Consider the following 144,179-nt stretch of genomic DNA (forward strand, 5'->3'; position numbering starts at 1 on the left):
CCAAGACATTATTTTGCAAACTAAGTTTCGTCAAAGACCTCGTAAGTGCTTATATGAAAAAATTAGAAAGATATGTAACAGTCATGGAAAATAGTACTTAAACAATGGATAAAACAAATCTTTACATAAAAAACAAATTTTTAGGTTGACTATATGGTAAAGTTTTAGTTTCAAAATAAAAACCTAGATGTAGGCTTCTTTTTTTATTCTTGTGAGTTTTCAACGTAAACATGTTTAAATGAAATTGCAGTTATTAGTAGTAAAAGAGCTTTGAAGTTAAAATACATTCAAATGTGGCTAGTTTGAATTGTAACGTATCTATTAAAAGTCTAGTAAAAATATCAAGAAGTATATGCTTGTGATGACTATAAAAATTTGAAGTTTTTTGAATTTTTAAAAACTTTAAATTTGCTGAAAATAGTAGCTCATAAAAACTTTTGAAGAGCATACATAAAACCAATATTATCTACCTTTTAAGTTTTGAAGTGGGGGCAGGAATAGGAGATTTCGTTTAGTTTATATAAGATATCCCTTCTGTAGGCTTTGGCAATCGCGACTTTTTCTAGTATGCAACTACTGCAAATCTTTGCGTTTTTGTCATTCCCAATACGGTAGATTATTTCCCAGTCTATTTCATAAACAATATTGTTATTTCTAAGCTTCCAGATATATTTCGATGTATCTGTGCCGTGTTCTTTGTAGTTTTCATTTCACTGATATGGTTGTACCATATTTTTTTTGAAAGTGCCACCCGTTGAGCCAAAACAGTATTTGGTTTTGGATTGTTATTTTATAAATGACATTTTTAACTAAACACTTGTTATTGAGGGGAAATTTATTTCTTCGATAGTAATTCCACTTTTCGTAGGCGAAATTCCACTGTATTATTCTTGTTTGCAGCTGGGTATTACTTATTATTAGGTAGACTAAAAAAGCTGCATTTTTAAAGTTATCAAGACCACCATATAATTTTCAGCTTTACTTGCTAACTTTTACATTGTACTAAAATAATTACAATTCAAAAATATCTGTAAGATTTCTTATCTACTAGTATTAAACGATCATTCAATAGCAATCCTACTTTAAGAACAGTGCAGTTAAATTTTTAAGTGAGACACTATTTTGCAATCACTATAAGTTTTTTATAGGGACCTGTGCTGACATTATTTTAGTGGTTTTCCATTCCGTTTAGTCAAAATGGCTAGCATTGGAGATTTTCTTTTAACAAATAACACAAAATGCAGTTAGTTTGAAAAAACCACATATGGATTGTGTTTTATTATTTGAAAATGTATTAATTTGGTTACATGTTATCTTTTACAACATTTATCAATAAGTACTGCAAGGAAGAATATAGTATGAATTTACAAATATAAATTTTTAATGTAATTTAGCTTGAATTGATTAATTCTAATTGATTTACTTCATTCTTACAATGTATAAGAGTCGGATTATGACTTATATTGTATTTATTAATTGTTATTAATCTTTAATAGTTATGATACATACTTTTATTGAAGATGTGCAAATTAAATATTTTATTTACAACCAGGTTTAGGTGACAAAAAATTGCGACCTTTTCAAGTAGAACAAAACATAGAACTGCACATAACAATGTTGCTTATCTATAATGATCTATACTTGAGTAAACACACACATACATCTACTTCAACATAACGGTCACTGCCATTAACAACGTATTCAAGTCCTATGATTAAGTTATTTTTACTCGTTGCGACTGGCAAACAGTCTTTAAATGGAGTTATTTTTCATCAAGTAAGGAGCATTCACTTCTGCTTCACGTCTTTTTCTAAACTAGTCGTCTTTGATTTAAAGTGGCAACCTTGATACACACAGTTTTATAAAATTAGCTGCATTTTGAAGTTTCTTAAATTGTTTTACTGCAACTACGGCTGTTTTTTTTGTACTGATAGACTTACTATAAAAGACAAAAACTATATAAGAATAAAGTTTAGTCAAAGAAAGCAAAAACATTATGATATAATAATTCATATTTAATAAAAGTTAAGATATTGTAAAAACTACTTCTTTAAAACTCAAAAAAAAAAATTACATTCGTTTATTTAAGTATTCAAATGTAAATTATCTTTACTGTTGAAGTTAAATTATTAAATAAAATTACCCTTTTAGCACAATATAGTTATAACTCGTTTTTGTAAAAATATTTCAGCGATTGATATTTTACTTTCTTTAAAAAAGTTTATCCTATATTTCAAGTATTCACTCATTTGTTATTAGTGTTGTTTATCTTCTTTTAAACGTTAATTTAATGTTATATACATGTTTTAGTTCTTATGTTACTAAACAAGATTAATAGTACATTATTATTCACAAAATTAAGTTAATTTTCGTTTAGTTTTATTTTCTTTCATTTTTCTTTTCGTTTAACTGACTGTTTTATTACTAAATATTTAAATGTTAAATAAACTATGTGTAATAGCTCGCAAGAAACTTTATAAGCATGTGGTGTACGAATCGATATCGAAAGGTTCCTTTGTACACCAGGTCCTTAGACCAAACTTTTTGAGCGCTGTACAGTAAGTTATTAGATACTTCAAGTCAAAAAATAAACACTGAGAATTGATATCCTATATATCCTGCAAAATATATATATGGATATCCTATATATCCTGCAAAACATACTAAAGTAATTTACGATAAAATTTAACAGGTTAACTTTGACAAAAATCTTGTTTTACTTGAAACAATTTATCTATTAAAACATGCATGTAAATTAGTAAAAAAATTACAATTTTGTTTTTCAAAGTTGTTTACAAATGACCTAACTTAAGTTTAGTATGAAAATAACTCGACAAAAAAAAAGTTAATTTTTTTTTCAAAGACAATCGGATAAAGTTAGTCAAAAAATTTAGGTAACATTTAATACAAGCTCAAGTATAAAACTAAATACTAAGCAGTTTTAAAAAGACCATTTATAAAAACTCGATTAACACCTAAACTTATAACTATACTACTTAAGGAAAACAGTTTATAACAATCTAGGAGAATTTGTATTGAGTGATCAAAAATTATTTTTCAAAGTTGAAATTATAATTCGAAAGTGACTATAAAAAAAGCTATGGAAAACATTTAGTCTAGTGATATTATAGGATTAAATGATTACTTTAAAGACGATTTTTATTACAGTTACACTATTTGATTAAGAAAGTATATACTAAAAGCTTTAGTAACATTTCGTTAAATTTTAAGAACCTAATGGGTTTCATGCTGTATTTTACAGATTGATCTTATTTTGTAGAGTTTTATCTATACTATCAGACACTTTTAACCGCTAAATAAAATTAAAAGTTATCAATGTCGGTAAGTAAAATAGGTTCTTTATGAAAAATAACAAAAAAAGACAATATTACTAAAATCCAATATTCTCCAATTTTAACTACTTTTCTAGTGTTTACAGATAGTTGATTGCTAATTTTGAAATAATTTATTAAAAAAATTAAATAAGAAAAATACTTTTTTAAAAAACATTCTTTTTTTTTCAATTTCTCTAACTAAAATATCTTATTTATAATACTTGAGAGTTTCAGACTTGTCATTTCTATTTAACTATTCAAGGAATATTTTTAATTAAAAAGTATATAGCTCAAAAAATATGTTTTTTTAGCAAATTTTATAGTTTACAAGAAATTTGACTACGCAAAAACTGCTTTCTAGATGTTTTTACCAAAAGCTTTTTAAAATTGCTTTATCTCAATCTTTACGTTGTTAAATATTGGTAGGCAATGTATATCAATAATTGTAAAATACAGTTGTTACAAATAAACATTCAATTTATAAAATTAAAAAAAAAACCTGAAAAGTTTTAGAGGTTAGTAGAATTTATACCTTTGTATAGAATAAAAAAATCATAATATGAAGTTGTAAATGTAGTGTGTAAAATTTCTTTATTATTTTAGTTTTGATTACAGAAAAAATCAATTTTTGTAATATAAAACTATCAAAATAGAACTTAATAAGTCCTAATTTGTTGCTAACTTTCATTCCTTGCTTAACTTACAATGTAAGCTTATTCTTACAATATTAAACGACAGTAATATGTAAAAGTTACGATAAGTTACGATGTAAAGGTTACTTAACAAATTTACCTTTTGAGGGTCAAACACTATTGTTAATTTAAGAGAAATAACATTGACCTTTATTTGAAAACTTGTACTATTTACTTTAAAATACATATTAAATAGTAAAAAAAAATATTTAGTTTTTAGATTTAGTAAGTTTTATAGAAAGTTAACAATAAAAAAGTATTTGGAAGTAATTTTCTTTACAAATTCTTTCAATTAATTTTTCACAGTAAAACTATTAATGGCATTTTTTAAAATCATTAAATTTAAATTAAATAATCTTTACATTAAATAATGTTTACAAGTAACAGTGTTAACAAGCATATAATCTAGCAAAAGATTTACTAAAATAAAAAAAATCACTTTGTAAAAAAAAAATCAGGCACATAAAACACAAACTTAAAACAAAACACAATTACCTAAATATAGCCTAAGAAAAGAAGGTGTAAGATAACAATTTGAAAAAACTTACCAAAGTTTTAAATAAATTAACTGCAAAATGTATAATATCATATCTATTAAAATACAATTTCTTTTTAAAGTACTTTAAAAACAATAGTTTCAAACTACACAACTAATGAATTAGATTTTAACTAAAAATTACTTTTTCAAAACAGGTTTATTCAAAAAAGTGCAATTAATTAAAAAAGTAAATGTTTTAATAAAACAGTGTCTAATCAATAATTCAACAACAACATTGTTTATTCTCTATATATTTTAGTTAAAAACAAATTATACAGTAATCATCCTTTATTCTACCAACATATGTTTCTGTGTGTCAACGAATCAACACACTTCAACTGGGTTCTGTAAAAAATAATTACTGTAATGAGAGAATAGAAGCATAGAATAAAGTAGGTGTATACATGTTTTCATTAAAATAAGATATTTTCTACAGATAGTAGTTATTAATAGGTGAAATACTTAATATTAAATCCGACTGTTATAAAACTATAAATATTTGTGATTACTAAGTCTAAAATAAGTAAAGTAAGCTAAATTACACAACAAAACATAATATATACAAACAACTCACGTTAATGGGAAAGATAACTATTTCACCTATTAATAACTATTATCTGTAGAAAATATCTTATTTTAATGAAAACATGTATACACCTACTTTATTCTATGATTCTATTCTCTCATTACAGTAATTATTTTTTTACAGAACCCAGTTGAAGTGTGTTGATTCGTTGACACACAGAAACATATGTTGGTAGAATAAAGGAAGATTACTGTATAATTTGTTTTTATTTATATTCCAGTGAAGTTACTTCACTAGGATCTTTTGTTAGCAAACAATTAAACCTATATTTTGAACAGTTATATTTTAGTTATTGATAATCTCAACAAAAGTCATTTATATAATAAAAATTTTTTTTACAAATGTATTAAAATGAAACTTGAATACCTAAAAACATTGCTTTAATAATAAAGGATTAATAAATATTGAATATTTTAAAATTGTTTTATACCCCCACCACTGTCAAACTTTCACTAGTTTGACAAAACGCGGTCTGTCAAACAAATCCGCTTCAACCCTGTCAACTTTGAACCTGCTCTCGTCCAGCTCTTTCTCGGTGAACAGCTCCTTCTGCAAACCGTCCAAGTTCTCTTTCAAGTAACCCGGATGGGAGTTGTCCACTTCCAGCCAGATCCACCCTTGGTTTTTCAGGTGCTTTCTGGCGAAGACCAGTATCTCCCGGACCACGTCCAAGCCGTCCTTGCCTCCGTCCAGAGCCAAGTGGCTCTCGTGGTCAACAATGTCTCTGTCTAAATCTTTGATTTGGTGGGAAGGTATGTATGGGGGGTTGCTCACAACGCCGTCCAACTTTCTTTTAGGAATGAAGGAATTCACGCTAGAATGAAAAATGTTTGACTCAATGAGGTGGTGAACTTTGTTGTGGTATGAATTTTTTATAGTCAAGTCAACTGCAGCCTTGTTCTTGTCAATTGCCGTGAACGTGTGTTTTTTTTCTCTTGATTCCTTGACAAGTGACAAGGAAATGGCACCGGACCCACAACCAACTTCCAAGACGTTCTGGCCTTTCAGATCCCCCAGCTCTTGCATCACAAAACCGACCAGATCTTCCGTTTCAGGCCTGGGGATAAAAACGGGAGGCCTCATCAAGAGACACAGCTGTCTGAACTTCCACTCTCTCACTATGTACTGGAGTGGCTCATGACACAACCTCTTGCGCATCAAACTGTTTATTTGATCCTCTGTGCATTGTGGAAGTTGCGCGTTCACTTCTTTGTGCGTCAGGTGGTTGAACATTTCCTTTTGTAAGGTATGTGCAATGATGACTTCAGCCGACCAGTCAGGCTCTACCACCTTTGCCTCTTTAAACCTGTTGATCAGTTTCTGCCTCATCTCAAAGGCGCTCATTGACCTTGAAAATACTTTTCGAAACATTTTTTTAAAGTAGCTGTAAAAAGTTTCTTATAAGATTTAAAATATTTAAATTTTTATTTATAAAATATTGTGCTATGAGACAATGACAATTTTGAAAATTGTCAACAAAAAGTTTATTTTATTATCTGGATTATCAGACTACAAACTAAAAAAGGACTTTAATGGTTACTGGTATTTTATATTGCTAATAATACAGGCCATAAAAGAATTGTTAGATAATAAGGTAAATAATCAAAAGGTATTTGTAAATAACAAAGATTTCATTATATCTAATATTATCTTGTCATGTGGAAATAACTTAAGTTAAGAATATAAAATACTTAAAAAAAACCTCCAAAATGGAATATTAGTTAGAGAAAATCTAAATTCTTTCCATTTGTTTATAAATCAAGAGCCTTAGATACTCTGCAAACAAAGAATTTAATTAAAATTCATAAGCTTTTATTTCTTACACAACAATTTTAAAATAATTTCCAATGTTACCAACTGAAAGTAAATGTATTGGCACAATACTTTAAACCAATGTACACACTTGAATACTAATACTACCACTGTATAAGTTATCAATCAGCAAAAAATTTTTTTTAAGTAAGTTGTGTAATATAGTTCTGTACTTGATTAAGTAAAATTTTATAAATGAACTAAAATAAAATGGTTTATACTAATTAAAAATTTAAAGATACTCCAAAACAAGGAGATATATATATTTTTTAATTTGAACTTGTGCAAACTGCACAGTAATGTAAAACTGATGAATTAATAAAAAATTGTATACTGTGTACATATGTTTTGATAGGTAAAAATATGAATATAATATAAAACATATTGCATAATAAATAATAAAAATATAAAATCTTGTAGGAATAAACTTTATTAATTCTCCTCTAGAAGTTGAGATCGTTGTATTTATTTTCAAAAAACCAAAACATTTAAAAATAAGAGTATTTAAAATTTGCTTATATTTTGTATTGAGCATTTAAATAATGTATATTTTCCATTCAACCATTTCAACATCTTCTTAGTAGGGCTTAAATATTTTAAAATAAAGTTATATAATCATAGTGAAAGAACATTTACTTAATAATCTACTGCGCCCAGAAACTTTCTTTGAATCGTTTTTGTAGAATGGGTTTTTGTGAATATTGCTACATGTACAAAAATGTTCATCCAAAAACTTTAAGTTATAATTTTTAAGGTCCCATACATTTTACAAAAGAATTGTTCTCATAAAAATATAAATAGCGCTACAGTGGTTAAAGCTAAGAAGCCATTTTTTTGCTGTCTTTTTATGTGATTTGACACACACAAAAACTAAGTTTAAAACTACAATATTTTAGTTTTTGAGGGGTAACACATTCACTCTAGTGTCCATATACTAGAAACTTGTACCATAAACTATATTATACCAACAGTAAATTATGTTACTGTAGAGAACTTTTGTAAAATCTTTTAGAATCAAACATAAATTTTTCAGGGTTAATTTTCTAGGAAATTTTTAAAATCACAAAAATCTATCTGCTCATTCATTTTTTGAGCAAGAGACCTCAAACTTTTAGGAAACATTCCTTTTATAGTTTGTATAACTTTCATTGTTGCCATTTAAAAAAAGTATTAGATAAAAAAATGTTTTTTTTTATAAAATTTTTAATTTTTAAAATTAAAAATAAAACCTGTACAAATTGATTAAAATACTAATAATAGACTTTCTGTGAAAATTTGAAGAATATAAGTTAAAAAGTAAAACATAAAATAATTTTTTAATTAAATAGTCATTTTTTGCGTTTTTTTGTTTGCTTCTATTAGAAACCTGTTGATCACACCTACCTTGACCCTTTGTAAGAATTAAGGTAGACCCCCTATGGCCTTGATAATCTGTTCAAAATAAAACATACTATTTCTTAATTTTATTTAAGAAATTCATAAGTTTTTTAACATTTGTACTGACTTTTTGTCAATAATGTCTTGATTTTAATAAAACAAAGCTTTAAAGATTAAATGCTTTTTTTAAAGAAATTAAAAAATAAACCTTTTAAAAGACAAACTGATTTTAAAATTTCTCTTAGAAAATACAGGGTTGCCACTCTTTGAGCCAAAAAATCTTCCCTGAGTGACCAAAAATTTCCCTGAGTAACCTTAAATTTCCCTGAGTTTCCCTGAGTATTTTTCAAATCTTAAAAAAAAAAATTTTCTCTTCTAACACAAATTATTAATACCTCATTCTCATTTTTCTTCTTTAATAATAAAAGGAAGGTTGTATGTGTATGCTTCTGCATTAAATTTATGAAAAAAACTGTTTTCAAAAACTCAATCTTAAAAGGTTTAAACCAATTAAAAATTAAAAACTAAATTTTTGCACAACTTTGTGTAAACTTGTTAGTTAACTTTCTACATACAAGAATAAAGTTTAATTTGTTTGACATTTTAATTGACAAAATTTAATTATACTATAATAATAATTTCACATGAAGAACTCACTTAAATGCATACATAATAACTTCATTATGACTTGTATGTCTTTCCTAGCAACTGTTCTGAATGCAGTAAATAAAACTTAAAAGCTTAACATTATTGTAAAAAACCTGCAAAAAGAAAGTTTAAAGAAATAGCTAAAGAAATATCTCATATCAAAGTACAACTTAATACCTAACAACTGATACAAAATAATCTAAAATTAAAATTTTTTTTATGTCTTTTAGATGTTCATACACAATCTATTTTAAACAACTGAAAACATAATTTTGATTTTAAAACAATTTCACATTACTTAATAAAAAAATCTTAATACTGTTTTTTTAAGTATGCAATTTTTAAATCAATAGTTTTAATTTTATTTTCAAGTTTATTTGCGTTGTCCTTAGCAGCTATTCCTCTTGCTAATAATTCTTTCATTGCTTCTAAATCAGACTGTTTGTTGGCATCTGCAGTATATTTGTCATAGTCTTCATTCAAACACTTGAGTTGCTTTGTAAGTTTACTTTTTTGTTCTCCTAACTTGCTCAAAGCAACACCTTTATTTGGAACATTTTTAGCAAAGCGCTGTTGCTCAAGATATGCCAAATATTGGGCCCTAGAAGATTTTACAAATTTTAACAATTCAGAACTTAGTTCAACTGTGCTTGGTTCTAGACTGTTTGCATATAGAAGATCTTTGATCATTCTTCAGGACCTTATTGTCATCTCTCCCATATTAGTTGATATTACTTCCTTATTTAAGCTAAAGCCCCGTTCAACACTTGCCTGGCCATTGTGAAGCACAAAAACAGCCTCAAGGACTCTTGTTAAATCTTTATACTTGCTTGGGATATCGAGTGTGTCAAAATAAAAGGTGACTAAACTGTGACTTTTTTCAAGAAAATTTTCAAAAAGTATTCTAAAAAATTCTAAATAACCACTTAAATAATAAAAATTACTACTTTTGAACAAAATATTGAAACTGGATTAACTAAACCTCATTCTAGATCTAGAAAAAAATTTCCCTGAGATTTTCAAAAACTTCCCTGAAATTTAGAGAAAAAATCAAAACTTCCCTGAGTTTCCCTGAGTTAAAAGAAAAATGCCAAAATTCCCTGAGTTTCCCTGAGATTTTCTACAGTTTGAAACTTCCCTGAGTGTGTGGCAACCCTGAAAATAAATGAGTTTCAATTTTTCTACTGAAAAATCCTAACATTTTACCACTACTACCTTAAACAAGGTTTTTTAGAAATTTCTTCCAGTGTTTCTGATTTTCTTCCTGGTTTTCAAAAGTAAAAGTTTTATAAACTCTTTTTGTTTTGAAGTTAAATTTATGGTTGAACATTATATTTAACAGTATAAAATTAATATAAAGATACTGCATGGTTGCCACTGATCAAGCTGAAAAAAAAATTCCTGACTTTTCCTGACTTTTTACTAAAATTTTCCTGACTTTTCTAAATCAAACTCTTAAATTAAACTTATTCTAAAATACATAATCTAACTTTTGAAACTATATAAAGCTTTTATTCTAATTTTTATACAGGTTAAAAAAAAAAGTTTTTCGCTGAGTTCTATCATCAAACTTCAAGTACATCACTTAAACCATCTGTGTATGATTGATGTTTGTAATAAATAGCTCTATCAGCAAAATACTTGTATTATTACCTTATAAACACAGCTTATCTGAAAAAAGACACAATTTTTTAGCATTTCCTAGCATAAATGTATCTAGATAAACAAACGACATATAAGGAACTTTTACAATTAAAACCTTAAATTAATAACAAAATTTCACAACTAAATTCTTAAAACAATAACAAATTTTTACAGTTGAAACCTTAAAACAATAATTAACACAATTTTTTAGATTTCCTAGCATAAATGTATCTAAATAAACGAAACGACATGTAAGGAACTTTTACAATTAATATCATAAATCAATGAGGACCTTTCATAACTCAAACCTTAAAACAGGGGTCGGCAAACTGCGGCCCGCGGGCCAAATGCGGCCCTCAAAGGGTTAATCTGCGGCCCGCGAGCACGTTTATTTTTTGAATGGAATGCGGCCCGCGGAAGAAAATTTTGTGGCCCGCGAGCATGTAAATGTGGCCCGCTGAGCAAAAAAAAAATTTAAGTTAACTTTATTTTGGTTTTTTGTTTAATTTTATTAAATTCGTTTCAAGTCCCTGTTTAACATTTTAAAAGAATCAAAAAACTTTACAGTATCAGCTTAAAAATAGTCATCAGTTTAGTCATTTTTTCAGTTTTTGGTTTGAAAAAATTTTTGTATACTAAAATATTAGGCTAGTTTTTGGTTATTAGGCAGACTTTTTTTGCTTTATGAGTGGCAAATTAAATTTATGATGTATGTTTTATTCAATATACAGTCTTGGTTTGAATTGTAATATATATTAAACTTTAAGTCTTGCAGCTGATAAAATTTTAAATATTATTTATATAATAGTATACATATAGGTGTGAACAATTATAGTTGCTAAAAAACTTGAATACCGAAAAATCTTTGAATTTGAAAATTGAGTTTAAAAATTCTAGAAAAACCTTGAATTTGATAATTTGTGAAAAATACTAGAATTTTAAACATCTTTTACGTGTAAAGTATGAAGATTCGATTTGACACAAAAAATTTACTATATAGATACTTTTTTAAACACATTAAAAGTAGTTTAACAGTATTTATTTAGTACTGCTATATTACTAAAGACAGTTTTTTTTATTAAATGTAATTTAATTTTGTACCAAAAAAAAAGCAGAAAACTATACTTTCAAAAACTTTATGTAAGTGCATTGCATATTTGCTTTTAAAACGCCTTTACCTATTGTTGTGCATTGGAACTAAACTTAGAAACTTTTCTAAAATATCAAAGTAAGTAAAAACACCTCTAATAAAAACTCTCAAATGAGCAATATTTGTTGTAGCAGTTCTCTCATCTTAACAGATTGATTAAAGTTCTAATTTGATTTATGTTGCTTTATAACCTTTAGAGATTTACTAAACACGACTTCTTGTTGTCATTGAAGAAATAAACAAAAAAAAAACTACCGCCTACATAAGTTCATAAAAAAGTTGTTAATTCTCAACGGTATCTTCTTTTTAGTAATTATTTTTGATACTTTATAACTTGCCTTAACAGTTTTTTTCTGAACAGTCTGTAGAAACTAAATATAACCATTTGCTTTATTGAAACTGACTATAGCTATTTTTTTTTTGTTTTTCGCAATAACTCCTAACTAACGTATTTTAGTTTTTATAGCTCGTCTTATATTTTACATTCTTACAATGTAAAGAATTGTTATAATGTTCAATAAAAAGTTAAGTTTTTTTACTTTTTGATGGCTTAATAAAATTTTAAACATTGTTAAAAATGCTTAAGAAACGTTATTGTCGATTTAAGCTGACTATGATATTATTTTTGCTATATATTTAATTCACTGTTAATCAACTTTGTTATTTCTTTATTTTTGACTTTATTTTAAAAATGGTTGTCAAACATACAGTCTAGTTTTTAAATTTAAAAAATTTAAACTAGGTTAAACTTGTTTGAGACATTTAAAAGAAGCTCAGGTAAACTTTTATTTCAAACACTTTAAATAAATCATCGAATTTTCAGAACAGTTTTTATGACTGTAGTGTAGTTAACTAATTGTAAATTTTTCTGGTCTACTTATACATTGTGTACTTTTTATACTGAAGTTAATTTAGTTAGGTGTCTGAGCTACATTAGTTGCAAGTTTTTACACTTTTCTAAAGTGGAAACCCTGTTAAAAGCTTATTAGTTACTAATAAGGTACTATCAGGGTTCGTGCGCGAAATTCCTTTTCATTTAGCCTGACAGAGACCTATTTAGCCTGACATTTTTTCAAAGTAAAAAAAATCACCTTCAGAAGGCATTTTGGGTATTGGGGGGTATTAATTAGCAAATTAACGCAATAAAAGTATTCACAAAACTACTTTTAAAGAAATAAAAATTTAAATGAATTATTTTTCAACACTTATCCATTGCTTACCAAGCAACTTGAATATTTTTAACTGGTCATTATAATTTCTGCTTCAATGAATTCATACCTTTATTAAATTTTGGGGCTTAGTTACATCCACCACTTATCACCCATATACAGGGTTCGTGTCAATTAGTACTTGAATTCGTCAATTATAAGTTACATGACTGGACCAGAAGCTTTTATTAAAACAGAAATGTGAATAAGTCTGTAAAGAAAAACAAAATGTAATTAAACACATCTCTCAAAAACTTTATGTTATCATTAAAGCATCTTAATTTTTGAAATAACAAATTAAACTAATCATGATATTACATACGCTATTTCAAAGAATCATTTTAAACGAATACATAAAGATAAGTATTAAACACATAATCTGGACTCTAAAACTTATATTTTCATTAACAACATAATTTTTGAAATAACTACTCAGACTAAAAAAACAGTTTAAGCTTTTTATGTTATTACATAAGCTATTCAAAAAAATCTTTATAAACGAATGAATAAAAAACATTTATACAACTATATAATATATAATAAAATATATAATAAAAAACAGTTTAACCAACTAAGCTCTGAAAAACAAAGCTCATGTAAACAAATTCAGACAAACAGCTAAGTTGTTGAACTAAACTGTAATGTTTAAACTGTACTTTTTTATGAATTTTTATAATTATGACGTATATAATCTACTAAAAACAAAATAATGAAGATTCTTAAAATTATTTTAGAGATTCAACAAAAGGTTCTAAGCACTTATTTTTACAAATACTGACTGATTTTGTCTTTGATAACTAAATCTTTATTTAGAAATAAATTCACATCTCAATTTGATCTTAATTAAAAAAATTTCATGCATTTGAACTGACAAAAACTGAGATTCTCAAATTTTTAAACATAAAAACTGATTTAGCCTGACGTTTTTCAACTTTTTTCAAAAAAACTGATTTAGCCTGACTTAGCCTGACGCGCACGAACCCTGTACTATATTAGAGTATTCGAGCATTAATTATATTAAAAAAAGTACACAGTTAACTAAGACTTAAGTATATTTGTCAATGTAAATTTTACTCAAACAAATTATTTAAATTAAAAAAGGCATTCTATGTGTAGCTAAATATCACCAAATTAATAAAGTGAACAAAAGTAAAACTTTCTTTAATGTGACTAAAACTAAAATCTATAGATTATTCAAATATCACTAAAACTAAAACTGCGGCCCGCGAAGATTTTGGAAACTTGAAATTTGGAATTTGGCCCGCGAGCACTAATTGCCTGCCGACCCCTGCCTTAAAACAATAACGAACTTTTACAGTTAAAACATAAAAACAATAAAGAACTTAATCAAATACTGTTTTTTTAAATGTATGTACTAGAATTTATTTTCTCCGTTTTTTTATTAGCCCTTCAACCTCTTAATCTAATGAAGATATGGTTTCCTTCATCTGGTCTGCATTCCCCTTCAGTATACACAATAACTTATTACATAAAATACTAAACTAACTGCTTAGTTATAAAGAACTCAATTATTTACTTGAACAAAAAACACTTTGATTCTATAATTATGCTAGATAAACTTTTGTGTATATATCACAGTTTTACTATGGAAGTGTCCTTGCTACAGATCATCAATACTAAAAAGCTTACTAAATCTGCTTGTTCAAGTAGGGTACTTGATCAATATGTTAATATAAAATTTAATATAAAATTTAATTAAATTTAATATTAATATAAAAAAAAGGATATTTTACTAATTTATACCAGATGAAGGCATTGGAAATAAAATTAAATATTTTTAAAAATTTTTATGAAAATTTTGGAATTTTTTCTGACTTTAAAGGACTTTTAATTAATTTTTACCATTTGAAGGCATTGGAAAACAAGGAATTTTTAAATTTAAACTGACAAAATCTGACTTTTTTTTTAATTTGATCAAATTTCCTGACTTTTCCTGACTTTTTTTCAAAACCCCCCATTTTTTCCTGACTTTTCCTGATTTCCTGACCAAGTGGCAACCCTGATATTGTAATGATATTTTATTGTGCTTTACAGTAATCAATACTATAAATAAATGATAGAAATTTTGTTTTGTGGATAATAGTTGTTTCTCATCTAATTTAAGTTATATCATTTTACATGCAGGAATTAATAAACTTTAATATTTTGAAATACCAAAGTTGAAATACCATGTTTAAGGATTCCAGGTTAAATGACCACCCTGATTGATTGTGTGCGTTCTGTTGTCCCTTTTCATTTTGCTTGATTTATTTTGTGAAACTTAGTGCCAAAATAATTTTTCCTTATCTTTCCAAAGCCTATAATAAATGTTAAGTATGGTGTGTTTCCTTGGTGGCTTAAATATGCTGAGCTAATCCAAATTTATAAATCTGGTAAAAAATGACATTAATAATTATCAACCCATTTCTCTTTTATCCCAATTTTCAAAAATTTTTGAGTTTTTAGATTGAAAAAAATCTTATTGTTGGATGTACTAAATAAAAAATAGTATGGGTTTAGGGAAAAAAGTACAACAGAACTTACTGTGAATCAGATTGTTGGTTAGTTAATTGAGGCTGTTGAGAAAAAATAGATAAATTGCTCTGTATTTTCAGATTTGGCTAATGTATTTAATTAAGTTAGCCATAAAATTGTAGTATCTAAACTTAAATGTTATAACATAAAAGATTCAATGTTAAATTTACTAATAGCAATTTGAAATATAGAAGCCAATCAACTGTTATAAATAGTGTTCTGTCTGAGCGTGAATTTGTGAATGTTGGAATACTGGAAGGTTCTTGTTTGGGTCCTATATTATTACTTGTTTATATTTATGATATCTATTCTTCTACTGAGATTAATATAGATTGTTTGCTGATGATGCCTACCTAAAATATCAACATAGTGATCCTATTTACTTGAATAAAATTATTAATAAAGAATTAGTTGAAGTTGATAAAGGGTTACTTGCTAACAAAAATTTTATTTACTATTAAAAAACAGAATATTTGCTTTTCAATAAAATCATGAACTTAGTGTAAATACTAATGGTTTTTTTATTGAGCAGAGTGATAGTATAAATATTTAGGTGTGGTTTTGGATGATAAGCTGAATTGGAAGAAACATTTGAGTTCTCTCAAATCAAAATTGTCTGGTATTTGTTATATTTTGTCTAAACTGAGGTATTACTTGAAGACAGTTACACTTAAAATAGTATATTATGGTTTGTTTTATTTGCACACATAATTTTGTTTATCTGTTTGGGGTAGTGCTGCTGACTGTTACTTTCAATTGTTTGTATGTGAAAAAGAGTAATCAGGTATGTTTGTCATGTACCTGCCTTGACCACAAAAAACCCTTTGTTAAAAAACTGGTGTGCTAAATTAAATGATGAGTATAAATTGCAAATTTGTAAGTTGATGCATCTGGGTTTGATGTAGAGCACAATAGAATTAAAATTGCTAATTCTGTTCACTCACACAACACAAGGTTTTCAAAGAAAATTAATTTTATAACCAAAAGACCTAAATAAGACTTGGCTAAACTGCTTTAGGTATTTTCGTCAAAAGTTTTGCTCTAGTGTCTCTGAAACTTATAACACTTTAAATAAGATAGTTTTAAACATAGTTATAAAAACTATATGTTAAGTCACTATAAGAAGTAGTAGTCTATATGTTTTATTTGTATTGAAATTTGAGTCATGTTATATGTGCATCAGATTGTCTTGCTAATGAAAGAGTGATTTTTAAAATTATTGAAATAAATTAAATTGTAATTATTATATTTTATAAATTTAATTTAGTTTATTTGTTATCTTTTTGTTACTATGTTAGATTAAAAACTGTTAATTTTATCATTGAAAATTTTTTAATAACAAATTAAAGGTAAAGTAAAACATTAATACAAGTTTTATTTTAAAAAACTTTATGTCAAGTTAATACTTATTATTTTATTGATTTTTTTATTAATACAAAAAGTATAATTTTTTCTACTTACAGTATTTTTTTTATTTTTAAAAATTTTTAATTGAGCTTAATACTTTCACTTAAATTTTGGTTAATCTAAGTTTTCAACAGCTGATTGTGAGTTCACATTGGTGGCAGTGATCACATGATTGGATTGTTGGTGTGATTTTTTGTTGCAGATACCTGTTTGGAGATTTGAGCTTTATGATTTTCTAACACTTTGTGGTTTTTAGTGTTAAGAATTTTACTGTGAGTGTTTGCCAAATGGAGTGTCACCAAGAGTATTTTTTTAACTACTAATAAATAGACAATTTTCTATTTCATTTTTTGGTTGGTATTGTGTAAATTTTAAAGAGAAAGGTATGACTAAAGGTGATCACAAGTTGTTTGTTGAACCTTAAAAAAACTTTTATTGTTGTAAAGGGAAAAGTAAGTCTGATGTTTTTCTACCATTAAAAAATTAAAATAAAAAAAGTTAAAATAAAGCTAAAAAATATTAGGAAATTCATATAAAATTTAAATAATCTACTAATAGTTTATTTAAAATTTATTTTAATAGTTAACTAATTTTTGAGCAAATTAACTTATAGAAACTAAGATTTAAGACAAAAATTAAGACAGAAGCTAAGAATTAGCCAGCATTGACAAAAAGCTAATTTAGCCTTAAGTATATGAACCTTGTTAATATACTAGTGTTTATTGTTGTAGGGGGAAGAGTAAGTCTAACAATTTTCTACCAAATAAAAATAAAAATTATTGATTTTGGTAAAGAAAGGTACACAATATCAAAAGCTTTAATGATTAAAATTAGAAAATTATCTTTTTTAAATTTTTTATAACTTTCATTTTGTATATGTGTTGACCACTGGGTTTCAATTTTAAAACATTCAATTCAGAGTATTCAAAGCCATTATAAGGTAACTTACCCCACTAAGCTATACATTTTATCATTAAGCATAAAAACTTTAAATCAACTGAAGTCTAAGATAAAGTTTTTATTTATTTAGATTCTTTTGAGAATAAAGAATTATCAGACATAAGTTTCTCAAGGGCATGGGGGTCTACTCTTTATATACAAACTAACTTCTAGCATATACTTCTTACTTCTTAAAAAAATCAAAATAACTTTTGAGATAAAAAAAAAAAACTTATTGATCTAAATGGTGTTTGATGTACTAAACGATAAGAACAAAAGTAAGAACAACTAGAACCTTTAAATAAAACAGTTTGAGAACAGTACTATCATATATATAAGTACAAGAAAGAATGATAAAACTGTAATGTGGTTATTGGTCACAACTATTACAATATAAACAACTAAGTTATTCAAACTAACTGTACAGTTGTATACTTTTTTATTAACAGAAATTTTACTACCAACTATTTTTCAAGAAAATTATAAAGGTATTAATGGGTTATATCAAATGGTTACTTTAAAAAGAGATAGCTTGAAAATCTGAAATATTAGCATAATTCTAAAAACACACATTATTTCAATATAAAAATCCCCTATTTCAAAATGCAGCTTATTTGTTTAAGTTGAGCTTAATAATATTATTATTGATTATTGAACGATAAAAAAAGCGCTAAAAAATTTCGGTCTAAGGACCTGGTGTACAAAGGAATCTTTCGGTTATCGAATCATACACCACATGCTTATAAAGCTTCTTACGAGCTATTACACATAGTTTTTTTTTTGTCATTTATATATTTAGAATGAGCAATCAATAAAACAAATAATATATTATAACTATATTGAATTAAATTAATATAATTTAACAGATCAAATAATAAATCTAATCCGGAGTAAAACTTAAAACTAATAAATTAATACAAAATAACTTCAGCTTAGAAGTACAAAATAACTTGTCAAAAAAGTTGTAATGGAATAAAAGTATAAGTTTAAAATATTCTATTCTTTTTAATATAGTATAAATATATACCAATTTTTATTACTTAGTTGATAAAGTTACAGTTTATTGAACAACAAAATAAAAAGCGCTCAATTTTTTTGGATTATGACCTGGTGTACGAAGAATCTTTTGGTTATCGAGTCGCACATCACGAATAGCTTTAAACGTTTTGTCAAGGACAAATGCTTTGTTTGAATTTTTGTAAAAAAATCATGTTATTTTTGGTATTTTCTAAGGCTAATAGTAATTTTATGACTTTTTATTAAATTTATATTTTTGTATTATAAAAATAATTTAATTTTAGTTAGAACTGTTGTTCCGTAATCAAGTTTAATTAAAAGTACAAATTGACCTATTTTTTGACTTCGATTTCACCAACAAAAAATCTTAATCCGTTCATCTTTTTGGAATAAAAAAAGCTGTAAAATTAATTGCTACTAATTTATTAATTTATTAAACTAATCAGGAGTTTTAGTGATGATTAACACAGACATAAAATTGTATTTCAGCAGGTAGCATTCTTAACATAAAATCAGCTGTAGCTAAAACAGCTAGAAGTAACAGTCTAGGTTACAAGGCTAGTATACTTAGAAGTCAGTCTAAGGAACAGAAAAATAGCTGGAAAAAACGAGTCCGCATAACAAAAGAAACTTTTGTTCATGTTATTTATAATTTTAATTATTAAAACTTAATTTTTGATTAAAATTTAGTATGTTCGGGTAAAGAGGGTTAGGGAGAAAGGTAAAAACAAAAAACTAATAAAAAACTTTCCGACTCATCTTTTTTAAGTTTTTTTTTTCAGTTCAGACAGACCTTTAAGTATATTTTCTTAGATACAATACTATTAAGAACATACGAATCGTACAAAGCTCAAGTAGTCAAACATGTCTCTGATGAATTAAGTGTTTATGTAATAAGTTTGTAAATATGTTAAGATAACTTAAGAGAACCATAATTATACATATATATTGCTATAATTTTCATAAAACTAGTACTTTAATATATATTTGCTATTCTATTTACTATTTCTTCCTTTTCCCTTTTAAAAAATAAAAGCATTAGAGGCAGAAGTAAGGATATAAAAAATTAATTGACATCAATAGTAGTATTTTCTATTTTGTCATCTTAGGTCCTGGACGAGACGTTAAAAGGTATCCGTGGTGTGCGACTCGACTACCTAAAGGTTTTTTCGTGCACTAGGTCCTAGGACCAAATATTTTGAGCGTATTAAGTATCTTTTTTTTTTTATTGAATGTTTTACAGTTTGTGCATGAGATATAAATTGAATGTGTTTATATTTCTGATCACTTAAAAAGTTTGAAGTTTTAGTAAATTTACACTTGTTTGCACTTTTAAGCAAAACTCAATTTAATTTAGATTTTATTTAGTTTATATTCAATAAACTTATGATAGTTTTTATGTTTTTAAAATCAACTTTTTACATAAAAACTGTGTTTCTTTTTTTAAATCAAGTGAGGGCATACTACAGTCCGCAATTTAATTTTAAGCCTTATTATTATTGTAATTCATATTTAACTTTGGTTGACAAAGGTATTGTTTTATTAATTACTACAACTACTTACTAACCAATGTATGTAGAAATTAAGGATTTTTTTAAATAGAATACGCTCATACAATAAAAGTACTTTCAAGCTCTGAATTAAGCGTTCATTCAGAAGCAAATTTTTTTTCGGTAGCCAACTCCTGGATGAGCTTTAACTTTCCAGAAAAAAAAGGTTTGCAAAAAGGATAATTTTAAAAGTTCGTCTACCATTGCTCTCTCCTGCAGCTTTGAAAAGTTTATTCGAAATCCCTCTTTGTGTGTAATGCGCTTTTTTTCAAAATTTTAGAAATCTTGGGTCGAGTTAAATCTTGTGTTTATCACGTCACTAGATATTGCAACCAGAGTTCTTACAATGGTAATTTTATAATTTTTTTGAAAAATATGTTCAACAAATACATGATAATACAGTTGAAAACTCCAATGTGCTAACACGTATTCCTGAGAAAACAGGCCGTGCAAGAACATATTTAAAAGAAGCAGTTTAATCAAAAGGTGGAATTTATCATATTCCCAATGCACGAGATGGTTATTGATATGAAAATTACTTAGTTAAAATTCAAAAATATTCACATTCTACCGGCTCTCTCACCAAGCCTGTGAGGGCTAAACACTTTATCGACACAGAATACCGCGTGTGCGCGTTCATGCGTAACATATACGTCATCGGGGGTCAGAAGAACCGCGGAACTTCTTAATGCACGATGTGATTTGATAAAATAACTCAAAAATGGCGGCATGTTGCCGACATGAACCAGGCCAGAACGAAGACTGCTTCCACAGTCTTCCAGAATAGAGTGGTCGTGTCTGGTGGCTGCGACATTCACCACACGAGGTCGGTAGAGGTTACGACCACGCCACCGACGTCTAGAACGGATTGTTCGACATGGTGCTTCACAGGTACAATCACAAGATAGTGGATACAAGCAGTAAGCTGTTTGCGTTCGGGCACCCCGAATAGTTTTTTGAGTGTTACGGCGGTTTTTCCGACAAGTTTGTGGAAAATTACCTTCGTTTATGCACAGTTGCTATGACTTAGGAAACAGCATTCTAGTGGGATACAAATTTTTGAATTTTCATAAGCGGTAAAAAAAGTGTATGAATACGATTGTTACAAAATCTTTTAAAAGAACTAACCAACAAATAGTGAGTCTAAAATTATTTTCTTTTAAGTTTGACATTAATTTTTCAAAACTGTTGAAACGTAAAGATTTTGTTATTGTCATTACTGGAGATAATTGTTTTATTTTACTGCTTTAAAGAAAAGATAATAAAAACAAAAAGAAAACAGTATTAATTATTTGACAATAATAAGTTTTAGTTTCTTTTAGACTAAACAACATTTATAAAAAGAGTATCTGTAATACTTTTATATAAAAACTTTAGCAGTCAAGTATACTGCTGTAACATTATTGTATAAAGTAAGGTTTAGTTACTACTTTTCAAGTCTTTTAATTACAAACAATAGCTTTACTGTGGAAAACTTTGAATGTTTAATGGTGTTTTCCTCAAAAGTCATCAATAAACTTTAATTAGTTTACCAAAATAAAAAACACATTTTAAACCGTAAAATTAAACAAAAAAATTCTAAAATTTAGCTGAAGTAAAACTTTTATTGTTAAGAAAAACATACTGGTGTTTTAATGTTTGTTAGACAGGAGATTTGAATATTATAAAATTTCAAAAATATATTTTTGTACTTTCTAAATTGATAAATAAAACAAACTGACAATAGTATTTAATTAGTTTTTCATATTCATTTTCATATACTTTTTTAAAGATTGCTACTTTTGATTTTACTATGTGTTTTGTAAACATATATGATAAAGTTACCGTAAAAGTGTAAAAGAAAATTTGTTAAGAAAATGCTAATTTTAAATTTAAACAAAATTCAGGATTTATAATTTTTTATCTAAAGTTTAACTACGAATTGACTTTAATTTTTTGTAGTATTGTGAGTAGGTTTACATAGCCATGTATCGACAAATGACACTTTTGTTGTTTAATCAAAGTTTATTTTGTGACTGGTTAACAAATAACTATTTAACAAAAAAAGGCTTTAAACAGCGTTGGTGTTGAGCCAGCTGACGTAGTTAGCGACACGAGTGTAGACTCCTGGGTATTTTGGTTCAGCGCATCCGACTCCCCATGAAACAACTCCGGCGAGTTCTCCGTTGCAAATAGCTGGACCACCAGAATCTCCCTAGAAAATTAAGATTTTTATCATTAATAGTTTTATTTTTCCTTTAAACTGAAAATTATTAGTCAGATGAAAAGTTTTTGTACTACAATTTCAAAATAATACTGAGAAAAAAACTTACTTGGCATGAATCGTAACCACCATCTTCAAGGAATCCCATGCAGATCATACCATCATGGATGGCACCTCTGTAGTACAAGTAAGTGTCACAATCGTCGTTTGAGATGACTGGAACGTTGACTCCACGCAAGTTGTTTGAGATTGATCCTACAAGTTGTTTCAAAATAAGTTTTCTACTCAATAATTCAAACAGCAAAACATTAAATAAAATTCTTATTTAGTCCATGTTGAAAGTTTAAATTCATTTTCCTTAATAATATTACAATTTTAACCTCCAGATGAAGTAGTTCCCCATCCGTAGACAGTGCAGACGGTACCGACGGCTGGTGATGATGATGGAAGTCTGACGGTTTCAACGTATTGGTTCAAGGTGACGGTTCCCTAAAACAGATAAAAATGATTAAACTTGTTTTGTTACTTAATAAAAATAATAAAAATAAACAAACATCGAGTTCGATAAGCATGATGTCGTTGTCTTGACCGCTTGAGCTGTATGATTCGTGTGGGATTTGACGGACAACTTTGAAGACTTGTTCAGTTGATTCAGATGATGCAAGAGTGACATCTCCAACGGTGATAGTAAGACGAGATGGCATACTGTAAAACAAAAATTATAAACATCAACAAACAATATACTAAACTAAATTAATTTAACAATAATAAAATTTTCAAGTAACTTAATGAGTTACTAGTTTTAATATGACAACTGTAATGTTTTATGCAAATGAAAATCAAAATTAAATAAATAAAAGTTTAACTTGAACAACTAGTTTTAAAATAAATACCAACCTGTATTCGCAGTGAGCGGCAGAAACGACGTATCTGGTGGTGAGAAGGGATCCTCCGCACATCAACGATCCTGATCTCTTGATGTTGGCGATGAATTTAACTGAGTTGGCTGGTTGAATTTGTCCATTGACGATTTTGTCGTCATTGGCTGTAAAAATTTGAATTTAGCTGATTTATTTTAATAGATTTATCATTTCTGCTAATTAAGCTGAGTTTTAATTATTTGTGAAGCGTTAAATCGATGTTTTTATATAAACTATATTCAATTTACAGTTGATAAATAAATATTAAATTTGCTAAATATTGAGTAAAATATTACTGATAATTTAAATACTACGTTAGTAAACCATAGTAGTAAGTTTTTGCTTGAACTATTTTTCAAACAAAAAAGTCTTAAAGTTTTAATTAGTTAAGTTTAATTCTAATCAGCAGATTAGTGTACATAAACAATAACTATAACTAGTTTTAACTATAACAATAAAAGACTTTGGTAAAATACAATTATAATGTTAACTTACCAGAAGCAACTGCAACGAGCAAAGCAACGATGAAAAGTTTCATTTTGATTTCAGATTCAAATATTGAATTGATCAAATGATAAATTTGTGTTCATCTGCTTTTCTTTTATACGCTTTATTGAGAAAACGGCAACCTGGTATTATTTGTTTATTGACGTTTTATATCTATTTTGAAGTGGATTACGTGGTTTTTTAAGACAACAGCTTGTACAAGTTTTTGTAATTACTAGCAATGCGTTGTACAACGCATAGCTTTTTTCAATGTAAATGTCTTAAGTTGTTTGTATATTTTGTACAAACTAAGCACTTAAAAACAACAGCTTAACTCTAGTGTAAGTATAACGTAACTACTAGTTAGTTCAAAAGCTTATTTTTGTGATAGAACTTGGAAAAGGCGTGAAATACTTAAATAACATAGTGTTATAACTAGTTTAATTATGGCTGAATTAAAAATCAAAGTTGTAAGCATTACAGTTTTTGTTCTCGTCGTACACGTAAGTAAAAATGAAAACATATTTTATTTTTAATTTTTAATTTTTATTTTTTTATGTTAGTTTTCTTAATTGCAGTATAACTACATTTACAAGCTTGTTGTAAAATTCTTAAAAACAGATTAGCTGCATATTTTAATGCAAGTTAACGTTTTACCTTTTCAAAAACCCTTCGCTACCAAAACCTTACAGTATTTGTTGAGTGGTAAGAATAAATACAGTAATTTTTGCGGACCAAAACAAACTATTTCCGCTAACAAACTTTTATCGATAAAATTCTATAATGTTGTACAGTTAATTTGTAGTGCTGTTCAAAGAAAAACTTCATTTAATTATGTTCCTAGGTTTCAGAACCTAATGCTAAAAAAATACTTTTAATAGTCTTGTTTTGTTTTCAAAATTTATTTAGAAGTAATCTATGATTGTTGCTCAAGTTTGTAAGATTTATCAAATATTTTTAGGAATATCAAATTTATACGAATTTTAACCTGCTGATATTAATAGCAAACAAATAACAAAAACATTTTTTTTTCAACGTTTTCTTGCTTCTTTATTTTTATACGAACCTTTTTTAATACAAATTAGATTATCAAGAAGCTACTAATCAAAATAGGTAGTTTTTAAAACATATGACAACTATCTAAATAGTTAAATTAAATAACGTTTATAAATAAACCTTAAATGAATTTTAAGTCTACTTTATAATTAAAACAATTAAAAAAAAAAACATTCGAAAATAAATCGTCCTCGTTGTGAATATTATTTCATCAAAATTAAACTAATACTTGTAAAATAAAGTTGAAAACATTTATAAATTGTTTTTTACCGGTTTAAACCAACAAAAACTTTAATATGAAAATCTTAAAACCTAAAAGCTAAAACATCGTGTATTCTACAACAGTTGTATGAAATAAATATAAACCTCAAATATGCGCATTACACTTTTGTAGAAACGGTTTTTTATTTTTTTTAAGAAACTCTTAACAAAACTTTGGAACGTAGTTGAGACACTTATATCAAAACGTGTACACTTTAGATGTATTTAGATTTTTGATTATTTATGAACTTTAAAAACTTGTTTTAAAGTTTATACTTTATTTTATTAAGTTTAATCGGTAAAACTTTAGCTAATTATCTTTAATATTTAAATTCATGTTAGTGTATTTAATGAACATAAAAACTCGAATTTAATACTGTAACTTTTTTTTAAATCCAAATATGAAACTAGAATAAAAAATTAAACATTATATAAACAATTACCAAATGTTGACTTTAATAGATAAATCTATTACGCTAAGGCTAATCATGTATTAAGTCATGACTTATATTTGTTTTTACGTTGAACAAAGTCTAAAATAACACGCAACTAATAGTTTTGTGCAGTTTTTATTAATTTATCTACTTTACAAAAGTTTTCACCAACACTATAGTTTCCTTATTGTTTTTTATTTGATTTTAACAGCAGTTTGCTCGCTATACTAGCATATAAGGTTTCCTACTTAAAAGATTTTCTTTTTATACCATAAAACTGTTTTATAAATAAACTAAAGCTTAACAAATTTAAGAACAACAGTAAAATGCTTAAGATACATATTTTATCTTAAGATATTATCTTCAGATATTTATTTTACAAACTGAAACTTAGTTTGTAAAATTAAGTGTTGAAAGTATAAATTCATTATTTCTCCTCTAGTAGTTGAGATCTCTTTATTTGTTTTCTAAAAATCAATATAATACAAATTTTCTTGATAGTTTCGCAAAAGACATAATATATTTTACTACAACAACTTTTAATTTTTTATTGTCCTAACTAAATGGTTATACCTGAAGACCAAAAATCATTTCTAACTTCTTTAAAGATAGCCGTTTAAAAAACTATCCACCTGAAATAATTTTCTTCGCTAACAAATATAAAAAGCTGTATAAATCGTTTCAGCTTTATTTGTTGCTAAAAATGTTTTAAGGTAGTATTGCAAGACAGAAACAATCTTTTAAAAATATTATGATTAAAAACCTTTAAAAAGTTTACGCTTCAATAGAACTTCTGAATCAGGGGTCGGCAGCGCTATGTAACTCGCGGGTAAATTTTCCCGGTAAAAATTGCTCGAGGGCCGCTCTATTTAGAAAAAGATCTTTAAGGGCCGCGTTTATTTAAAAAAGTTCTAGTGATCAGTATAGAAATATTATTTAAGATCACAATGATGGTAAATAAGGCAATATTAGACCAACAATACAGATTAATTATTAGATTAAGAGCCGAATTGTAAATTATGTTTACAAAATCTTTACTTTTTATTGTTTTTAAAATGTATATTTTCGGCTGAAAAGGAGCTCGCGGGCCGCAGGTTTTGACTTTGAGGGCTGCATTTGGCCCGTGGGCCGCAGTTTGCTGACCCCTGTTCTAAATCTTACTTTTACTGTTGTAATCGTACTGTTAAACTAGTACTTAAATATTTATTTTAACTTAATGAGCAGTATTTTAGCTGGTAAGTAACCTTGCAAGCTTTATATGTTAAAATTGGTATTGATAAACATTGTAATTTAAGAGAGAACATTAATTTAAAAAAAAAAAAAAAAAAAAAATTGTCGAAATATAAGTTGCATGTTTTATCCGCATAATAAATATCGATTAGTGTTGACTATTAAGCTTCTAAACATAAAATTAATATACATTCAGGTAATATTTAACAATAAATTTGTCGCTGTGTATGTTCTGCACATTTTGTTTGAAGCGCTATTTTGTATAATTCTAAATGTGGTCTTTTTAGAAGTGAAAACACGCGTAAAAGTCCTTTCTGTGAATTTAATTAAAAGCTGCTCGTTTCAGTTACATTTTACTCCTTTGATTGCGTCTCGTGAAAACAACACGTTGTAATGTGTTTTTAAGTAGAGTTTTAAGTGATTTTTTATATAAATACACATTGGTAAAAAAATATCAAATATAATTTTTGAACCTTAATATTTTGTATGTTTTGTATTCGTTTGACTAATTGCTCAATAGTTTAACCATATTGTTCAAGAACTAAGAGTAAACATTTAACAACATACAAAAAAATCTTAACAACGTTAACAAAAGTAATTTAACACAGACCCTATGTTTTTTTATTTGTGATATATATTTATATAGTTTCCAATAGTAATATTATAACACTTTTTCAAAATATTCTGGTTTGTCAACCGTTTTTGTGATTTTTCATCACTCACTGAATAAAAAACTAATATTCGTAAATGAGTACGTACTTGATTGCTGAGATAAGTTTTAAAAACACTTAAAACAAAAGTAAGACTTAAAAAAGTTTAAAAAAAAAGTAAGACTTAGAAAAGTTTTCTAAATTTTCTTGACTTGAAGTTATTTCGAGTGCTTTTTAAAGTTTATATTTAGTTAAATTGAATTTTTAATCTTTAATAGGAAATTTATATCTTTTGCTTTTACAATTCAAAATTTCTTTTTGCTTATAGTTTTGATTTTTAACCTAGTTTTATTTCTACTTTTAAATTGTCATTTTTAACTAGGTGTAACGCTTAGTATTAAAAAGCAAAATCTATAGTGCTAATATTAGAATTAAAACCTACAAAAAAAGTTTTTAAACATAAATTGTTATCATTTTTGAAAATGTTTATAACGCTTTTCCGATTAAAAGTTAAAAAAAGCATTTTAAAAACAAAACAACTTTAATAACTTTTTATTTTTCTCGAAATAGTATATAATAGTTTACATTATTTATATTTTTATATTATCTAAATATAACTGTTGTTTAGTAATAATCGTATGTAAACATTGCTAATAATTATATAACTTAATGTGAACACTTGTTTTTGAAAAGCCCTCATTAAACAAATAATGCCAGGTTGCCGTTTTCTCAATAAAGCGTATAAAAGAAAATCAGTTGAACACAAATTTATCATTTGATCAATTCAATATTTGAATCAGAAATCAAAATGAAACTTTTCATCGTTGCTTTGCTCGTTGCAGTTGCTTCTGGTAAGTTTTGTTCAATTTATACTTTTTAAATTTCTCAAGAAATAAAAAGTTGTTACTACCAATGATGAAACTTAAAAATACCTACATTAAATGTCTAATTTTAATACGAACAAAATAATTTTTATCTAAATTAAATGAAAATACATTTCTAAAGACGAAAACTTGTTCACTTAAAGTTATATAGGAGAGTTAAAAATATTTTCTTATTAGAAGTGTATTCAAAAAAAGTATTATCACTAAATATTTCCTTTTTTTTACATACTTAACTAATATATTTACTCAAAAAACGTGTTTTAATAGTTTTGGTTTACATTGAAGTACAACTAGATTATTAAGTGATAATAACAAAAACAGGCATAAAGTAAAATAATTTTATCTAACTACTTTCAAAACTGTTTTTAAGAGCAGATAAAAATATTTTACAGCCAATGACGACAAAATCGTCAATGGACAAATTCAACCAGCCAACTCAGTTAAATTCATCGCCAACATCAAGAGATCAGGATCGTTGATGTGCGGAGGATCCCTTCTCACCACCAAATACGTCGTTTCTGCCGCTCACTGCGAATACAGGTTGGTAATTATTTTAAAACTAGTTGTTTAAGTTAAACTTTTATTTATTTAGTTTTGATTTTCATTTGCATAAAAACATTATATTTGTCATATTAAAACTAATAACTCATTAAGTTACTTGCAAATTTGATAATTGTTTAGTTATTTGATAATTAGTTTAGTATATTGTTTGTTGATGTTTATAATTTTTGTTTTACAGTATGCCATCTCGTCTTACTATCACCGTCGGAGATGTCACTCTTGCATCAACTGAATCAACTGAACAAGTCTTCAAAGTTGTCCGTCAAATCCCACACGAATCATACAGCTCAAGTGGTCAAGACAACGACATCATGCTTATCGAACTCGATGTTTGTTTATTTTACTTTTATTTTTGGTTTAAAACTTTTATAACTATTTCTTATACTTTAGGGATACGTCACCTTGAACCAATACGTTGAAACCGTCAGACTTCCATCATCATCACCAGCCGTCGGTACCGTCTGCACTGTCTACGGATGGGGAACCACTTCATCAGGAGGTAAAAAGTGTAAAATAACAGAAGAATATAAACATTTTTATAACTAGTATAAACAAGAACTTCAACATTTTTGTAGTTTAAATTACAAAATGAAAAAAATATTAAAATAAACTTATAGGATCAATCTCAAACAACTTGCGTGGAGTCAACGTTCCAGTCATCTCAAACGACGATTGTGACACTTACTTGTACTACAGAGGTGCCATCCATGATGGTATGATCTGCATGGGATTCCTTGAAGATGGTGGTTACGATTCATGCCAAGTAAGTTTTTTTTTAATCATTTTTATTTTGAAATTGAAGTACAAACACTTTTCATCTGACTAATAATTTTAAGTTTAAAGTAAGAAAGAAAGAAATTATTATTGAAAAAATCCTTAATTTTATAGGGAGATTCCGGTGGCCCAGCTATTTGCAACGGAGAACTCGCCGGAGTTGTTTCATGGGGAGTCGGATGCGCTGAACCAAAATACCCAGGAGTCTACACTCGTGTCGCTGACTACGTCAGCTGGCTCAACACCAACGCTGTTTAAAACCATTTTGTTTCTATTCAACATTGTTTTGTTTAGCAAATATCAAATAAATGCAAACTAAACAAAAAACGTTTTTATGTCTGTTTTTTGGTGGAGTAGACAAATAAGCTTAAATTACTATTTCCAATTAGAACACATATTAAAACAAATATATGTACAGCATACAATAGTGTTTAAGCACACAAAATTTAAATAAAGGATATATAATACCCATATAATACTAAAGTAATAAAATTTTGACCTAAAGTTTTATTTAATGAGAGAAATGTGTAAGTTTTTCAGATATATAACTTCAAAAACAACGTCAAAAGTTAAACTTAATTATTAAAATGGATAAGAAAAAGTTATAGTTTTATAAAGCAATAAAATATTTCTATTATTTATAATCAATTCAGTCAAATTAATTATAGTCAGTTGAATTATAGACTAACTATTATACCAAGTGTTAATTAAAAAGATTTGCTTTTGAAAGTTGAAATAGAAATTGTACTAACAATAAAAACATTTTAATTTTTTGTTAGGCTATTCTTAAATTTCCTTTTATTTTTTAAGTTTTAATTAGTATTTTTATTTATGGCGCTATAACTTTTGTACTTTTGTACTATAAAAAAATGCTCAAATAATATACTGCATGAACTTAAAAAGTACATGACTATTTAAAAAATGCAAAAATAATATCTTCAAAACATATAAACTTCTTAAAAATTAAATGAACTATTAAAAAAAAAAAATTCTTACCAAGCTGTAAGTTTCATAGTTTTGAATATATTTAAAGAAAATGTTCTTTATAAAAATTAAAATTATAAGAATTTTGCTAAGTAAATTAGTGTAATATTGTTTGAAAGCTTTTTAATTTTTTTTTGTACACATAATAAATACTTAAACTTTTTTTATTACACTAGTTGTTAAACAATTTTCAATCATATTCAAATTGCAACTGAGCTTTGAATACAAAAACTATCAATCGTAAAAAAACAATTAACACAACTGATGATAAATTATTAGTGTAAGACGCTCACAGAAATTTTCCTGAAGTTACTACAAAACAAAGCGGTAACTAAAGGTTATATCCTAAAGTCTAACGTTACTTCTATACTAAAAGTTCTTTGCTCGCTTGAGTAAATTTCCAGTCTTGAAAAAATCAGCTTTTTATTTAAGCGACATTATTTTTAAAAGTCGAATGTTTAAATGAAATCCGCAATATATAATGTTTACTAAATAGCATAAAAGTAGTACAATTAAATTGAATACTAACTTTGATTTGTTTTTTGTTTATTCTTTATTGTTCTTACAGTGCAGCAGTAGCTTAAACTGTAGGTACTGGAATATTATAAACATAAACTATAGAAAATTTGATACTCTCACGTCAAATCTAGAGGAGGGTAAGTTTTTTGGTGTGTGAGCCACACTTTACACCAAAGAATTTTTTCGAGCATGATTCATTTTAAAAGTGTTTTATCGGGCCGCTTAACTTCAAAATTTGAATAGCAATCACTAATACAAAAACTTATTTAGAGCAACATTATACTGAATTAATCTGTTATTAAAGACTGCTGTTTACTAAAAACTAAACTTAGAAAACATTCTATATAGTTTTTGAAACAAAAAGCTTTATTGTAAGTATCTTATTTCACGTACACAGAACCGTACTTTGTCAGCTTTAATCTAGAGGTAGTGCCATATTGTAAGAAAACATATCGTTACGATTAGAAATTTGAAACTAACACTTCGTGAAACAAAAGCTTACCGTTAAAGTTACGTGCTATAACGGCAGTTCCGAACTCGAATGATATAAAAATTTCTGTTGAGACCCAGTAAAACAAGACTTTGTAAATTTTACATAGTAATGATAAAACATAATAGATTTAACAAATTAACTAATAATGGATTTAATATACTACAAACATAGTTTTGAATGATAACACAAATGTATTTAATTTATACAAACGACTTTTTTGAGTTGAAAATAATTTTAAAAGAATAATATTATAAAATTACTACAGTTATATTTTAAGATTTTTTGCCTTAAGTACAACTTTACTTTTATTAGGGAAGTAATTTTATTCATTTTGCAAAATGTAAACACTTAAAACAAAATGTATTGTTGTTACAAGCTAAACGTATATACATGATTGAGTTAAATAGACAAAGTACTTTTAAACAATATTTAAAGTTAGAACTTGAACTACATTACTTTAAAATTTACAGTTTTAACATATAACACTTTAGTTTTTGTATTTTTATAGTATATCAACAGTTTTTCATAAGTTTTCTGTTATTATCTTGTATTCGAAAACGTATAAAATTTTGTCAAAAAATTTGTTAGAAAACATTTTAGTTTTGTTTTTTAACCTTATTTAGATAGTTAGGTAAAAACTTTAAAATTATTTTATCATACTTGTTATTGTAAGCTTTATCAAACTTATGAAAGCTTTATTTATAGCATTTTTTAGTCCATAAAAACACCTTTTTATATACGTTTAACACTTAATTTTCCTTTATCAGCAAGTAATGAAAAGAAAAATTTCAAATCAAGTTTAATAAAGTTAAAGAAGTTTAATTAGAACTAGGTTAGTCTGTCAAATAAAAATATTTCGTGATGAAATAGGCGGCATGCAATGTTGCTGTTTTTATTTTTTTTATCAGGTCATACAATTTAGTATATTTTTTATAACTAACTGTTTTTATACGTTTTAAATGTTGTTAAAGAGTATAAACAAAGTACAGCAGTTATTAAAAATTGGTTTAATTTGCTAATATGAATAATTTTTTAAATTTAAAATACTTAGCTTATTTAAATTTTTGAACTGTACGCAGAAGGTTTTTCAATGTTAATAGGCTATTAAAAAAACGTATATATTTTTACGTTTAAAGTTTATAAGTAAACTGTAAAAAGTCGATAGTTGTGCTAGACTACTCAAGATTAACTATTTTTAGTTCTGTATCAACAAAGCTGCATACTTTTTTAGCTTTAGTTCTAAATTATTATATATTTAATAAGTGAATATACGTTTATGTTTTATTTAAACGAATTATTTTCTGTTAGTAAGCGGACAATCTTTGTTAATTTTTAATTAATTTACAATAACATTTTAAGTTTGAAACTATTAAATAGTTTTCTGATATATCTGTTTTTAAATTACACACAAAACTATTTAAAAGTAAAGCTTTAAAACTAAGAATAATATAGCATTGTTATTTTCAAAATGTTTTATTTTTATTCAATATTTTAAATATAATCTTTAAAACAATTTTCGTAAAAATTTAAGATTGAAAAAGATAGAGATTACCAAAAAAACATGTAAGTTTTTTCAAATTTACGTTTAATAATTATATTAAGTTTGCAATGCATTGCTAGTAATTATATAACTTCTAGTAAACTGTTGTTTTTGAAAACACGTTAAACATTTAAAAATAGCTTCTAAACGTCATCGTACAAATAATACCAGGTTGCTGTATTCTCAAGACAATGTATAAAAGAAAAGCAGTTGAACACAAATTTATCATTTGATTAATTCAATATTTGAATCAGAAATCAAAATGAAACTTTTCATCGTTGCTTTGCTCGTTGCAGTTGCTTCTGGTAAGTTTAATATAAGTTTTAAACTAAAGTGTACCAAATTCTATTTTACAATGATAAACTTTATACTAGCTTTTAAGCCATACATATTTTATTAAGTTTTTATTGCTACTATTTCTTAAACTTTGAAAAACAGCTACATGAAATATAAATTTTAAATAAAAGCTAAATTACGAAGTATAATAAATTACGATAAAGATAATTTTTTATATCGAAATGAATTGAAAAGTTTTTAAAACATTCTTTAGTAAATATAACTACATCAAATGTTTATAACTGAATACTTCATATTTCTAAAGAGTAAAAAATATATAATTTTATAAAACGAGTGTTTAGAAATTTTTGTTTAGCACATAGAATCCAAACAAGTTACTAAGTATCAATAAAACATACTTATATCAAACAATTTCCTACTAACTGCCTTTAGTTAAGCTTTCATTTTAAATATCATATATAAACTGAACGATTATATAATTAAGTAAACATTAAATAATTTATTATTTAATGTTCATTCAATCAATAGTTTTACCAATAAAACATATTAACTTAGCACTGTTTTGAGAAACTTATAGTTTGTAGCTTGTTAGGCATATATCAACAAAGTTTAACTTAATCAGGTACCTAACTGAAATATTTTACAGCCAATGACGACAAAATCGTCAATGGACAAATTCAACCAGCCAACTCAGTTAAATTCATCGCCAACATCAAGAGATCTGGATCGTTGATGTGCGGAGGATCCCTTCTCACCACCAAATACGTCGTTTCTGCCGCTCACTGCGAATACAGGTTGGTAATTATTTTAAAACTAGTTGTTTAAGTTAAACTTTTATTTATCATATTTTGATTTTAGTTTGCATAAAAACATTACAGTTGTCATATTAAAACTAGTAACTCATGAGTTACTTGAAAATTTGATTATTGTTAAATTAATTTAGTTTAGTATATTGTTTGTTGATGTTTATAATTTTTGTTTTACAGTATGCCATCTCGTCTTACTATCACCGTTGGAGATGTCACTCTTGCATCAACTGAATCAACTGAACAAGTCTTCAAAGTTGTCCGTCAAATCCCACACGAATCATACAGCTCAAGCGGTCAAGACAACGACATCATGCTTATCGAACTCGATGTTTGTTTATTTTTTACAATTTTATTTTAAATACAACAGTATGTTTAACTACTTTTACATTTCAGGGATACGTCACCTTGAACCAATACGTTGAAACCGTCAGACTTCCATCATCATCACCAGCCGTCGGTACCGTCTGCACTGTCTACGGATGGGGAACTACTTCATCAGGAGGTAAAAATTATAAAATTACAGAAGAGTATAAACATTTTTATAACTAGTATAAACAAGAACTTCAAAATTTTTGTAGTTTAAATTATAAAATGAAAAAATTATTAAAATAAACTTTCAGGATCAATCTCAAACAACTTGCGTGGAGTCAACGTTCCAGTCATCTCAAACGACGATTGTGACACTTACTTGTACTACAGAGGTGCCATCCATGATGGTATGATCTGCATGGGATTCCTTGAAGATGGTGGTTACGATTCATGCCAAGTAAGTTTTTTTTTTCTCAGTATTATTTTGAAATTGTAGTACAAAACTTTTCTTCTTACTAATGATCTTTAGTTTAAAGTAAAAAAGAAAGAAATTATTTATGAAAAAATCCTTAATTTTCTAGGGAGATTCTGGTGGTCCAGCTATTTGCAACGGAGAACTCGCCGGAGTTGTTTCATGGGGAGTCGGATGCGCTGAACCAAAATACCCAGGAGTCTACACTCGTGTCGCTGACTACGTCAGCTGGCTCAACTCCAACGCTGTCTAAAGCCATTTTGTTTTTGTTCAATAATGTTTTGTTAACCAGTCACAAAATAAACGTTGATTAAACAACAAAAGTGTTATTTGTCGATACATTGCTTTGTAATACTACTTTATTAGTATGACAAAACATGGATAGTCTTTAGTTGATTATTGAAAAATAATAAAGCCTTTAACCTTAATTCAACAACATAAGTGTTATTTTTCGATCTATTGCTTAGTAAATCCACTTTCAGTGTTATAACAGAATATAGCCAGTTTATAGTGATAAACAGAAATTTATAAAGCCTTAAATCTATATTTATCTATAAATAAAAAAAATACTGATACGAATATAGTTTTGTACTTGTACAATAATAATAGTATATAAAACCACAAAACACATAGTAAGTTTTATTAGTAGCGGTTTATAGAAAAAAAGTGTTTTGGAAATTGCTTCAAGTGAACATAAGAACTATTTTCTCTAAAACTACGATTTGAGTTTGTTATAACTAGAGTTGTTAAAAAAGATTATTTTTTTTATTAAAGTTTAATAGTAATAAAAGTAGCTTTTCAAAAGTTTATGAAACATTGTAATATATTTCTCAATAAAAATAAAGTTATACGAGCTACAGTTTATAATTTTTCTTTGAGTACCAATTCACGATATGTTATCTACGTAAGTAAACCGATTTAATTTGATCACCGACTTTTGCCGAAAAAACATTAAAATAGTAGACTTTTTCTACAGTAAGGTTATTTGTTGTTGAAAAACTAAACAAATTGTAAACAAACGTCATTTTAAACATCATTCTTTGTAGTAGTAAACTTAACTGAGGAAGTATTATTTCAATTACATTACGACTACTCTGTACATAAACGGTTTTTAGTGTGAAAAACACTATATAAAGTAAAACACCTTATTCTTCTAAAATAGATAAAATGTTATTTTTGTTTGTATTTTTTTTTGTAAACAAAACTATTGACGTTTGAATAGCTAAAAAAAAAGTTGAATTTAAAGGGTTTAAATTCAATCTTTTTACTTAGTTTATGGAAAATAATAAAAACCTATCTGTTTATTAGTAGTTTAAATAAAACTTTAGATTAATCAAGTCTGTGACTTAATCTTTTTAGTAAAAAATAAAGCAATCGAATCAATCAATATATAGAAAGTTTGTAAAAAAGATACGTTCAGAAAAATATGCTTACATTATAAAAACTGCTAGTAAAACATTTTAAGCGTTTTATATTTTATAACATTATAAACTTATAAATAGAATAACCGAAAAAATTTGTAATAAAACATGTATAGATTTATAAAAACCAATTGTTAATAAGTGCGTTATCAACTTAGGTGTTTTGAAAAGCATTTTCTTGTCTAAAATTTTGTAATACAATTTATTTCTTTTCAGTTATAACATTTAATTAGCATATTTTTTTATACAGTTTTTCAAAATACTTTAGTATCAAATTAGAAAACAAATATCTCAACATTTTATTCTGCGCAAATCCCATCGACAATTGAAATGTCATCGACAGCAATGTCTCCTCGCCAGTATCTTCCCCTAGTTGCCTTCAGTGTCACCTGTTGAATCGACATTATTTGTTTTGTATAGAATTTTTGTAACAGAGTAAACAAGCTCTAGCTTTTTTGTTTACAAAAGCTTTAACTTGAAGTGCTTATTGTAAAAACTGACTGCAGTTCATTTGCAGCAAAGATTTGAATTTTAAGTTAAATGTCGCTGTACGCAATAATCAAGCTTTAAAAAATTGATCAAAACATTAAAGTTTAAGTAAAAAAGCATATAAGCTGCTAAGATTGCAACTGTTGCAATTTTTTTCTTTCTTAGTAATTAAAAAAAAGTTTTGTAAACTTTCTAAAAAGTTATTTAGACTTTTGTATGATCTAGAAAATACAAGCACAAAGCATAAACTATAAACAAGTAATGAAACATAGGTATGTTTTATATATTATAAAATTGACTAAAAATAATTGTTAAGTTCACAGTCAAACCAAGAATTAGTTTAGACTTGTCTATGACACCAATATAACGTTAAATAAAACGCTTCTTAATTACTATTTAAGTTACAAATTTCAAATACTTCCTAAAAAAAGCTTCTTAATATTTTAATTTTTTGAATCCTGGCACAAAGTAATTTAAAACAAAAAACTGTTTAGGAAAAGTTATGATAATAAAAACGCGCATAGTGTTTTTGTTAAACCTACTTGTTTAAAACACCCCCTCAAAAACGCTTTTTAACAACTTTAAGTTTAAACCCGAGCGCAAAGCAACTCGAATCAACACACTATTCAATAAAACTCATAATAATGATAATAACACTTTAAATTAAAACCTTGACGAAATCGCTCTCGTTGAACTGCACCTTGTACACCTTCCACTCTTTTTCAGCTTCTTTCGCGCTGAACACCGCCCTCTCATTGGCCAGCACCTCGAACAGGTGGCCCTCCAGCGGCGAGATGTTCATGGAGAGGGCAAAGCGGAGGCAGAAGCACCCGATAAGGGGATTTTTGGTTGTCAGGGACGCCACGGACCCGCGTTGCGAGGGCTCGCTTGCCTCGGAGTAGATGTACATGTATCCTGTGAGAATAAAACATTTCTTAAATATCCTGTGAAAAACCTATGCTTTTGCAATCAATCCTGTGTAAAATATATACTTAAAATTCTTTTTTATACTAATATGCGAGGAATGAGTTTTGTAAGAATTAAAGCTGAACTGTTTTTTTTGAAGTTTTTGCTACAGTGAAATAGTTTGATCGAGTTGTTTAACTATGTCGTAAAGTTATATTTTGAAGATTGTAAGTATCTATTTTAAGCTTAGTTAATTTTAATTTCTTAGCTCTAGCTAAAACCGAAAAGAATTTTTGTGTTTATGTTTTGATTAATGGCAAACAATAGTACAATTTATTACTTTTCAAAACCACTATAAAGATAGGCTTCAAAATTTACGTCTAAACTCATTTTTTAACCTTAATTTCACAATAATAGCTTATATCTGATACGCTAAAAGAAAAATAAGCTACATAACTTCGTTTTAAAAGTTTTTTTTATTAGAAATCTGTTTCTTTTTTTATATTGTTTTTCTAACACTCACCAAAACATTTATAAGCTTAACATTTATAGCGACATCAAATTAACCGTGGTAAGCCCCTGCAGGTCCGGTTTTATACGAGGGGGTCTCCCTCCTTCGAACCAGCCAGTTTCTACTCCCGCTGTTCACCCAGTTCTTCACCTTCCCCTCAAAGCTCTCGTTGTAGTTCGCATCTGTGAATTTATTTTCGATAAGAAATATGTTAGAAAATTGTAACTTCAATTTGAGTTTTTCTGGCAGTAATATTTCAATCCTTTGGTTGTGTTTTTATGGTAGCGGTGATATTTGACAAAAAGCAGAGACCAAAATTTGTACTGAAACATATAAAAACTATTATTCGAAAGTTTTAAACTAGCTGAACTAATACTCTACGACCTTAACATTTCTTTAAATTTTAAAATTTTACGTGATAAGATCAGTTGTAACATTTTTTTATAATAAGGATCAAAAACAATTTCAAAAGCGCATTTAAAGATAAGTAGTAAAAAGTAAAATTCATTTTTTTGCTACAAGTCTTGATATTAAATATTAGCGAGTTAATAAACCGATTTGATTTAAACACAACTAACCTAATCCTTTACTGTTAAAAGGACAAACTGATTCTATTGATTCATGTCGACATTTCAAATAAACTGAGCTAGATTGTGCTTGAGTCATGGACTCATATATTTTCACTCTGCATAGAAGAAACAGAATAAGTCGTGAGTCAAGTTAAGTCTTTTCTATTAATTTATAAACATAGCTTGTTTTTTACGTACTAAAATTAGTCTTGTTTATCATTAGACTATAAGATCACAAACCAGAAGTTAAGCAGACAGAAATTTCAAATATAAATTTGTTTTATTTTCTGGCAGTTTAAAACTTTGTTGTTAGAATATTTTATCTTTAGTAGGTTAATTGTGACATTGAATCAAAAAAAAATTAGTATAAATAACTTTTACTTTTTAAGCATAAAAACGTTAAGAACACTAGTAGGACAACAAAACTTTGCGTACTTACTAATATTGTTCAGATTTGTTGGATTAACTACAAGCAATAGCTAAATAATAGACTACTATACAAAAACATACACAAAACAAAAACTTGTGTTTTCAAAAACCTGATGTAATAAGAGCTAACATTTGCTTATCAATATTGTTCAGTTTTGAAAGACTAAATACTGACAACAGTTATTTAGGATATTACTTTACAAAAACTTTATAGGATTTCAAAAAACCTGACGTAGTACGAGCTGCCGTCAACGCAGTCGTTTGGTGTCGCCCATGCAAAGTAAACCGGAAGCTTCATTTCCGACCAGCTCCTCTCAATAATCATCATGTTTCTCAAACCGTCGCACTGAACGCAGCGGTAGTGCTTGTGGTGTTTGCGCACGGGCGGCATCCAATCACCAACGAGCATGTCGGTGTTTTTCCCGTCTACGGCAAAAACGGTGATTCCCCGTATGAGCAAGTTGGAGTTTCCAATCACTTTTACTGTCAAGTGAACAAAAACGTTACAAGTGCTGTAATTTTGTTAAACTTATACGTACTTTATGTGATGCAATTTTTCACAATAACGTTGTTTATTTCTTATTTTTTTGTTAAAATTGTTATTTATTAGTTTAGAAAACCTACGTTGTTTTATATATATATTGTTTATTGAAAGATAAAAATAGCGCTCAAAAAGTTTGGTCTAAGGACCTGGTGTACAAAGGAGCCCATATAAACGTTATGTTTAAATTCGTTTTTATGTAGTTTGGATAAAAATTAAAAGATTGTTATAAGCGTGACAATATTTAAAGTTGTAAAGGTTTTGAAAACAGATATATTTCGAAAAATTAGACTTTTACTAATCAATTTAACTTTAAATAATCATATTTTTAGCTTAAATAAGTGTTAAAACTTTGGTTTAACTCGTTTAAATCCTACCTCTGATAATGTCACCCGGAGTAAAGTACCTCTGGCCGGTTACAACCTTGTAGCCGAGGTTGCCTGAAGAAATTTTGTCGTTCATTCGGTCATGGCAGCTGGCTGTTAGTTGAGATGTACAGCGTCTGATTGAAACAAAGAAACACAAAAGCAATTTGAAGTAAACCATTGCAAATTTGAAAATTAAGTGTCACAGTTTTTTATCAATACTTCTTTCGTTCAAATAAATTTTTCTCCTAGTATGAAAATTTCTTATTTTATTGTATGATAAAATACAAGCATTATTAAATAGCAGATAAAATTTTTCGACTGCAACGTCTGATATAAAACAATAAACCTAAAAGCAACTTATAGTAAGTCACTGCAATCTAAAAGAACAATCAAATTGCTTGTAGAACTTGTATTTGATTTTTTTTAGTAATACAAAGGTTTAGTATTGTTTTACCGCTCTATAAGAAGTAAACACAAGTTAAACATAAAAAGAAAACTTCACTTTGAGTATTGTAGCTAGGAAAAAAAAAAAATCTATTGACTATAGTCAAAGGTTTTTAAATTTATATCTTTTATTTAGAATGTATTTAAAATTGTTTTAAATTAAAACATTTTTGCTGCAAATTATTAATGTAAAACTAAGTACATGTAGAAAAAATTAAAATAAACAAAATGCTTCGGTTACAAAAAAGAAAAACATAGCTATACTAAAAAGTTATGTCTCTTAAAACAAAAATACTTTTAAAAACTAGAAAAAAACTCATGAAGTTGAAAATCTAATAAAAATACTAAACTACTCATTTAAAAGTACGTGTCTCGTTAGCTTTTTATAAACTTGAAAAAATGTGTAGGTGTTTAGTAATTGTTAATTTTTAATCATTACAATAAATACAAACGATAAGATTTATATAAAATTTCAAAATAAAAACAATATTTCTATACTATTATTCAACTTAAAAACTATTGAATAAATTGAAACTTTTATTAAATATCGTTTCTTAAGGATAAATTTCTAACAAAAAATGTACACAAACTCTTGTACTAGGAAAATTTATAATATTATCTTATAAGAAATCGATTTAACACTTGAGATGCTCCGAAACTAACAAATTGATGTCACAACAATTAATCCGAAAATGTTCAACAAAAAGTTTGAAAATTTATAGTGTGTTTCAGTGTTTTAAAAAGTAAAATAATTGTGTTATAAAGTACTGAAAGATACTTATATGAAATATTTATACTAAATTGTTATATCAAGTACTTATTTGAGGTAAACAAATATTTTTTTAACAAGTTAAAAAACTCTACATTCAAACAAAAACTTTAAAAAAAGTTAAACATGTAAACAATTCTTAACTGCTTTAAACCGAATTAACATTATGAATTTTACTTAAAGCTAACAACAAAACGTATCTCCTAAATCAATTTTAAATTTTCAAACTAATCTTAAAACAAGCTTAAAAACCAACTAAGGGCTTTTTGAGTTTACAAAAGACTTTTTAAACATAATAAGTAGCTGTGCTGTAGAAATTCTGATAAACAGCTTCTGCACTTATTGATGTTGAGATAAATTTATTTGCACATTTATTGCGGTAATCGGTAACAGCATAATTTCCTGCGGGCATAAAAACTTCAACATAAATAGTCACAAAGAAGTTATTGCAAATAAAAGGTATAAGTCCGCTTTTGTCAACAAATCGTACAGTTCTATGTTTATAAATGTCGTACTACCAAAAAATTACTTCTTTTACTCACAGTTTAGTTTTCAAACGTATTTAAATAAGAAAATCAATTTAGTGTCGTAAAAAAAATAAACTTTAATTGAATACTAACTTTTTTATTAGAAAAAGCTTTGACAAATGAATTTTTTATCGACTGTTGAAACTAATGTTTTGTAAAATAAACATGTTTTCTTTGATAAATCATGCATAAATTTTTGTGTCTCCGTATGAAGCAAAAAAAATTAACTTTTTCCAGTAAATGATAAAATTTTTAGTTTAATTTAGATCAGCTACTAAAAATATGTATATTTATGATGACAACCTTTTTTTTTATTAGGTAAGTATGTTATAGCTGGCAAACTTTGTTTTTACGGTTTTTCAAGCATCAATAGGATGTTTAACAACTAATTTATTTTATCATAATGTTTGTTTCTGTTTGTGTTTCTTTGTTATTTATTTTAATTACCCTGTCATTATATTTATACAGATATTATTGCATAATTCAATAAAAAAAAAAACAAACTATAATTTTTACCAAACGCCACCTTCAAAGAAAACTTAATGATTTTCCTTGTTAGATTGTTTGTGTTGAAATTTGTTTATTAGATAAACTTGCTTAAAAATTAACCATCAAAAGTTAAGTAACAAAGGTTTTCTAAGAAATAATGTGACTTTGTATTATTTTAGAGTCTCTTTTAACTATGTTTTTGTTTTCATTTACAGCAAGAAAAATGAAAACTCACTGCTAACTAATTCATCAATTTTATTCCTAATAGAACGTTAATTTTCTATTTTATAAACTTTCTCCTTGAAAGTACGTTACTTAGCACGGCGTTATTTAAAACTTTTCTGTTTTTAGTTTTGGTATGGATTAAAATAAACAATTACTCAAAATCTATATTATAAATTTTACGAGAAGATACCTTTTTAAAAGTTTTTAGGCGTTGTTTTAAATTATTAGTATAAATCTATTCTTAATAGAATAATATTACTTTTCTTTACTTTTTATAATATATAGTTTAAGTTTAATAATGTTTACTAGTTTTTAAACGTTACTTTTTTAGCGAAAATTCTATAAAAAAACAACACAACAGAAACAGTAAAATTTAATGACAGTTTTAGTTATTTGGGTCGACACAGTATTTGTTTCCATCGTTACGGTCCTTCTCACACTTCAGGCCCATCTCGCAGGGACAGTAGTTGTAAACGTCCCAAAGACCCTAAATAAATGTAATTGAAAAGTATTTTGTTATAAATTATAAGAAACTTTTAAATTTTTTATACATAAAAATACTTACAAGTAAGTACATCGTATATTTCTATAACGTTTTACTTTAGTTTTTAAATTATTACTTGTAGTAATCATTTATTAATTTTTAGAATACTACCAGTGAGTTAACTTTATAGATTAAAAATAACATTTATTAAACGTCGTTGAAAAAATCAAACTAAACAGATTTAATGTTTGTAAGTATTAAAAATTTTATAAACAAGATAATGTTTAACAGATTTAAACCGTTGTAGAAACATTTTCAATATCAACAGTATTAAAGGTTAATTTCGTAAATTTACTAAACACCTTAATATAGTTTATTTGTTTGATCCCATAAAATTTTTTAAGCAACTAAAATAGAGTTTTATATCTAATTTAGAAAAACAAACAACTTTTTAATAAAACCCTAAGCTTGCTGGCTTATATCTAAGTGCAACGATGGTATTATCATAATTAGATATTAACTTAGCGTACGTTTTTACATTTAGTTAAAAAATACTTCCGCCAGTTGGCGCACTTGTCTCGCCAGATCTTAAAAATCTGACGAGGTAAGTGCACCCGAGTGGCCCAGGGCTCTTTTTTTTTTGATCAATTTTTTTTACTAACGTCGGACTCGCACCTCCCCCCTTCCTTGGTGTACGGCTGGCACCTCGAAACCTCAACCAGCTGGTCCTTCTGGCAGCAGTAGCTCTTGCACTGGTCCCCTTCCACGCACAGCTCTCCGTAACTCTGCGTGAAATATATATATATATATTGTTTTGTTAAGTAATCTTAAAGTTGATTGCCTGAAGTTGTTTTAGAGACCCTGCAAAATTTGCTACAGGGACGCCATTCTTTTGTAAACATACATAAACTTTTTATGTAAACATTTGTGCGGCACTTTTAGAAAAAAGACAAACCGCTTTTGTTTGAATAGTTTAAGTAACGACTATCAAAACTTTCAAGCCAAAAATGTGATGAGCTGAGCAATAAAAGTGCACTCGTAGTATATGAGTTAAGAACATAACTTTATTGTTTAAATCTAATACAATTTTATTTTTATTGTTTTAAAATTTCCTGTTTTTTGTTGAAAAAAGCATTGCGAGCACCAGTTTGCCGACTCTTGCGTTGTCACATCAAATTAAGCATTAGTTTGTGTTAAAGAAACAAATAATTAATTACTATTATAACACTATGACTACATCTTTTGAACTTTAGTTAATTGTTTAAGTGGTGAATTTTTGAAAACCAACTTCTAAAACCAACTAAACCGTACAAAATGTTTATTCAAAAAAAAAGAAACTAAACGACGTCACTCATAAAATCTATCTACCATATAAAGATTATTACCTTAATTGTTTGTAAATTGTTAAATTGTATTGTTACTTTGAGCTTTAATAAGTCTTTACTGTTTATTTGTTAAACGAAAATAATAACTAATCTAAGTTACTTTTGATTAATAATAACAATAATTATAATAATAAAAAGCTTGGCATGATAGAAAAGTCTCTACATTTGGTAATATAAAACTAAAAACATTAAGAATCTTACTCTTTTTCATTGAAATAACAGTCGTTTACTAATATTTGTTGTCTAAATTATATACTACTTGGTTCTTTTTAAAATAAAACTAAAAAAAATAAACTTGCGTAAATACTACAACAGGTAATACTTTAACTTGAATAACACTCACCAGTCCGATTATTTCAACAAGTTGACGCTTATTTCTGCTCATCGTAGACGAAGAATGAGACAAGTTTACTAGTGCAGCGATAAACAGGCAGGAAAATACAGCTTTGATCATTTTTCACTTTGAATTTGTTCTTAGTATTTGTTCTTAAAAAGTAAATTTAGATAATGTTTTGATAAAAGTACAGTTTTTGCCCATTAGAATATAATGAATGAACTGATATATATATATATAAAATAAGGTTAATGTTCAAACTTAAACACCTTCTACTGAGCCCACTTGAAGGGCTTTTAAATAATTTATTGAAATGGCGATTTTAAAAATTCAACATTTTTTATATATATATGTATATATATATATATATATATATATATATATATATACCCACATACAAACTTAAAGTTATCGTAGGTAGAAAGAAGTACATTGCAAAAATAGTTAGTAGTTTTTTTAAACCTTTAGTATTAACACAAGTTTGAAAGCCTACTGCTTTTTAAATAATTTAGTACAAATTACCTAAAGAATTGACAATAAAAAACTGGAAATTAATATAAAAGTACTTTAACTTTAAACTAATTAGAAATTCTTTAGTTGTTAAAATAAAGTGTTTATAAACCTCAATTAATCAGTACTAGTATACATTATTTTAGTACAAAAGCCTATAAACTATTTTTAAAACGTTTTGTACTGTTATGATCGAATTAAATTCACAAATATTTGTATTATTCCGATAATAAACGTTTATTTTTACTACTGACGAGTGTTAAGTTTCACATAAGCAGATGGGGAGTTTATGCAAACAAATAATTAAAAAATGTTTTTGACACAAACAACTAGCTTTGTTTACTAGAATATCTCTTAAAGGTACAAAAATATTTTTTATTTATTTTAATGGTATTACTCTTTTTTATTTGAGTAAAAAAAAACGTTTTTTTATCAATTATACATATAAAATACATAACTTAAATACTAAACAACAATTAATATACAAAAAAGTTTGACTTTTTGTATTTAGTCATAGAAAACATTAAATGAGGTAATGTAGACTTAAAAATAAAAATTTCTAAAGTTTTCAAACATTTTTGACATATGTATCTAAAAAATTGAAGTTGTAGCTTAAGCTCGTTTCATAAACTATAGGTTAGTTTTTAACGTCATAGTATCGCAGAACTTTGAACGTACTTTGTAAAAAAATATAAAGTTACATTATAGCTTTATATAAAGTTTAGGTAAAGCTTTATCATTTTTAAATTTTTTGAGCTTTGTATTTGATATTTATAACAAAGAAAAAAGTAAGGGGCACGTTTCAGAAATACTCAATATTTCCACGTTCGTTGTATCTAATAAGTATCTTAACTTACTACTTGTGGTTTTACTCCTTTTATTTGTGATTTTACTATTTTTTTGTTGTATATTGCGCTTTATTTTATATATCTATTGTTTAATTTTAATCTATTGTTTATTTTGTTATTTATGTTAAAGCTTTAATTTATTTTTGCTTATTTTTTTATAAGTTCAAATAAGTTGATAGTAGAGTCTAAATTCTTAAACATACTTTTTTTAACATCATATAAAAGGTTAAATTATTTGTAAAATTATTGATAAATTTAAAAATATTTCATATAGAAACTTTTCCTTTTGACGCAGAGTTCAACATATACTTTATGTGTATACAATGTTAGATATATGTGTGTATAAAAATTACTCTTTTTTTTTTTGATATTTTTTCTAAGAAAAATATTTAATGTTGTAAAGTTTAATAGTCTCATTTTTCGATTTCTTCGTTTTAGTGTTTAAATTTTGACTGTAAAGTTTTTTCTTTATTTTTTCATTTGTGGCTCATTATAATTTTGATTAAGTTGGTATGCAACTCGATGACCGAGAGGTCTTTTTGTGTACCCAGGTCCTTGAACCGAAGATTTTTGAGAAAATCTTATTTTTTTCAATAAGCCACTAGTAATTTTAAACTTACTTATTCTCAAATACTCTTATGATAAGTTTTAGTTCGATTTTTATTTAATTTTTGCATATTTAAAACGAAAAAAGATTATAAAAAAGGACAAAGCACTTTCCTTCCAATTCGAAAAATGCCACATTCGAAGATTTTATACTGAAAGATAACTTTACTTTTTGTAAAATTTGAATTTTTTTGTATAAAATAAAACCGTTTATAAACACTATACATGTTTTAATTTAAGACTGTTAAAACTTTTTTAGTGAAACAAAACTTTTAAAACGATCATTTATGTAACAATAAGAAAATGTTTAATCAAGTAACAAACTTAAAACGTTCTTTAACAATTTACTTCTATAGATTTAAATGTATTTTACATTTTTTTTCAACAATTAACTGTTGACGTAAAAGCTACGTCAAGAATAACCGTAGAACTAAAGCTGATTTGCCAGAATTCCAATGTTGCAATGTCAAACGTTTGTTTTGATATTTGTGTTTTTCAGTGATTGAAACCTAGCAACTGCGCTACAGAGTAATGTTCTGATCGAACTGTTACGCAGGACTATTATGAACGTGAAACCCTGACAAAGATTACAAGCGAGACAGTAAGACAATTGTCTACGCTTCATTGCACACAACTGTTGCGACTACTTGAGCTTGAACAATTTCTGCAAATTAATGCAGCGGACTCTACGACAGCATTAGTTAAAATAATCATAAGCCTTACTTGAAAGTTAGTTTTAAACTTCAAAATTTGTAGCTGCAGAACTGCATTTAAATATTTGTTATGACGTCACAAAACTTTGTTACATAACAGTCGTGAGCAGCCGAATGGATCACGGTCAAACTGAATTAAATGACTAAAACAATTGACAGCTTAAGTTTTAATACAGGGGTCGGCAGGCTAAAGGTCCTCGCGGGCAAAATTTTAAGTTTCAAAATTTTCGCGGGCCACAGTTTTAGTTTTAGTCTTTTTTTTACTTAGTTTTATTCACTTTGAGCTACACACATATAAAGCCTATTTAGATTTTTTAAATAAATTAATAATTTTTTAAATCGAAACAACGATTTTTACCACCTTTAACTTTGGACTTAAGAATATGGTTGAATCTTCGGTTCTAGAAATATTTTTTTGATTTCAATTTAAATAAGATTGGAGGCTTAAGCAGACCGTTTCATATTTTTATATGGACTTGGACGTTTTACTTAAGGTTTTTTTTCTTACTAAGTAGATCGTTTCTTATAAGAAAGCACTGTAAGGTTTTTAAGAGTACGAACTCGGTGATGAATTGAGTCTCATTTTCAAAGATGTGTTTAAGTAATATGCACTTGTGCGTAAAAATAGTAAATATTTAGTTTTTACTTTTTCGTTTTTTGAATGTTGTAAATTAGAGCTAGGAAAATTTAAGCCCTCGATATACTTCTCAGCTAAAAATACTTTTTAAAAGAAGTAAAATTAAATTTTCTAAAAATTTAATCATTAGTAAAAAATAATAGTGGTTTAAAATAGTGGTACTACAATTACTTCAAATATAAATTTTGAATAATTGCAGTCTGCAAGAATCTTTTCCTTTAAAACTTTACGTTTAACTTATAACATGGCAACTGACAATTGTTCTTAATAAACAGTTTCGTGATCATTTTAAACTAGGGTTTCCTTAATCAATTTTCTTTAATACCAACTTATATAAGAATGATAAAAAAATATCGCCTTTCTTTCTGAGAAAAAGTTAACTCTTTGGTCGTTGCTAAAAGTTAATTTGTATTAACACTTTGATCAGTATCATTGACCTTTTTACAATGTATGGAATTTGTCGCACCCAAGTCGTCGGTTTCAAACTGAATCTCTTTCTGTTGAAAACATTTTTTGATTAAGTTATAAGAAATTAAAATAAATAAATAAAGCTTATCTAATTGTATGGCGTTTAGAAGTGGAGGTATTGAAATTTTTTTGCGTAAAGTTCTAATTGTATTAGTAAGTACAATGCTTATTTTTATGGAATTGATTTTTGGTTTTTTTATAAATAAATAAAAAATAATAATAGTTTGCGACTTTTTTAATAAATAAAGCTACATAAATAGTTTAAATAACTTTCGTACATGTTTTTAAAGTTATAAATGTTGATTTTAGTATATAAAGTAAACAAAATAATATTTTTCTTGTTTTGAATGAGTATATATAGTTTTAATGCTAATTTTTATCTCTTTATATTGTGCTAATAAAACTAAAATGTCTAAAGACCATTTTGTGGTGTACCAATTTTAGTAGCATACTTGAAAGTATGGTAAAAATTAGAATTTATTTCATTTCAATATGTTTTATAAAGAAATCCTTATTACCGAAGAAACTGAATTTTTTTGAAAGGCAAACTATGACTTAGTAAAAACATGCTAATTTAAGACCGAAACTAAAAAATAAGGCATTGTTTCAACAAATATTAAGATTCGAAAAAGTACGCTTAAAAATAAGTATATTAACTCAAAAGTGCAAAACATAATTAACAAAGATCTACTTGTGTGCTTTAAACGTCGTATTATTTTAGATATAAAATTCAAACTATCTACTTCTTTTATGTGCTCTAGCATCGACCTAATGAACCCTAAATTGATAAAAAAACCAAAAAATTAGCTGTAGAAATATAAATTGTGATAAAAAAAAAACTAAGAAACACTTAAGTTGTTAAGTTAAAAAAAATATCGTTTTTATTGACATAGTATTTAAGTTCGAAGACTAGCCTAGGGAAACTCCCAAATTGAGGTGTGATCAAATGACAATGTAATTACCATTAATGCTAAAAATTTAACTGAAAAGATTTATATTTATTTAAAGTTTGTAATTTATTGAACAATAAAAAAAGACAACCAAAATATTTGGTCCTAGGACCTGGTTCATGAAGAACCTTTCGGTGATTGGGTCGCACACCATGAATACTTTTTAAGGTCTTTTCCAGGACAGAAACGGCTCACTTTTTATCAGAACTCAGAATGCAGTTCTGACTAAGATCTTAACTATGACATACTTACTACAAATACAGTCATGAAAATTTTATGTTTTTATGCTTACTATTAATGATTTTTATAAACCAAGTTCTTAACTTTAAACTGACCTATTAACAAAAGTCCTAGTACTTGCACATTTTGGGTTATTGATGCAACTTAATTGTTATAAATGTATTGACAAAATTAAGGAGTTACTTTATAAAGATCTTCAATAGAACATAAAAAACTTTTCATATCCATATGCAGGATGGCAATTTTATCTGGAAATGTTTATTGTTGCAAGGGGTAGAGTTTAAAACTGATGTTTAATATTCTAATGTTTAGGAAAATGTTTTGAAAATATCCTTAAACTTTGATCAAAATTCATCCATAAATTAGAAAAACTATACAGTTTGAACAAATTTTGTTTGTCAAATATATAATTTAAATTAGAGAATAAGTAACTGTTGTAGACAATAGAAAATATAATACATTCTGCTTATATTTATTATTAAATATATTTAAAGTAGTATTATAGGAGAAGATAAATTTCAAATGAAATAATTTTTTGCTGTTTTAGTTTTCCCTTTCTATAAGGAACCTATTATGCGGCCCGACTTTGCCCTGTCATATCTCAAACAATAATTCTAGTTTTTTGAAACGGTAAAAAGCAATTTGAAGCTTAGTGAAAAACTCTATTAAATAAGATCAACTTGTAAAAAACATGGCTTATCCCCTATGGCCTTAAATGAGAAAGTTCCAAAACAATTGCTTAAACACTGTAGGAGAAGTCTGATTTAAAAAAACATAGTCTTTTTTTTGACATTTGATTTTGGTTCTTTCATAAGAATCCTACTGAACTCTCTTACTTTGTACCTTTATATCTTAAAAACAGATTTGAATTTTGTAAAACAGCTAAAAGCAATTGCTAGCTAAATTAAAGATCTTTAAAGTAAGATTGAAATGAGCCTTATCCCCCCTTAGTGGCAATTTTTGATTTGCATTTGCCTGTTTAATATAATAGATTTAGTTTAAACAATTTTACTAATTAGATGGTTAAAAAAGATAGTTTTGTAGGTTAATGCTTGTTTTTGTTTTCATTTAGGTTTCCTAAATGTATTTTTAGTTTACTTTGTAAGTTTTGAAATAAATGCATGTATTGTAAATTAGTAGTGTAATATCTTAATTTAAGGGAATAGGAAGGTTCCTCCTTGCTTTTTAATAGTTTATCTTATTTAAAAGAGTTTTATCTGAGCTATCAGACTTTTTTGACCACTTAGAAAAATTCAAAGTAAATTTTTAGATACAAGCTATCAAAGTCAGTGCGCTCAATAGATTGCTAATAGAAAGGAAAGCGCAAACCAAAATCAAAATGCAAAAAAAAGACTATTTCATTTGACATTTATCTTCTCCTTCTTTTTTTATCCAATCTTCTTCAAATTTTTACAAAAAGTTTATTATTAAATTTAGATAAATTTAAGGCAGAGTTTTTTATTTTAGAAAAATAAAAATTTTATTGTAAAAAAAAAAAAACTTTTTTGTTTTATTATCTAGAATTTTCATTTGTTGATATTTTTAAAATCGGAACATTGAAAGTCTTTTAAACTGTTAAAAGAACGTTTATGCAAGTTTGAGATCTCTAGCTTAAAAAATGAAGGAGAAGATAAACTTTTAGTGATTTTTTTAATTTTTGAATAAATTTACCTCAAAAATTTGCGGTCCATACATTTGAATCAAGAACTTTTTACAAAAATTAAAATATCCCTCAAATTAAGTAAAATTTTTTATTCTATAAAAACTGGCTTATACTTCTTTATGTTATTTATGGATAGTTTATGGTTTTAAAATCACCCTTTAAATTTAACTTACTTATTTTATTTAAATTTTGATTTTGCTGTAAATGCTTAATTTAGTTGTATTTTAGTTAAATTTTTATCCTAAAACTACTAATACTTATAAATACTTTTTAAAGTATCACTAATCACCCCTAACTATCTACCTATCTCTATATATATCAAGTGCTTTAGATTGTCGCTTTATTATTATAATACCTGACGAGCTGCTTAGCAGTGAAACCTTGGTAGTACTAATAAACTTTTGTTCTGAAATTATTGTTAGTTTTTATTTACTATTGTTTTTTTTGAGCACTTTACTATTATCTAGCTAGAGACTTATGTACTTTTAAAGCATGTACTTTTATAGCATGATCAGCATGTACTCTAGAGTTTCCTAATGGTGGCCATAAGTTGCAAAGGGGGCCAAATTAAGGCCAAAATTTGAAACTTACACTAAAAATTCTGGAGTTGACAATCAAGAAAAAAAAAGGTCTTAAAAGTATTTAAGGATAATTTTGAAAATTGCACCAAATATTATAAAAAAATTTTAAACTTACACTAGACCAGTGCTTTACAGAGTGGGTTGTTTTAGAAAGCTAGGGGGCTATAAGCTGCAAGGGGTGCTACAAAGCTGCTATAAAGCCTTAATTTGAAACTCACACTAGGTACTCTGGAGTTCATAATTAAGAGTAAAAAAGGGATGGTTAAATTGAGAAATCTAATTGATGGGGTCATTGCTTTTTTAATTTCTTCAAAGGGGGCTTCATAAAAAAAAGTTTGGAAAAGCCTGATGTACACTTTAGTCTTTTTAGGCTTAACTTATTGCTTTAGTTTAAGATATAAATTTTAGTCCTTATTTTTTATTATAAATATAAACGCACTAATCAAAAATTAGATTGAAATTATTTTACGAATTATACAATTTTACTTACTACATCAGTGACTAATTCTAGAATAGTAATATATGTAAGTTTTTAGAATATAAAAGACTTTGTTAATTTATAGCTATTTTTATAAAGAGTTTGATACTTAAAAATTAAACTTTTTTTGATAGGAATTAAATGTTTGAAATTTATGCTTGAAATTTCATTTTTAATCTTTGGTTGTAAAAGAGATACCAATGACAGTTGAATCATATCTTTTTTTTTAAGTAGGTAATATGGTTTTATAAGTTATATTATTTTACTAAGTACATCAGTGTTTAGTACTAGAATAGTAATTTAAGTTAGTTTTAGAAATTTATAAAACTATTTTAGTTTGTGGCTATTTTTTTAAGGAACTTGATGCATAAAATTAAATTTTTTGGTAATATGAAGTAAATGCATGAAATTTAGTATTTTAATTTTACTTGTAAGAGAGATTTCAATGACAGTTGAATCATTTTTTTTTATAACTAAATCAATATAAACTTTAAAGTAAATATATAAACTCAGCAATATAATAATTACTATCATTTTTTATTTAATCATAGTAGAAACCATATTTGTATCAAAGAAATGACTAATTTAAAAAAATGGTATTGTTTAAAAGTTTGTAGTAAATTACTTTAAGTTCAAAATAGAATTTAAGATTTTTTTATTTTTTATTAGTATTTTAAGTAGTACTGTAAGTAAATGTCTATCAATGAAAGTAAACTAATTAGTAATGATGAAATTGACTTCCTTAAATCTGCTTTTGAAGAGTTGACAGACATTAAAATAAAAGAAGATAAAGATTTGTTTGAGTTTCAAGTTAAAGTCAATTTGGCAAAAGATACCTGGGTAAAATCAAAACTAACTGTTCTATTTTCTCAATGTGATTCAAAAAGTGATTATGATGTCATACTCAATGCATTTCCCCACAACTTGTTTGCTGATGATTTTTTACCAACATTAAAAGCTGAAATTTTGATTTGCTGTCCCATCAGCCAAGAAGACTTCAGTTCTGCTGTTTTATTTGAAATCTGCAATATCCTAGTCAGCTGCAAAGAAAAAATAAAACAAAATTCTATTGATAAAAAGGGCAAGCAAGTCAAGTTTTTGCTCTTCATTGATCACATGAATGACTTCAAGCGTTATTCAGGACATCTCTGCAACTGGTCTCAAAATCTTGAATTTGCAAGCCTTATGTCAGTAGAAAACAAGCCCCATTACTTTGTGCTGTTGGCCGGAGAAGAAAGAAACTGCAAGTCTTTTGTGCAAAAGATAAGAACCACAAAAGGAATTGACGTCAACAGCGTTAAGAAGCCGTGTAAGGAACGAATGATGAAGGTTCTGTTTGAAGGGGAATGTGGTGACAGTTTGATACATAATTCTTTTGAGGTAGAAAAGTTCGCTACTTATGAGGATATGAAAGGGTACTTTGTGAAACTCAACCTGGTAAGTTTGTATGACAGTTTTGTAGCTGATCAGAATCTCTCAACAGCCTTCAATGAATTAAAGTTGAGATTTAAAACTAAGAAAACAAATAAGTCCTCTGTAAGAAAATAAATTTAGCATTTTTGAGAAGTAGCTTTTTACTACAATCATACTTTAATGTTGTTATAGTTTTTGGCTATTCATTAATGATTTAATTATTTAAAGTACTTATTATATAAAGTTTATATGAACTTAACAACTTACATTTAAATTAATTCAAACTACTTAAAAAGTATTATAAATTTTACATATAGTTGGTACTTTACTTCTTCATAATGTATCTAATTTTCAGTGCTCTTTCATTACTTAAGTTGAGTTATAAGTTGAGGTGTTAAAAATGAAGTGTTTACTAATTAACTACTTGCTTAAAATATTTTTTGTATACTTTAATAATATTATTTTAAAGAAATATAAAAATGGCTTAGTTTACTTTTTTATTTGTAATTTTAAAATAAATTTATCATCAAACCATACCATAGTAAGATAAATTTCTCAATTAAAACTTAAAAATGATGAAGCTTATAAATTTTGAATAGTTAAAAAGTTTTGAATATTTTCTGTTTATCAATTTTTGCATTACATTTGTTTTAAGGTTGTACTATTTTTTTATGAGTTACATAATCTGATTTTTATTTGCCTGTTAAGTACTTTTTTGATATTGCATTGATTGAAGTTGATCTTACATAAATACTATTAAAAAGATAAATAATATAAATTGTAAATTTTCAAAAGGTTTCTTATCTTAGTAAACTTAAGAAAACCTGTTAGATTTTAAAGGTTTTAAATTAAATTTTTTGTTAGTTCAAAAACAAATTAGTTGCTTTTTAATGTAACAACTGTGTGGGAGGAATTATCTATTAGTTTAAACTTTTTATTTTCTTTTGAGAGTAATAAAACTTTTAGAATATTCAACAAAAATTCAAAAAAGTTAAAACAATGTTTTACAGATTAAATTCCATTCTGTTTTGTAATTTTAATATTATATGTATCTGTCCTTGTGTTTTTATAGATAAAAGTTATATTTATCAGAATGTGTTGGTGCATAGTTAAATTTCATTTAGGTGAATGTAATTTTTTGCTTATCCATCCAAAAGTTTCGTAAATTTTAACCTTAAAATAACTTTTTTGTATTAGCTCTTTCTTATAATATCATGTATTAACTTTGACCTAATAGTACTACTAATAATTTTTTTAACTACAATAAAAAATTGTTTTAAAGATTTTTGTTTAGAAAAAAATTAAAACAGTTAATTAAATTTTAGTTATTTCATCCAATTTGCTTATAGCTAATTTTGTTTAGTTGCACTAGTAAACAGCTTAGTTTCAGCATTTTAATGTTATTAGTGATTATTAACTTTCAAGTAATAAAACCTAAATACTATACTAAAAATTACTTGACACAACTTTAGAATATAAAGTTCAAATTTTTTTTATATCTATAGGTATTTAAGATATACTCTGTTCAAATTAATTTTTCTTTTAAACAATATTTTTTGTCTATTTTCTACAATTTTTATATTCTTATGTAAAGTTGATGTTTTGTTTAGTTAAAATTCTATTATTTAATGCTCAATAAGATACATAAACAAATTACAAGTGTTTTAATTTGTGTTTAGGTATTTAAATTGAAAAATATAAATCATGGGTTTTGTGAGGTTATTTGATAACTTTGATTGATTGATACACCTAATGTATGTTTGCAAAAGAATACTTAAATTTGTTTTAATTTTTAAAATTTAAAGAGATTTTAAAGTATAAAGTTTTATCACAAAGAAGTATACTAATTTACTTGGTACTATTTTTGTTTGGGTACAATTCATACAACCTAAAAATTGTTTAATAAACAACAAATTAAGTGATAGTTTATGTTGTTTTCGAAAAACTTAGTATAAATTTTATTTTAGTATTAATTCAATTTTTATTTATGTTTTTCTGTAAAAATATTTTACTTTCAAGAGAGCAGCTTCTATCATTATACATTTGTAATAATACCAGTTTATAGTTTAATAATTTTATTTATTTATTATACTTTTGCAATTAAGTAAAATAAACCTAACATACTATAAGTATAAAATATACATACACTTTGTTAAATTTAACATCTCTTTATTATATTTAGATAGTGTACTAAATATAAACACAATGGATGAAACTTCCCATGAAAAAGTGAAAATTCACAATGAAAGTTCCAGTGAAAAGTTTGAATTTCCTATTGAACATTCCTGCGAGAAAGTCAAAATTCAACGGCTACACGGCACCTACCTTGTATGGGACGCCCGAGATGCTGTGAAAATGCGCAAGGAATGGAAGATGGTGGGGAGGAAAGTTGGTGCTTCGAACGTCAACGTTGAAAAGAGCCTGCCACTTTCGCTGGCCGTGTACCAGGTCAAGTACCTGCTCGTAAAGTACCCCGATCAGGTAGTGGTGGTTGAATTCCAACCTGCTGTTGCGCAGCCTGGTTTCGACCATGAACGGGTGAACCAGGAAGTAGGTGAAAACTTGGAGCGTTTGAAAAGAGAGGAACTTGCAAGCAAGCTGGAGGGTCAAGCGAGGATTTTGGAGGATAAAAAAGAGAAGATAATTGCGGGCCTGAACAAATCGAAAATAAAAACGAGGAAAAGAAAGCTGAAGGAGCATGACAACCGTGAAACAGTGAACTTTGAGTTCACAGAAGCTGATTTCCCAGCATACAAAGAGGAACAACTGGAAAGGTACAGAGAAAGGCTGGAGAAAAACTACAAGCCGAAAGTTAAGCTGGAAATCAAAAGTAAGTGTGGAGGAATTCAAACTGTGGTGCCTTTAGAAGAGCTGAAAATGACGGAGCTGGAAAACGTCCAGTACAGGGTCTTCACCGAACTGTACGACCAGGGTAAGGTGGTGACGGGAGGCCTCAAGTTTGGCGGACACTTCCTGGCCTACCCGGGCGACCCGCTCATCTACCACTCTGAGTTTGTGGTCTACTGTGATACGGGTGAAGTTTGGGACAAGTACAGGGTTGCGGCCCACGGCAGGGCTGCCACAAGCGTCAGGAAAACATTTATAATTGCCTCGATCGACAAAGAAAGTGAAAGGGTGGCTTTTGAGCCTCTTATTCGTAATTATGACAACAGCTAAAACAACTGATGTTTAGATTTTTTGCTTCTTCTTTAAATAGGAAATTTTTTAAATATTTTTATACATAGATACTTTTTATTGGAAATTTTTGGAATAAGTTATATATTTTTCAATGGCATGTATATATTCTTTTTAAAACCTTTAATATTATTTTATAACTTTAACAATAAGTTCTACTTGGAAATCACTTAAAATAAAATAGAAATAGCAAAGCAGTATATAATTAATGGTTATTAATTTTTGAAGTTAATAAACTATTTTATTTAAGGAGAGCCTATAAACTGTAGTGCAATGTCTTTAAAATGTTCAAAAGCTTTTAACAGTAAACTAATAAAAATAAGTTTTGTACACACTAGAAAAAAAAAAATACTACTTGTCAGTAAATAACCTTTGTTATATGTTTTGAGGGTATTTGCACACATTGTGAACTTATGATTTATGTTACAATTTGATTATCACATTTTTTTATTTGAAAGACATAATTAGAGTCATGTAAAAGTATTTTTACATTAAACTAGACTTTTTTTTTGTTTACGTTACTGAGCACAGGTGCACACTGTGATAATCACTGCTTTGTTGTATTACCTTTAGAAAATTGATGTTTAGGTAGAAGTTTTTAAATTTAAATTGGTAATCTTTATTATAGCCAATAAATATTGATGATTATGATAATTAGTATGTTAATGAGCTTGTGCAAACAGGAGCTATTTTATGCATGTATGAAATATACTACTTTCATATAAAATTGTATCTAGCATTGTATAACTTGCAGATTTACTGACTAAGTTTTGGTTACAACTAATAACACCTGATTGTTCTGCACCTGAACCTTATAAGGCTCCAAATCGCACAGATTTTAGCCAATTAGACAATATGGAAAACGAAGCAACCAGCCATCCGTACATTGGTGTTCTGCTGTCGCTGTTGTCCGCTCTGCTCGTAGGCATCAGCTTCATACTGCAGAAGAAAGGACACCAGAGCATAAGCGCAAGTTAGTTGCACACTAATAAAAGTTTGCTATAAAGTGTTGCCTTTGCGTTTTTAACAGTCACTGTGATAATGTTCAACCAGTGAATAGTTGAGTATCAAAATGAATAGTTTAGCATTTCTGTATAATATGAGTAGTTTAGGTTTTACTTTTATTTTTAACAAAGCAATAAAAATGTAAAAGTTAGTTTTAAATTTTAATTATACTAATTTTAGTGAGGCTAATAAAGCACTTAGTTTTTTTACAATGTGCCAATTAACAGTAATTTTAATAAAGTATTATATACAATACGTCTGTTGTTTTTTCAACCACAATTTGTTAGATTAAAACTATTTTAAAGTTCTTTTACAGACACAAGTATATCAAATTTGCAATGCTTAAAAGAAGTAACTTGGTGGATTGGTATGATTTTGAGTGAGTTTATGTGTTCTCAATAAATATTTTTTTTCTTTTTAACAATAAATTTTTTAAGCACAATTACTTTATTAGAATTATTTGACCAACACTATTTTTTCAATGTACTAACTTTTTTGTATAGCTAAAGTAAAATGTTTACAGTATACTAGAAAATCAAGTTTATATAAAATGTTGTATAACAACAATCAAGAAACATATCATTAATATTGTTTACTGCTTAAATCTATAACTATTATGTGCAGAGAGTTTATGACAACATAGTAGGTACAAATACATTTTGCAGTGGGAATAGGGGAAGTTATAAACTTTGTGGCTTACACAATCGCACCCGCAATACTAATCACACCACTCGGAGCTTTCAGAGTTATTGTGACGTGAGTTCAATGTTTATTGTCGAGTTGTAACTATTTCTGTAGGTTTTTGTACCAAGCTTGTATGTATTTCACTTAAACTTTTGTGTATATTTTCGTAAGTATGTAGTTTTTTTTTAAAGTACTATGGGCTTACTTTACTTGACAAAAATGTTGAATAAAGATTTTGATAGTTGTGCTTGAGTAATGTGCTATTATTTGGAGTTTTTATTAGTACAAAAATTGTTTTGATAATATTCATAAAACTGTAAAAGTTATTTTCTAACAAAATACTTAAAAATATTTGTTTTTGTCTTCTTTTACTCGATTAAAACACTTATGAACTAAAAAATATTGTTTTAACTTTTTAAGAATTGCTAATTCCTATGATAATTAGTTTCTATGTTAGTAATATTTTTGTAAAATAATTTTTTTTTGAAAAGTTGTAAATATGAAATATTTTTAAAAGTTTATCTTTAAAAATAACAGAAAAAAATTACTGCTCAAATAAAAACTTAAAGTTCAAATCTACCTATTTTTTACTATCTAATTCCTTACGTTAAAATTGAACAATAGTTGATTTGTTATATTATGTATTGTTAACCTTTCACGCCTTAAGAGATTTGAATAGATTAGTGCAAAAGTTTACATTGTGATATTTGTTCCCAAAGCTTATAAAAGTGTTATAGAGCTTTTGAAATCTTTTTTTTCTTTGCACAGTTACTACTTCACTGTTTTGTATATACAGGGTTGCTAAAAACCTGGAATCATGGAAAAACCTGAGATTTGACAATTTAGGCAAAGAAATAAAACCTGGAAAAATTTGAAATTTGATAAATTTTGAAAACAACCTAAAATTTCGAACAACAATCATTAAAAAAACTGGAAAAACACCTTGAGTTCTAAACTATTATTACATGTAAATAAATTTAAATAAGATATGAAACATCTATTATAAAAACAAGAACAAAAATTGTACCATTATTATTTTTTTCATTAAAAAACACAATTAAAGTAGTAATACAGTGTCTCTTCAATGTTGTTAAACTAGTAAAGACTTTTGTTTCAACTAAGTGTAACTTTATACTAAAATTAGACCAAAAAACTATTTTTTTGAAAAACTGGAAGAAATTCAGAATACCTGGGAGAAAATTACAAAAAGCCTTTGGCAACCTTGTGTACATTTACCAGATCACTTTACTAGATTTATTTTAGTAAAGAGCAGAAAATAAAATAACAAACGTTTAGTGAAATTGTTTTTGTGGATAAAAACTAATTTATTTACAAGTATTTAAACAAATAAATAAATAAATAGAAATATGTTTAATAAGCTTTACTGAGGAATATATGAGATAGAAATATCTCATGTGCAAAACAGCTGTATAAAACTGGTATTTATTATATAATTAATTATTTAATAAATATTTAATATATATATATGTAAGATATATATATATATATATATATATATATATATATATACATATGTAAGTTATATATGTATATATATAAAAGATATATATATTTATCTAATTATATAAAAACTATATTTTATACAGCTGTTTCATACAAAAAATATAAAATTTCATGTACTCTTTAGTAAGCTACAATTTATTACAATAGTAAACAGAAATTTATATTTTGAAAATTTTTATAATAATTGTGACGTAGTAATGATACAGTTTATTGTACAGTTAGCTGAATTTTAAATACGCGGTGGTTGTTAGTTTATGCATTTTAGGAAAGTTTAAAAGGGTCATTTTAGAAAATTGTTTTAAGCTATTAGAAAAAAATGTTTGGACTGTTGGAAAAATGTTATAAAATACTCGTGTTTGCCGCTTAAATTTTATTTTGTTATAATATTTAGTTGGTTTTAATTTCGTTAAAAAAGTATTTTTGATAATGGATACATATGTTTTGTCTTTCGCTTTTCTTGTTTAGTTGTTACGTAAAACCTTTAATAAGATATATATATATATATATATTCATCAGCTTCAAAACAAGTTTAAAATAAAGCACAAAACAAAATCACTAATGAAAGTTAAAGTTTTTTTGCATAAATAGATTATGACGTAATTTTGAAACTATCAAAAATCATGCAAAACGGCTTGTGCAAAAACTAATTTACCAATCGAGAATAAACTAGCAAAAATTCATATAACTTCAGTGAGTAACTATATATTAGGACAGATAATTGAAAGAGATAAAGATAAAATTAAGATGCAAATTAAAATTTAGGTTATTTTAAGATGAAATTAAAACTTGTTAAACTTTAAAAGCGACTTTTTAATATGTCTACAAGACGATACAAACTCGCTTCTTTTGTTTAGGCATCTCTTGTCTTTCAGTGCATATACAACGGCTGATGCTTCTTTGAGACACAGCCTACATATTATGCAAAAAAATTTTAACTTTTATTAGTGATTTTGTTTTGTGCTTTATTTTAAACTTGTTTTGAAGCTGATGAGTGAATAGTCACGAAACTCGAGTCCTTTGAGTTTTGCATCTTTAAATAAACCTTTTTTATAATACAGCCCTCAAGGTGGGCTCTGTGTGAAAAATTTAATTTATTAAGTTAAATAACTTAATTCTATATATATATATATATATATATATATATAGTTTATTCAAATGACGATTTTAAAAATGCTGGAACATATGTTTCATAAAGACAAAAAAAGATTGTCTCTAATCTTCAGCCAGTTCAAATTTAAAATAAAAAGCACTTTGGTAAACAAAGATGCAAAAGTTTACAAAAAAACAAAAACATCGTCATTTCAATAAAATATTTAAAAGCTTTTCAAGTGGGCTCAGTAGAAGGTGTTCAAGTTTGAATATTAACCTTATTTTATATATATATAAAAAAACTGAAGTTAAGCTTCCGCCCTTTTTAAATAGTACTTCAAATTTTCATGACAGTTAAGTTTTATTAACTATACTTAACACTTTAACAAGTTATAGCAATCGCATACTACTGAAATACATTGAATTAAAATTTGTAAAAGTTTTTAAAGTGAAAGGCATAAATCAAAAGTTTTCTTAATCAAACTATGATTATTTTTCTATATACTAAGCTAAGTTTGGTTTAACTTTTTTCTGTATCATGTATAATTGCGTATCAAAATCTATATATATTTATATTTAAAAAATGAGATTGCAAAACTTATTAAAAATAAAAGTTAGTTTACGAAAATAAAATTCTGGTTATTACCAGAGTTTATAAAATTCTTTTGATAGATTTGGTCTAATTTTAAATACCAGTAACTCATTTTTTAAAATAAAACGTAGTATTTTATTTATACTTTATATAGTTGTCATTAACTTATAACTATTTCTAAATTAAAAGATTATAAACTTTACAAAAATTAATTAAAAAATCATGTTATACTTGATTTGTTGTATTTATTAACTTCTTATTTAAATAAAATAAAACATTTCCATTAACATCTATACCAAAATCAAGCTGAGTATTTCTTGAACTATAAAAAAATACTGATGACACTTTTCCTGAAACGTTTAAATTCACAAAAAAATTACTGTATATTAGACACTTCCATTGGTATATTGTAAAAACTCTATAGCACATAAAGCACAAACACACGTATTTTATCAGGTCAGTGCTGTCCGCGGTGTTTTTAAAGGAAAAGCTGAAGCGGAACGGGAAGCTGGGTGTGCTGTTGAGCTTGCTGGGCAGCACCGTGATCATCATACACGCCCCGCAACACGAGAAAATATCAGAATTCGACGAGCTCGTACTGCAATTGACCAGTTTCGGTGAGTTGATTGCACATTGACATCATAACGCTAACTAGTCGGAGCGTTTGAAAAACTTAAATGTCATCATACAAAATAGTACTGAGTTAGTAACATCATGGTGTCGGGTAGCTGTCAAATTTGCACGAGCGTACAAATTGCACGAGGGGACAAAATTGTACGAGTGCATGAAATTGCACGAAGATACTTTTGCACAAAGGGTTTTATTTTGCACGAAAGCACTTTTGCACGAGCAGACAGTTTTGCACGGGTTAATTTTTTTATTAATTTATTTTTTTTTACTATCACTGTTACCCCTAACCCTTACCCTCGGTCGGTAAGTTGTTTTTTTTTTACTATTATTTTTGTTACTATTATTTGTTCTTTTAATTAATTTATTTTTTTTATATATTTTTTTCATTTTTTTTTACTGTTACTGTTACCCCTAACCCTTACCCTCGGTCAGTAACTTTTTTTTTAAATATTTTTTTTTTTCTGTTTTTTTTTTTCTTTTTTTTACTCTCGCGCAAAAATGTAACTCGTGCAAAATTGACCCTTGGTGCAAAATTGTCTTCGTGCAATTTAGCCCCCTCGTGCAATTTTGTTTTCGTGCAATTTAGACCTGTTCCCCTTGGTGTCATGCATGTTTTAGAAAAACTATAAAAACGAAGTTTTTATTTTAATTATTGTGTAAATCTAAAATGTACTTTGCACAATTATTTACAACAACGATCTATTTGATTTGTCCAGTTAAATACTTCTACCAATATTGTAGTTCAACAACAGTTGTACTAAATTCTTTGTGAGCATTTCTGTGTCATTATCCTGCTTTTACTGAAAACTTTCTAGTTGTGTCAACAGCAACTGCAATATTTGTTTTGTGTAATTTACTTTTAATATTAAATTAGTTGCATATCTTTCATTTTTTAATTTCTTAACTCAGTATGGAATTATGCTCTAGTTTCACAAATGTTGCGTCAAACAGCTTTGTGTAACACAAAACAATAATGAGTGCTTTCCCTTATTTGAATATTTTGCATAAATTTTCTAATCCATCAATCGAACCGCAGGTTTTTCGACGTACTGCTTCATACTGGTATCGAGCAGCGTGTACTTGTCAACGAAGGTGGCGCCCAGGCACGGCAACACCAACGTTCTGGTGTACACCACCATCTGCAACATGGTGGGCGCGTTGACCGTGCTGTGTGGGAAGGGGCTGGGCATAGCCGGCAAGCACGCTTTCGACGGTTGGTTTTTCAGTATGAATTGTAAATAATCGGTGTGTAGATCATAATTAATAACTAAAAATATCAAGTAAGAGCTTTATCCAGTAAACTTAGCAATATTTTATACTTAAATAAAAAATTTTATATGATATAGATTAAACATTTTTTTAGTTATCTGTGATGTTGTTTTAGTATCTTTTGACTGATTTTCATATAAGCTTAAATTGTTTTGATCATACTTTATCAAGTCCTTAAATCAACTGTATTGTAACAGTACTACAACTTAAGTATAAAGTATTTTAAAATTGTAATTAAAATCTACTCATATAATATTTATTCAAGATATTTAGTTGTTTTTTTTTTAGCAACTAATTTTCCAGTTGTTATTCTACCAGAACCAAGTCAATTAATTTACTTTTCTAAGCAGCTTATTTGTCCAAACTTTTGATAGAACAGTGTACAGTGCCTAAAACTAACTTTTTATTAAGTACTTTACAGGGTGGCCACTAAACCTAAAATCCTTGAAAATCATGGAACTTACATGTTTAGGCACATATAAAGGCTAAAAGTTCGTGATGTTTTCACTTTATTTTGAAAAACAGTAGAAAATCAAGAAATATATACTTTCAATGTCTAATAGTTTTAATTAAATCGCCATTTGTATTTGTGAAATATTAATTTTCGTGTTTAAGTAATGTAACAAATATATACCTGCCTGCAAACAAAATCAAACACTTTTTCTAATAAAAATATTCTAAACTTTACAAATTTATTATAAGTTTTTCACCCTTGAAATTTTACAAAAAGTTAAGCTAACATCGCTAGAATAACTATTTGGAAGGCAAAATATAATATTGTTACATATTATCATCAAAAAAAGTGTATGTTACATTGTTATCAACGTATAAAGCTAGTGATATAGTATACTAATGAGTAGTTAGTGTTACAAGTATTGTAGTAAATTATGATACATAAACATTTTAACGTTTGATAACTTAGTCATTTGTGTTTTAGTGTACAACAGTAATATTTTATTTTATAATGGAAGAAATGTGAAATGTTGAAATTTAGATTAAATAACAATTTTTCATTATTTACAAAAAGTTGTTTTTATACTTTTGATTTCCAGAGATGTATAAACAAGTAAAGTATTTTTTTAATAATAAAACATATAAAAGGAAATAAATAACTAGCTCTAGAACCTGTCATATATGTTTAAAATATGCACAAAATTTACTTTTACTTTTTCTGTTAGTTGTTTATAGTTAAGTTTACGTTTATATTTATTTTGAAAATTTTAGTTTGCAGGGTTGCCACTCGGTCAGGATAAGTCAGGAAATCAGGAAAAGTCAGGAAAAATTTAAAAAAATTACAAAAGTCAGGAAAAGTCAGGTAAAAATGGGGGGTTTTGAAAAAAAGTCAGGAAAAGTCAGGAAATTTTATAAAATTAAAAAAAAATTCATATTTTGTCAGTTTTAATTTACAAAATTCCTTGTTTTCCAAAGCCTTCAAACGGTAAAAATTTATTAAAAGTCCTTAAAAGTCAGAAAAAAAATCCAAAATTTTCCTGGAATTTTGCAAATAATTTTAATTTTATTTCCAATGCCTTCACCTGGTATAAATTAGTAAAATATCCTTTATACAACTGCAAACAGTTTCTATTAACATATTGAACAAGTACCCTACTTGAACAAGCAGATTTTGTAAGCTTTTTAGTATTGATGATCTGTAGCAAGGACACTTCCATAGTGAAACTGTGATATATACACAAAAATTGTAAAAGTTCCTTATATGTCATTTGTTTATCTAGATACATTTATGCTAGGAAATGCTAAAAAATTGTGTCCTTTTTCAGACAAGCTGTGTTTATAAGGTGATAATACAAGTATTTTGCTGATAGAACTGTTTATTACAAACATGAATCATACACAGATGGTTTAAGTGGTGTACTGGAAGTTTGATAGAATTCAGCAAAAAACTGTTGTTTTTAACCTGTATTAAAATTAGATTGAAAGCTTTATATAGTTTCAAGTGTTAGATTATGTAATTTACAATAAGTTTAATTTAAGAGTATGATTTAGAAAAGTCAGGAAAACTTTGGGAAAAAGTCAGGAAAAGTCAGGAAATTTTTCTCAGCTTGATCAGTGGCAACCATGAGTTTGTATTGAAACTAAAAGCTTGAAAAATGTTCATTGAAAAAGCTTTTAGAAAAAAAATCAACTTAAGTCATGTTTCAAAAAACAACATATATTTTAAATTATAACAAGGTATTAAGACCGTTGAAGTTAGTTTATATGAGTGCTAAGGCTTTAAAAAAATCATTTGACAATGACTTTGAGGAATTAGTTTAAAAAATTTTCATTGGTAGCTATGGAATATAAAATAGATTTATAATAGTTATACAATGTCTATTCAATAACTTAGATTAAAAAATAATTACTTTTTTACCTCAAGTTTAAATTTATTTTAAAAAGCCTTTGATAAACCTGAAATAGAATCAGAAATTCTTTAAAAAAGCCTAAAAGAAATCTCAAAACACTGTTGGCCACATTTACTATAGCTTTAACTGAACAAAAAATTGAACAATTATTAGTAAAGTTTGTGTTGGCGTAATAATACTAGTACTTGCTTACCAAAATAAATGTTTGTCATTATTAGTTTTTCAACCTATAGTTTTAAGTATTTTAGTTTTCATGAGGTATGATATTCATGTAATTTTTGCGATCTTGCCACACACTCAGCATATCTCAGGACATTTTGAACTTTCTGAAAATCTCAGGATGTTGTGAATTTATTTTTAATTTCAGGCTGACTCAAGATAGTTTTAAGATTAAAAAAAGTCACAGGACATGTTTAGTTGATACTATTGCAATATTCTTTTATTTTGTATAACAATTTGTTCAAGATTATTTGATTTTTATTGGCCATAAAATGGTTGTATATTTTTTTAGCCTAGCGAATGTCTCTTCACTGTTCTTGAAAATAACATTGTACTTGTGCCGGAGGTCAATTCTTTTGTAAGTACTTTAAAAAACTCAGAATAGTTTGAGGTAACTCAGGACAGTTTTTGGTCACTCGGGATGGATTTTTTGAACCAAAGAGTGGCAACCCTGCTTTTAAGCAACAACAACATTATTTTTTACAAAGTAAAAGAAGCTAGTAATTTTCTATATACACTACGTATTTTGCAAAAGTTTTAGTATTAATATATCAATGCACTTAGTGTTGATTGTCAATTGTCACTGAAAGCAATTTTCTTAATATATTTAAAAAATTCTTCCCTTTAACCGAGATATTTAAAGCATTGTTTACAACGTTTTTAGTAAAAGTTGAACACTACATGGCGAACTCTAAAAGCTGTTATTTTTCTTTATGAGAATATAGTTTTAGTTAAAAACTCATAATTTTTATGTATTCAATGTTGTCAAAGTAAATGGCTTAATAGACAAATAACGAAAACAGGGCAATATTGATACAGCTATTACTACTAAGCATGCTTGTTATTGTAAAAGTTAAATAAAACGTGAAAAAGATTCTAAATTTTATCATTAATATTTAGCTAGTTTACCAGCTCTTGCAAATAAATCAATTTCTAACAAACTCATATAGAAAACAGCCAGGTCCTCGCTCATCCGCTCTTCTGGCTGCTGATAATATGCCAGATAATCGGGGTGATGACGCAGGTGTTTTACCTCAACAAGGCGCTGCACGTGTTCGACGCAAGCTCGGTGATTCCCCTGCAGTACACCTTCACCAACATATTCATCATATACGGGAGCATGCTGCTTTTCGATGAGCTCGTTAGTTGACTCAAATCAATAAAAAAAAAGTCTAAAACAGTTGCTATTGTTCTTTTATTATTTTTGTATTATTTTTATTTTATTCATCATATACGGAAGCATGCTAATTTTTGATGAAACTGTTAGTTTGTGTGAATAAATAAATTGGTGGATTTAAAGTTTCTCAAACTCATTATCGTAATCGCCCACTAGCACAATTCAAAAACTTTAAACTCAACGCCCTCCCCCTTCTTTAGACATCACCCCTTTATACCTACTTAGTTTTTCATCTCCTTACTAGTTATCGCCCCTATTAGCCGAAAGCTCTCACTTTAAGAAATCCTGCTTTTAAAGTTTAAATAAAAATTAATTATTATTTAGTTGTAATGTTCAATCGTTCATCACCCAAGGTGGTTAAAATTTTCTTTATATTGACACAAATAATCTGACTTTTAAAAAGAATTAATTTTAAGCGTTCATTCAAAAATGAGCAAAAATTATAATAACTTCAAGTTTAAAGTAAGCATAATTTATTTTCTGTAACTAATGTAAACTATTGAAATAAAAAGAACTATTTTATAAAATTTTGATTTATTCTTACTTTAGGTTAGTCATTTACTAAACTAGTTGCAATTATCCAGAACAGTTAAAACATTCCAAATTAAAAAAGTTTTTATTTTGATTGTTTTTAATAAAGTATAGGAATACTTAAGTAACTTGCTTTTTTTCGCATACTTTTTTCACATCAAAATATTTTTTAAAGTTGTATTTATTAAAATACCACACCAGCGATTTAAGCTAAAAAAAATCATTAACTGTACAAAACTTAGGCAACAGTTTTATTTGAAAAATAGGAAGCATAAAAACTTTTTGAACACTCAGTTAGCAACAAAATTATTGTTAATTGTTCCTTTTTTTTTGCAAAAAAAATTCAGTCAAGATGACAGCAGAGCTTAAAACCTGCTGATGAGTTTATATTGTTAAAAGGAGTACCTTTATGACATATAATAATAGTAGATCAAAAAGAAAAAGTGTATATACTGCTAATTTTTTTTGTGTACTGTTTTGAATTGTTATATTGCATTTATATGCATTTTTTCTTAATACTTAATTTTTTTTATATAAAGCATCCATAGATTAATATGTCCAGCAAAGTTTTATGATCAGTGACGTAACAATGACTTTTCAGGCTTACGTGGGACTCGTGGACTGCATAGGGATGTTGTGCGGGTTTTCCTCGATAATAATCGCCGTGCTGCTTCTCAGCTCCAAAAGAAGAGAAGTGGCCAAGATCGAGTTGAAGAAGCACAACGACAAGAACGTCATATGAAGCAGGTTGCATGAAAGTTTTTTTTTTATGAATGTCAAATCTTATTTTTTAAGCTTAAACGTCCTATGCTTTAAACTAGATGATTTACAGTTTATGGTTGTTAAGTTTCTTTGATTCAAATTTTTTACTGGTTTCTTAAACTGATTTACCATAATATTTTGAAACTTAGGATTTCAATAAAAAATACGTACGATTCAGTCACTAGTCCTCTTATAGTTACTGAGTTCTTCAAACATTAGTTTTTTTATTAATATTCTTCATTTTTTGTGCTGCTTTATAATTTTAGATTGACTTTTGTTAATTATTATGATCTTAAAAGTTTGTATAGTTCGACTTGTCATTTATACAATTAAATTAAAAATACGTACCTTAACAATAACTCAAAATTAAGTGTGCCTTTTAAACACTTTTCATTTCAGTGTTTAAAAATCTTATAGTTTTTATATGTCATTTAAACTAGTTAATTATTCATGTTTTAAATTATATTTTTTTAACATTTTGTTTTATTGCAGTGTTTTTTGTAAGTTTTAAGGTACTTTATTATGTCTTTTTTTTGATAAGTTTATAACTCTTATGCAAAGATCTTTATCAATTTGCTAGCATTCATTCCTTGAAACGCTCTCTGTAATTTTGTTTTCATTTTTACTTTGAAAAGACTTCACTTGTAAGTGTACAATTTTCTACTGTGAAACTTTCTTCATTTGATCACTTCATATATATATATACGGTTGTGTTGCAAAATTCAAAGCTCTCAGTGTCTTTATTTAATCGAGTTTAAAACTTCTTTACATTTCAAATACTTATTGTCAGTTTTAAACGAACCTTTTTAAAACTCATATTGTGTTGCATAGTTTTGATATTTATAAAGTTTGTTTTTACTAGCTTCATTGAATATGCAAATGTTTTTACTTGAAAAATATTTTTAATTACCCGCTCTTGATAAAATGTATATTTATGATTTATTTGACCTTTTACTTTATTAACCGATTATTCTTACTACTTAAGTAGTCTTTTATTCGCCTAGTATTTTTCAACACATGATATTTGTAAAACGAGTTTTACTTTAAACTGGTACTTTAATATAAGAAGTATAGGTAAATGAAAGCTTATAGTTTTCATATATTTTGAAAATTAAAGAACGAATAATTGTCAAATTTAGAAATACTGTATAAATGTAATAATTAGGTTAGTTAAATACTGAAGTAGATCTAAAACTTTAATTACAATTTTATAGTAGGCTTTTTAAGTAAAAATAAAATTTATACTAGTAAATAAGTTTAATTTACCGTTTGTAGCTGTGCTTTTAGGTATATATTTTTCTTTAATAGTTATTTTGTTACAACTACTTTTTTATAAAAAGCAATTATATATCAAAATAACAATTAATATGTTTAACAAAATTAAGCATACTAAAAGTACGTTATCTAAATAAATAATTATATAAAAACTTTTAATGTTTAACATCAATTTTAGAATTACTCAAATAATATAAGAATTACACTTAATAAGCATTGTAAAAACACTTTAGAATTTACAATTCGGTTTTTGATCTTAAAATTACCAGAGCAAGTGCAACCTTTTCCTTAAAAATAAAACTTTTTACCAAAAAAGTTTTGTTTTTTAAAATCAAAAGAAGCCGTTTAATTTTAACTGAGTATTTATTTTAAAACTTTGTATTAACAATAAACAGACAGCGGGTATTGACTTTTAAGTCGCCAGAAAGTAAAACTATAATCCTATTTTGTTTGGTGTTTTGAAGCTATATTTATATTTGTCAAAATCTTTAGGGCAATTTTTAGTTACGAAGTTAATATAATCTTTGTAATTAATATGAGTTAGAGGCCTTCAACAAGTACATAATACTATCTGGAATAGATATATATGGCTGTTATATTTACCTCAAGGCGGGTTTTCAAATCGGTTGAAAATCCGCTTTGCGATGAAGCATTGTAATTGTTTTTTCTTCAAAGTAATAAATTATTATTTTTCAATCTCCCCTGTGGATTGATTACTGTGTCTTATTTGTATCAAACTCAACAGTTATATAATTTTACCGTTTTAATTAGTTTGGTGGGAACTGTTCTAGATTGCACAAAGATAAAATTGCGCAAGGTTACTAAATTGCACAAAGGAACTAAACTGCACGCGAGCAAAGTTGCACGAAGCCAAGTTTATATGAGGGCACAAAATTGCACGAATACGATTCTGCACCAAGGGTCAATTTTGCACGAGAGTAAAAAGATACAGAAAAATTTTAATTTAACATAAAAGAAATTAATGACCGAGGGTTAGGGGTACAGTGATAAAAATAAAATGAAAATTACAATTAAAGAAAGAAAATAAAATTAATTTAAAAAAAAGCTACCGACCGAGGGATAGTAATGAAAAAAAATTAAAAATATAAAACTTACAAAAAAAATTTAATCCGTGCAAAATTGTCTTTGTGCAAAAGTGAGCCTTCGTGCAAAAGTATCTTCGTGTAATTTTATCCCTTCTTGCAATTTTGTGCTTTCGTGCAATTTTGTCCCCTCGTGCAATTTTATACGCTATTGCAATTTAGACAGCTACCCTGATTTGGTATAGTTTCCATTAAAAATAACATACTGTAATCAGGTTTGCCACTTTACCTGTAATGTGACAATTTAGGCGAAAAAAAACCGTGAATTTTGAACAAAATTCATTAAAAAATCTGGAATTTTAACATTTACAGTAGTAAGTTTTCGATTTGACTCAAAAAATCTATCACATAGATGAAAAAATTTTGTCATCATCAAAAAGATTTTCTATAAAAAACACATTTAAAGTAGCTTTACAGTATCTTTTCAATGTTTTTATATTACGTAATACAGTTTCTTACTATAAGTTGAGACCCTAAAATGTGTACTTTTAAAATCTGGAATTATTTTTTGAAAAAAAAAATGGCAACCCTGTGTTATTGAAAACTCAAAAAATTTCATGTAAAAACTTTTTTTTTAAATCCGATGGTGCTTTTAGGGCAATTTAAGTGTATGTTGGGAGTCACATATTCAAAATACCACCAATAAACTTCACCTAGATTTTTCTCAGGCCACCGAACTTGAATAAGAGAAACTTGAAAAAGTTTTAAAACTGTATGTCGTAGCATGAAATAGTGTTTAACAAAGCTAGTAACTTCTTGAACTAGAAAAGCTTATCAAATTTGATTTTTTTAATAGATCGATAGTTTTTCGTTAAACACTATTCTGTTTAAAATAAATGGTTAAAAGAATTGTTATAAATAAGTATTTTTGATATTACTGTGTAGCACAGCTCCCAGGTTTTAATCAGCTAAAAGCCACTTGTATTTAAAACACGTATACAAACATGAGTGAATTCAAAAGTTATGCCAACTCTACTGTATATTTTTTGAAAGTTATTTTTCAACAAAAACTGTCAAAATTTTTATTAACTTTCTTAATAAAAAAAAGTAAAAATCGAATGCATTTTAATTTACGTATTTTCTAAAATGCTTAAATCAGTAAGAAACAAAATCGTAAAGGAAAACTTATTTCGGCTATTTACAACTATGTGCAAAACTTGGTCCGTATTTTTAGTCACCAAAAAAGTCATTATACGGTGGTTTAGGAAGACTGAAACTTAAAAGTAAAACTGTTTCTTACAACGTTATCTAGTATAAGTTGTGTTTTAAAACTTTTTGTTATTAGTAATATCTAGTATAAAATAAAATTACTGTGCTTAAAATGTTTTAGTTCTAAGTAAAAAATAGTAAACTATTTTTAATGGTAACAAGCTAAATAGATACTTTTTTGAAAGTGAATAAACTATTTTAGTCTTTTTATTTTATGAAGTTGTGTGGAAGTTACGTAAATAAGCTTAGAAAATTGTTTACAAAATATTTTACTTTACACAATTGTTTTAAATTTTATATAGGTTTGTTTAAAGATTACTAAAGAGATATTGTCATACTTTTTCCTCACTAAAACTTTAAATTTTTCAAGTTAGTTTATAACTATCAGAAAGTTTTCATGTTTAGCTTACTTAAGTGTTAATTTTACTAAATTCGAGCAACTTAGCTTTCAATAAAACGATATATTAAGTTAGAATCTACTACAGATATAAGTGATCAATGAATAAATAATTAAATTTACTAATTGAAATCATTAACAAAAAGTTCTTATAAGACTACAAGCTATAAATTTTATGATAAAAGTATTATACAGTTAACATTTTGTAAATAAACTTATACTAATGTAGTACTTACTAGATGAAACTCGTTTTTTCTTTATAAAAGAAAGTTGAAAGACGTCACTGCTTATAACTAATGTTACTTTACATAGCTCTGTTATAGATTTGAATAATTCTAAAGCTATAGAATACACGTCACCATTGAATGTATTTTAATTTTTTGAAATTTATATTATTAGATTCTTTGTTCCCCTTTACTACACTTAAAAGGAAAAAAGCCAATTAAACGTTTTAAGTACTTTAAATTTATTGGTAAATGTTCGATAGACGTTCAACATGTAGCTATGTCAAAAATCTTTAAACGTAAAACCCTTGTAGTAGATTGGTTGTACAGGGGTTATTCTAGTACAGCTTGTTAGTGATGTCGGTTTTTCAACAAAAAATAGTTATCAAGAACTTTTTGATACCTTCAAATTTGTTTACTATGCAAATTAAAAAAAAAAACTATTATAATACACCTTCATTCGGTTTTGCAATCTTTTTTATCATACAGCTAACTTTAAGTATTGTTTTCAAACCCCGTTAGAAACCTTTTTTGACGATATGGTAGTTTCATTCTTTACTTCAAAAACTGATTAAAAAATCAGTTAATATTATTCTTTCGTTGACTTAAACTTTTTTTGTATGTAATTTTCTTTCCGAAAATGAACATAAAAAATAATTAATGTTTAATTCTACCGCTTAATGGAATAGCTATTAAAAATCAATATTTTTGCGACACTAATTTTTTTTTAGAAGAACCTAACCTTTAATAATAACCTAAACTATCTAAGACAATATGATGTTTTTAAAAGCGAGTTAAATAGTTTTTTATTTAAGCTGTTAAGAGATTAATTGCTTGCTTTCTAAATAAAGATTGAGGCAGTAATTTAAAATGAATTAATGATTTGCAGTAGTGATTTATTATGCTATTGAAAAAATCTAACAACGAAACAACATAAAACGTTTGATTTATCTTTATACTTACAAATAGAAAACATTTACAAAAAGTAAGCTAGATAAAAAATATCTTGATACTTTTAGTTTTAAGTATGTTTAAAATAGTTTAACTTTAAAAAAGAGTCTGATAACGTTCACAGTGTACAAAATGAGAGTTTGATACTTCAAAATAAGAATAAAATACTGCAACAACTTAACAGAAAACACTATTATAAAAATAGTACTTTCTATAATATTGATTAAAAATTTAAAGATTTAAATATAGATAGTACTTAAAACCACTGTTCAACAAATTTCTGGTAAATTAGAGCTACTACTACAGTAAACATATTACATATGAAAAAATATGCAAGAATTTATCCTTGTTTTAAAAGTTCGTATTTCGAGTTCGTACATTTTTAGACGAAAAGCTTTTCAGATCTGAACTCAACTTCAAAGTAGAGCATGGAAGCAAAAGAATTTTAACCTGTCCCTAAAATGAAACAATTTACACAGCAAATATTTCAACACACTATCACTAGTTATCGTAGAGCTGTATCTGCGAAGTGTGCACGTAGACCGGCTTCTTCTGTTGCGCCTGTTCCTGCATCAGCAGCCTCTTCAGGAACGGCTGGTTCTCCAGCGGAACCCTGTTGCTCCTCCTGAACAGCACGGGGCTGGCCTCGTTGCCGTGGCAACCGTTGGCAGGTTGCCGGGTGTACAACGCTGGGGTGTTGGGGTGCTGCTTCAAATGGTAGTTGGTTCCGTTCAGGTACCTCGGTAAGGTTCTTTCGAAAGTTATTTGTTTAGGCGGCTGTGGCGAGAATCGTGAGTAGCTTCGGTTTGGGCTCTGAAAGTAGTTGAACAACTTTCAAATAAATTTGTTCTATCCGGGCTTAAAAGCAAAAATTTCACTTGATTTATTTTGTGGTTCATAAGTTAAAAGTAATGTTGTGTAAGTAGCTTTTATCTGTCTTTAAGCTTGTAGATTAAATTTAAATGAAAAATAGCTGACGATGAGGCTCTATAAAAAAATCGTTTTTATATTTTTCTAGGATTGTAAAAAATATTTTAAAACTGTCAAAAGCAAAAAACTGACCTTGGGGAACAAAATTTTCTTCGCCGAGTTCACGCGCTTCTGATTGGCCGAGTCGCTATTCGCGGTTTGGGGGCGAGAAAATTCGAAAACCCCGCTGTCGTTGGGCGAAACTGCCCTGGCGTGCAAGTTGTTGTTCGGCAAAACTGGCCTGACGTGCAAATTGTCCTTATGCAGGGCCTCGATGGCCTTGTTCAGGTTCTTGGAGCTGGGCACCGTCACTGCCTGCTCTGTAATCTGAAACTTCTCGTTCGACTTCACCAGAGTCTGCACTTTTCCCCCTCCGAATTTCTGTCAAAGTATCAAAAACTGTTAAATAGTAATTTCACCGTTTTAAAGTTGATTCAATAATACAAAAATTGAATCAAAAAGTTATTCTTTTTGTTTTTAAAGTTTTTCTTGTCAAAACTAATGTCTTTTTTTTTTCGTATTTTGTAGCAGTTAATAATTTCAGTGCTGTACATTATACATTTAGGCTTAAATGATAGCAACATTTATTAAAAATAAAATTTGGTGATTTAAAAGTATTTAGCAATGGTGACAAACTTACTTGCACCAAAGACATTTCCAGTGGCTCATCAGACGACTTTTTTCTTGCGCCTTTTATATTTACCGCTGTTGCGTATTCAATCTCTTCATTCTTTATTGGTAATGTCGAACTTTCTTTCTATAATTAGTTTTTATTATAATTCTTATTAGAAAACAACACTTGTATTTAAAAACCATTTAGAAAATCAAAATTTGTTGTTTTAAAACTGAATATTATTTCTAAAATAAAAACTATAAAATAAGCTAAAAAAAAATGTTTTGATAGTTTAATAAAATATGTATTTAAAAAAAGTTATGACGCTATTTAAGTCAAGAGTAAAAAAGTAAAATTAAAATTAAAGCGAACTTGTAAAGACTTATTTTTATAAGCAATTGGTTGTTGTGAATGGTTGTTTTGAAGTTTCAATGGTTCTCTCGCATAGTAAACTGGTTGGTCCTGCTGGTGATAGACCAAAGCTTGGTTTTCATCGACTATTGGTGCTTCATTGATTATGTATTCCTTTATATAAAACACATAAATTTATCAGACGTGCCTCAACAGCCGTATAGCTAAATATAAAAGTTTGACAAATAAACTTCTAAAAGCTTCGAATAAAACATAGTATTAAAATACGAATCAAGCTTTGCTTAATTTGTTTAACCTCATGAAGTTTAAAAAGTGTTGTGCAAAATTTTTAACTTTTAATAAGGTCTCAAAGTTTAAAGGTAACTTAAATACTAAACAGACTTAAATTAAATAGTGGTTTTATAGTACAGCAAACTTTGTTTTCAATGATCACAGTTTACATTTTTTATAGTAAGCAAGTTTGAATGACAAGAAAACATATTTTTGTTAATAAAATGAACTAAAAACTATATAAAACCTCAGTAATGCAATTTGAAGGGTCATCTATTGTAACTTTCACAGTTGGACTCACACACTGAGTTGACATGTGTCTTTTTGTTGGAAACAAACTAAAGTTTTATTTTATAACTTTAAAAGTGAAAAACTGAAGTTTGAGTATGATTTCAGATACACTTTTGTTACAAAAATATCTAAAACACTATAAATATTTTGCGTAAAAGAAACGTTAAATTTTGTTATAGTACTGTACTAATTAAATAACAAAATTAAAGTACATTTACTACGAGTTAAAGTTATATTTTATTTTTCGAAAGAAACAAAATACAATTACATTTTGTTGACATAAAACACAGTTTATTGCTTCTAAAAAGTCGTAAAATATCAATTTATTTGTACAGTAGTCAAAAAGACGACACACGTAAAACATTAAGATCTTTTCTTAAAATTTACAATGTGTTCTGATTACTAGCAACATCTCCTTAACAACACAATTTGTAAACTAAATAAACTTTTACTAACTATCTCGGTTGGGTTTGAACTGATTTAGTCATTTTTTTCTCAGTTTGACAACCTCTGTTTGCTGTGCGTTTGGGTTTGTATGCCTTATTGTAAAAATTTAGTTTTAAAACGTACTAAAACAATACAACAAAATTTTAATTTAACAAAAGTTTGTCACTTTCTAAAACCAATTATAGTTTTCACAAATTGTTATAGTTGCTTAAATTTATACTATAAGATAAATCTGGTCTTAAAAAGAGTAAAATTAAATGGATTTAGATACTAAAACATGTTTTGACTACTTTATACAATTTGCATTGTTAACAAAGAATATAAAATTTAAAGTTTACCTTTCAGTTTTGTAATATCACTTTATAAAAATTTTCAACTTTAAAATACATAATAACTAACTCTTAATTCAGATTTGAGTTTGTTAATTTCAACAGCCATTTGTCGTCCCCTGAAAAATATTATGTACTATGTTCTAAAAATATTTAATTAAACAACAATTTGCAACTGTAAAATAATGAAAATGTATAAAAATATAAAGTTGCGATTTAAACTTTTAGGTAAAACTATGTTTTTTTAAATTACTAACTTTTCTTTCTCCCACTTATTTTCTTCGATTTTTAAGGAGATTTTCTTTTCAAGTTTCATACATTTTTCTTTGAATGTTGCAGCCCGAGGTCTTGTAGCCTTTATTTAAAAGACATGTTTACAAAAAAAAAATTCATTACACATAAACATATCGTCACATAGAATAAAATGTAGTATAACAGAATATTGTGAAGTGAACGTTTTTACTCACTACCTTCAAATCTACTGAATAATTCATTTATTCAAGTAATGTTTTTTAGAGAATAAATAAATTTTGCCGGAGCTTAACCACTATCTTGCTTAATATCTTAAAAGTTAATAAAAACTCACTTTGTTTATTATTATAAAGTGTTTGTTCACAAAGTTTTTTTTAACTGTTTTATACTTATTATTTTCAATTAAAATCTATAGATTCAAAAAATGTAGTGTTAAAATACTTTTAAAATATTGTATCTTTAAAACGGCAGCGTTAATAAATGTTGTAATAACTGTTTATGTATAGAAAAGAAAAATTAAACTTTTACATTGTTCGATATTTATCATTAAACTAAAAAATTTTGAAACACACGAAACAAATCAAAACCTGTGGTGAATATTTAATCTTGTTGGGCGACTGGTTTTTAATCTTCTTTCTCAGAAATTCGATTTCTTCGTTTTTGTCCTGAAGCTGCATCTCCATCTCGTACAGCTTTGTTCCCCAGTCGACAAATTTGCCCACCTTGCCAGGGTCACTGCTCGGTACGCATTTGGTGTTGAACCTGGTCGAGTTGTAGTCGTACATTTTGCTTATCACGGGAGTCGCCACCGTCCTTATTGTAACTGAATTCATTTAAATCGAGTTCTAATGTCAAATAATAAAACACATACTCTGTGTTTTTGATTTTTTAAGTTGTTAGCAAAACAAAACTTTGACTTTTTTAATCTTTTCAAAAACGTTAGTAAAAATACTAATTAATCTAAGCTTATGATTTATTCGAATAAGTTTTTATTGCTTCAGTTGTTTAACTTAGTTTTGTTTTTAGCTTAAGTTTTTTATGTATGTTTTATAATTATTTTACTTTTTTTTAAAGTTTTTTAATATATTTTAAAGTATTTTTTAAAAATATTTTAAAATTCTTTATGTCGAATTTTTATCAACTAAACACTTACAAAACGTTAAATATCTTTTTATAAAATATAATCTTTTTTAAGACTATTAAGTGTTTTTAAAGTTAAGAGCAAAACTACAACATAACTTTAAACTGCAAAGTTCTTTCTGTAAAATAACTACTAAACAAAAATATCTTAACATTCTGAGAACAAGCTAGTGAATAAAAAGAACAAGTTAAAAATAAACTTTCATATGCAGCAGACTTTACAATACTAAATTCATGAATAATTCTCGAAAACTTTGCGTTCTACAAAGTAGTGACTTTTTGGGAAAAAAGGAAACGACTTTTACGATGTTTGAGAAGCAAATTTTACGACAAAAGTGTTGCGTCACATCTTATTTGACTTTGCTTAATTTACGACTCCTATGAAGGAAAAAATAAACTTATTTATAGTTTTGTAAATACCTCTTTCGTGTTATTGGCTGTAAATATTATTTATTAAAAAGCACAAATACGTGTTAATGGACAATTATTTTATTACTCAAAAATTAAAGCCAATATTCGAAATAAATTGTTTGTTTTAGTTATAAAACATTTTATGTTATTTTATTTGTGTTGTTTTGCTTATCGGTTTAATTTTACTGTTTTAATCGAGTAATTCAGAAAGTAGATATATACTGTTGAATAAAAAAACAAATTTAATTATAAGCCAAGTTTTAAAACAATTTTAAAACAATAAATTTCATATATAAAAAATTTAAGCATTTTATGTATTGTTTCGTATTTGCTAAAAACTGTTCAAAATATTCAAATCAAATACTGTTCAAAAAGTATCAACATTTTGCTTTTGTTAGTTTTAGCTTGTAATTTTAATTTCAAATAAAATGATAATTTTAAAAACTTAAACCATTTATAAACACAACAACGTTATAAAGCTATATAAGTCTATAAAAGATGTTTTTCTTGTACTTTATATTTATGTTTGAAATGTTTTTATTCATTTCAGCTTTTCTTTTTATTCAAAAGTAACAGCATTTAAAATATAAACTGCTATAATAAAGTAAGTGTATACTGTAGAATGTTACCGTTTAAACTAGCTAAAGATCCTAAACAAGTTTATAATATCAATTGACAAAGAAGTATATGTTATAAAACAAACAAAATTTTAGCATAATATTTCTACTTACAACATAAAGCTTCTAATTTTATTTTTGTCTACCAAAACTTATTAGATTAAGTCTAATGCTTATCAGACTGATTACTGATAACTGATTGCTTACTTATAAAACGTATGTACAAAATTAATTTTTCCCTTATAAAACAAACGTTTATTAACGAAGAGAGTCATTATGAATTAAATTTGTTAATAAAGTTAGCAAACAGTTAATTATGACGTTATAATTGGTACTTGACTTGCTATCATGATTGTTACGAAATATTATGCTGCCAATGGGAACGACATTTTGTAGTAAAACTCTCGATCAAAATTACAATTGTTTTCAAATACTTAATATTAATACGTATAAGTTTAACTTACACCTGGATTTAAACTTCAACTAGAAATTTCAATATTACAAGTTTAATGGATTCTATGATGTTCCAAGTGTGGTTTGAGATTACTTAATTTTAATATTTTAATTAAAAAAGCACAAAAATGTCAATGTCTTTGGAAAATAATAAAGCAAAAAAAAAACACACAATCGAATTTAGTTTTTAAAGTAATCATGCTTAATAATTGATGCTTAATAAAAAGAGATTAAATATACGATAAAACCTGTAAACTACTTTTAACTTGAAGTTGATTAACTTAAGTTTAATTTCTAATTATTTTAAGCATAGCTATGTTTTAGTTTGTTTTTTCTTCTAGTTTTCTAGTAAAATTTATTAAATATTTTAAAATTTAATTATTCTTCTTAGCTAGTTATACTATTTGAAAACATATATCCTTTTTTTTTTTAGTAGTTTTTTTTTTGCTTTATAAATTCAAATTACTAGATAAATATTATGGTTAAACAATATTAAACTCTTAGTTATTTCTTTGTAATTCTTAGAAACCAGTAATTTAGATTTTATGTAACTAATCAATGTATTTAATAAACATCATAATAATATTTTTCTAAAAAAAAATTGTTTGAGTTAAATTGTTATATATTATTTTATATATTATCTGACGTTTTAACTTATTTAACAGTTTTTTTTTGCATCATAAAGTATAAACAAAATGGTCCACAGCACATATGCCATTTATATCAGAAAATTTCATAGTAATTAATATGGAAAAGATAATTATTTTTCCATGTTATTTAAATCTCTAGCAATGAAACAACATTTAGCAGGGGTTTTAAAACAAGCTTCTTTAATTTTTTGTTTATATAAATTCTAAAAGTATTTCTTTTGTTATCCTTTAAAATATTTGTAATTGCTAAAACATAATTATATATTACTTGACTATTAAGAATTTCGAAGTTTAACAAATTTATTTTTAACTTTTAAAGTTTAAAAAAATTGCGTACTTGTTTGTTAAAATACTTTTAAGTATGTTTTTTGTTTATAAACAAAAGTTCGGCCTAAAAATAAAGTATAACAAATTAGTTATAAAACTATTAGATGTAGCACAACTTTGGTTTGTTTTTTACTAATGCTGGCAAAATAAGCATTTTTTAAGTTTTTAATTCATACCCAAAAGTTTAATTAAAATATTACACGTAAAAAATTAAAATTTAAACATTAAACTCCAAAAAATATTTTTATTGTACTTTCTTGTTAAACATATTTTAATAGTATTATTAACTAGTTTATCAAGTGAAAACAATTTTGTCTATATTAAAAAAACTCAATTTTACAACTAACTTAAAAACTAATTTAACTGAAAAATAACGTTATATAAAGAATTTTTTTATAAAAAAAATCTTACATTATAAAGTTTATTAAAATAAAGTTCTAAATAGAGTTTTAGATGCAAAGATTATACTCCAAATAAGCTTAACATTCATGCTAATGTTACGTTTCAGCGTCAAAAGTTTTCTTTTGTGAGGTTTCAGAATAACAAGGTATTGTTCCCTGCAATAATTTTTTATCTCTTTTTTAGAAGTTTAATTTTTTATCCATTTCAATAACTTTGAATTAGTTTCTATGTTAACATAAGAAACTTTAAAGTAAACTTTATAATTAAGTACTAATAAAAAAAACCTAACTTTTTCTTCCACAAAACTGTCAAAGAAAGCAGCTTCCGGAGAATTCTGCTCGGAAAGCATGTTGACTGCCTCTTCAACCGTGACCCACTTTCGTTCGTGGGACTTTTTTTCTTTGTAGTTTTTCTTGAGGTATTCGACATTCAAGACAAAAACAAATGTGCTTTTCATCTTTTTCGGAGTGTTCTGTTACTTACTAGATCACACAAACAAACTTTGAATAAATGAAAACGAACAACTTTTATCAAAGCAACAAAAATACATTTTTAATAAAACTTAAACTAGTTTTGTTAGTATACAATATTATGTTTTTTAGTAATTCTAATGAACAAATAATTTTTAAAAAATACCTTAAAATCGGCTAATAGTCTTTCAACTTTACCAACGACACCAGCCTAAAAATATAAACTATTATTGTAAAACAAACTATTATTTCTTACTTTTTGACATAAACAGTTTTTTTTTAACTAGTTGACTGTATTTATACAAACAGACATAGCAATAAAATAAACTATGTTAATCACTAGTAACATTTACTAGTATGCACAATAAAATTAGTTATAAACGAAAAAGTAACTCTATAACATTAGAAATACTTTCAAAATATTTTGTTGTAAAGTCTTTAATCAAAATGCTTAACAAGCATACAGAAAACAATGTTTAACATTAATCTGACAACTAATGCGTGTCGCTTTATTTTTGTTTTTGAGAACTTCTATATACATTCATACCCACCTCTTCATCAACTTCCCTGATAGCGGCAGTTTCAGGGGATTCCCCAACTTCGATACCACCTCCCGGCACTTTCCACTTGCGTTTGTTCTTACGAACTAGCATAACAAGTTGTTTCTTTAAGTAAAACTAACTGTTATAAAAATAATGCTTTTATTATAAACAAATTTTAATTAAAAATTTATACAAATTTAATCATAAATAAAACATAAAAAATATATATTCACAAACAGCACTTTGTAAATTGTTTCAACATGTTTTATTTTTGATTGAATTCAAAAACCTAGCTATTTTGTTCTAAACTACCCGTTTTTTTAATACTCATAAGTTATAAATAAGTAAGAAACATTATATTAAAACTTTAACTAGTATTAAATAGTAGTTTTAAGTTTTATACATTAAATACACCACACTTACAGTGTATATATACTTAATACGTTGAATAGTAAAATTTGACTAATTAAAATAAATTACTTAGAATATTTTTTTGATAAATTTATTGTTAAAAGACTTAAACTACAAAAAACACCTGAAAACGTTTTATATTAATATGTATTTACTCTTTACTGTTGTAACTATTTTATTATTAAACTTAAACTTTAATATATTTCTACTCTTGAAAACAAAATAAGAATCTTTTTGAACATGATTTTGCATTTTACTCTGTTGTAGACATTTTTTGGAAACAAATTTATTCAAGATTAAGGGCTACTTTGATTTTTTTTTAACTCTACTGCTACATTTGAGTTATACCTTTATTTTCAAACTTATGATAGCTTAGTTACATATATGAAGTTTAGTGAAAAACATTAATTATTTAAATACAACAGTTATTCATAGTACTTTTGTTAAATTCATAACTAACAAAATTTTATAAAGTAAAACTAATCTTACATTTCTTTTCTATTAAAATTAACCAAAAAAGTTCGAGTTGTTTTTGTTCTTTCTGATTTAGATATTCATTGGCTTAATTAAAATTTTTACAAAAACTCAGTCTATGTATGCTTAAACTTTGTTGTTAAAATTTACTACAATATAGTACTTTTTGTTAAAAATTTGTTTTGGAAAAGTTTATTTATAGAACTTAAATGTTTTAAAATATTATAGTTTCTGTGACAAAATTTCAAATTATTTCTAATCTTGTCAAGTAGTAAAAAAAAAAATTTGCTTTCTAATTTTTTAAGTTTTTTTTTTATAAAAAGTTATTGGTAAAATAAGCAAATTTATTTTTATTCTTTAGCTATACAAATATTAATGCAAAAGCCTTTTTTTGTTTCTCTATCAAACTTTATCTAACACTAATTCAATTGTAGTAATACAGTGTAATAAAAGCTTTGCTTTAAGAAAAATACAAACTTTAAGAGACTTTTACAAAAAACACTCAAATAAAGTTTATTTGATTAAACTAAATAAATGTTTGAACTTAATTTGTAATTACTACTTAGGTTTGACTAAAGTAAAGATGGGCATTAACGGCCCACGACGTATTTTCTAGCTTAGAAGTATCTTTAGTAAATCACATATAATATAACTTTTTTTAATAGCTGTTTCAAAATTGTATCTTGAATTGAATTCTATTACACAGTATTTCTTAAAAATAATAATTCTGTTGCAATTTTACCTATAAACTTTTATAGTTAAACTTTTCAAAACTGTAGGATCTGCTAACGTGTTTTGATAAAGTCCGCCCCGAAAAGGATTTAATTTCTAAATATGATACACTACCTACAAAGTTTTTCACTCCAGTTCATACTTAGGTAAGCAAAGACGTTTTAAAATCAATAATATATTAGGAATAGTTATGTAAAACACCAAAATTGAAAAAGTTAACACTATAATTGTTTAACATTAATCATAGAATCTGTAAAAACAGTAACATATTTTGTACTAAAAGCAGACAACTGTTTAGCTTACTTTAGAATGCAAGTCTTCTTTTAAACACAAACAAGCTGCTCTTTTTTTCAAACCAACTTTTTCAGGCGTTTGAGGCTGTTCTGGACCAGATTCCATAATTTTTAAAGCCAAATATTTAATTTTTAAAGTTATGTTTTTACTCTGTTAACTTTGATGTTTTCTAATTGTATTAGAATTAGTAGTATTATGAGTACAAAAGTAAGATATTTTAAGCCTTAAAAACATTCTTTTTTTTATTTTTGTATGTCAACAAACGTTAAAATCTAAGTTTCAAAAATAAAACTGTCCTACTTAAACTGAACGCTTTTTGTATTTTACTTTTGTTTTTACTTAAAATTAAACTTAAAAGACTAAACATTGAAGCTAGTAGACTAAAAAAAGCTTTTATCTTTATCTAAATAACATAACGGCTGTGTAAAGTTTACTCATTTAACTTTAGTCATGTAAACGTATTACCAACAACTTTAACTACTTTTTTTTTTTTTTACTGTTACTTTTAATAAACTTTTTAAGCATTAAATAACAACTTAATTGTTTTATAAACGAAAAAACACTATTAAATGTATATATAAGTACTTACGGTTATGAAAGTAGCTAAAATAAAACTATACTTTTCTAAAGTATTTTAAAATTCAATAAATTTGTTTCAAAAACGATTACCTATTTATATAAATAACTACATTGAAATATAAATTACCAATGTTAAAACATAAATTTTTACTATGAATAAGAAAATTTTAAACTTGAAAATGTCTGTCTAATATTTATTATTTACTACAATTTTGTACAACGCATATATTACTATCTATTTTATATAATATAAATTAAACATTGAATAAAATAAATAGTTTGTTTTGGTGAAAATGTTTTGTTGATAAATGTTATGTAAATATGACTAAATGCAAAAAACTTCAAGTTTACAAGGTTATAATAAAATTTTAACTGACACTAGAGCTAAATAAGTTTTATGAACTATGAAGTTATAAGTACTAATGTTTAACAATTTTTTAAGATGTTTTGCATTCGTTTAATAGGTTAAGTTTTCATTTAAGAAAAATTTGTTGCTTAAAAACCAAATATTTTAAACTTAATTTAAAAAGTGTTTATTGTCTAATACTAACAGTTTCTTTTAACTATTAGCAAACATTACAACCTATCAGCAATTTTAACTAACAAAGAAAAAAATTATTTCAGGAATTATTTTAATACGGGACTTTTAGACAAATAAATTTCTTTAGATACTTATATGCTTTGTTGAGTAAAGTTTGTATAATCAGCTAATTAATAACTGTTTGTGAATAATACTAACTTTTTATAAAAGTAATTGTTGTAAAGTAATTTTTTTTAACGGAAGATATTCTTACTTCTAATTTTATTATACTACCGTCTTTTTATATACTTGTATTATTTGAAACTTTTGTATTGGTGCAACTTTTGTTTTATAAAGTTATGATTATAAAAAGACGTGGTCGTAGCTATTATTAAAAACAAAGCATTTATTGCTACACCTAGTTACAACATAACTTAAAGTTGTGCTTTCATAAACTAGATATAAACTATGTAGAATAGTCGCATACTAGGTTGTGGGTGACATAAATATAATTACAAGTATTTAATGGTACTTTACTAGTATAAAAAAACATTTCTATTACTAAACTTCGTTTAACTACAACAAAGTACAAAAATTCAAATTCTTATTAAGGCATATAGATATAATATTAGATTTATTGTTTCACTATTTACTTTTACTCAATTATAATTTTTTTCTCATTGTACGAATAAAAACAGTATTTTTTTAACTGGCATTTATTTACAAAAATAATTTAAAGCATTTCTTTTTCAAATAATCTTTTTTCTTTTATCAATACAAAATATTAACAACAAAAAATGTTTTACAACTACAGAGCAAAAAACAGTTTTTCTATTGAGACATGTTGAAAATAATTTATCAATGAAACTCAATAAGTCTTCATTTGTAAATAACAATTTAAAAACAACAAACAACACAAAATCTGCTTTCGAACACAAAGTTTATTAAAATGTTAAAGCATGCTACACACTTATAAGTTTTCTAGGCTAAATCTTTTTTATATGGTATCTACAAACTCCAAACTCGATCACGCTAAGTTTACACTGCAGCGCCCTTCTTTGGTGAGTTTTGTGACAAATAAGCACGGACTTCTTATAAAAAACATCAGTTAGTATTATTTTAAAACAACCCTTTGATTTTTGAATTACACTTAGAATAAAAACTTACAAGATAGTTACAACTAGTGATGTACCGGACCCAGATCCGGACTTTTTTTTTCAAATTAGAATCCGGCCGGATCCGGATATCAGACAAAAATGGCAATATCCGGCCGGACCCGGATAGTGAGTCCGGTACATTACTAGTTACAACCAACTTAAAAGGTTCATAAGTGAGGTCAACATAGTTTAAAAAGCTTTAAAACTCAGGTATTTATGACACTGTTTCTATAATACCTTATCCCCGATGAGCTTTTCAAAATAAGCGACTTGATGAGGTCGGTGACCGCTTCTTAGAGTGGCCACCGCTTCTTCAACTATGAACCACCTGCGATCGCGAACGCCCACGTCTTCAAATTCTTCCTTCAGACGTTCAACGTGCAGCAAGTATACGTATGTCCTTTTTTTCTTGTACTGTAAATGTTTTGCTTTTAGAGTTCACCAATTTTTTTTTTGTATTTAGTTTTCATCCTTTTGTAAAACCAAGGCTTTACCACATTGATTTGGTGATCAATTTAGTGAAATTCTATTTTGAGTTTTTGACATGACTTTGTAATACAAATACTTTGCATAGTTGAACTTTAAAAAACTAGTACCAAAACTAACCTCAAAAACATCCAAGAACCTTCCTAGCTTTCCTATCGCACCAGCCTAAAAAAAAACTAGGTCTGATAGAGTAAATTATTAAAATAAATAAACTAAGTTTAAATTGGAAGTTAAACTTATATAAATTTACATTTTAAACAAACCAAAACTGACAAACATAACAGTGTTAAATTGTTTTTAGTAATTAAACACAATGGTTATACGAAACGAAATACAAGTAAATAAATTATTTTGTTTTTTCTTACTTCTTCGTCAACTTCCCTGATAGCAGCAGTTTTAGGTAATTCCCCGGGATCAATACCACCTCCTGGAACAATCCATTTGTTTTTATCAGTACGGCTTGTCACTAGTAAGAACTGTTGCTCCTGAATAAAACGTTTGATAAATTAATTTAAGGTGTTTAAATTAAACACAAAAGTATCGTAATTAGCAAACATAAATTAAATACAAACAAAAACTTCATATAAAGTTTTATTTAAGTCACATTACGATTTGAATTAAAAAGTATAACTATAAACAAAACAAGAAATGCAAACAATTATTTTACACAGTTTTGTTTTGTTTTAGTAATTTTATTTATTTTTATTTTTATGGTTTTATTTCGTTTTTAACAACTAGTAATTTTCTGACATAAAACTAATATGTCATTAAAACATTTAAAATAATCCTAACTAAAATTGCTTTCAAAATTTTTGCAACTAACCTGAGATTCGGGGTCGACTCTGACACAAAGGCAAGCTGCCCGGCGCGTGAAACCATCTTCATCGTAAGTTCTGACGTTTTTCGTGTCTAACTTCATAGTTTCGCGAGAATTTATTGTAAGTTTTATATTAAATCTGTTGTGTCTGTGTGTTATAAAAGTTTAAGGAAAACTTGATGGTTCAAGTAACTAGTAAAGTTTTGCAGTTAAAAATTCAACATTATGCAGCATTTGTTATGCTATAAATAACAGGAAAAGTATAAATAAAAACCTTGTTTAGCTTTTTCAAATATCAAAACAAACTATCTATAACAAAATCTAACTTTCATTTAAAAAAAAGCAACAAAGCTCAAAAAAAATTCTAGTCCGATAAATTAAAAATACAAATTGAATTCATAAAATAAAATTTTAAGAAGACTTTAGGCGATTAGCCTTAAAAATAAAACGAAGCTAGTTTAAAATAAAATTAAAAAACTGCTTGATTTAACGAACAAATTTTACCCTTTGTATATAAATCAATTTTATTAAAACCTTCAGTTTGTGTACTATAATCTGAGTATAAGTAAAAAACTGAGATAATTAGCTATAAATACCTTTAAGCTTTTGGATAATTTAAAACAATTAACATTTACTGTTTTAAACTAACTTATCCTTGCTGTTCTAAAATTATTTTAAATTCTTGATTAACACAAAATACAACTGTTTAACTCTGTAACAAAAGTTACAAGTCTTGTAAAAACTACATACTTACTTAATGTCTTAAAAGCATATGCGATTTTTAGCAAAATAGTACTAAAAAAAGAAACTTTATATTTTTAATTGTTCAGTTTTGAAAAACTACGTTATGTTTTTGAAGTGTAAAGTATCATTCCAACTTAAACAATTTATTATTGCGGTTTTAAAAAATAAAAACTGAAACTATTTTTTTACTTTTACTTTTTCATGAAATTTCATGTTTAGAGAAAACAACCTTTGCAAGCTTTTGGAACAATTTAGTTTTTACAAACAAAGATTTTTAAAAACAACTTTGTTTCAATTAAGGCGTGATTAAAATATATTTAAGAATAAAAATACTTTATTTACAAAACTTCAGTTAAATAAGAAAAAAATTAAATGTTGAGTACTATGCTTTATTATGAAAAATGTATTATAGTTTAACAAAGAAACTTCCTAAAACAGTTTTATGCAGTAAGCACTAACTTAAGTATTTACTCAAGTTAATTTGATATAACAAAAAACTTAAAAAAAATTAGTTTGAACAGGTTAATGGATGGCAAACATCTAATAAAGTTGTTATCTTTTAAGAAGTTTATCAGATTTCGATTAATTAAAAGTATAATCTATCAACTGATAATCTCATGAAAATTAAGTTAAAAGATATATTTAACTTTACAAGTAATATACTTTATTTGGAAAATAAAAAAATTTTGTACACAAGTTTTTTTAGAACAAGTTGTTTATATTGTACAAATAAATTTAATTATAGTAAATGATAAACGGGTACATCTAATATAACCAAATACAAGATTTAAAACAAAATAACATATAAATGATATAGCTACAGTACTTTACAAGAAAATTGTATAACAACAGTAATAAATTGATGTGGTATAGTATCTTGTTTTTCTGTAAAAAAAATTAGTTTAAAAAACTTTAAAAAACTGTAATAATTCTACTTATATCTTGTTATTTTAATTTTTTATGTGCTTCTGTACTATTTTAAAACATTTTATCTTTACGCCAGTGATCTACCGGATCTACTACTTTGGATCCGGCCGGATCCGGATTCTAAATGTTTTAAGCTTTATGTAGTTTCAAAAGAGAACAAACTTATAAAATTTTATTATTAAAGTACCAGAAATTAATAATAATTGTTTAATATAAATACTAAAAAATAAAACAATCTTATCATCTAAATATTTTATTTGAACACTAAGATTAAGAACTTTTAAATAAAAAATCTACCTAAACGAAATCTCAGTTTCAATGTAAAATTTTAAGCTATTTCTGCGACTTAACTTGAATTTTGTACCTTGTTTGACGCAAAAGAAAAAATAAAATAAATGTTAGCATGCATTAAAATATAATAAACATTTTTTTGTTATGATAAGTTTGCATTATACTTTTATTTACAAAAGTTTGAACTATAAGATGAACAATACTTATTTAGCAACTGTTTACATGTATAAGAATAAGTTATTTAGTAAATAATATCTATATTCTTATATCAAAGCCATTAAGCTAAAACTTTTATAATATTTCTATAAACAATAAAAAACTTTTTAAAATATAGTCACACTGATATTAAAATTGTTAAAAACCATGGTTATTCCATGAGTTTTCTTCTAATAACGAGGTAGGATTTTCAATTTTTATAAAATACCTGATTTTTGCAGATTTTTTTATAAGTTCCAGGTTTCCAGGTTATTTGGCCACCCTGTATAAAAAATCTACAGTATGTTCAGCATAAATTTAGAATATGGTTGCCCTTCAACTTTTAAAACTGTCCTAAAAGACTAAAAACTATACTTTGTAATCTAAAACTAGCCTGAGTTATCCTGGTTTCTTAATATCCTAAAAAAGTATTCCTCTTTCTACATACTATACCTTATAAACATTTTTCTTTTTAAAAATAAAAATGTAACTTCTGCTAAATTTGATGTTTACTAAACTTATGCTGTGATAATTTGTTAATTTTAAAAAGATATAGCCAAATGAAAAAAAGAAAACAAAACTAACTTTAGAATCGGGTTATATAAAGCAATATAAGTAATAACAAAGTATTTATTACTGGTTCATTTTAATCTAATCTAATATCTAAAAAACAGTTGTAAAGTTTTTAAAAGATTAAAAAATTACCTAGAGTTTTTTATAAAAAACTCAGTTAGTTCTAGTTTTAAAAAACATGTTTAAGTAAGCATTAGTGTCTTGAGTTATTTAAAATATTAAACAAGTTAAAAACACATCTAGAGTTATCCTCAGTGTACTTAGTATACTAAGTTTGTGGCTGCAATTCTTGTTAAATATAAAAGCTATCCTTAAAAAAACACACATATATAGAAAAAACTATCAAAATGTCAGGTTGCTATTACTTTTAGAGGCAGCAGTTGTTCAACGAAGTTTTTTATTTTTTTCTAGAAAAACTTTATACTACTGTATACTATTTTCATCTAAACCAGGGCTAAAATTATTTTTTTTGTAAAATGAAAAAAAAAAAAAATTGTTGATTAATTTGCCACTTAAAGTTTCAGTAACCCATTATTAAATGAGCTGTATTTGTAGAGTTTTTAGGTAACTTAATGTGTTTTATTGAAAAAAAAATAGTTAAATTAAGTTTGTAAAGACTTTTGACGTAGTTAAATATATTATAAAAAGAAAACATTTTAAGTTTACAAATAGAGTCAGTAGATGGTTCTAATCTGCAAGAAACTTGAAATCTACAACTCACTGTTTTTACTCTAATGGATGAATGTACCTGTATGTTTAGAACAAATGATTGAATTAACTAAACTTTAATTAGTCTATTTCGTTTGAATAATTTTATATATACTAAATATTCAAAACAAAATAATCTAAGTGGGAATGGGTCTAAATTACACGAAGATAAAAATGCACGAGGGGACTAAATTGCACGAGAACAAAACTGCACCAGTGCACAAAATTGTACAAAGCCAAATTTGCACAAAGCCAAAATTGTACAAGGGAACAAAATAGCACGAAGACGATTTTTCACCAAAGGTCAATTTTGCACAAGATACATTTTTGCGCGTGAGTAAAAATTAAAAACAAAAAATTACCAAAAATAAAAAAAAAATAATTAAAAAAAAAAAAGCTACCGACCGAGGGTAAGGGTTAGGGGTAACAGTGGTAGTATAAAAAAATATTAAAAAAAAAAAAAATTTAAATTAAAAAAATTAATTGTTAAAAATTTCAAAAAAAATTACTGACCGAGGGTAAGGGTTAGAGGTAACAGTGATAGTAAAAAATAAACAAATAAATAAAAAAAATAAATAAATAAAAATTAAAAATGAAAAAAAAAATAAATAAAAAAAAAATAGACAAAAAGAATATAATCCGTGCAAAATCATCTTCGTTCAAAAGTATCTTCGTGAAATTTTGTGAACTCGTGGAGTTTTGTTCCCTCGTGCAATTTTGTACACTCGTGAATTTAGACAGCTACCTAATCTAAGTATATAAATCTGAAAGAAGCAGATCGCGGAAGACAAAGTCTTTCTAAAGTAACTTGATCCGGATCCGACCAAACCTCAGCTAGGATTCGGCCATATCCGGATCCGGATCTTTTTCTAAGCTTAGGACAAGACCGGATCTGGCCGGATCCGGTAGATCACTACTTTACCCTAAACAGAACTCACCTATATCTGAATTATAAGGAAAACTTCACCCGTTAAAGATTTAACCTTGTTTTTTGGTAAATTTTTGTACATTTGAAGAACCAGGGTATTAAATTTATTATATAAATTGGCTTTTTTTTAATTATCAGTAAGGTGAGCAGTAAAACTTCATCCTTCGGAACTTTTAAAGATATTAAATTAAAGATACTGTTTAAAATGTAATTTGAAGTGAGTGGTATAAGCCAGTTTATGTTTTTAAGTGTACATATTTTGTATTAAATACTAAATTTAGAGTAATTTTATCACTACTTGAGTTTAAATATATCTTTAAATTATTTTGTAGTTATAACTTTGTCATTTTTATTAAGTACTGTTCACTGTTTTAAATTTCTAAAAGATCCTTTATTAAACTGCCTTACAACTTTTCATAGCTTCATTTTCTTCGCAATGCTAAGATAATTTAGTATTTTTTTTTAGCGTAAATCACGAAAAGTTTGAGTTCTAATTGTAAATAGTAACTTTTGTATTCCAACTGCATATACTTGAGAATCACTGAAGTAATATTAGTGGAACTTGGGACATAATTTAAAAATAATAATGTTTTACTTAAATTTTCTCTATATTTAGGTATCTAATTAGCTTAAACTAAAACCAACATTAAACAATAACAATTTTATTTAGTAGAGGAAAATCAAAGTTAAAAAAAACATTTCTTCATTATCAAATGGAGTCTTTTTTAGCTTTTATTAATTAAGGGATTGCTCTATACTGGAATCTCTTAATCTGCTAATACCATATGAAGTGAATTTTGTTTAAATTCTTACTAGAGCAAAATATATAAGAAGTGAGTTTGATAAACTTTTATTAGTGGCTTATGTTGTTTTAAATATGTTTGTCTCTTTTGTAATAAATTACGTTTAAGAGTCAAAAGATCTATATTTAATTCCAAAAAACAAAAAGCTTTATTAAAAAGTGTAAGTAATTATTTAATAAAGTTCTTCTGATAAACTGATTTACTATTTGAGTATTTTGTTTTAAGTTTTAGAAACCTTAACTGTTTTTTTATGCACAGATAAACTTTTACAGAACTAGTAAAAACATTACTTAGTACAGGGAGCAGCAGCCTTTTTATTTTAACTGATAAAACTTACTGAATAAAATTCTTGGCAGGCTAAAGTTCTTGTAATAAACTTTAATTAAAAAAAACAATAATTGTATGAAAAAACAAGTAACAAAAAAAATAAAAAGAAAAACTAACGATTGATTCTACTGAAAAATTGATGAAGTACTTTAAGCTAAAGTTTTATAAGTAATATTTATAAGACTAAATTTTTAAAGCCATTAGAGAGAAAAACAGTTGTGAATACAACTTTTAAGGCCATTTTGGTTACCTAACAAAAGGGTCCGATTTTAAAGCAAAGGTGTTTCCCCTAATATTTGCTGAATCATCAATTATGATTATTTTTTTTTTCATACCCTTAACCCTAACCCACCTTACCAAAGCATTTTAAAAACTAACTAAAACATAAAATTTTTATAATTTTATTATGCTGACTCGGCAAATATTGGGGGATTTTCGTCACATCAACAAAAGAACTCCTAACAAAAGAGTATTGTTGTAATGTGGAGGTTTTTTCCTCTAACATTTGCTGAGTCGGCAAAATTTTTAATATAACTTTATTTTTATTATAGTTATTAAAAATTTATTTTTTGATAAATTTTTAACATGTTAGGGTCTTAGGGATAATGGTATAGATTGTAAAAAACTATATAAGCTTTTCAAAATTTTATTAACTCATCAAATATTATGGGAAACACCTCCACATTATAATCGGACCTCTATCAATTGTATCGGCTTCAAAAGAAAATTTACTTCTTTTTTATTCACAATACTGTGAAAGTAAGGTTAAGTAATAAAGCATCAGTACAATAACAACATCTTAACACCTATCTCTAACCCATCATAGTATACTTTTTTAATTATACCCCTAACACACTTTATTTAAACATATACAAAAAAAACAAAAAAATTAAATATTATATACTTAAAATATAGGTAAGTAAAACTTTAGCCAATCTGAAGCGCTAAGTATTTGCAGCTTACAACTAAAAAAAAGTACTTCATTTAAAAAAATTAAAATACTTTAATCTTAATACAGTTTTATATTAAGATGCGGATTTCAAAAATTGAAACCAAAGTACAGCTAGATGACTCAATGGAAATAAATGATACAGTATCAACTTGATAACCAAGTAATAAACAAAACAAAAAAAATCTAATATAAGTATTACCAAATAACTTTTACTAATTTAAAACTTAGCCTTGGGTTAAATATAAACATATGAGTTAACAACCAAAAATTTATTTTATTATAAAAGGTTATTATGAGATGTAAATTTATGTGCATTTATTTTGTAGTAAAATTTTATTCAGGTAAAACAAAATGTTATGTTGCAATAAAATTATCAAAACACAACTGTAAACTAAATGAAACATTAAAAAATACTTACTATTACTATTGTTTTCATACTTAAACTCTTTTTGACTTTTTCCTAGTATAAATGCACGGTTACAACATTATCATTTAGACTTTAGAGCATTGAAACCTTCTAGTTTTAACGTTTTAAACATTTTTTCAAGTTTTTAAGCTACAAAGTATATTTTAACATCATAAAAAGTTACTTTAAAACAAGAAAAAATTAATAGAATAACATTAGTTGTAACTTTTATACTTATAAGCAAGACTAATGTAGAAGTAAGTTTCTTCTTATAAAAAAAAAATAGTATATATAAACACAACATGATTATAATACTAACACTAAATATTGGTAAAACGCATTCATAAATTTATATTTAGGTAGAGTTTTACTGCAAATATAAAACGTATTTTATTACATGTTATTGAAGTTTTAAATATTTTAAATTAGCTTTTAAATTAGTTAATATATCTTAACAAAAACAAAACTTAATTTTAAATGTGTTATGAAGTTATAAAAATTAAGTATTAAATACTTTTGTTATTAGATTCAGTAAAAATACTTATAGATGTAAAAATTAAAATTCACTTGTTTTTTTGATAAACTCAAGCAACAAAATGCAATCAAATCTAAATGTGATGAAAATTACTTTAAAAATTGATTTATGAATTCGTAATACTTAATTTTCTCAAAAATAATTACTATTATTGTTTAGTTTAAACATTTATTTTGCTCTTCAAAGCGTAATTGGACAATTTCTAAAAATTAGGTTTAATGTTTTAAGTTTATATTAAAAAAATAGTAAGAAAAATCTTTAAAGTAGTAATTAAACTTAATTATTAAAAAAAAAACACAAACCTGTTTTTATGCGGAAAAAAATACAAAGGCTTAAATAAAATTAAGCAGTTTTTAATAGATTTTAGTTTCAACGCAATTTAAAAAGAGATGTTTTTTATTTTTTATATTTAGGTAAGATCTAAAAACAATTAATTAAAAGTTTTCTATTTAATAATTCAAATTTTTAGCTGTTGTTTACTTTTTAGTTAAAAAAAACTATATTAATCAAAACAATTAAAATCCTCTATGATAGCTTAAAGTCATCAAAAAATTACAAGTAATCACGCTAATGCTTATTTTTTGTTTTTGAGTCTTAAATACTTCATGTCATGTCTTCCACATAATTTTCATTAAACATGTTTATAGGCGTCAGATTACCTTATTTTATTTATTTCTGAGGACGTACATAACGTTTTTAGTCTTTAATTCTTTTTTTTAGAACTAAATTTTCAGATATTTACGAGAAAATCACCATAAAACTTTTTGAGCATGAATAATTAAGGTAAATAAGTCAAAAAAATGTTAATAAATTAAAGTACCACTTATTTCTAAAATTCTGACAGTCATTTTACAAAGTATTTATGTCTAAACAGTTTAGTTTGTTGGTAAACTTACTCTAAAAAACTATTAAAATGAGCTAATTTAAAGTGTTTAACTATTCTTAATTTTTTATTTTTTTTAGTTTTATATTATTATTTAGTAATAGCTCAAACTTATTATTTTTTAAATATGCCAGCTATAATTTACTTTTAGTATTTATAAAGAAATCGGTGATTAAAATTTAGAAAACTGTGTTTATTTTGAATTTATTGTAACCATTGCGAAATCAAAATTAAATGATAAAAAATTAGAATCAAGTTTGGTCAGAAGCTAAAAAAAAATAAAAATCAGCTTTATTTTTGTTTTCTAAAAAATTCACAGACATATAATTACAACTTAAATAAAATTTTTTAGACAAAAAAACAAGTTTTCTGATATATTTTCTAAACAAATACGTCCGTCAATAGCTTTATTTTTTAAAGAAAAACAAATAATTAAAATAAGGTAACATTTTACCAGTTTTTTACATAAAAGTCTGCGCTTTACAAAAATAAAAAATGGTCAGAATCATCAAAAAAATCAGTCTCAGTCTTATACAAACGCTTTGAAGAGATCTTTCGTTTATTAAAAAACAAACATTTTCAGTTCTTATTCAAATAGGATGTAAAACTGCGCTTTACTGTCACCTAGTTTTAAAAACGCATACCATAACAACTGCATTGCTAAATTTTGACAACATTGTATGTGTTAAGTTCAATTAAGCTGTTCAAAAATATGGCAGAAGGTAATGTAGTAGTAGATACCACTGAAAATATAGATGATCCATTAGCAGAATTAACAGATGAAGATTTAGCTGAATTAGTTGAAAACACAGTTAGCACAAATGAAATTCTCCAGCATGAAACTGAAATGTTTGAGAAGTATATTAAGAGAATTACATTGGTTGATGAAGAAGAATCAAGCAGTAAAAGAGCAAATTTAGATGGAAAAGGCAGAAAAAAAGCTAAAACTAAGGGTGTTGAAAAATTACTTCAACTTACAGCAGATCAAAAATGTGATATTGCTCAGCATGAAACTGATGTTTTAGTGTCTGAAATGGAAAAAATGTCAGTTGATGCTGAAAAAATGCTTGACAATCATACTGCTAACTTAGAAGAGCTTGATATTCGTATGAACGAAATAAAAAAGTACTTATATGAGTTTGAACGTGATATAGTTAGAGGTGCAGTAAACCCAAGAACTAAAGGTGTAATGGCAGAAAAGGTTGTTAGATTTTATGATGAAAAAATTAAAAGCAAAGACACTTTGATAGAAAAGCTTCGCCTTAAAAATTCTACTTTAAAAATTTCAAAAAGAAAACTTGCTCTTCAACTCAAGCAAAAAGAAGAAATGGGAGAAGTTTTGCATGAAGTAGATTTTAGTCAGTTAAAAATTGAGAACCAGCAGTACATGGACAAAATTGATGAAAAAAATCAAGAACTATTGCGCTCTAAGCTTATGGCTGGTAACACTCTTCAAGTTTTAAACAAATACAGAAAGAAAATGAATCTGTTAACCCTTGATGAGGAACAACTTAAATCTGACATTAAATCTAAAAATGAAATGTTGCAAAAACTAGAATCAGAAACTACAAAAATTGAAACAGAAAGAGCAGAGGCTGAAAGAGTAAATATTAAAACAAGAAAGAAATTTTCTGATTACAAAGTTCCTGCTGTTCAAAATTACATAGAAATGAAAACAAACTTGATTGAACTCAGGAAGTCTTTAAAAACCTGGGAAAACAAGCTTTCAGTTGCTCAAATGGATTTGAGCTTGCAAAACAAACAATGGAGTAAAATGGTGCAAAGTGAAAATAAAATGCTTGCACAAAGTTTCTAAAATAATTTTGTGTGTGATTTTTGTATGTAATATATTTTTTGTTCTTAAATTGTTTTAATCATACAAGTTAAAAAAAATTATCTATGTATAGCACTTAATCAGTAATACAATACCTGTTTACATGTTTAACAAAGGTGTATTTACAAACTGACTTTAAACTTTTTAAAACCTTATTTTATTTTTAAAAAAAATTTCAAACCCTGAGACAGTTTGTTAGATATATTCATTTATCTGTTCTTTTGATTTTGATTACTGTGCTAAAACTCTGCTTAAGTTTTGCAGTTATATTGAATTAAATTCATTGTTTAGTTTATTAATTTAAACTAATATATAATTTTATAGTAATTTGAGCTTATTTATCTAACTTTTTTTTGTTATAACTGTAGCAGTAGTGGATAAAAAAACTTTCTTATTTTATCTTTTAACACTTTGAAATTTGTATTTACATTTAGTTGTTTCTGAAACAATGTGCATATTTTATATAGTCCTACTGTTAGTTTGAAAAAAAATTAATACATAATATTTTTTAATATTTATTTGTTTGCTTTATCAAGCTACAAAAAATATTTTTTTTGTTTTTTAATGTGCAAGTATTTTTTTATTTAGTATTAATTTTAAATATAAAGATTATAAAACTTCACTTTAAGTTTTTAAACTGTTATATGTTTTATGTTACATGATTTATAAAACTTTTACTTTATAAAAGCTATTATTTAAAAATATATACAAACATGTAATTTAAAACAGTATCAATAAATATAATCAATATAATAATATAATTACTTACACTTTTGGTATAATTTAACTAAAAAAAAATTTATGAAACAATTTTCTAAACTTACTATCAAAGTTTCAGTTTATATGTTTTTGTAAACAGATAACTTTTATAAATTTGTATCATATTCGTCTTAAAAAATATTTAAACAAGTTTGTAGATATTTATACAGTACAAATACTTTTATAAAATAGAAAAAATATTTTGATATAATTTAGTTAAAAATATTTACATTAAATCTTATCAAAATATTTACTTATTCTTACAGAACTTAATATTTTGTACAACTACTATTACTTAAGTTGGTTTATGATAAAGCTATATTTGTGCAGCTTTTAATAACTAAAGTTTTAACTCTATCTTTGTATTAATTGTCAATCTTTATTATAGAAATTTTGAACTACTTTACTTTTATACACTGTCAGAGACTATTGTTTAAAAAAATCTTGTTAACTGTATTTCTATCATAAGTCACTTACAGCTATAGTAATCTAAGTTATAAGCAAAATACATACTTACAAATTGTACAAGTAAAAAAAAAATTAAATTTTTTAGGTTCTTCAAGTTTGTATATTAGATAAAAAACAAAATGGAAAAGTACACGCAACCGGGCGAGGTGGACAGACCTCCAGCCAACATGGACAGGAAAGAAAATGAAGAGGAGGACAGCTACTTGAACAATCCGGACCTGGTCGTTGACACGCTGCCACAACCCTACAGGACTATAGACAAGTTCATACAGAAGATCCTCAACAGGGCGTGGGAGGAGATTGTGCAGAGGGAAGAGGAGAAACTAGCAAGGGCCAAGAGACACCAGGCAAAGTGTTTGTACGCCACCAGCCTGGAAGGTGTGGGGAAGGCAGAGTGCTCCAGCATGTGCGTGTCTCCAGACTCCAGGTACATTTTTGTGTCCCTATTCTCAGCAGATGTAAACGTTTACGCGGTCAACAGCGAGGAGTTTGTTTGCTCCCTGCCTGCGAGCGATGAGGATCAGAGCTGCTTAGAAACAATGCAGTGTGTGGTCATCAGGCACGGCCATTATGTCATTGCCTGCATAGACGACATGGGCTATGCTAAGATTTTAATGATGGCTGACAAGAAGCTTTACTTTGTTCAAAGCTTGAACCCGAGTGTGGACAGTCAGGCCAAGTCTAATGCAGAAAAAGTGAACATTGATACAAATGGAGACTACCTAGGCCTGGCTCTCTCCATGAACGAAGCATACTGGGTTAATTTTTATAAGCTTCCAGTTGAAAGCTGGATAAAAGAAATAAACAGCAAACTCAAATACATGCATTCCAAGCAGTCAGAAGCAGAAGAGCTGAATGTAAATACTGAAAATAGAGAAACCTTTGTTAGTTTTGTTGGAAAAAGTTATGATGAGGAACAGTCATTAGCTGTCAGGTTTACCAGAGCAACAAGTTTTTTAAAAATAGACAAGCCTACTTTGGTGCAACCATGTCCAAACTACTCTACTTACAGGGAAGCTCTTGATGCTGCTTGCAGCCCTAATGGAATTGGCACAGGTGAAAACCACTTTTTCAATGATACCAGCTTAAAAATTCGCAGGGCAGCCATAAGGAAAATACACAAGGACAAGCTCACTTACATGTCTAAAGACGTAACCATCGACCAAAGGCCAAGCTGGAAGTTTTTAAAAACAGCAAAGTTGCAGCCAAAGTCTTGTTGTAAAGAATACTCAGGTAAAGAAAGCAAGGAGAGCGTGTCAGTTCTTGTGTGGTGGAGCTACTCATACAAGGCTTGCATGTACCCGCTTTCCCACCAGAAAGCAAACTTTTCCAAGTCAGAAATAGCGGCTGAAGTTGTCTGGCCACAGGCCCACCTGATTGAGTCATGTGCTGTTTCACCAAACACCCTTTTAGTTGCTATTGGCTTGAAAAGTGGAGCACTTTCAGTTATAGACAGAAAAGAGGGCAACCACGTTGCAGCCCTCATAGTGAAGCAGGGAGTTGCAGTGAAGAAAATCCTGTTTATGGAAGACACCTCCAAAGTTCTTGCAAACACAGCAGATGGCAGCGTGTTTCTAATAGACTGCAACAATGAGACCTGCAAAGACCTGACCCCAGCCCAGTTCAACAGCGACTTTGAGCTGTCACTGCTCGCGACCATGCCCAACAGCAACCACTACGTCTGCGCCACCTCCTACGACCGACTCCAGATCTTCCACGTGGACAAGGAAGACCCTCTCATGGAGCTCGTCTTCTCAGATTCACTGGAAGATGCCCAGGAGAGGTTCAAGTTCTCACCGGATGGGAGCGCTGTGTATGCCAAGAATGATGACACCCTCCTCACCAGGATCAACATTGATCTGCCCACCCAGATAGACGTGGTTGTCAATGACAAGCCAACTGTTACTTGTTCGAGTGATTTGAGCTGCTATGAGAGCCTGGAGAATTATGCTGACAACTTTTTGAGGAAGAGGACTGAAGAGCAGAGGACTAGGACCATTGTCTTCAGGCAGAGGTGGTTTCAGCTGGCAAAAGAACTGAAGACGTAACTAGTAAGTTTTCCTACTAGTGTTATAGCAGTAAAAAATTTTCATGTGGGCTTTAAGCATTTACATATAAGTATACTTCAGTTAAAATGTTGTTTTTAGTTGATATACCCCCTTTTTATGTTTTATTGTTGATATTTCTAAATTGCTTAACTTGTAAATTTGTGAAAAACCATTGTTTAAAGAATTGTTTAAACCCTCTGAAAAACTTCAATATTTTAGTTTTACTTATTGTACATAAATTGTATTTTTATGTTAAAAAATATTTTGATTGATAATTTTGTAAAGTTTAGTTTTTTTAAAGTATCCTAACTTACATATGATAAATCCTCGTTCTAAAATGTAAATACTACCAATTTAAAAATGTTTTAAGTTATTCATGTATATAAAAACTATAATTGTTTGTTCATGTTTTTTATAAATAAAGTTAAAGTTTTTATTTTTGACTAATACTTACATTTTTGAGCTTAATTTTTTGAATGTAGTTGTATGTAGAGTATAAACTCTTAATTATAACCTTTTTTTAATTTTTTTTAAATTAAATTTTTTTTAACTTTAAACTTTATGTTAAGTCATTTCAAACTATAATAAAATAATTTTTTTAAACTTGTTGAAAACAACTACACAAACATGTTATTTTTTAGGTAAATCTAATGAAAAACTGAAATAAAATAAGTTTAGTTATTAAAATTCAAATTTTAAGTCAATGGGTGAAGTTTTGCATTTCTGAAAAAAAATTGTTGCTTAATTTTTGCTTTAAATCTTATTTTAAAAGTTTAGTAACTATTTTGTTTTATTTTTTTAAATAGCTATAGTAATTTTTAATAGCAATCATTTTCTAAATATGTTGTCCCGAAAATATTATTCATAAAATTTACTTTTCTACTAATTAATTGTTTACGTTTTTAACATACTTACTTATTTTTAAAACTTTTGATTAAGCTAGTTCTAAATCAAATTTGCTTTGTATACGATTATATACTGTGTTTAATTATAAACATGTAGAAAAATTGTTGTTTTTAAGTTTTTGATATTTTATACTTAATAAAATTCATATGAATTTTGTAGTTAAAAATCTTTATAAATTACAGTCAATAAAATGATATACCTTGCTTCTTGTTTTTGTGTAAATTACTAAAACATTCTACCACTTTTTAATGTGATAGACTATTATTTTCTCTTTTTCATAGTATTTTAGTCTTTAAAGTACACTTTTTACTTTTAACCTGTCAACTGCAAATTGGCTAAACTTTGTCATTTGTTTATTTTAAGTTTTATTTGATAAAAAAATATTTCATCGTATTTGTAATACGTTTGGGTAAAGTGGGTTAGGGGCAAGGGTTAAAATTTACAATTTTGTCTAAAGTGGGTGAATGATAAGGGTTTAAATTTTGTTAATGTACTGATGTTTTATTGTCTTATTTCATTTGCACAATGTTATGAATTGAAAATATTCATAACCTTAACACTGAAGCCTGACCCCTTTTAATTACCACTTTTTGTTGTCTTCGTATTTATATTGGCTGTCAGATGATCAATACATTTTTTATTAATTAAAATTTATTCTTGTTTGAAATATTTAAGTATGAACAATAAATAATTTTTTGTTGTGTATGAAAATTTAGATTATCTTTTAAAATGTGTTCATTTTTGTAGTCTATAAACTGTAATTGTTTTATTGTCAATTTTGTAGTAAGTTTAAAAATTACTTTTATCTTTTTTCTTTTTTTTGAGCTTGCACCTCAAATTTTCTGTAAGCAGTATTTAAAAACAATAACTCAAATTTTTAAGAGTTTGAAATTTTTTAAAATTAAAGTTTTATAATATAATTGATTCACGAATTTATTTATATAACAATAACTAAAGTTCTGCTTGGTTGAAATTTTTGTTATTACTGAGCATCTAATTGATAGTATTTATTAATAGAGTGAAACATTGTATTATATTATAAACAAATTCGTGAATCAATAAAATTGTAAATTTTGCCCTTGATTGCAAGTTAAGAACTTTGATAGTTACTCTAATTTAAAAGTAGATAAAGCGTTTATGTAAAAAATATACTAAACCAAAAATTGTTAGTAAAATAACTATGGCTAAATTTTTTTAAATATTAGTAGTGTATTAATTGTCAAAAATTAATAAGATTAGGTAATGGGTTAAAAAGAGAGACCTTTATTGAAGTAATTTTTTTAGCTTTTTGATTTGCACTATAAGAAACTATAGTTAGAAACTATATAGAAACTATTAAACTCATATACGTTGATATCTTGTATTTAAAAAGTTGCTTTGAATTTTATTAAGCTGAATTGTGTTTGATAACTAATATAAAGTTTTTTTTTCAATAAGACCAACTTGTGTAAAAAAGACTCTATGGCAGCAAACTGTTTGTTTTGTAAAAATATTTTTAATCTAAGAATATTTTAACAATATATATATATATATATATATAAGATGTAACGTCAAAAGGCGTTAAATCCTGGAGATTCTGATAAGCTAAGCTTATCGGAATGTATACCACAGATGTTATTGTGTTAAAACTTTATTCCGACTAACGGCGTTTCACTGCTCTCAAATAAATTTAAGAACAAATCTACGGAGTCTCAAAAATTATTAGATAAGAGCTTTTTCTATTCTTAGAGCTTTTTGAGACTCCGTAGATCTGTTCTTGAATTTATTTGAGAGCAGTGAAACGCCGTTAGTCGGAATAAAGTATTAACAAAATAACATCTGTGGTATATATATATATATATACAAAGTTTCTGTTTAAAGTTTTTTAAATTCATCATTTTACTTTCTAGGCGTTAAACCAAAATTGACCTGTAAGTGAGTAATTGATCATTAACAAATTTTAATAATTATTAGATTAAGTTATTTTTTTTTAACTTGATTATTACTATGAGTTTTATGAAAGTTTGTTAAACATTTAAAACTACAAAGTAGTTGTTATAAAAATAATAAAACGTTTGTTATTAGTATCAACAAAAATGACTCAACTGACTTGTTTTATTTTACCATCGTTTTATTTTGTTACAGTGGAAAAATCTTGTTATAATTTCAAAATGTTTTAAAAGTGAATTTTTGATACTTTTTTATGTACATGGGCTTTTATGAACCCTTAATACGTAACAATTTTGTACACTGCACCACAAATTTTTGAAGCCCCGACGGCACAGAAAAGTGAAAAGATCTCAGCTTTGTAAAAATTCGTTACCAACGTTCAAACTTTCTATTCATTCAAATTGATTTCAAAGATAACCGGTTAAAGCTTTTGGCTTTGAAACTTTTTTAGTACTGATAATTTTTATAACTTGGTAAAAAGTAATGATGGCATAAATGTTTTCATATTAAATATATCGAAATGATATAACAAGTTTACCATAACTTTTTGCTCGCTTTGTAGTTTTACTTTAAAACTCTTATTACTTTATCTTTTTTTTGTTTTTATTTAACCGTAAACCCTTTGCTAACAGAAAATTATAAAAATAACAAAATAATAGCTGGCAAGTTAATAAATGGTACTGGTATTTTCTAATAATATCTACAAGTAAAGTTTTACAAAAATGAACAAAAAATTATGAACCCAAATTTTATGCCAAAAAAATATAAATTCAAAAGTAAAACTTGATATAAATGTTTAAACTTTGAATAATATGCTCTCTTTCATTTTTAGGTTTCAAAATTTAATGCACTTAAAAAGATTTTTTTCCAAATGCTCATTTTTTGTTGCTCAAGCTTTTTATACAGAGTAAAAAAATGTGTGGAAGTTTTTTAAATGTAATTTTTCTAACCTAGTATTTAAGTTGCAGTTAAAATAGCATAAGATAAGAAAAATAACCTACCAATAACATTAAAATTCACTTAAGATATACAACCCGAATAAAATATACTTATAGCTTAATTACATCATAAAAAATAAACTTTACTTATTACTTAAAAATCAATTTTTGAAACAATTTTGTTTCAAATCATATAGAATATTTTTAAATACTTTTTGAGCAAGCTTTCAAACTGTTTTATACTTATATATATGTATATATATGTATGTTTTTATAACCTTGACAAAAAAAATTAAAAAGAGAAAAATTAGATTTATTTCCATAACAAATATGAGATCATAAATGTTATACAGCCTTAACAGTTTAGCAGTATGGAGCTTCCGTACTCTAAAAACACTTGCTTTAAGTTATTAAAAATATAGTTTAGGTGTTTTTAAAAGTTGTTATAACTTAGAAAATATTTCAAATAAAACTAAGTAGAACTATTCAGCTAGTTATCTTATTTAAATATATTAATTGGATAACTACAATAATAACACAATAAATACCACAAATAAAACACTTATACGAACTAAAACTTATTTCCATACAATTATAACTAGTTTTCATTTTAGTTTAATAAACATACTTTTCAAAACAACTACAAGTCTTCTATAGTGTTTGAAGAAAAAAAACATCCATTTTTATTACATATTATTATCTGAACGTTAATTCTGGTTATAGAACTAAGTAACTTTATTTTTACTGTTAAAAACAAAAGAATAAAGGAAAACTGTGTAAAATACAAAAAAAATATAATGTTTCAACAAAAATAATCAGTTTAATTTCGTAATTTTATCTAAATTTAATCTTGTTTACGTAAATTTATAACTAAACATTTCGTTTTTATTCTTAATCTTTAAAATTTACTACGAAAAAAGGAATGCTGAGAATAGTTTAAACATTTTTTTTTGAAAGAGAAAGCTAAAAGTTTGTATCAAATAATTAATAAATTACGAAGGAGACAAATATTATAAGACTTTCTACTGTAATATACATTACAAAAGCACATTTTAAAAGTTTAAGCTTTTTTTTCTCTATAATTTATTAAAACTTTAGACTTCTTCACGTTTTTAGTTTTTAAACGTTTGTAGCTTTGTTTGGTTTCAAACAATGAGTTTTACAGCACGCTACTACGTTATTAGTACAGTTAGGTTTTGTTTAAAGTAACAAAGCCCGTTCAAAACAACTGGAGTACGTCATATAGTTTATTTTTTGTTTTTAAATTATATATAAAGCAATGTTTGAAAAAAATATCACTCTGTTAAGTTAAGACTTGTTTAATATACTTTATCACAAAAACTAGTCTTATATATCAAAACTTAAAGATGGTATATTAGATAATACTTATTTAACACATTTTAAGTTTTGATTTTTAGGCTTATAATTCTATTGAAATTCAATCTTAAATTATCGGTGAAATCTAGATAGTGTAAAAGTTTTTATTTAAATTTAAACTACAAAAAGTGTTAGCTTGTTAATTGAAATATAAAATATTAAATAAACTGTTGCAACTAAGTAAAAATACTTATAAAAGGTAAAAAAAAAATATGAAGCGACCTTAAATTTTTTAGAATTTGTTTTTTCCTCAAAATAATTTTAAATTAGGTTACTGCTTAAATTTTGCTAATTAAAAACTTAAATAACAGACTTCCTTTTAGTTGTTCGAACTTACTAAGCGTTAGTTCTTTAACTTTAAAGATATATCAAAAATTATTCCAGATTGTGTTTTTCTTGTTACACACAGTTAAATTAACAAAAAAGTTAAATATGCTTTTTAAATTACCTCAAACTAAAAACCAGCATGAAATTTTATAAATTAAAAAAATAAAACAAGATTTTAATTTAGTTTCAAACAACAAAGCATCTGTGTGCATTCATTTTGTTGTTGATATCAAATCATGCAACATTTTAACTTTAAACTCAAAGAAAAAGTTATTATAAACGTTTCTTTAAAAATAAGTTTTCAAACTTTAGCACAAATAACATAAAAAAAACATGAAAGTATTTTTCTTTCTGTCAATTCTCGTCCTTGTCACCGGCCAAGACGACCTGACTCCGCACCCCGATGAAATTTTCTACTTGCCGGGAACCCCCGAGTTTCCCACCTTCAAAATGTACTCGGGACACCTGAATGTGAGCGTGGAAAACGAACAAGTGTTTTACTGGTGCGTTGTAGTCTTTGAATATATATTTAGAAAACATATGCATTCTTGAAAGACAGATAAGACTGTTATAAAGTTTTGGAACTTCTTTTTCTTCTTTGAAAAGGTTTGAAAACCGATTTTTTGTTTTAAAAAGGCTTAGCTACACTGGTTAAAAATAGTTTACTGTTTAGCTTGCATACTAAATAGTAAATTTATATATTTTATTTTTATGTAAATTGAATTGTTAGCTGCAAAAGAATGTTTGTCTTTTAGTAAGCTGCCAAAGTTTATACACAGTTTACTTCAAAAGTATAAGTTTACTGCAGTATAAACCATATTAAATGACGACAAACACATTACGAAGATTTTCATTTTTATACAATCGGTAGAAATTACACCTAATTTTTAGAAAATGTACTGAATTGTTTTTAAATAATTTTTGGTAACCTGCTTATTTTATGTACTGTAATCATGCTTCTGTTGAAAAAATCAGCTAAAATAGACTTGATAAATTTTAAAAGTACTTACATCAAAACGCATATAAAAAATGTGTCAAGACTTAAATATAAATAACAAACATTTAAAGGTTAAACGAGCAAAAAGACACGGACGACGGAGAAGTAATTGTGAACATCGAAACGAAGAATAACGATTCACCCCTTCACGCACTGTTTAAGGAACACGGATATTTTATTGTTGGTTGATTAAAGTAGCTTGTTTCTAAAATTATTTTTGTCAAAAAGAAGTTTTTAGTAGTGTTTAAAATGGAATATGGTTTTAAACAAGTAAAAGACTTTAGCATTTTATTATTATCTACTTTAGGTTTCCTGTTTATTAAAATCTAAATGAGTGTTAGTTGTTTTAAACATTTACCTGAATATTTAAAATATTAAAAAAACTAATAAATAGATAAATCATTCTCAAAAATCACTTTAACCAAAACAGTTCGACGAAGACAGTGGTATTTTAAAAAAGAACGATTTTGCATGGAACAATTTTGTGAACACTGTGTACTTGGAAATTCCTCTGAAAACACAGATTAATTTGTCATCTACAGTCAATGAAACATCAGTAAGTCTTAAAACTTTAATTTAAAAAAAAATTTGGCTAAACTTATCTTAAATATATAAAGCTAAATAATTTTATTACAAAGGTTAAATTTTAGTTTAATGAAGTATAACGTTTGCAGACAGCAAACCTGGTTGTAGCCTCACTCGAAAACTTACTCAACAACTCGCACAGAAAATTTGCAAACCACAAATTTTATCTGTCGGGCAACGGAGAAGCTAGTGTTTACATATCGCTTGCAGCTGAAATTATTATGCAATCTGAAAGTTTAAGAGATCAATTTAAGGTATAAATACTGTATTGTCGGTCTATAACTTTGTCAAAAAAGTCTTTTTAAGTAAGTACGAACTGTTAAGTTTTACTTCACGGTTTAAACTTTTACTAAAAAACAAATAATTTAAAATAAAATTTTTCAGGGAGTTATATTTGGGAACGCAATGTTTAACTGTAGAGACAACAAAAAAGTACATCACAAATATTTATACCATAACGGATTGTTAGACAAGGAAGTCTTCCAAAACCTTCAATTTGAAAAATGTTACTCTTCAGAGTATTTAGCTACGGTCGAAGGGCGTGAGAAATGTGAAAAATCAGTTGGTTTTATAACAATCATTGTGTTTTTTTTCTTTAATATATTATAAACTTTGCGTTTTGTTTTTTTATTTAAACACTAAATATTTTTAGAAATACAATAAAGATAATTTCTCAAATTATACATTGACACATGAAGTTGTTTTAGTACTTGTAAATGGATAACTAATGTATCAGGCTACAAAAAATAATCTTACCTTTAAAATTATGTTTATATGCTGTAGTTATTACACATTCAGATAGAAACGTTGATTATATTTAAGTAAAAAGTTATATGTTGTGGTTAATTTTTTTGTTTGATAAACATCTTTTTTATTACTTCTTTAACAGGAACAGGCATACGAGTCAGTGATGAAATCAATAAACCCGAAAAACATCAATGAACCGTGCTACAAAAACTTTAAAACCGAAGATGCCGAAGATGAGTTTGTTTTTGCGAGGCATCTTCCCCAAAACAATGCTCCCTATGCTGAAGAAGTGCTAGGTCTGCTCAACTTTAGATCATAAACCTTCTCATTTTGTTGTTTCCATTTGAAAATATTCTAAACTTTAACCTTTTTTGGTGTTAAGTAAACTCTAAACACTTGATTTGAGGAAAGAGAGGTACTTTATGTCTCGAAGAATAAAAATTATGTTAGAGAAAGTTTTACGGATTAAGAAATCTTAAACCTAGTCAATCTAAACAGTCAATAACTCCAGCCGATCTAAAAGTTTCTGAATGAAATCCTGTTTACTTTACTCCTTAATGTATAGTCTTTAAAACGATATACGGTACTTTTAGAAAGTTTAGCTTAAATTTATTTTAGTAGTTTTAAAAAACAAAATGCCAACATATTTTATTTTAAACACTCGCAACTTGTACAGGAAAAAGCTATAGCTCAAAATGCACCTAAGTAATTTTTAAAAGCACTTCTTTACTCCATACTAATCGCTTTTTGCTCGTTTAGGAAGAATAAACGAACGGCCGTCGCAAAAGGAGGTCAGCTTGTACGACGAAAGCGATTTCCAGTACGAAGATCAGATCGAAGAGGACGACTACTTCGATGGGAGCGAACAGAGGGACTACTTGACGGGGAACTTTTCCAGGAAAAAATCGAACGTCACAGTTGAAGTTGCAGGCGATTCGAGTGAAACAGAACAACGGGACAACGAAAATGTAAGTTTAGGTTTTTGATGTAAAGCTAAGCTGTTAAGTAAGTTACAACGAAATATAAAGTATGAAAATTCTTTAGTTTGAGCTTAGTGGATAGTTTAAGTAAAATTTGAAAGTAATAAAGCTTTAAATTGAAGTTTTACTAGTTGCTGTGCTAAGCTGTTACCTTTTTTAAACTTGAAATCTATTTGTAGAATTTAATAATTAAATTTTTCAAACACTAATGTATTTTTTTAAACATAGACTTGTATGAAAAATAATCTACTTTTATACCTCTTAAAACGACTTTAAACTTGACTAATACTTTATCTTTAACTTAGTTCTTGGATGTTTCTTGTGAATCAAACAAAAATCTGATGAATTACTTAAAAAATGAAAAGTTTTTCATCAAGTACAACATGACTACGTCTACTGGTAACATAAGAGAGTATGTAATTATTTTTGACTATAATATGTTCAACTTAGTTATAAGTGTTTACAAAACCACGAACAAAAGTATATGTTTATAATTTTTGTGTAAATAATCTCATACAACAAAACTTTAAATTCCTCAGACCTACTAGTCAAGTGAAAAGTCCACAACTTACTGACGTCACGCCGCAAATTTCACAACTTTTAAAAAATGTGAGTTGTCTAGTTTTAAATTTCATATCCGTTAATTTTTTATCAATTATAAAAGTTGTTTAACATATTAGGTTAAATAGCTTAAAACATCTCATTGTCATGTAGTGCACTATTTAATTTCTTTAGCAAAATAAATTTGTAGTAAAAACTAAAAACAAATTTAAGCAGATAAAGCTATTAAAAAATAATTATATTTTAATTTTTCACCGATTAAAACACTTACATCAAAAATACAGATACTTTTACAAAATATGTAAAACAGTATTCATATCTAACTATGGCTTAAACTTCTTTAACTATAAAATAAAACTAGCTTTAATTGTTTGTTTAAAACCAACTAGTTTTTAATTTTGTGGTAAAACTATGATCACGATATATGTCTTTATATCTACAATACATTTTTAGAACAAAACAGCTTTATTTTACTACGGTGATTTAGATGTAGTAAACAACTATGTTGCTGGAGAACTGTTTGTGAGAAGATTCAATGAACTAGTAAGTTTTTCTTTCATACTTCATTTAAGTTTTATTTTAGAAAAACTTCTATCCTTTACAGTCTTTTAATTATAACAGTTATGTGGAAATGTATTGACTTAGTCTTTTTTATGTGAGCCTTTTAAGATTAAGTTCATCTTAAAAACCTAGAGCTTTAACAGTTGACAAACTTTTTAAAGTTGTCAGTTGTGAAAAAAAAACTTGTCTGCTTTACGATGTTTTACATTTTTTTTTTACATTGTTTATTTTAATTACGAAACAGATGATTCTTAAAATCAATAGTTTTTTCAAATCTTATGGAATTTAACTATAACTATCACAGTATAACTTCAAACTAAATTAATGTATTTTTTTAAGAAAACTTCCCCCAGAAAAGTCTTTTACAATCGTAACAAAGATAATTCTAAAAGTTTCGCTGGACTTTATGAAAAATACGGTGAAAATTTGAAGTTTGCTATTATAAAGGTTGGAAGAAAAAATAATATTATTCAAATTTTTTGTCTTTAATAAACAAATTAAACACTTTAAAACTTAAAACCAAATACATTATACAACTTCTTTTTTAAGCTTCACTTCTAAAAAACTTCAAGTCATCTATAGTAAAGATGTATTTAGTTTTCTGAATTTAAAACAAAAACTAACATACTTAATTTAAAATAAACCACGCAGAATGCAGGTCACTGGGCAAACAAGGACCAGCCGGAATCCGCTTTCAATTTGGTTTACTCTTGGATAATGAAGCATAGATTTTAAATTTTAGAACACTGTTTTGTTAATAAACATTTATAAGAACAAATTGCATTATTTGCTGTTTGAAAATACCAGGACTATAAGTCATAAATTTTTAAAGAACAACGTAAATTTTTTTTTAATTTTTCCTTAGATTAACTCAATATGAGTTGATTTTATATTTCTGTCGTTGACACGACATTAAACTGCATCCGTGGTGTATGAAAAATATTTTCGTACGCCAGGTTCTCTAGCCGAAACTTATGAGTGCTTTTTTGTATTTTAATAAACAATACTATAATAATAAGTTTATGTTTTTGTTTAAAAACTGTTTTGATAAGTTTAAGATAAATTAAAAAAAAATTTAAAAAGCTATTTGTATTATAACTATTTTTTAACAATTTCTTTTTTTTTTACAATTACAAAATTTAAATATAGTATTAAGAATTTAAAATATAAAAATTTAAAAACAAAGTAATAAATTGATTTATATAAAAGTAAATAAAAAATATCATAAATATAATGCAAGCTTAAAAACTATTTTATAAACATGTAGAAACTTAGACAGTTTTTTAAGCAAAAAAAAAGCTAATAATTTTCAACAAGCAATTCCAAAAGCTTAGCTGTCATAACAAATTAATTATCGGTAAAAATAAAATTTAAATGAAACAAAATATTTAATCTTCATAAGTCATTTACCTGAAAAAATTTACGAAAATAAGTAGCATAACTTTGTAATTTCTTTTACTGTGTTATTTTTTGCAAAACCTGATTGTTTTTATTATTTAATAAACAAATTATTATTTGATTAAAGAGTTTATCTTTTTTTATATAATTTTTCTAACTTTGTATACTTTTGCTTGTAATTTCACTCCCCCTATAATATGAGGTTTATAAGAAAATAATTTATATTTCAAATTTTTATTTGAATTTAAAATAAAATATGTGTACAGTTGCATAAGCATTTAATTAGATGTCTATCAGCACTTGTAAAAAATACATATTTAAATGTTTAATTCAATTTCTCAAACTGAGGTTATATCAAAAAGCAATCAAGTTTTTTTTACATATTTTCCTTAAAGACAGTTAGTTTAACTATCCAAAAGAACAGTAGAATAAGATTAATTACTTTTAAATTAAATGTTTTATGAAATTTTAATTTGATAAACTTAAACAATTAGATTTAAAATTTACTTCCTAAGCTAGAAAAATAAAACAGCTAACTAAACTTTACAAAACTAAATAAGCTTATCAAGACTATGGCAATTGTTTTGTTTTTTGATCATTTAAAAAAAGTTTGGCCTGAAAATATAATTATAATATAACTTAAATAAAAGATTACAGTAAGCAAATAAACAGATTGATGACAAATGTTCAATGTCACACAGAGTAATACCTACTAGAGTAATGTAGTTCAACTGTACAAACTAGACACTGATCAACAAGAATTGTGAGCTTCAGATAAAAATTAAAAGAATCGTTAACTAAATTTTGCTTGATGTTCGTAAAGTGTAATTTGTAATAACTATCAAAACTACACACTTGAAATAACAAGACGTTTACTAAGCAGTTTTATGCATAAACTAAAATACGATTTCAAAATAATTTTTGTTATAAAAATGTAAAATAATGACCTTTGTAGGGCTTTTTACTTATAATATATTTTGGTTTTATATACATTGTTTGTTGAATGACAAACCAAAAAACGCTCAAAAGGATTAGTCTAAAGACTTTATGTACGAAAAGCCTTTCAGTTTTCGAGTTGTACACTACTTGGATACAGTTAAGAATCTTGTCCAGGACTTACTGCATTTTCTTTAAGCATCATTTGTTACTTTATTGTTTTACTTTATATACGGTTTCTTCGATTATGTTTCTACATTTTTATAATAACTTTGCTTTAGCATATGTGAAGTTGTTTTGAAAAAAGTTTTTTTTTAATAAGTACTATCTATTAAGTAATTTGATACTTGCAAGCGACATTAATAATGAAGTTTCTAAACTCACAACTGTGTATTTAACAAGTTCAGCATAAAATTACATTTCAGATTTTTTAAAAAGTGTTTTTTGATTGTTATTTGTTAATGATATTAGATAAACTATTTACAATCAAAAAACTGTTTTAAAGCTGAATTAATTGGGACAGCTCAAATATGCACCAAGACACTTTTACACGATGGGTCACGTTTGCTCGAGAGTAAAAAATGAAAAAAAAAAAAATTCTATAAAAAAACTGTTAACAAAAATACCAACCAAGGGTAAGGGGTAAAAGTGGTAAAAATAAAAAATAAATTAAATGAATAAAGTAAGAACAAAAAAAGTTACCAACCAAATGTAAGGGTTAAAGATAACAGTCATAGTAAAAAAATATATATATAAATGAACTCTCAAACGGTATAAAGTGTCTCGATGCAAAAGAGACGCCATGCAAAAGCGTCCCTTTGTGCATATTGTATTAATGAATTTAAGAAAAAACTTACAGTGTTCACAACATATGTTACGCATTTACATTTGATTGAATTATTTTCTAATCACAAGCTGACTATAAGTATTATAATTATTTTTTTAATAAATTTAATCACCATAAGTCTTGAAGTATTTTAAGAATTTAGCTTGCGCAGTTTAAGTTACCTTTGTATTCAGTTAATAAAAAATGTTGTTGTATACATATAATTGAATTGTAAAAACGAAATACTTTAAAATCATACTAAATACCACAATAAGTTTCTTGTACATAAAAATTAATTTAGTATTGTAAGAACAGAATTCTTTGAACATAAGTTGTAGCTCCAATCTAATATAACTAGTTATACAACGTCATCACAAGTTTTTATAGTTATTAGAATAATTTTTGACGATATTAGGGTATTCCATACAACAAAAATCAATGCATGGTAAATCAAATTTATATACTAGTACTTAAAAGTATAGCAACGAAAACATAAGCAAATTATGCTAAAGTGTAATGTTATAAAAAATTTAACCTTTTTTAGAAATATTTTAATTAATAAATGAATTTTTCCACAGCCTTTTTGTCCATAATGTCAAATATGGATTTTGAAAGTTTCGATGTGAAGCCTCAAATCGGGCTGCCTGAAATCGTGGCGATCGGTAGACAGGAAGTGGTGGAGTACATATCTGGCTGCAGGTTCCAAGGTGGATGCTATCAGTTCAAAATCAAGTGGAAAGAATATCCCGAAGGCACTTCCGAGTGGAGACCCCGCCGACACTTTGATGATGAAGACCTTAAAAGTTTTGTGAAAGAGTACGGGAAAAGGTTTGTGCAGCATTGCACGAAAGTTCTCGCCAGAGATGACGCGGGTATTGATGAAACTTTGGAGAGTTTGAGCTCGTTCGCTACTTCGGAGTTTCAATTCACATCCGAGTACGAAGTTAAAAAGGCCAAAGCAGCAAAGAAATTACAAAAACAAATAGAAACGATGAACAAAGCACTGAAACCTAAGCATGGTTTTATCATTGAAAACGAAGTCGATTTGCAGGTGCTACCGGAACCGAAGTATTCACAATGGTGCAGCGAACACATTCCGCAACATTTTAGTTTTCCGGAAACAGTTGCAAAAGACGAAGACAACAAGGAGTGCCATTGCGAAGACGACTGCGTGCACAGACCTCGACGCGGAAGATTTGGTTTCACTAAACAGCCACTGATCAAATGCTGCATCAACCCGCTGAACAGCTACAACGAAAACGGAACGGTGAAATCGCTCGACCCCACTCTGTTGCTGTACGAATGCGACTCGTACTGCAAGTGCGACAAGAACAAGTGCCTGAACCGGGTCGTGCAAAGCGGCAGCAACTGCCACCTCTGCCTCTTCAGGACCCTGCGCAAGGGGTGGGGCGTGAAAACGGTGCGCAGGATCGAAAAGGGCGCGTTCATATCGCAGTTTTGCGGGGAGGTGTGGAGGCGCGACGCGGGGAAGCACGAGTGCAGGGACATGTGTGAGCAGTACTGCCTGGACGTGCCGGAAGGTAAAAGGGAAAACAAGTTTTACACCATCGACGCCACTCTGAAGGGAAACGAGTCGGGCTTTTTCAACCACTCGTGCCAGCCCAACATGCAGATCCTCGAGGTGAACACCGACAAGGACTATTACTTCAGGAGGCCCGCGTTCTTCGCCGCAAGGGACATCGAAGAGGGGGAAGAGCTCACTTACAAGTACGTTGTTTCGCAGGAGGACACGAGCCACCTTACCGCTTGCAAGTGCGGCAAGTGTCGTGAAAACAGTTTTTTTGTTTAGCTTCTCCGCTGGTTGAGTTTTGTTTGACTGGTTCTGTTTGTTTATTTCTTTGTGAACGTTTTGTTGTCTTAAGTGTTGCTTTGTGTTGCAATTGAATAAATTCCTTATTTGTCCCATGCTTTTTATTATACTGTAAATAATATTAGCGTTAGTAGTTAAAAAGTTTAAATATTTATTTGAACAATTGAATAGGATTGGAAAATTATTTTCAATTTAAGTTTTAACTTATTTTCTTTGATTTAATCCGTAAACTTAGAAAACTTAGCATAAAAACTTAGAAGTAACAGAAATGTAATCTGGTGATAGATTTCGCACTTTTGAACACAACCTAAAAGTATAAGTCAGCAAATCCCTAGTTATTAATACATTAAGTCATTATCCTGGACATGACTTTAAACTGTATCCTGGTGTATGACTCGATAACCGAAAGGTTTTTTCGTACACCAGGTCCTTGGACCATATATTTGAGTGCTTTTTGTTATCGTTCAACAAACAATATATATTTAAGTCAGAATCTCTGCAATCTGTTATGATTTTACTAAGAATATATAAACACTAATTTGATTGATACTAGATTAAATTTTTATTTTGCTTGTTTAGTGGTATTATCTTGAAAGAAATCATTGCATAAAAAATAAAAAGAACAAATACTCGGAAAAAAGTTAAATGTTTATAAAAATTTAATTAAAATACTTTGTGTGCTCATTATTAAACTAATGCTTTATTTTTGTTTAACTTTATTTAATATAGTTTAATTTGGTCATAGTATTTCATATATTTAAAAAGTATAACAAATTGAAAATATTTTGTCAAATTTTAGATATAAAATGTGACTTAGAAAGGTGAATAAAAATGAGGAAGAACTCAGAACCTCAAACGGGATATCACTACTTTTCAGGCATTTTAAAATTGTTGTGTTTCGTAATAATAACAACTAACGTGGAAAATTTATATACAAAAATAAAGTCTCAATATATCTGTATTAAAAAATGTAACTCACTAACCTTGTCGAAATACAAAAGTTTTTATTTATAAATACTCAAATTAAAAAAAAAAAAACGAGTAAAAGATATTTATTTTAAAAACATCTTTAAATATTGGTGCATTTTCAAACCATTAACCATTTAAATAAAGTTTTTGATTTATGTATGAAAATAAACAACGAAAATTAAAAAAATTAGTACTCAGAATATTTTATTAAAACTCTTTATTAAGAAAGTTACTGTTTTTACAAAAGAGCTACTTTGTTTTCATCAACTCAAACTACTAGTTTATAACAAAAAAAATAATAATGATAAATACTAAAAATATATCTAAGCAGCAAACAATTGCATATAAATTGTTAAGAATATCCAAATTAAAAGTATTTATCTTTAAATACTGTTTCGTTGTTATTTTTGTTGGTATAAATTCTTTATAAGTTTAAAAATACATAGAACATGCAAATGAGTTTAACTTTGCACATTTATACTTTTTCTTTTACTTTTCGGTTTCTTTTTGATTTGTTACTAAACTTCGCTGAATGTCTTTTTTTATCCACTTTTATACATGTGATTTTGGAAACTCACACATAAAATATTAACTAACTGCTAAAATTTCAAACTTATTTAACTGTGTTAAAGCAGAAAGTTTTTTTTGAAATTTTTAAATAACAATCCAAGGAAATCGTGTCCATATATAAATAGATAAAGTTGTTCGGTCACATTACTTGTTTTAAATTTTTGTACCTACTTAAGATTTAAAAAAAATTTCAAAATAAAAAATCGAAATGTTCACTAACAATCTACTAAAGCACTTATACAAGCTACTGTTACTATACGTTCAAGTCATAATGAAAACTTTAATTTAAAAAGAGAAAAATATTTAACATTTTGTAATCTCTGCTAATATACTTGACTTGTTTAGCATTAATAAAATAAGTTAAACCAAGTTTTATCCAATTAAATTAATGAACTAAGATACGCATTTGCTCCTAATTCTCATTGAACCTTTGTATAATAGTAGTAATATATGTAGTTCAATGTTATGAAATTAGTTATGTTTTTTACAGATTTTAAAGTTACCACAATCCGTCTAAAAACTTAAAAACGATGCAGAAAGTTCTTAACGACTAACTAACGCTTAGCAAAGACCCCGTTTACTACTTAAGCGCGAAAAGGAACACATGAAAGACCTGACCAAGAGGTTCTTCGGCAGCATGTGCGGTAAAAACTACCCATGCCCAATTTTCCGCCTGCCAAGCGAACCCTGCACTGCCAAGAAGGCGGGAGAATATGGCGTTTTGCGTTTTCGCGGTACCCACCGCCAACACGTCGCCCGCATTCTCAACGAGGGCTTCAGGAATTCGAGGGGAGGTGTTTTCGGACGGAGAATCTACCATTCTAACATTTTCAAAAATACGCTGCGGCACGCTAACAAACCCGGCTACGAAAGCTCGACCTTACAATCTGTCAAACAATAACCTGTAAAATGTTTGTAAAACCTCACTGCAACACGCAAGGAACATTACGAAGGACGAACGCGGTTACCTGAGATATACTGCGACAAGTGCTATTGTGACACTGATGCGTTTCCCCGCTCGTATTTTGGGATGATTTGCCGGAGTATCTCGTTCATGCGGAAGGTTTGATAAGCAGGTTGGTTCGTAGTGACCTTGCTTAGTTTTTGTTGTAACAGCAAAAAGCAATGATGAATAGTTTTATATTTTCAAAAAAGAAAAATATTAAAATTTAGAAAAAATAGTTAGTACAATGATTGGTAAGGTCAGTAAAATGTGGTGAAATTTCACTTAACAGTCATTTATCTTAGTTCAGAAATTATCTTTAAAGTAGCAATTGTTTTATGTATATTTGTTTTATATAGTAATTTTAAAGTTGTTATCTATTTTACTCAAATTAAACTTATTATGACACTAGTCTAAAACTTCTAAATACATATTTATTCCTTACAAAATAAAACTGGGTTTCTAACTATCTCAAACTAACCGTTTTTGTTTTTTTACTTCTTTAATTACCAGAATTTTTACTATTAATAAAAAGATTTTTTACATAAAAATTAACTTAAATATATTATATCCTTTAACATATTTGAATTTTCTTTATCAGCGGGTTATCAAACGCCGGATTCTACCAACCAGTTGGATTTTTCAACCAGCTTAACTTTTCAACACGTTTCAACTGCCTTCCGGTTATTACAAGCAGTATAAAAGTCACACCAGCTCCAGCTGTTACTAGTAACATGAAGGTCACACTGCCTCAAGTTGTTGCCAGTAGCCTGAAATTCGAGCCAATTTTACAAACAGTGATATGGTGTCAACGCCTACTGCAGCTTTGCAAGCATCGCGATCTAAAGCCTATTGCGCAACACCAAGGTTATCAAGTTTCCAGAATCTACTGTGATATTTAATTGCAACAACAGCTAACAAATACTTGGCCATAGATTTACCCGTTTCCTGAGGTTTTTTTCATCTTATTACTTAAAAGCTTGTTTTATTGTTTACTATTAGAATAAATTTTACATTGCTAAACTTTTGGAGTTATTGTAAATTATTGGTTCAGTTGCTAACTATTATATTCTAGTGTAATACAAAACATACGGTTTTTTAGTAGTGAGTGTAGTAGTTTTAACACAATTGAAAAACTAACAAACATATGTCTACTTAATTAGTTTTTTATTTATCTTTTGTTGTCTTAAATCAAACGGGGTACATATCGTACAACAAATTTCTTAAAACTAAAAGACTTTACAACAGAAACAATAATATTGATTTAAGAAACTCTGGAACAAAAATGACAAGTATATAGTATTTATATATAAAAATATTTAAAGATACAGTAACCAAAAAAATGAAACTTTCTTTTTAATTTATACGTATTTCTACTATTTTATGTTTATATATATATACAATATAAGTTTGTTAACTTTCATTTCATTATGTCTTAAATTACAACATTAATTATAATGTTAAGCTTTTAGTTTGATATAAGTTTGTATTGTCTGAAACTTCATAAGCGTTTTAAGTAAAGCTTCATGGCTTTATTATGCTTAAGAAAAACTATAACCTTAAATGTGCATTTTAGTTAAGCTAAACATGATCAGAAATTGTGAATTAATATAAATTTTAAAAAACATTAGGCATTACAGCTTGTATTTTTACCTTCAGTAGCGATCTACCGGATGCGTTTCTTTCCATTATAATCCGGATATATTGATCATTTATAACTACTAACGTTAAACTGAATCAACATAACTATAAACGTTTTTACTTAATACTATTCTGTTTATTTGTTAGTAACTACCGCGTTGCCTTTATTTAATATATACGCAAACCTTAGTAGTCTAAAAAGTATTAATCATATAAAAACTAAAATTGTTATCGCAAAAGTGTAAAAGTTGGCTATTACCTGAGAGTTTGGCTACCGAGATATATTTATCATTAGTAAACTAACAATTTAAAGAGAAAATGTTTATTCTAACAAATTTTAATCTTTCTTATAGTAAATAAACAATGTTATTAACATAACATTAGTAATAAAAAAACTCTTAATACTATAGAAACACAAAATAATGTTTTTGCTTAGCAAAGCTTTATGAGACTGTAGTTCAACTTTTCGCAAAGAAAAATTCGACTTTTAATGATTTAATTGGTAATAAAAACTTGAAAGATATTAAAATAGCTTTTCAATTAAGCTGATTTTTTGCAGAGATTTTTTTTAACCAGAATCAGTTTTCGAAATTAAACGAAATAAAATAAAAAACTTACACACGAATTTTTAGCATTAACTTAACCATGACTTAAGGGCAATATTGCCTATACAGGAAGTTTTTTTAATTTACAGAAAAATTTCAATGTTTTAGAAAAATTTACATCCAAGTATAAAAAATCTGACACTAATCTTATCCAAAATATTTCTGTTAAAGAAAAAAAACTATAGCTCTGAAAAATAATACACACAACAACTGTTTGAAGAACAACATATTTAACAAGGATAACAAACCAGGCATTCTTATTGAACTGTAACCTGAAAAGCAATCTATGCGGAAAGCCTTTTATAAGAGTAAAGAGCTAAAAAATGTTGAGATAAGATCTACACATTGATCAGATCATAAACTAGTTAGAGGCAATGGAAAAACACAGGAGTTGTAAAAGAATTGTTCGGAAAGTTAACGCTAAAATTTATTAAATTCGACACAGTTAACTTTTATCCTAGCATCTGAGCAACAACTTTAGAAAATTCCTTAATTTTGCTGCCTGTCTTACTGAAAGCATGGAAAGTGAATTTTTAGAGATAGCTGAAAAATTATGGTGAAAAAGCATAACAATAGCAGCTTGGATACACCAACAATGATAATGTTTCATTTAAAAACACGATTGTAACTTTATTAAATTGTATATATAACTATTATATTGCTACTAGGGTTGACACTCTTATAAGCAAAATTGTAGATGAGTCAGGTTGACCAAAAAGTTAGTCGGAGTTACACAAAACTAGCTTGAATCAGCCTTAGTTGTAAAGAAAAACAATTAAGGACTAAGAGACAAATATTGAAAAAAATTAACTAAGAATCAAGCTTTATCACTTAAAAATACCTTAACAATAAAAAAGGATTTAATATCTAGAGAAAAACTTCATTTTAAACATTACTGCATTTTTCAACTATATCATTAAAAACATTAAAACCAGCATGAATTGTGGGAATAGTATTTTAGACCAGACTGAGTTTTGGAAAATAAATCAAATAAGCTACTGAGTATATAACAGTCCTCTAGTACGTAACAGATAATGTATTGTACAGTTTTGTACTTGTTTTTCTAATTTATCTAAAGTAAAAAAATCATACTAGCATCGCGTATTATACGCAGAAACAGCTGTTCAAGATATCAGGCTTGTTTTTAAAACACATAATACATAAAAATAGTAAAAAAAAACGCTAATAGTTTTTTTTAATTTCTTTTTATAGTCTATGATATAGACCACTTTATCGTTAGGTTTAAAATTAGATTCTAAATAAAAAAATATTAATAAATTTAGGTTGAAAAATAATAATATATGCGACAGTTGTTTTAAAAACAGTTTTACTGCTTTTCAAGAGTTCTGAGTAAAGCAAAATATTTGTTATGCTAAAGTATCTCTTTTAAATACATTGTTCTTTAAAGTTTATTTTCTAAAGACAATTTAGTGTAAAATTTGATTTTACATGACCATTGTTTGTTATATAAGGATATATGTAATACTTTTATTAAAAAAAGACTATGAATGAAGTTGAAAATTATATTTTTGTGATCATTATCATATTTAAATTAGAGCTATTGAATTATATATTACACATTTGTTATAGAAGCTTGAAGAGTATGTTAAGAAACTTAATAAAAGTTGTAAAACATTTAAAGAACTGTTTTGAAGTTAAATCAACAAACAAAATACAGCTTATAAGCATTTAAACTTTTTATTGATTTAGAAAGTAAAACTATGTTCTTTAAAAAACAAAGTTTAATAATAAACAACTTACACACCAATAAATACTACTTTTTCTGGCTCAAAAGAAACGATTATCACAGTATTTTTTGTTTAATAATACTGCTAAAACAATAAAACAAATAACATAAAAGGCAGCTTAAACACATAATAGTTACAACTTAGACACGAGTTTGTACATTTCATCTTTCGCATCTTGAATTTCCTGTTGAGTTTTTTTTTATGCACACAGCTTATTTTCGTATACAAGGAGAAAAACTGTTAAACAACAAAAAGCGCTTGTATCAACCAAGAATTTATACTTGTGCACAACCGACTTGACAAGCTTGATAAAAATTCAACTCACTCGCGGGTGGCTCGAGTGCCCCATGTCGTTGTAAACTCTCATGGTGACGTCACAGTTGCGAGACTTCAGCAGGTCGTTGGCGATTCGGCCCAGCCGCAGCGGGACGGTGACGTCACAGTAGCCGTGAAACTGGAATATTTTGCACTTTTGATCACTGAGATCGTGGCCGTCTTTGCCCTGTTCGTTTGCTTGTTTTTTTTTAATTTTATTATATTTATTGTTCATTTCGCTTTTATTTAAACTACTCATGTGGAAGAGTAAACCTCTTTGTTGGAGATAAAGATTAAAACAACATCTAATTTACTTTACCTTTAGCTGTATAAAAATATTAAAATAGTAATTGAAAAGTATAAACATAAGTTTAATACAACCCATTTGAAAATTTTTAATACATTGCTTATATAACTTAATTCCGACAAAGTGTAGCCACTGGTTATTTGCAAGCTTTTATCAGGTTTTTTATACTAGAAACTTTATTGTACATTTTCAGTATAAAACTATACTTGAAACAAAAAGGTGATTTGCAGAACTTAAATTTATTCAAAAGACACTGATTGCATATAAAAGTGTAACATTCCGTAGCAACCTGTATAATTTCTTTGGGATAAAGTTTATCCAAATGTAATGAAACCAATATTTTATTTTAAATATTTAAAGAATGTGAATGAATATAGAACGTTTTGTACAAATAAATAACATTATATTGTCACTTTGAAGTATCATAAAAAAGTTTTATAAAAATAAATACATTTATTTTATTACAAGGAGTTACATTTTATGAGATGCTTATAAAACTATTTTTTTATTTAAACTTCTCGCAGTAATTGGTGTTGATGAGTGCTATTATTTTGTGCTATAAACACGTTAGACTCAAGAATTAAATGCTTACTTTACTTAAGTTCTAAGATACTATGTAGTATTGTTCATTTGTGTTCAATTATAGTTTTTGTATAGTGTGATGTAGTGATCATGTATATTTGTGCATTTTAGTTCATGTATTTAAAATATTAGTTTTTTTTTTCTTTTTTTATATTTATCTTCTATACCCCTCTATTTCCTTTTACCCATAAGAACCCTCTTTATTGAGATACAACTCCCTTTCAGAAGATTGTTTTAATACCTTAGGTTTAGTACCACAATAGTATTAATACTTAGATACTATTTACAGTTAGTCTCTGTTTTGTTTATGTTTGTTTTCTACCAAATATTAGACAGAAATTAATAACTTTTTTTACTTTTTTAAGTAATTCTTTTTATTTACCCCAAAGTACAGTAACATCCCGGTTGAGTACGCACTTTGAATACAACAAAAATGCGTACTCGACTGGCAGTGCGTACTCAGGAAATCCTGGTCTTTGTTTACCTTCAGTAAACGCAAAAAAAAAAAAAGAAGGTTCTTAATTTTGTATTTTGGTGTTTGTTACCTGCAAATCTGCCTGCAGCAGTCAACTTTGCTAAAGAGGAATGGAAGAAAGTTCTAATGAAGCTATCAAAACTTTCATTCCTAAAACTAACTTGATAATAAGTTTAAACAGTGCTCTTTCAGAGACTTCTGACAAAAATAAAAAGTCAACTACAACCTTAGTGACACACATCGAGAAATTGATGAAATTGAAAGCATTGAAGATAAAAGCAGTCATATGATCCAAGAAGGAATATTAAAAGAAGCAAACCGTGTTTTCAAAGAACAACAGGCAGTATATGAAGAAGAGAATATTACATCAAATGAGGATGAGCCAACAGATGTTTGTAGAAATAGTCAAAGTTTACAAGCTACCAATATTCTTCATAATGTGTATAAAAAGCCTGTTATTCTGTTGTATATTTTGTTGTCGCCTTGCCTAAGGAACCTATGCGACTCTCTAACTTTGATCAGTTTTGTCTCAAAGGTTACTTTAAATTAAAAAAAAACGAAAGTTATAGTTTTTCAAAGACTTTTCCAAACAGTAAAAAATTACACGATGTTCCAGTTTTGATGGCCGGCTACCCTTCTTTATTCCATCACTAATTACTTATGTACTAAATAGAAGGGGTGAGCAACTTTTCCAGTCGAATGGCCTTGCCTACTTGAAACCTTCTTTGCGGGACCGCGGAACATAAAACCGCAACATGCTTGTTGCTAAAAAGCTCAACTTTATCACTTTTTCACAAGATATTTTCAAGTTAAAAATACATCGCGAGCTAGATCCGACCCAACCCTTCACAATACAGTTTAACATAGTTAATCGAAAAACGTAAACATACCTATACTACAATATTTATTTTCAAAACAAACATTTCATGATACCTGAGCAAAGAGTTGTTGCAGCGGGAGACAGCAGCTGAAGGCAAAAATTCCTCCCAGCTCTTCTTTGTGGGTTAATCCGGTGTACAGCGCAAGAGCTCCACCCTGTGGTAGTGTTTGTAATGACTAGTTGGTAAGAAAAAGCGTTCATTTTTGTTATTCCTTACAACGCGTACTTTTGATTTTTTATAATAAATCAGGACTTTTTTAATTTTGCTTATACTGTAAAACAGTGTGAAGGATAACTGTAAACATTATGAGATTTAATATTAAAATTAATGAGCTGCAATTACAGTACAAACAATTAATTGTTTGGACTTCTTAAACTGAAACAAACTTCATATACACTAGTGCTTTGTATTTTTATAACTGTTAAACTTTTAAAATTCATTTTGGATAAAAAATTATAAATACTTATAACAAAACATTAAAACTTAGTTTAATTTTCAATGTAAGTAGTATGTTCACATGTTTAAAGTTAAATTCTTGAAATTAAACTTGGTTAACCATCAATCTATTTTTTATTTGAGTACTTAACTAACCATAATGCAAAATGATCATTACAACTAAGAATTAAAGTTATAATATATTTTTCAGGCTTTTTTCGTGAATTTAAAGTTTTTTAACTTTCTTAAAATTTTAAAAAATACTTTAAAAATAACCATGATGCTAATTCTTTTAGAAACAATTTTAGTAATAAAATAATTCATTGTGATTATAATATATTAAGTTATATAAGCTAAGTTATATTAAGTTTAAATAAGTCACATGATAAATATCATATTAAAACTAAATAAGTTATAATTAATGTTGGAAAAATAAATCATTGTTTAATAATGTTTTTTAGAAATAAGTAAAATAGACTTTATAATTAAAAATGATAACAAATAACTGATTCATATAATGTTTACAGCTCCACAAATTTATCTATATATTTTACGAAGTCTAAAAAACAATTTTTATTAGATAAAATTATAGTTTCAAAACATGCTGTCTAACTTAATACTTATAAACATACCTAAAAAAATAATAAAAAATAATAAAAAGCTAATAAGATTCAACCTGTACTTAGATAGTTTTAATTTTGTCAAACATATTTTTCAAGTAAGTTTTATCAAGTTTAAAATAAAATGACAAACTTGTGAAAATCCGCCCAAGATAACATTTTTGCTGGGAAGTTTGTGCTTGTTCATTTGCTCCTTTATTAAATTCCTCACTGCAATAGTTTATGTGTATACCAAATTTATAAATACGATTAAAAACAACAGTATTTAAGTAAACATTGTAAAGTACTTTTATTATACGCTTACTTATACAAAAACTTCACAAAATTTAAACCTATTTTAGAACTTTTGTAACATAATACTAATTTTATTTGGTCAATGATGGAAAAAAAGAAAACTTTTTAAAATACTTTTATAATATATTTGTATATTGAATAAAATAAACTAACATTCATTCGCAGCTCTTTCTATTTCATCTTTATCATCCAAATTATCAAAATTTTTACGGTCCTTCATATCAAACCTGAACACAATGTTTAAGTATACAAAAGTTCATGTTTACATATGTAAAAAAAAACCTTCACCAACAATATATTTGTCATTTTTTACACAAATTGCATTATTAATTTATAGTGCATGACTATTTAAACTGTTAAAACTCAATTTCCAACATTTTATATGACATTTAAAACCTTTTTACCATCAAACAGGGTTGCCACTTATTTTTGAGAAATATCTTCCAGGTTTTTGAAATTACACGTTTAGGGTCTATTTTTAGTTTAAAACTAAGTTAAGGAAACAACTGTTTTAAATATTATAACAACATTCAAAAGATACTAGAAAGCTACTTTAAATGTGTTTTTTAATAAAAAAAATTTTGATGGTCATAATTTTTTTTTTATCTATATGATAGATTTTTTGTGTCAAACCAAAACTTTACTACTTAGCAAGTAAAAATTGTTTAAAATTCCAGGTTTATCTAAGTGTTTTAGAGATTTTAGTTCAAATTTCCAGGTTTAATTTAAATTTATCAAATTCCAGATTTTTCCAGGATTCCAGGTTTTGTGGCAACCCTGATCGTATTACCACAAATTTAGAAATATTTTTTACTGTTTCGCGCTTAAATTACTTTGATATATGGCCAAAAAAATATTTTCAAAGTTAGTAAAACATGGTGTTTTGGTAATTGAGAATTTTCAATGTTCAAAAATATTTTTTCAAACTCGATTTTTTTACCTTTATTATCGTATTAATTAGACCTTGAAAAAACTTTTTTAATTTGAATTTTGAGTTACTCTCTGAAATTTAGTCTTAAAAAAATTCAACGAGAATTTGAACATCAGGTTAAATCAAGGGTTGGAAATTTGAGGGCTAAATGTAATTAATAGATATAAACAACTAGTTCAGAAAACCAAGTTTATTTTTTCTATAAAAAGTTTACAAATGTGTTTATTTTTAGCTTGAGAGTAAAACGTGATGTCTCTTTTATATATTTCATTATACAATTGCTCTTTTTATTTTAAAGAAACTCTAATTCTGTAATTGAAGGTCTTTAATTATTTTTTTGTAAATCTGGCCCACAGTTTGTGAAGGTCTGCCGACCCCTTAATTAAATAAGTCAATAGCAAAAAAAAAAACATCTGTCATAGTTGTTTTAAAAATCTTATTTTTATTATTAACTTTTGAATACTTTCAAATTTTTTACATTCACCGGCTTTATAAAAGGATTTTTTTAAACAAACATGCAAGTTTTGAACTTTATAACTATGACATTATTAAAATAATCAGGGTTCGTGCGCGAATTTTTTTTAATTTAGCCTGACTGAGACCAATTTAGCCTGACATTTTTTCAAAGAAAGGAAAATCCCCGTTAGAAGTCATTTTAGGTATTGGGGGGTTTTGATTAGTACTATTGTAGTCTCCAACTTCAACCAGCTTTATCCCAAATATACTTTGAGTTTTAAATATCTGCAAAAAGCAACTAACTTATTTACAACTCAATAAAATAAGACTAATTTGTGAAAAAGGTGATTGACCCCCGCTCTATGCCCTCAACATAACAAATTTAGTGATAAGTTTTAAAATAAGTGATATATCTAATCTATTACTAGTGTAAAATTTTAATATATATATTACTAAACACAATTGTTCAATTTAATTAAGCACAAACGTTATAAACAAAAAATTTATAATAAAACAACATGCATTGTCGTGGTTTATTAAAATTTAAAATGAAACGCTTACACGAGTATTAAAATAAATAAAAAATGTTTATTATAGTATTTTGATTTGACTAATACTTAAAATTGATACATAATTATAAATCCTAAATCTAAATAAATACAGTGATTGTTGATGTCATATCAGATTTAAAAAGCTTACACATAAGTTTAAAAGAAAAACTTTAATATTTTGTTCTTATAAAGAAAAATTAATTGTACCTAAAATTTGTACTTTCACAAAACTTAGTACTTATATCTTAAAGCTAAGTTTTAGTGTTGTGAATATCTCTAATAACTTTAACAAACAGTAAAATACATGAACAAACTGCTTATAGTTCCAATCTAAAAAATATTTAGTATTAAGTCTTTAAATTACAAATTTAAACAGTTTAACCAACTAAGCTCTGAAAAACATAGCTGATGTAAACGAATTCAAACAAACAGCTAAGTTGTTGAACTAAACTGTAATGTTTAAACTGTATTTTTATTATGAACTTTCATAATTATGACGTATATAACCTACTCAAACAAAATAAGAAAGATTTTTAAAAAATTTTTGAGATTCAACAAAATGTTTAAAGCATTTATTATTACAAACACTGACTGATTTTGTCTTTAATAACTAAATCTTTATTTAGAACTAATTCACATCTAAATTTAATTTTAAAAAGATTTCTCAATTTTTCTCAATCAAAAATTTTCAAGCATTTGATCTGAGAAAAACTTAAGATTCTCAAATTTTAAATATAAAAACTGATTTAGCCTGACATTTTTCAACTTTTTTCAAAAAAACTGATTTAGCTTGATTTCGCCTGACTTAGCCTGACGCGCACGAGCCCTTAATAATGTTTTTTTTAATTTTTATGCGTTAAAATAAAATTTTTGTATATTAAAATCTTCAGAATTTATAAGATAATACTGAAACTTTAGAAAATCCTAGACTATTTTAGGGGAAGAAATTGCTAAAATCTAAGAAGAACGCTTAATCAAATTAATTAACAGATTACCAGAAAAAAGAAGAAAATCTTCAAGTTTAATGTAGAATAGTTAAGCACAACTTTTAGTTTAATGGATATTTTTAAACCATACCAAAACATACCAACTTACCAAGCTGCGACTCTTGTCCCACCGATCATTGTGAGTGGCATTTGAGGTCTGAACGTTTTGATTTAAAGTCATTTCAAAAATACTATTAACCTACTTACATACAAAAAATTGTAAGTCGTTCTACACAAGCATCTTTTTAACGTTTCTATATTTTCAAAAACTTGTTATTTAAAAGTAATAAACACATAACATTTTGAATAACATTTAACAAGTTATTTAAAATTACCACAACTTTCAGCATAAACTTACAACCGTTCATTAACAATAATTCGAAGATAAATCATTTAAAAAACATATATATATTTTACTCACGCATTGGGAAAAACGTATGCAACTTCCGGGTGACTCGCTCCTTCAAATATATTCTTCCATCCAGCCCTGTCATTACATTTATTTGTATACAAACAAATTTTTAATTATCAAGCTTGCTGACACTTACCCGTTGTCCCCCAATCCGTGCAAGAAAATTACCTATTTACAATAAGTACTTTTAGCTTTGAGAACTAAAATGTGGCAAGCATTAACTATTAAATTATTTATTAAATATGTGAAATATTATTAAATTCATTAATTATATACCTATTTTAAATTAAGAAATTGTTTGAAGGCAGTATGACGAAGAAAAATATAAAACTTGCATCTTACTAAAATTACTAAGCTTTATTGCAACTAAAATAAATCATTAAAGCTTGTTATGACTAATTACACACTAAATTTTTGGCTAGACATTTGTAGGCTCAAACTATTTTAAAACAATCTAAGCTGAATAGTTATTCAAAACACCTGCTAATTAGCAACTCTTTTCATTTAATTTTTTATATTCTTCACTATAGGACTGCCACTCTTTGGAGCAAAAAAGCCAGCTTGAGTAACCAAAAACTAAGCCGAGTTTTTAAAAAGTAGTAAAAAAATATAAGGCAAAAACTGCAAAAAAATATTCCATCAAGCTTTAATGCCTAAAAGTTCCAAACTGTTAACAAAAGGACTTAACATGTGGAAAAAAATATTTAAAGCAATAGAAAATAGTTTGGGATTCAAGAAATAATTTCTCTACTAGTCTTAGTTTTCCTAAAAATATACAAGCCTAAGCTTTTATAAGTTTTTATAAGCTTAAAAATATAAAGGCCAAACTACCTTGAGTTTTTCAAAAACTTTTAACCAGCTTAAGTTAGCCTGAGTATGTGGCAATCCTGTAACTAGTTTCAATATACAATTAAATATACTTCAATAATCTCAATATACAATTTAAAGATAGAAGTTAGGCCGTAAAAAGATTAGTTTCGGTAATTTAAAGTTGTATTCAAAATCTCTAGTCATAGCATTTTTTGTAGCAGTTAAAAGATTTCATACATCTAGGTTGCTAAACCTAAATCTTTTTTTAAAGTTGATAACTAACCACAGCTTTTGTTTTCTCACTAGAATCTATTTGAAAACTCATCTTAAACTAAGTTTTACAAGAGCTATAAAATATAAAACGTTTTATATCAAACCATTACAAAAACTGTTTAAATTTCCAAGAAAATAAAACTCATGACCTTAACTATATCTCTAATTAATATGTACCAAAATTTTGTAAAAAAAAAACTATATCTTTACTTTTTGAAAAAAAATCAATGTGACCTTTCATCAATGTTTTAAATAAAAAAACTTATTTTACTCAAATTTAAAATAAAGAAACTGAAAAAGAAATTATTTTTAAGTATTTAACAGTTGTAAAAACTAATCTTAGAAACAGTACAGCTAATTTTTTTAATGATATTAACTGGGTAGTTTGAATTCACAATAAATAGCAGTTTTCTAATTAGTGAACCAAAAAAGTTTAAAAACAATATCAGAAATTAAACTGGTTAGTAAAAATTTATACTTATCAAATATTTCAATATCTTAACTTTTTATTTTTTTAGAAATATATGTTTACAAGATCATTTACATACCACTGTAAATTGAATGTTTAAACAATTAAACTTGTCAATTTAATGCTTAAACAATTCTACATCAAAAAACAAAACCTCAAGTACGAAAATCTGCCTAACTAACAATAAAAATTTAGATCAGCTCACTATTAACTCTATTTTTGCAAGAACGTAAAGCATGGTGTTTAATCAAGATTATTGGTTTTTTTATTAAAGGTTGAATGTTATATTTAAAAAACTAACTACTTAAAAACTCTAGTAATAAGAATTTATAAAAAAAAAACCACAACTATTAGTTTCATCTTTAATAGTTTATTAAGAAAAAAAAAGAATGTAAATATTAAGAGGTGTAAATCCAAGACATAAACAATCACTCTAACACTTTAAATAAGTACCAATTTCTATAACTTACATTTAAAAATTTATATACACATTTATCAAGTACTTTTTTTTATTTTAAATATTGCAAACACAAATCTATAACCAATAAACCAATTAGACATGTAGTAGTTTTTTGTTAAAAATTTACATATCAAATTAGTATGGAGTCTTTAAGAAGCAGTAGCATAAAAAAAAATTCAAGAAAATTTGTTTGAGTAAAATATATTTCAAAGACTGTTCAAAATTCCAAAATATATGTCAATTTTATATTAATACAACAAAAAAATAGTTCCAATTCAAATGCAATGTGCATACACAGCACAGGAAATAATGAAAATCCACGCCTAGTACTTGTACTTTGTAGAGTAGTCCTTGGGCGACACCACAATACCCCTGCCCTTGATGGCACCCCGGTAGATGGTCTCAATGATGTCAATCATCTCCTGCTTGTTCTCCAGCGCCCAGTTGATCTTGTTGTTGTTACCTGTGCCCAGATCGATCATGATGTGCTTGTTCCTGTAGAAGAACATGGTGGTGCACGGGTCGTACAGCTCGTACATCTTGTTGAAGTCGGGCACCTGGGTGATGTCCACCAGGTAGCACACGGCAAAGTTCTTCACCTTCTCGGCAATTTTGTGCAGGGTCTCGTCCATCTTCATGCACTCGGGGTCCCAATCGTGGCCGAAGCGGATGACCACCACCCGCTCCGCCTCGTTCAGGATGGCCTGGTCCACTTGCCAGCCGTTGGTGAGATGGGGAAGCATGTAAGACATGGTGAGTTTTGTGTTAATTAAATAGAAACCTGTGGAGAATAGTTTCTGATTAGTATAAAATTTAACAACTTTATTTTTAGCTTAAATTATTTATAGTTACTACAAATATATTTTTTAACCTTAAAATTTACTTTTAATGAGAAACAAAGAAGAAGTGAGAGAAGCTTCCACATAAATTTAAATGATAAATTTTGAAAAAATCTATTTACCTTATAAGGCTTTAAATATAACTAATAAATAAAAATTGTTAATGCAATACATATTCATATAAAAACTGTTTAAAACTTTTTCTTAAAAATTTAGCTTGCAAGGGTTACCACTGACTTTTAGCAAATTTTCTCCAGGTTTGCAAAATTTCTTCCAGGTTTTTAAACTTAAATTTAAATAAGGTAAAAAACTGTGTTAAATAGTATAAAAACATTGAAAAGATACTGTCATGGTTGTCACTGATCAAGCTGAAAAAAAAAATTCCTGACTTTTTACTAAAATTTTCCTGACTTTTTTTAATCAGTTTTACTTATATAAATGTTTCACTTAGTTTAAAAAAAATATTACCCAAACTATTTAATATAAAATCCTTAAATTAAAAATCAGTTAAAAAAGAATATACTTAAATAATTGTAAAAAAAGACATAAAAAAGTAAACTATATATCTGTTGTAAAAAATATTTCCTCTTATCATTTAGTATAAAACTTGTATCAAATAAATATGCTCTTATTTACTTCAAAAACTTAAGTTACTCTACAAAAAATACAAAGAATAAGTAAACTTGGCATATACCTCTCTTATAACTTAATTTATAAATTTAAACAACTTTGAAAAAATTATAAAGAGGTAAAGTATACACATTAACTTGTTACATAAAATACTAAACTAACAGCTTAGTTATAAAGAACTCATTTATTTAAACAAAAACATTTGAATTCTAAAATTATTCTAGATAAACTTTTGTGTATATATCACAGTTTCACTATGGAAGTGTCCTTGCTACAGATCATCAATACTAAAAAGCTTACAAAATCTGCTTGTTCAAGTAGGGTACTTGTTCAATATGTTAACAGAAAATTTATGCAGCTTTATAAAGGATATTTTACTAATTTATACCAGGTGAAGGCATTGGAAATAAAATTAAATATAATTGTAAATTTCTAGGAACATTTTGGAACTTTTTTTTGACTTTAAAGGACTTTTAATTAATTTTTACCATTTGAAGGCTTTGGAAAACAAGGAATTTTGTAAATTTAAACTGACAAAATCTGACTTTTTTTTTAATTTTATCAAATTTCCTGACTTTTTATGACTTTTTTTCAAAACCCCCCATTTTTTCCTGACTTGGTCATTTTTTTAAATTTTTCCTGATTTCTTGACTTATCCTGACCAAGTGGCAACCCTGCATTAATATTTTTGAAAATGATATCATATATTAGTAAAACATAATGAACATTATTTTTTTTTTTTTTTTCTACACAAATTCATTAAAACATTTAGTGGCATGTTGTTTATATAATTCTTACTACTTAATTTTTATATGTATGCAATATCTATACTTAAGTTTTTGATTTGCCAACTAAACCTTTTTTTATCTTTTTGAGGAACTCTAAAGCAGGTTAATCATTTTAGAAAAAAATAGCTTTAAAGTACAAATATTATCTTTTTATTATCATAAATTGCAATAAAAATTATCAATTATTTCAAACTTTAAAAACTACCTATGATAAAATTGCAACTGGTTACAATGAACTGTTATGTCTTTACCTCTTACTTTAGTTCTTTGATTTAAAATAAATAGGAGAAGGGTTTTAAAAATTATATAAAAAAGAAATCAGTATTGAAATATTAAATTTACTTATTAAATAAGCAATTATAAAAGTAGCAGTACTGTTCACTAATTTCATATTTACAAACTCTCACAATATTATATTTATAATTTAAATACACCAGAATAACTTAAATATAAATTAAAAATGTACTTGACTTCACAAAAAAATATCCTAACTAGGTTTTTTATTTCAATCTGTCACTCCTAGCTCTGTTAGCTAAAACTGATATTATTGAATGCCTTCAGCTTAAATAGTTTTATTGCAAAGAGCCAAAATAGTTTTATTCAGAGAGCCAAAATAGTTATTTTTTGGATAAAAACTCCTAGTTAATGTGATTAAAGACATAAAACTTTGTAAATTTATTGTCTAATCATGTTTTAACAAAGATACTACACTGTGAAACATAAGAGCCAGCCTTTAAGATTAACTTAAGCTCTTTTTAATATGTTTAAAAAGTGCAAATAAATTTAAAAACACTGCAAATCAAATTTAAATACTTTATAAGTATAAACAAAAAGACTTAAAATTTATAAATATAAATTTAACAGAAAAAAGATACTTAAACTAGCATGAAATTCATAAAAAATCAAACATAGTCTGATTTTTTCTCAACTACTTCTAAAAACTTTTAAATGACATGAAAAAAACTAAATATCTTTGAATTGCAATATAGCATGGTTGCCACTGATCAAGCTGAGAAAAATTTCCTGACTTTTTTTAATCAGTTTTACTTATATTAATTGTTCAATTAGTTTATTAAATATTACCCAAACTATTTAATATAAATTCCTTAAATTAAAAATCAGTTAAAAAAGAATATACTTAAATAATTGTAAAAAAAAAGACATAAAAAAGTAAACTATATATCTGTTGTATAAAATATTTCCTCTTATCATTTAGTATAAAATTTGTAACAAATAAATATACTCTTATTTACTTTAAAAACTTAAGTTACTCTACAAAAAATACAAAGAATAAGTAAACTTGGTATATACCTCTCTTATAACTTAATTTATAAATTTAAACAACTTTGAAAAAATTATAAAGAGGTACAGTATACACATTAACTTGTTACATAAAATACTAAACTAACAGCTTAGTTATAAAGAACTCAATTATTTAAACAAAAAACACTTGGATTCTTAAATTATGCTAGATAAACTTTTGTGTATACATCACAGTTTCACTATGGAAGTGTCCTTGCTACAGATCATCAATACTAAAAAGCTTATAAAATCTGCTTGTTTAAGTAGGGTACTTGTTCAATATGTTAATAGAAAATTTTTGCAGTTTTATAAAGGATATTTTACTCATTTATACCAGGTGAAGGCATTGGAAATAAAATTAAATATGTTTGTAAGTTTCTAAGAAAATTTTGGAACTTTTTTTTGACTTTAAAGGACTTTTAATTAATTTTTACCATTTGAAGGCTTTGGAAAACAAGGAATTTTGTAAATTTAAAATGATTTTTTTTTAATTTTATCAAATTTCCTGACTTTTTATGACTTTTTTTCAAAACCCCCTATTTTTACCTGACTTTTGTCATTTTTTTTATTTTTCCTGACTTTTCCTGACTGAGTGGCAACCCTGTACTGTTGAACTACTTGAATTGTGTTTTTTAATAAATAGGTTTTTAAGATGACAAAATTTTTTGTATCTATATGGTAGAATTTTTTGTGACAAATCAAAATTTTTTTACTTATCATGTAAATATTGTTAAAAATTCAAGCTTATTCCAGCTTTTAAAAAAAAATTCTCAAATTCCAGGTTTTTTTTAGATTTTTTTTGCCTTAATCGTCAAATTCCAGGTTTTTCCAGGTTTCCAGATAAAGTGGCAACCCTGCTTTGCACAACCTTTTAGCCAACCTTTTCAGTCAAAGAGTGACAAAGTAACTACTTACTAGTAAAATTAAAATAATACATTACCAATTGACTATACATTACTTAAGTCAATTTCTTTATGTCATATATGTAGTTCAGCTTAATTCTAACATAAAACAAATATAAAGTACTATATATATATTAAGTTTAATGTTTTACAATTCTATTTATTAATTGTTTATCAATATTTTTTAAAATGTTATCTTCATTTTTTCAAGTTTTAGAAACATTAAGGCAAAAAAAACTTGCAAAAATTAACCTATAATTTATGATGTTAATAAATTTTTTATACTTACCTCTAATTCATTTAAATTGAAGTAGGAGTGAAAGGGTTATAAAAATAATAAAATACAAAACAATATTGTACAGGGTTCGTGCGCAAAAATTTTTTCATTTAGCCTGACTGAGAACAATTTAGCCTGACATTTTTTCAAAGTAAGAAAATCCCCTTTAGAAGTCATTTTAGGTTTTGGGGGGTCTTGATTAGTACTATTGTAGTCTCCGACTTCAACCAGCTTTATCTTGAAAATACTTTGAGCTTTAAAATCTGCAAAAACCAACTCATAGCTTAGTTACAACTCAATAAAATAAGACTAATTTGTGAAAAAGGTGATTAACCCCCCTATACCCTTAACATAACAAATTCAGTGATATGTTTTAATATAAGTGTTATATCTAATCTATTACTGGTGTAAAAATTCAATATATATTACTAAACACAATTGTTCAATTTAATTAAATATTAAGTAAAAACATTATAACCAGAAGATTTATATTAAAACGACTTGCATTGTTGTGTTTTATTAAAATTTAAAATGAAACGTTTACACAAGTATTAAAATTCAAACAAACAGCTCAGTTGTTGAACTAAACTGTAATGATTTTAACTGTATTTTTTTTATATTAATTTTCATAATTATGACAAATATAATATACTAAAAACAAAATAATAAATATTCAAAAAAAAAATTTGAGATTCAACAAAAGGTTTTAAGCATTTATTTTTTATAAATACTGACTTTTTGTCTTTAATAACTAAATCTTCATTAAGAAATAAATTTGCATCTCAATTTGATCGTGAAAATATTTCTCAATTTTCATTAACCAAAACTTTTCAAGCATTTGAACTGAGAAAAACTGATTTAATGAAATTTTTAAATAGAAAAACTGATTTAGCCTGACGTTTTCAAATTTTTTCAAAAAAACTGATTTAGCCTGACATAGCCTGACGCGCACAAACCCTGATTGTAATATTAAAAAACTTAATGAAATATAGCAACTAAAAATGGGTAGGTGCCAAATTTGCACAAGGGGACTAAGTTGCACTAAGATACTTTTGCATGAAGACACTTTTGCACATTGGCACTAAATTGCCTGAAAACAAAATTGCACGAAGATACTTTAGTACTGAGACATTTTTGCACTGGTTGAATGTTTTTTTTTTCAATTATTTATCAATATTTTTTTTTTAATCAATTCAGTTAATTTATTTACATTATTTTACTATTACTGTTACCCCTAACCCTTGGTCAGTGACTTTCTTTTTATTACTATCACTGTTACTCCTAGCCCTTGTCCTCCGCCAGTAATTTTTTGTTTTTTTTTTAATTTATTTATCTTTTAGTTTATTTTATATATTTTTTTTTCACTCTGCTGCAAAATTGACCCTTCATGCAAAATTGTAACTTATGCAAAATTGACCCTTGGTGCAAAATTGTCTTTGTGCAACTTTGTCCCCTATTGCAAATTTATCTTGATACAAAATTGACATATTGTGCAATTTTATCTTTGTGCAATTTTGACCGCTTCCCAATTAAAAATAGATGTTCTTTGAACTCAACCAAACATACCTACATAAATACTCCTTTCATTAATATTTAAGCTTATTAGAAGAACTTATTTTGAAACTAGAACTCTCTTGATATGTATAAAGCTTTACTCTGGGCTGATACTCTTACCTCTCTTATCTGCAAATGATTTTATTCACGGTTGCCACTTGTTTTTTCAAAAAATTTTCCAGGTGTCTTCCAGGTTTTCTAAATTTCTTCCAGGTTTTTAAAAGCACATCTTTTTTTGATGATTTTTAGTAGTAAGTTATTATTTAGTTAAAACTGGTGTTCAAAAGATATAAATTACTTAAAGTTACTGTAAGTATTGCAATCTATTTTATTATGTTGGAACCTGACCTAAATTCTTTTAAGATGGTTGTTCAAAGGCAGTTATGTTAGTTTAAGGGCATAGGGGGGTAAACACCCTTTTTTGGTTTTTGATCTTACTTTATAGTTTTTACTAAGCTACAAGATGCTTTTTACAGATTTAAAAAATTCAAAATAATTATTGAGATATAGCCGGTCAAAGTCGGAGGCAACAATAGGTTCCTTATGGGAGGCGCAAACTAAAACGGCAAAAATAGACTATTTCACTAAAAATCTATCTTCTCCTACGTTTTTTGAGATAACTACCTCAAACTTTCAGGAAATGTTCCTTGATGATATATTTAAAAAATTGTTTAAGAATTATAATAATACAAAAAAAAAAAAATTATTATACATTAAAATTAGAATACAAAAAATAAACAAAAAAACAGTTTTTTTTTGTTTTTTTGTTATAAAATTTTTATTTTTTGATTTTTTTTAAATTCTGTTCCGACAGAATTTTCTAAATACTGCAAGGAACATTTCCTGAAAGTTTTAGGTAGTTATCTCAAAAAAGGTAGGAGAAGATAGATTTTTAGTAATTTCTAGTTATTTGCCGTTTTAGTTTGCGCCTCCGACTGCTATATCTCAAAAATGGTTTTGAATTATTTAAACCTGTAAAAAGCATCTTGTAGCTTAGTAAAAACTATATAAATTAAGATCAAAAACAAAAAAGGGTGTTTACCCCCCCCTATGCCCTTAATACAAATAGCTAAAAGTCTACTTAATTTTTTTCTTAGTTTGAACATGTTATCTATTTATTAATTCTTGATAATGTCTTGGTATTACTAATAAAATTTATGAAAGAGTTATCAACAGAAATTAAGTTATAGATTCAGATAACATAAAAATAAAAGATAACACTTATCTTTAAAACAATTAAAGGCCTTAAATCTTTAAGTAATTTTTAAAACAATTTAAATCCTAGAGAAAGATACTCAAGAATGTTTTGAATAAAAACATACTTAACTATTTAAATTGAAATCAGAAGCTAGTTATAAAAAGTAAACATTGTTAACAATTAAAACTTAACAATAAAATATAAGTAGTAATAAAAATATTTCTGGAACTACATTGGAAGGTCTTGACTTAAGGCTCACTGCAATAAAACTGACTTCTTCTCAACATACTCAGTCATACATACTATTTCTCCCATCATCAGGGTTGCCACTCTTTGAGCCAAAAAATCTTCCCTGAGTGACCAAAAATTTCCCTGAGTAACCTTAAATTTCCCTGAGTTTCCCTGAGTATTTTTCAAATCTTAAAAAAAAAATTTTCTCTTCTAACACAAATTATTAATACCTCATTCTCATTTTTCTTCTTTAATAATAAAAGGAAGGTTGTATGTGTATGCTTCTGCATTAAATTTATGAAAAAAACTGTTTTCAAAAACTCAATCTTAAAAGGTTTAAACCAATAAATTTCTGACACAACGGTCTTTACCCATTCCAATTAGACATGCCGGATTTAAAACAGCAGCCCTTCTTAAAAAGTTCATACCAACAGTCATTCTTGTTTTAATTTTTTTTTATTATAGCAAATATAAAAAGTTTACATTCATTGTGAAATGACTTGAACAAAATGTTAGAAACTTTACCTTGATTTAGCAAATCTTGAATTAAAGTAGAAGCAGCACATTCTAACTCTACATCTTTTTTGTGAAAACTTTTATTTTGAAAATGCTTATTATTTAGTTCAAGTAGCTTTTTTCCATTTGGAGGGCTTCCATGAAAGAAGTAGTAAAAACAATATTCATTAACTTGTATACTAACTTCTGTATATCATCATACATGATAGGAATGCTTGGGCTGTTTTCCTGATACCTTGTTAAATATGGAACCAAAATTGAGGCAACAAAGCTAAAAAAATTCAATTTTACAACTATTAATACATCATCCTTTATAGCATTGCTTATAGTTATAAAATCTTGACCTGGTGGCTGTTTGTAACCAGGCAGTTTTTTCCAGTACTGTACCATTTTAACAACATTAGGCCAAATTAAAATGGCTCTGTCAGCTACCTGCTTTGACTCTAACCATCTTGTGGCGCAAAATGATAAAAGAAAGGTGGTTGACCCAGTTTCAGTTACATAGTCATCTCTTCTGGCCAATGTGTGATCAAATAAGCAATGGAGATGTTTTAAAACTTTTTTATTTTCCAAGGTGTAGCTTCAACACCGGACTTGAATGCACCCTGTGAATAATGTGCAAGCTGCAGGACCCTGTGTTAATAAGTTGAGGTAGACCTGAAGCCTCTCTATCAAAGTCAACTTTTTTTGCAAGAGCAACGTTCACATTTGGTCCATCCATTGAAATTTGGATCAAATTTTTTAGGTTTAACTCTTGAATTTTGGTCAATAGGGCTTTTTTTAAATTATCTGCAGTACAGTGACCTAAAAATGCTGAAGTAAAATATTGACAGTGTACTTTTTTTTCTTCATGCATCTCACCACCAATTCTAGTTGAGTTTTTTGCAAGACTTTATTGAATTTCAATAAATAGTTAACAACAACTTTCATTTCTCTAAACTGTTTGATTTTACTGAAGTAAATATAAATTTAAAACTTAAAAAAACTACAATCTTAATACTAAGAATATTGAAGAACTAGCCGCAAGGCTAAAAAAGTTCTAAATAACCACTTAAATAATAAAAATTACTTTTTTGAACAAAATATTGAAACTGGATTAACTAAACCTCATTCTAGATCTAGAAAAAAATTTCCCTGAGATTTTCAAAAACTTCCCTGAAATTTAGAGAAAAAATCAAAACTTCCCTGAGTTTCCCTGAGTTAAAAGAAAAATGCCAAAATTCCCTGAGTTTCCCTGAGTTTCCCTGAGATTTTCTAGAGTTTGAAAATTCCCTGAGATTCCCTGAGTTCCCTGAGTGTGTGGCAACCCTGCATCATGATAAATACTTCATCAGCTTTATATTCTCCTGCTATTTAATTTCTATATTACCGTAATATTTTTTCCAGTTAAATGATTTTATATTAATCATTTTTAACTAAATAAAACACAAGTGAAACTGCTATTTCATTAAAATATACATAGACTGTAACTAATCTAAATGATACTTTTTAAGCTTTATATAGTTTTTTTTTTAATTAATAAAAACATTTCTTTGTCTGAAGCATATTAAAGTCATTATGTGCTAAAATAGATGATGAAAACATACAAAATGTGCATTATTTAGTTTACTGAATTTTTATTTAAAAATCTTGAAGAGTTTTGTGTTCACTTCATATTTTTCTTCAATGAAATTGTAACATTTTTATTACAAGTACAAATTAATGTTTTTTTTTTCTTTCCTAATGACTTCAACTCACTAACAATATCAACAAAAAGTTAAGGGCATAGGGGGGCGGGGTAAACAACATTTTTTTTTGATCTTTATTAATAGAGTTTTAACTAAGCTACAAGATGCTTTTTACAGATTTAAAAATTTCAAAATAATTTTTGAGATATAGCCAGTTGAAGTCGGAGACAACAATAGGTTCCTTATGGGAGGCGCAAACTAAAACGGCAAAAAAAGACTTTTTTACTAAAAATATATCTTCTCCTACATTTTTTGAGATAAATACCTGAAACTTTCAGGAAATGTTTCTTGCAATATTTAGAAAATTCTGTTGGAAGGATTGTTTTTAATTCAAAAAAATAAAATTATATTAAAATAAACAAAAAAAAGTTTTTTTTTGTTTTTTTTATCATAAAATTTTTATTTTTTATTTTTTTATAATTTTGTTCCAACAGAATTTTCTAAATATTTCTTGGAACATTTCCTGAAAGTTTTAGGTATTTATCTCAAATTAATTGGGAGAATATAGATTTAAGTGAAATAGCCTTTTTTTGTTGTTTTAGTTTGCGCCTCCCATAAGAAACCTATTGTTGGCTCCGACTTTGACTGGCTATACCTCAAAAGTTATTTTGAATTTTTAAAATCTGTAAAAAGCTTCTTGTAGCTTAGTTAAAACTCTTTAAAAAAGATCAAAATAAAGAAAGGTTGTTCACCCCCCTATGCCCTTAATGTTAAAACATAATTGTTTTCATAACAACAAACTTAGCTAAAACTTTAGATTTATAAATCATAAAAACTATAATACTATAATATATTTTTGTCTACTTTATACAAAATAACAAAAACTCAAACTTTAAAAATTTCAGGATTTTTCAATAAAACTCCAGGTTTTTCTAGGTATTTTTTTATGCTTAAATTGTCAAATTCCAGGTTTCCAGGTAAAGTGGCAACCCTGAGTTTTTATAGAATTTAAAACTTTTATTTAACTTTTTATTTATTGTTGATCTTGTAAAAAGTTTGTAATAAAAACCTACAGATCACACATTTTTAAGGATCATTATTCCAAAATTAATAAAAAACTAAAAACTGTATTTTGTAAAGGAGTTCAAACTGTTAATCAAGCTTACACACCTAAAAGTCCCAATATAACACACATTACAACTTAATAAAACAAAATTTAAGTAGCCTGAGTTATCTTTAGTGTGTGGCAACTCTGAAAAAGTTCATATAGCTTCTAATTTACATAAAGAAGTTTTTTTAGTGTGTTCAACTATTTCTTTAAAAATTAATTCTTCTAGATTTTTCTGACTTTATAACTTTCATTTTTTATAGCAATCTTTTTTTGGTATAAAAATAAGTTATAGTAACTATTAAAGATAATAATACTACTTTAAATCTACTTTGTAATAAATAAAACTCTGAATTTTAGATCAAGTTATATATGAAGTATATAAAATTTTTAATTTTATATCTTCTGAGCGTCATTTATTACACATAAAAAACTTTTTAATTCCAAGTATTTTTAATTTTAGTTCAAATTTCAAGTTTTTCTGCCTAAATTCTCAAGTTTTAGATTTTTTCAAGTGAAATGACTACCCTGTAAATATTAAGAATATTTTGTACTTATGTCAACCAAAGTGTTTATCATGCAATATCTGAGTCAGAGGGTTCTCAAATTTAT

General features: G+C 26.8%; 17 protein-coding genes across 18 annotated transcripts in view; 9 read left to right on the forward strand and 8 right to left on the reverse strand.

The window, feature by feature from the left end:
• Positions 1-5,539: 5,539 nt before the first annotated feature.
• On the reverse strand, positions 5,540-6,522 carry LOC145828802 (MTRF1L release factor glutamine methyltransferase-like). The gene has a single exon (XM_082936555.1). It carries the CDS (start codon positions 6,520-6,522, stop codon positions 5,593-5,595), a length of 930 nt encoding a protein of 309 aa, XP_082792681.1. The 3' UTR covers positions 5,540-5,592.
• Positions 6,523-21,252: 14,730 nt separating this feature from the next.
• LOC145828803 (trypsin-like) lies at positions 21,253-24,099 on the reverse strand. Its single transcript, XM_082936556.1, has 7 exons — positions 24,057-24,099; positions 23,539-23,686; positions 23,196-23,346; positions 23,022-23,130; positions 22,751-22,896; positions 22,495-22,632; positions 21,253-21,438 (listed from the first exon to the last, which is right to left on the reverse strand). The coding sequence occupies exons 1-7, from the start codon at positions 24,097-24,099 to the stop codon at positions 21,253-21,255; spliced, it is 921 nt and encodes a 306-aa protein (XP_082792682.1).
• Positions 24,100-28,486: 4,387 nt separating this feature from the next.
• Positions 28,487-30,155, forward strand: LOC145828804 (trypsin-like). The gene is made up of 6 exons (XM_082936557.1): positions 28,487-28,529; positions 28,955-29,102; positions 29,302-29,452; positions 29,514-29,622; positions 29,741-29,886; positions 30,012-30,155. The coding sequence occupies exons 1-6, from the start codon at positions 28,487-28,489 to the stop codon at positions 30,153-30,155; spliced, it is 741 nt and encodes a 246-aa protein (XP_082792683.1).
• Positions 30,156-33,676: 3,521 nt separating this feature from the next.
• LOC145828805 (trypsin-like) lies at positions 33,677-35,573 on the forward strand. The gene is made up of 6 exons (XM_082936558.1): positions 33,677-33,738; positions 34,377-34,524; positions 34,717-34,867; positions 34,933-35,041; positions 35,160-35,305; positions 35,430-35,573. The coding sequence occupies exons 1-6, from the start codon at positions 33,696-33,698 to the stop codon at positions 35,571-35,573; spliced, it is 741 nt and encodes a 246-aa protein (XP_082792684.1). The 5' UTR covers positions 33,677-33,695.
• A 1,039-nt stretch (positions 35,574-36,612) lies between these two features.
• On the reverse strand, positions 36,613-40,795 carry LOC145829677 (uncharacterized). Its single transcript, XM_082937533.1, has 6 exons — positions 40,564-40,795; positions 39,873-40,128; positions 39,226-39,332; positions 38,704-38,829; positions 37,901-38,145; positions 36,613-37,130 (listed from the first exon to the last, which is right to left on the reverse strand). Exons 1-6 carry the CDS (start codon positions 40,730-40,732, stop codon positions 37,041-37,043), a joined length of 993 nt encoding a protein of 330 aa, XP_082793659.1. The 5' UTR covers positions 40,733-40,795; the 3' UTR covers positions 36,613-37,040.
• Positions 40,796-43,393: 2,598 nt separating this feature from the next.
• LOC145828806 (colipase-like) lies at positions 43,394-45,331 on the reverse strand. The gene is made up of 3 exons (XM_082936560.1): positions 45,221-45,331; positions 44,155-44,277; positions 43,394-43,495 (listed from the first exon to the last, which is right to left on the reverse strand). Exons 1-3 carry the CDS (start codon positions 45,329-45,331, stop codon positions 43,394-43,396), a joined length of 336 nt encoding a protein of 111 aa, XP_082792686.1.
• Positions 45,332-53,590: 8,259 nt separating this feature from the next.
• LOC145829683 (uncharacterized) lies at positions 53,591-54,841 on the forward strand. The gene has a single exon (XM_082937540.1). The coding sequence runs from the start codon at positions 53,599-53,601 to the stop codon at positions 54,451-54,453; it is 855 nt and encodes a 284-aa protein (XP_082793666.1). The 5' UTR covers positions 53,591-53,598; the 3' UTR covers positions 54,454-54,841.
• Positions 54,842-56,523: 1,682 nt separating this feature from the next.
• On the forward strand, positions 56,524-58,174 carry LOC145828807 (uncharacterized). Its single transcript, XM_082936561.1, has one exon. It carries the CDS (start codon positions 56,524-56,526, stop codon positions 57,493-57,495), a length of 972 nt encoding a protein of 323 aa, XP_082792687.1. The 3' UTR covers positions 57,496-58,174.
• A 149-nt stretch (positions 58,175-58,323) lies between these two features.
• Positions 58,324-69,680, forward strand: LOC145829441 (magnesium transporter NIPA2-like). Its single transcript, XM_082937225.1, has 7 exons — positions 58,324-58,486; positions 58,835-58,897; positions 59,184-59,274; positions 62,864-63,024; positions 64,074-64,250; positions 67,839-68,029; positions 69,198-69,680. Exons 1-7 carry the CDS (start codon positions 58,369-58,371, stop codon positions 69,336-69,338), a joined length of 942 nt encoding a protein of 313 aa, XP_082793351.1. The 5' UTR covers positions 58,324-58,368; the 3' UTR covers positions 69,339-69,680.
• A 4,952-nt stretch (positions 69,681-74,632) lies between these two features.
• On the reverse strand, positions 74,633-78,898 carry LOC145829742 (uncharacterized). Its single transcript, XM_082937611.1, has 9 exons — positions 78,648-78,898; positions 78,066-78,163; positions 77,879-77,927; positions 77,489-77,571; positions 76,989-77,079; positions 76,472-76,624; positions 76,127-76,243; positions 75,580-75,867; positions 74,633-75,330 (listed from the first exon to the last, which is right to left on the reverse strand). Exons 1-9 carry the CDS (start codon positions 78,891-78,893, stop codon positions 75,019-75,021), a joined length of 1,437 nt encoding a protein of 478 aa, XP_082793737.1. The 5' UTR covers positions 78,894-78,898; the 3' UTR covers positions 74,633-75,018.
• Positions 78,899-87,467: 8,569 nt separating this feature from the next.
• LOC145828808 (diphosphoinositol polyphosphate phosphohydrolase 1-like) lies at positions 87,468-88,644 on the reverse strand. The gene is made up of 4 exons (XM_082936562.1): positions 88,549-88,644; positions 88,091-88,210; positions 87,846-87,890; positions 87,468-87,653 (listed from the first exon to the last, which is right to left on the reverse strand). Exons 1-4 carry the CDS (start codon positions 88,642-88,644, stop codon positions 87,468-87,470), a joined length of 447 nt encoding a protein of 148 aa, XP_082792688.1.
• Positions 88,645-97,526: 8,882 nt separating this feature from the next.
• LOC145829320 (cilia- and flagella-associated protein 263-like) lies at positions 97,527-98,879 on the forward strand. Its single transcript, XM_082937085.1, has one exon. The coding sequence runs from the start codon at positions 97,527-97,529 to the stop codon at positions 98,628-98,630; it is 1,104 nt and encodes a 367-aa protein (XP_082793211.1). The 3' UTR covers positions 98,631-98,879.
• Positions 98,880-99,994: 1,115 nt separating this feature from the next.
• Positions 99,995-102,112, forward strand: LOC145829319 (WD repeat-containing protein 93-like). The gene has a single exon (XM_082937084.1). It carries the CDS (start codon positions 99,995-99,997, stop codon positions 101,921-101,923), a length of 1,929 nt encoding a protein of 642 aa, XP_082793210.1. The 3' UTR covers positions 101,924-102,112.
• A 5,621-nt stretch (positions 102,113-107,733) lies between these two features.
• LOC145828809 (lysosomal protective protein-like) lies at positions 107,734-112,566 on the forward strand. Its single transcript, XM_082936563.1, has 11 exons — positions 107,734-107,903; positions 108,469-108,577; positions 108,828-108,953; positions 109,072-109,236; positions 109,872-110,025; positions 110,489-110,697; positions 111,015-111,121; positions 111,249-111,318; positions 111,724-111,813; positions 112,171-112,278; positions 112,483-112,566. The coding sequence occupies exons 1-11, from the start codon at positions 107,734-107,736 to the stop codon at positions 112,564-112,566; spliced, it is 1,392 nt and encodes a 463-aa protein (XP_082792689.1).
• A 3,017-nt stretch (positions 112,567-115,583) lies between these two features.
• Positions 115,584-116,801, forward strand: LOC145828810 (putative histone-lysine N-methyltransferase set-23). Its single transcript, XM_082936564.1, has one exon. The coding sequence runs from the start codon at positions 115,584-115,586 to the stop codon at positions 116,799-116,801; it is 1,218 nt and encodes a 405-aa protein (XP_082792690.1).
• A 6,521-nt stretch (positions 116,802-123,322) lies between these two features.
• LOC145829952 (acyl-protein thioesterase 1-like) lies at positions 123,323-130,280 on the reverse strand. Of its 2 annotated transcripts, none has more exons than XM_082937842.1 (6): positions 130,241-130,280; positions 127,361-127,434; positions 127,047-127,123; positions 125,911-126,012; positions 123,624-123,800; positions 123,323-123,482 (listed from the first exon to the last, which is right to left on the reverse strand). In XM_082937842.1, exons 1-6 carry the CDS (start codon positions 130,267-130,269, stop codon positions 123,432-123,434), a joined length of 510 nt encoding a protein of 169 aa, XP_082793968.1. In that variant the 5' UTR covers positions 130,270-130,280; the 3' UTR covers positions 123,323-123,431. The 2 variants fall into 2 exon arrangements, with proteins under 2 accessions (XP_082793968.1, XP_082793967.1); XM_082937841.1 differs by having other exon boundaries at positions 123,323-123,535.
• Positions 130,281-132,455: 2,175 nt separating this feature from the next.
• The window catches only part of LOC145849544 (thioredoxin-like protein 4A), a 12,076-nt gene continuing 352 nt past the window's right edge, over positions 132,456-144,179 (reverse strand). The window contains exon 2 of the mRNA XM_082954485.1: positions 132,456-133,336. Within this exon, the coding sequence (XP_082810611.1) occupies positions 132,879-133,307 (429 nt within the window). The 5' untranslated portion in view covers positions 133,308-133,336 and the 3' untranslated portion in view covers positions 132,456-132,878. The remainder of the gene's footprint in view (positions 133,337-144,179) is intronic.

This window comes from Thalia democratica, chromosome 2 (genome assembly GCF_965202585.1).
Source record: "Thalia democratica chromosome 2, ktThaDemo2.hap1.1, whole genome shotgun sequence".
In the NCBI taxonomy this organism is placed as follows: Eukaryota; Metazoa; Chordata; class Thaliacea; order Salpida; family Salpidae; genus Thalia; species Thalia democratica.

Coding starts and splice junctions, on each gene's coding strand:
- LOC145828805 (XM_082936558.1), top strand. CDS start 33,696: ATGAAACTTTTCATCGTTGCTTTGCTCGTTGCAGTTGCTTCTG. Junction 34,868..34,932: donor TCATGCTTATCGAACTCGAT/GTTTGTTTATTT, acceptor TTTACATTTCAG/GGATACGTCACCTTGAACCA. Junction 35,042..35,159: donor GGGAACTACTTCATCAGGAG/GTAAAAATTATA, acceptor ATAAACTTTCAG/GATCAATCTCAAACAACTTG.
- LOC145828810 (XM_082936564.1), top strand. CDS start 115,584: ATGTCAAATATGGATTTTGAAAGTTTCGATGTGAAGCCTCAAATCGGG.
- LOC145828802 (XM_082936555.1), bottom strand. CDS start 6,522: ATGTTTCGAAAAGTATTTTCAAGGTCAATGAGCGCCTTTGAGATGAGG.
- LOC145829320 (XM_082937085.1), top strand. CDS start 97,527: ATGGCAGAAGGTAATGTAGTAGTAGATACCACTGAAAATATAGATGAT.
- LOC145828803 (XM_082936556.1), bottom strand. CDS start 24,099: ATGAAACTTTTCATCGTTGCTTTGCTCGTTGCAGTTGCTTCTG. Junction 23,687..24,056: donor GCTCGTTGCAGTTGCTTCTG/GTAAGTTAACAT, acceptor AAATTTTTACAG/CCAATGACGACAAAATCGTC. Junction 23,347..23,538: donor GCCGCTCACTGCGAATACAG/GTTGGTATTTAT, acceptor TTTGTTTTACAG/TATGCCATCTCGTCTTACTA.
- LOC145829441 (XM_082937225.1), top strand. CDS start 58,369: ATGGAAAACGAAGCAACCAGCCATCCGTACATTGGTGTTCTGCTGTCG. Junction 58,487..58,834: donor ACACCAGAGCATAAGCGCAA/GTTAGTTGCACA, acceptor GTTCTTTTACAG/ACACAAGTATATCAAATTTG. Junction 58,898..59,183: donor GTGGATTGGTATGATTTTGA/GTGAGTTTATGT, acceptor TACATTTTGCAG/TGGGAATAGGGGAAGTTATA.
- LOC145828807 (XM_082936561.1), top strand. CDS start 56,524: ATGGATGAAACTTCCCATGAAAAAGTGAAAATTCACAATGAAAGTTCC.
- LOC145829677 (XM_082937533.1), bottom strand. CDS start 40,732: ATGGTTTACTTCAAATTGCTTTTGTGTTTCTTTGTTTCAATCAGACGC. Junction 39,333..39,872: donor GGCAGCTCGTACTACGTCAG/GTTTTTTGAAAT, acceptor TCTTCTATGCAG/AGTGAAAATATATGAGTCCA. Junction 37,131..37,900: donor ACGAGAGCGATTTCGTCAAG/GTTTTAATTTAA, acceptor TCGATTCAACAG/GTGACACTGAAGGCAACTAG.
- LOC145829683 (XM_082937540.1), top strand. CDS start 53,599: ATGTCTATCAATGAAAGTAAACTAATTAGTAATGATGAAATTGACTTC.
- LOC145828804 (XM_082936557.1), top strand. CDS start 28,487: ATGAAACTTTTCATCGTTGCTTTGCTCGTTGCAGTTGCTTCTG. Junction 29,103..29,301: donor GCCGCTCACTGCGAATACAG/GTTGGTAATTAT, acceptor TTTGTTTTACAG/TATGCCATCTCGTCTTACTA. Junction 29,453..29,513: donor TCATGCTTATCGAACTCGAT/GTTTGTTTATTT, acceptor CTTATACTTTAG/GGATACGTCACCTTGAACCA.
- LOC145829319 (XM_082937084.1), top strand. CDS start 99,995: ATGGAAAAGTACACGCAACCGGGCGAGGTGGACAGACCTCCAGCCAAC.
- LOC145828806 (XM_082936560.1), bottom strand. CDS start 45,331: ATGATCAAAGCTGTATTTTCCTGCCTGTTTATCGCTGCACTAGTAAAC. Junction 44,278..45,220: donor TTGTTGAAATAATCGGACTG/GTGAGTGTTATT, acceptor TATTTCACGCAG/AGTTACGGAGAGCTGTGCGT. Junction 43,496..44,154: donor GGGGGAGGTGCGAGTCCGAC/GTTAGTAAAAAA, acceptor ACATTTATTTAG/GGTCTTTGGGACGTTTACAA.
- LOC145828809 (XM_082936563.1), top strand. CDS start 107,734: ATGAAAGTATTTTTCTTTCTGTCAATTCTCGTCCTTGTCACCGGCCAA. Junction 109,237..109,871: donor GTTTAAGAGATCAATTTAAG/GTATAAATACTG, acceptor CTTCTTTAACAG/GAACAGGCATACGAGTCAGT. Junction 110,698..111,014: donor AACAACGGGACAACGAAAAT/GTAAGTTTAGGT, acceptor TCTTTAACTTAG/TTCTTGGATGTTTCTTGTGA.
- LOC145828808 (XM_082936562.1), bottom strand. CDS start 88,644: ATGAAGTTAGACACGAAAAACGTCAGAACTTACGATGAAGATGGTTTC. Junction 88,211..88,548: donor GAGTCGACCCCGAATCTCAG/GTTAGTTGCAAA, acceptor CGTTTTATTCAG/GAGCAACAGTTCTTACTAGT. Junction 87,891..88,090: donor TCAGGGAAGTTGACGAAGAA/GTAAGAAAAAAC, acceptor GTTTTTTTTTAG/GCTGGTGCGATAGGAAAGCT.
- LOC145829742 (XM_082937611.1), bottom strand. CDS start 78,893: ATGAATTCAGTTACAATAAGGACGGTGGCGACTCCCGTGATAAGCAAA. Junction 77,928..78,065: donor AATAAGTGGGAGAAAGAAAA/GTTAGTAATTTA, acceptor AATATTTTTCAG/GGGACGACAAATGGCTGTTG. Junction 77,080..77,488: donor GTTCAAACCCAACCGAGATA/GTTAGTAAAAGT, acceptor ATAAAACTTTAG/TTTGTTTCCAACAAAAAGAC.
- LOC145829952 (XM_082937841.1), bottom strand. CDS start 130,269: ATGATCGGTGGGACAAGAGTCGCAGCTTG. Junction 127,124..127,360: donor AGAAAGAGCTGCGAATGAAT/GTTAGTTTATTT, acceptor AAACTATTGCAG/TGAGGAATTTAATAAAGGAG. Junction 123,801..125,910: donor TGCAACAACTCTTTGCTCAG/GTATCATGAAAT, acceptor GCAAACGAACAG/GGCAAAGACGGCCACGATCT.